The sequence below is a fragment of the Carya illinoinensis genome, chromosome 6, assembly GCF_018687715.1.
Source record: "Carya illinoinensis cultivar Pawnee chromosome 6, C.illinoinensisPawnee_v1, whole genome shotgun sequence".
In the NCBI taxonomy this organism is placed as follows: Eukaryota; Viridiplantae; Streptophyta; class Magnoliopsida; order Fagales; family Juglandaceae; genus Carya; species Carya illinoinensis.
In genome coordinates this window covers 1,988,437-2,132,615 of record NC_056757.1, presented here as the reverse complement: position 1 = coordinate 2,132,615, position 144,179 = coordinate 1,988,437, and the positions used below count along the sequence as shown (strand labels likewise).

Sequence of the window (144,179 nt, the reverse complement as noted above, 5' to 3'; positions counted from 1 at the left end):
TAAAGTTAACTACAGTACTCACAACAAAAACACTAGAAGAAGCAGGATCTAAAGCAGAAAGTAAGTCAATTTTATATAAACCATCATATAATGTAGCAGTACCAACTACAACATAGTCATAAAAGATTGTAGCCTTTCCACTTCCACAATGAAAAACATATCCACATTTGTCCAAAACAGAAACAGAGATTAGATTTCTTCTGATTGAAGGTATAAAAGTAGTATCAAACAAGTTCCAAAACATGTTTAGAAGCCAAAATAAGTCTGACTGTACCAATGTGTTCAACTTTAACTTTCACCCCATTGTCCATATTTACTACTAACTCTGTATCAATTGGTCTTCTGCGGTTCCTTAGTTCCTGCAAAGAATTTGTAATGTGAATGGTTGCACCAGTATCTAGCCACCAAGTATTTAAAGGTACATCGATTAGATTAGACTCAAAATACACTAGTAGCGAACGTGTACCTTTCTTATCTAACCAAGCCTTAAATTTCCTACAATCAATCCTCCTGTGCCCAAACAAATGACAAAAGTTGCACTTTCCTTTAAAAACTTCATTCTTAGGCCCATTTGGAACACTCATACTAGCTTGTTGAGGAGGCTTCCCAGGTTTCTTTATCTTACGGAAGTTGCTACTATTACTCTTAAAGAACTTCTTCTTCCCTTTATCAATAGTTACCATGAAAGCAGCATGAGACTTGGCATTTTTCATCATCTCCTCTTATTGAGTTACAATAGCAGTAATTTCACTCAAGCTCCATTAATCTTTCTGATCATTATAAGTGGTCTTGAGTGCATCAAATTGAGGTGACAAATATTCAAGCACTTGCCATAAAAGAAAGCTATCTGCTAACTCAACTTTCATTCCTTTGAGCTTGTTAAAGAAATGAGTAAGCTTCATGATGTGCTCTCGGACTCCACTAACCCCATCATAGGTTGTGGTAGTAAATTTTGTAAATTAGAAGCTTCATCAGAGTTCCCTTTTCTGCCTTGTCAAACTTAGTAAATTTCTTTCCAACAACATTAAGATATTCTTTAGCACTATCAGTATCAGTTATGCTTTGCTTGATAGACTTATCAATAGTATACTTCATAATCATGAGACAAGTCCTATTAGAATGCACCCATTGCTCATAACGAGTCTTTTCAGCTGCATAAATTTTACTACTGGGCTCAACAGGCGCATCGATTCTCAAAGCCAAATCCAAATTCATAATAGCTAAATTAATAGTGAGAGACTCATACCAATCCTCATAATTTGTTCCCGTCAGACTCTTGATGGCAAAAAAAGAGAGAGATAGAGTCGCATTGCCATAAGCCGAGGAGAATATAATAAAAAATTATTATTCATGTGGAACAAGAAACATGCACTCATGAATGTCTCAATTAGGCAATCTTATATCCATGCCAGAATCTTATTCAAAATAGACTCTTACGCACTATGCTAGAGCCCAAGATACATTAAAAGGCTCTTACGCACAATAAAGCAGAATAATTAAATACAAGGACTTAAAATGACCCACTATCGAAAGGATAGGACTAGGCCACCAAGTGCCAAGTACTTAACTATTATCTTTTATCGTCTTACCAAATAATGATTTGCCGACAAGGTAAATTCACTGTCTGTATGGATCTTAGTATAATATCATTAAGCGGAAGCAAGATCAATAATAACAACTCCAATAATTTGTTATCACTAGTCCCACGAGAGGTGGGTACATAGCCACTCCAAACTATCAGTATTACAATAAAATGACATAACCCTTCGAAAGAGGATCTCCATATAACATTCTTTATTACCACAATAAAATTATATATTAAAAAATTATAAAATAGTACAACAGTACTATTATAATCATTCGAACAAAAATATTCTCCTTTTTTTAATTTTTTTAAAAAATAATATTATTATATTGGTCAAACTGGGCGGTCAAACTTGGTCAAACCGGATGGTCAATGGATCATGAGTGTGTCAAAGTCAAATGGGATATTTCATCCCATACATATGGGTTTTACCCAATCATCCCACTTATTTTTCTCAATACTACTCCCTTACGACAAGGGTCTAAAAACTTATGGGCTAGACCATTATAAAAAACCCAATCCACACCTTATATCCATAATAGAAAATGACCCATATTTAAAACCAAGTCCATGACTTGAATTATAAACCCTACCCAGATATGTAACTCTTTTGGCCTGAGTTAATGTAGCGGAAAAAGAACTCCGGTGCCGCAACTATTCCGACCACCGATTCGGCCAACCGAACCATTTTTCAGGCCGATTTGGATGAGGAGACCCCGGTGAAGACATTTTCGGCGTTCTCCCATGTCTCCAGTAGTCCATTTTAGTCAAAAAAGCGAGAATACAAAAGTAGAAAAAACATTTTTTGCCACCAAAAGTGGCGATTTTTGACATTTCCGGTGAGCTACACATTGGCATTGGCAATAGAAACTCAAAAATGAAATTTTTTTTGGTCACCCAAGAACTCCAAAAACAAAAAGAATATGAACTTGAGTGGTGAAAAAAACACAAATACAAAAATATATATATATATATATATATATATATTTCACAAAACAAAAACTTATTTCCTCACAAATCTGACAAGTTGGCTCTGATACCATTTGTTGGATTTTGAATAAATCCAAGATCACCAAGATCTCTTGTCAAATTTGTGATGGATTTTCTATGGAGCTTTAGAGTTCCTGTAAAAGAGAAGAGAAAGTTTGTTTTCTATGGAGCAATGCTACTCCTTGCCCCTTTGTCTGTATGTATTCAATTCGTGTCTAGGCCCCCTTATTTTCCAAAGAGAAGAGAAAAGAGCCAACAGAACACACATGAACTCAATGGGCTAGTTCTATTCAATTGAGGTGAGAGTAGGGGTCTCTATGTGTCTATAAAATGGCCCATCCCATTATGGACTCAATGATTAAATTATAATTCTAGTCCATTATAAATAAATATAACATACATTCGGTTGCCTATCTTAACCGTAACTGCAGCTTCCTTAACTTAACCCCCCTCTCTCATAGCCACACTCTCTGTAGTGTTCTCTCTAGGTCTTTGTAGCATCTCCTTGCTCGTGTAGCTGAAGTTCAACTTTCTGTTGATAAATCGAGTGTTTCTCTTCGTCTTCTATCTAGAACAAACAACCACCTCTTCTGCACAAAGAGTTGCACCAAACTTCAAGCAACTCCCATAATGGAAATGGAAAAAGTGATCTCTCAAATTGAAGCTCTCTCATGGCAAGAATTAAAGCTGTCAGTCACCTGCACCGGAAAAAGCAAAAATCATCTCAGAAAACATTCTTGTGGGAAGGCTAGTAGCGAATAGACCTTTAAACAAATCAACTTTTCAATCTAGCATTAGAGTAGCCTAGTCATTCATACAAAAATTCCTCATTGAAGAACTAGAAGCAAACATGTTCTTATTTACTTTCCAATCTCCTCATGACAAGAACTAGGTTTACAACCAAGGACCATGGAACTTCAAGGGCCATTTACTTATTTTGAAACCGTGGCCATCGGGTCTCATAAGCTGCTATTATGGAAAATGATTTGGAACATCCTCCCCACCAAAGGAAGACTTAAAGAAATAATTCATTCTCTACCTCAAAATGAATGTTTGCTGTGTAACCAAACAGAAGAGACTCTTGAGTATCTCTTCACACGATTCCCGGTCACTCGTATACTCTGGAGTCAAGGCCCATGACCACTACACTTAGAAAATCTCCTGATTAATTCTATATCGAATTGGATAAAAATGATCATACATCCAGATAAGGAGTTGGGGCTGCAAGAACTGGAGAAACACCACTTCTAGCTTTATGTGGTAGTCAACATGGATTACATTTGGCGCTTGAGAAATGACATCATCCACAGTCATGCTTCCTTTGATCTGAACAGGGCAAAAACTCATCTCAAGCAAGTTTATCATAACTATATAAATGCTTGGGAAAGGGAACAAATGACTAATGAGAAACAATGGGAAGCTCCACCTCCACTCTCTCTAAGCTTCACTTTTGACGCCGCAATTAGAAATGCTTTTTTTTGTTATCTCGGTATTATGCAGAAATCACAATGTAGACATCATAGACATCATAATAGAGCAAATCCCATCATCAAACCCATTGACAGCCAAATAGAACAAATGAAGACTACAACTAAGGTGATCCTAATAGCCAAATAGATAAAGATTTAAATAAGACCACAGAAATCGAGTCTAAACAAACCATTTTTTCTATTCAAAGGAGGAGAGTGATGAGAAATAAAGGGACCATTCTTATTTATGCGACAAATCATTTGATTTTTTTCACAAAAAAAAAATCTGCTGCCAATAGTTGTAGAACGTAGTCACATGCGCCTACGGACACTCCAGATCCCCCATGACAGGAGCTTCGCGGACCAAGTCCAGCCCCAAACCCATTTTTCTAGCGAAATCGATCTCGTTGGCATAGACTTTACCAAAGAGATCCAAGTAGACCTTGTAGAACCCACAACCGGAGTTGGAGTAGCCGGAAAAGGCAGTGCTGGAGAAGAAGGAGAAGAGGTCAAGGATGGTTGCGATGGTAGTCAAACTGGGATCGGAGAAGAGAATTTGAGAGCGGTGGGAATTGTACCAAGCACACTCTTTGGGGTTGGAGAGGACCTCGTAGGCAAGGGCCAGCTCTTGGAACCGAGCGGTGGCTTCGGTGCGAAAGGGAAAGGGCAGATCGCGAGAGAACTGAGAAAACGGAGGGTGCGAAAAGGCAAAAAGAATTCCAATCTAATGCAATGAATCCACAAGATTGTAGTCATAGAAAGTCTAGATATCATTACATTATTGGTGTACTGTTATTGGGGTAACATAAGCTCTACTAGTTCCAAGGATTTCTCCAAGTTTTATAACTATTATAAGGACATTAGCGTCACAATCAATAGTGATCAATTTGTGTTGGAAATATGAGTACTCAACCGGCTAATACCATAATATTGCCTTTTCCATAATTTTTTTCGTCTTCAATAATTATTGATTTGAATGATTTTTTTCGTTACGAAAATATTTCAAATGATTATTTTCATTACAAATAAGCCATTTCAAGTAAGGAGTACTTTATTTTGTCGCAAATACTTTTAAATATATGCAGTACTAAAGATTAGACGTACATCTCTTCTTTCCAAAGCAACCGTTCATGTATGTTAATCTCCTGTTATTGTAATTAAGATCATATTCCCTCAAAAAAAAAAAAAAAAAAAAAAAAAAAAAGGATCTTCCGATCCTTCAGATGCGTTCGAGGCGGCTGGACCATCTTTTTAACCATATATGCTTTGAATGTTTTGATATGCTTATTCGGGACTTTGCCCCTTTTTTATCTTTTATTTATAATTGAGTTAGAGGTTACGTGGGAGAGGATGAAGGCTCGGCCCATTCAAATTTCTATCAAAACTTAAAGCCTCAAGTTTAAAAGATAGAGCCATATAAATAGCTTCTATATTATCTATTATTCATTTATTATTGTCTAAATTACTTTTTACTTTTGAAGATAGCAATAATTATTGTATAGTATTCCTCTGCTTTATGTGAATTTCATTTTTTTGAAATTCTCAAATTTAAATAAAAATAATATTTTTTCTTATCGAAGAAATCACTCAATCATATCTTATTAAAAATATTAGAAAAATGATTACTTTTATTTATTTATTAGAATCATTCTCATCTGTTCATTAATTTACTTATAAATAAGGCAAATTCAACAATCTAACAATTTTTTATTTTATTATATATATAACTATATATATATATTTATATGGAATGTACATTCTACTGAGGAAAAGACGTGCAAACCGGCGAAACCGCGCGCAGCCAAGGAAATACTTATAGCGGTATCGCCATAACATGCTATATCAATTGTGGGCCGGGAGGCAAACAAATAATCCAAAAGCCCCTCTCTACACGAAGATTCAATTTCAGCCAAGTTAAAATTAAGAAAAATTCTATGTGCAGTCATTTTTACGGATTCTTTTATACACTCTAGTGATATAATTAGTTGTGTATTAAAAAAAATTAATCCAGCCAATCATATCAGTGGAGTGCACAGGAAATACGCAAAAATGACAGTATGTAGCATTACTCTAAAATTAAAGGTCAATATTGAAATTACAGCGCGTATTAAGGCAGCCAATTCTTATGTAGTAGACTCCTGTCTCCTTTTCAGAATATTCTACTACAACCATTTTGAGTAAATGTACACCGTAGGATCAAATTATAATCAGATTATAGCCTTTACTACACTTGTATAAATATAGGTGGAAATGCAATATAAAGGAGTGGAAGTTTTTGAATACAATGAAAAGAGGCTTTGCCTCACAGGGGTCTTTCCTCAAAGACTTGTGTTCATCTCTTGGCTTAGAACATAAATTCAATATGGTATCAGAGCTATTCAAGGACTAACAGTTTTCTCTCATTTGATTACTTCATTTTTTTTTTTTCAAATTATGGCAAACCCCGAATCATCTGTTGATGATACACCTCCTCCCCTGACGCCTCCTCCTCCTCCTCCGCCCCCCCCCCCCCCTTCGGCTCACCCCACCATTATTACATCATCCGCCCATTTCATCACCATCAAACTTACACATGAAAATTACCTGTTATGGAAGGCCCAGATTGCCCCCTTTTTGAAAGGTCACTGTCTTTTTTCTTTTATTGATGGCAGCTGTCCTCCACCTCTAGCAATGCTTAACAACTTGCTGAACCCAGCCTACAGTACCTGGATTTTGCAAGATCAGTTAATAATCTCCCCCATTAACACCTCTCTGTCTGACACCATCCTTGCTCAAGTCTTGAACTGTTGTACCTCTCAAGAGGTTTGGGACACTCTGCAGACGATGTTTTCAGTCCAATCCTTTGCACACATAATGCAAACCCAGTTTCAACTAGCCACGCTAAAAAAGGGATCCAATTCTATCACTACTTATTTTAACAAGGCTACATCTCTTGCTGCAACTTTGGGTGCTACAGGCCAACCTCTCACCAACTTTGAGTTTGTCATTTATTTATTAGCGGGTCTAGGTAGTTTATATGAATCTCTTGTCACCTCTTTAACCAACCGACCTGACCCCATTTCTACTTCTCAAGTGTTCAGTTACCTTTTGAATCATGAGTCCCGCATTACACATCAAACTAATGCTCTACTTTTAGGAACTTCTATTGCAGCTAATTCCACAACTTGCCAACTGAACTTCAGCTCAACTCCAAATCGTGGTTGAGGATTTTCTAGAGGACGTTGTAGAAGACATGCAAGCTCTCATGGAGGTCGTTCTCAGTTTGCGAATCGTTACCCGCCTGGACCTGTTTGTCAAGTCTGTCAACAAGCTGGACATTCAGCCCTTACTTGCTACTATCGGTTCAACCATTCGTATCAAGCCCCACCTCCTCAATCCATCACTGCCAACTACAGGTCGATGCCTCCTTCGTCACCTCCGTCCAGTATATCGTTCCCAGATACGGCAACCACGAACCATTTCACTTCTGACTTTGCCAACTTGAATTTGGATGCAGCATCGTACCATGGCACAGACCAAGTTAGCATTGGCGATGACAGCACTCTTCCAATCCAAAATATTGGTTTAGCTCAACTTCAGTCCTCCTCTGGCAATTTCTTACTTGACAAACTTCTTCATGTTCCATCCATTACTCGCAATTTAATTTATGTCTGACAGTTTTGTCTCGATAATTCCGTATTTTTTGAGTTTCACTCTGATTGTTTTTTTGTGAAGGATTTGCGCACACAAGCTCCTCTTCTTCAGGGCCACATTAGGAAAGGCTTATATGAACTACCAGCTTATGTTTCCACCTCCACCACCCCACAAGCAATGCTCGGTGAAAGGACATCTTCTCATCATTGACACTCTCGTCTTGGATATCCGAGTCCTTGAAACACTTCCTTTGCTATTCGGAATTTTCAGCTTCTAGTTATTGATAAAATCACCATAGAACAATGTTCTACTTGTCCCTTAGCTAAGTCTCACGCCTTACCTCACCCCCCCCCCCCCCCAACCTCACTCACTTAAACCTTTTCAACTAGTTTTTCTTGATGTATGGGGATCGGCTCCTGTGCCCTCCTCAAATAGTTCTCGATTTTACTTATCTTTAGTGGATGATTATTCAAAATATATATGGCTTTTTCCACTTCAATCAAAGTCCAATGAATATCAATTTTTTTTAGCCTTTCTTCATTATGTTTGAAATTTTTTTTCATCTAATATTGCATCGGTTCAAACTAATTAGGGCGGCGAGTTTAGACTGTTAAATAAATTTTTTCAATCTAATGGAATTGTGCACCAAGTGACGTGTCCCTATTCTCATGCCCAAAATGGCACGGTAGAAAGATGACATCGTCACGTTGTGGAGATAGGGCTTTCTCTCATGGCCCATGCCTCAGTTCCACAGAAATATTGGGCCAACGCCTTTTTAACAACATTTTTTTTAATAAACCGTATGCCTACTCTCATTCTCAAAAACAAGTCCCCTTATCAACTACTTTTTCTTCACCAACCCGATTACAAATTTCTACAAATTTTTGGGTGTCAATGTTGGCCTAATTTGCGTCCCTTTAATCGCCATAAACTTGATTTTTGGTCCAAACCGTCTGTTTTTATGGGTTACAGCCTTGACCATAAAGGGTATCTCTGTCTGCACATTCCCATGGGCAAAACATACACTTCACGTGATGTTCAATTTAACAAATCCATATTCCCATTCAACAACAGCACGCACACAGACTCACCTCCCATAAGCGTTCCCTCTCATCCCTTTAATTTTACTTCTATCATCCTAGCCTTACCCTGGCCCACAAATCAGCTCCCTCCACATCCCACTAACAATTCTCCTTCTACGTCCACTCATTCCTTCCCCATACATAATTCGGCCCCCACAAATAACCCAACTATTCAGCCCACTCACAACTCACAACCTGTGCCCACTCAGTTTTTACCCCAAAGCCCATCTCAATCTCCTTCACCTAGGTCATCGTCCCCGATAATCCCTTCCCCAGTGCCACATCCTGCACCTCCCACTAACTCAACCCATCAACCCTCCACTTCTTCCAATCATCCAATGGTCATAGGTCCCGAAATCATATTTTTTGCCCCCTTCATAGAATCGATGGCACCATACCTTGGCCGAAGTCCAATCCCTTTGCTCACATCAGTGCCCTCTCCTTTTCCCAAATTCCCGAAGAACCCATGTCCTTCACCGAGGCCTCAAGATACCCCGAATGGCAATCTGCCATGGCATCTAAATTTGATGTTGTCCTGCTCAATCATACCTGGGATTTAGTTCCATCCTCTCCCAACATCAACGTCCTTGGATCTAAATGGGTTCTTAAAACCAAACGGCACGCCGATGGAAGTCTTGAGTGACAAAAGGCTCACTTAGTTGCTAAAGGTTTCCATCAGCAGGCCGGAATTGACTTCACAAAGACCTACAGCCCCATTGTAAAACCAGTGACCATTCGGCTTCTCCTCTCCATTGCAGTTTCCTCCTCTTGGCCATTACGTCAGCTGGACGTTAAAAATGCCTTCCTGCATGGTGATCTGGAAGAGGATGTCTTCATGCAGCAACCGCCAGGGTTCGCAAATCTAGATTTTCCATATAACGTTTGCAAGCTTTGTAAGTCTATCTATGGCCCCAAACAAGCCCCAAGGGCTTGGTTTTCCAAATTGAGTAATAAATTACTATTTGTTGGGTTTCATGCTTCAAAATTTGATCCTTCCTTGTTTATATTCCAAAAATCCATTGACTCGATTTTTATGTTAATATATGTGGATGATATAATCTTGACTGGCTCTAATGATATGCTCATTTCTCAAATCCTTGCATCTCTGTGTGCATCATTTCTAGTTATGGACTTAGGCTGCCTGCATTACTTCTTGGGTATTGAGGTCCTTAGAAATACTCAAGGCTTGTTTTTGCCTCAAAATAAATATATCACTGACTTACTTAAACGTACAAGCATGCACAACTCAAAGTCAGTTTCCACTCTCATGAGCACGACAACCAAACTCACAGCCTTAGAAGGCTCCTCCTTTGAGGATCCTCAGCTTTACCGCAGCATCGTAGGCAGCTTACAGTACCTTTCATTCACGAGACCTGATATTTCTTTTGCTGTAAATAAGGTCTGTCAATACATGCACTCCCCTAGAATTCCTCATTGGCAAGTAGTTAAAAGAATTCTTCGTTATTTGCGTCTTTCCTCTAATTTTGGTTTACATTTTTCTGCCTCTTCTTCTTTTAATCTGTTTGCCTTCTCGGATGCTGACTGGGCCAGTTGCCCGGACGATCGCAAGTCCACTGGTGGCTTCTGTGTGTTTTTTGGTTCTCACCTACTATCTTGGGGTTCTAAGAAGCAACCCACAATTGTTAGATCATCCACTTAAGCTGAGTACAAAGCAGTTGCCAACACCACTTGTGAATTACTGTGGCTCCAGTCCTTACTTGGTGAGCTGGGAATTTTCTTGTCCAACCCCCCTACACTATGGTGCGACAATCTTGGTGCAACCTACTTATCCATGAATCCCGTTCTTCACTCTCGAACAAAGCATGTCGAACTTGAGTATCACTTTGTTCGAGAACAGGTTTCAACCAAAGCTCTTAAAGTATCCTTTATCTCAAGTAAGCATCAACTTGTAGATATTTTTACGAAACCTTTCTCTGCTGCCCGTTTTAACTTCCTTCGATCAAACCTTATCATTTCTTCAGTGTTGCTTGACTCGCGGGGGGCTATTAAGGTAGCCAATTCTTATGCAGTAGACTTTGCACCAAAGGACACACATGCTGCAGCAAATGGCACCAACAAGCACGATAGCATTACAAGGCAGCACTCCCACTTTGCAGCAAATGAATACTCTAGCACATGACATCTGTCTCCTTTCTAGAATATTCTACTACAATCATTCTGAGTAAATGTACACCATAGGATCAAATTGTAATAAGATTATAGCCTTTACTATACTTGTATAAATATAGGTGGAAATGTGATGTAAAGGAGTGGAAGTTTTTGAATACAATGAAAAGAGGCTCTGCCTCATAGAGGTCTTTCCTCAAACACTTTAAATTTCATCTCTAAAAATAAATTTCATCTCAAAACATGGAGAACCTTATAAATCCGTTCGAACTAATAAATATTAATTCGAACTGGAGATTCTAAGACGAATTAGATCGTCTCCAAAACTTTAAATCATTCGAACTAATAAAATTTAATTTGAACAGATAATTAATCTATTCGAATGCAATATATTTTGTTCGAATGAGTATTAACTTGTTCGAACGGTATTATTTAATTGAAAAGATATATTGTTAAAATTGTAATAATACATATTTTTTCTATTAATTTTTTATCATTTTCAAAGTAAATAAAAATGTCTATATATTATATATTATGATTTACAATGAATTAAAATATTTACGAATTCATAAATTAATTTAAAAATAATTTAGATAAATAAATATTACTTTAAAGATAGTGTTATTTTTTCAATTATCGTGAACATTAAGTATAATGAGAAGAAAATATAATTAACAATAAATAGGCTAGCAAACACAAAAAATAAAAACCATACATTAATTACATCCCAAAAAGAGTTAGAGGTTCTATACAACATAAAAAAAAGTAAAATGATAACTAACAATATCTATTTATTAAGTAAATCAAAATCCTCTTGTAAGGTATGTAAGCGTTCTTCCAGGTTTTTAAACTTCTCCATGATGGGTTGAATGAAGTCCTGAATATAATTTGGCGGTGCTCCACCAATATAGCTCGTACCTCATCCAGAGTAGCCCCAGCAGGCTGTCTCTCAACAGGGGCAGTAGCAGTAGAAGCTAGATCAGTAGGCAGAGACTGATCCTATACTGTATGAGTCTTCGGCAAGTGACCACTACTCTTGCTAAATGTGATCTTGTTAATGGGCCCCATCTGTGGCGACCTCTGCTTAGTCGAAGTCACTTGAACCCTCGATTGGAATATGAGGTTAGATATCAGTAGTGCAAATGGTAGGCTACCTCCACCCGAATAGCATGACTCTGTTTGAATGCGGAGGAAGAAATATAATGCCAGATCAATCGGCTCCCCCTGTACTAACCGTAACAAAAAGCTGGCCCGCTTGATCCTGAAATCAGTCTCGTGTTCGATCAATATTATACTCGACAATCAAATTAAGCATTCTAAAAAATGCTATACAGTCGGCCTGTCGGATCACTTTAGTGTCATCATATAGAGGAGTCGAAGGGTCTTGTACAAGGTCACGAACCTGATCGTCTGTGAGACCATCATCAGGTACCTCATTGCCGCTCTCACTACCATCCGAGCCAGTATCTAGCTCTGTGGTCTGTACATCTGGCACTGGCGATGAGGATGCAACTGGTGTGTCCTCTCTAGATGGTGCAGTCGCTACTCTCTCTGCTGCTATTGCAGGATATGCACCGGGCTCTCGCCGTAGATCAAGACACTCAGCAATAACGCGGGGAGAGAAGATAATACTCACTTCCTAGACTACTAAGTTGTAGCACAAAGCATCACCAGACTGCTCTCCCATGGCATGATAAAACTCACCGACCATCTCAAGATATGTTGTGCCCCTTTGCCGACAGATCGGGATCCATCCACGATCGGTGATGATGTCATGTATGCTCCGTCCCTCCCAAGTGAGATCACGGAAGTCATCCAGAATGATCTCCCGCTCAATTAGTATAGGCCTCACAGCTGGCTGATAAAAACCAACTTCGCTACTTTGGCCTATCTGTGGTTGGGAACATTTTCTTCCGCTGCTGCTTGCCATTAGTATACTGTTGATCTATAAAATAATTATGTAATCTAATTAAAGTGAATTAAAGGACATAAATGTTGTGCTGTAGTGTTTGGCAAGCCCTTATTCGAATGGATTCCAATCCGTTCGAATAAGGGCTGCCAAATCACATCTTTAGTTCAAATGATTAAAATTCAATTTGGATGACCTAAACTTTCATTTGAATGAAGTGAAAGTACATTCGAATGGGATTTAATGTCATTCAAATGACTATAAAAATCATTCGAATGACCTCTTAAAGCATCAATTCAAATGAGCTTAAATTCCATTCGAATGAACTGCTTTTTCATTCAAATGACAATAAATTCCATACAAATGGACTTGAATTTCATTCGAATGGAATTTATGCTCATTCAAACGGGATTGAGCTAAACAAACATGGCTGAGTCGACTCAGTCCCAAATCTACAAACAGTATTTTTAACAATAATCCAAGATTTTAATCGGTAGAAATGATTGAGGAGTATAGCCCATCATTTCTACCGATTACTTTTGTGTCATTTGGCCCCAAAACAACAAAATGGGGTCGGATTGATTCAAAATCCGAACCCCCCAAAACCAACGATTTAATCGATAAAAATAAAACCCATTTAACCCATACCTCTTGTTGTAGGGGATTTGAGGACTTGGTCGGAGTTGGTGGTGGCGTTGTGGCTGCAAATAGTGAAGGATTCAATCAGACGATTCGAATGAGAGGATGCACAAAATGAATGGAGAAGAAACTGTATCGCAGCTTATATCACGTGATTTCGTTCGAATGGAAAGGGTATTAGTTCGAACTGAAAGGGTATAAGTTCGAATGAATTATGTAACAATTCATAATATATATATAAGTACAAGAGGTAAAACAATACGTTTTATATTACTAATACTAGTATTAGTACTAATAAACAATTTTTGGGCTAGTATATATAATATAGTATATAAATAATATATATTACTTATCTATATTGTATAGTATAGATTATTTAATTAGTTACTTATATATATTGTTAGTAACTAGTATATACATATATATATATATATATATAATAGTATATATATTATGCATTAGATGAGTATAAAATAGTCTCAGGTAAAGCATTGCATTATAAAGTCATATACTAAGTCTATAGTAAAATATTGCATTAAATATAAGTATAAAATACATATATCTAATATATTTAGTTTGTGTATTAGTAATAAACCAAATACTTAGAATATATTAGAAAGTATTATAGTACTATTAGTTTTCATATATTTATGCTATCTATACTATAATAGTATTATACTATTAGTGATACTTAGTATTATACTTATAGTGATGCTAATTATAAGTGCAACACTATTAGTGATACTAAATAAAATATTATACTATTAGTAATACTTAATATTATAGATTGATAAGAAACTTAGTATTATGCTATTAGTGACACTTAGTATTATAGAGTGTATTGTATTTTATTATATACTAATAATAATATTTGGTGTATATTTATATATTTCTACAATTATCTGTTCGAACGAATATAAAATGGTTCGAATAGAGATAAAGTTTGTTCGAATGAATGTTTTCTTGTTTGGAGGGAAAGTTCGCGCCAAATTATCGGTATATGCTAAGGAATATTCTTTTTTTTTTAAAAAATTCAAACTCTAATATTATTAGTTCGAACGGGAAAATATTGCGGAAAAAATTCGTAGTTTTTTATTTTCGCATTCAAACTCATAAAAAATCCATTCGCACATAAATTCACATATTATTAACCCGATCATTTCACTTCATTTTCACTTGGATTGAAATTTGAGAGAGGGAGAGAGAGCGTGGCAAAGGCTTTTAGAGAGTGTTGTGGAGGGAGAGAGCTTCAAAGAAGTGAGACATAAGAGATTCTTGAGAGAGAAAAAACAAGGACAAGAGGTAATATGTTTGTTTTTGTTATTTTTTATTCCAATTTTCGTTTACAAGTATCTTGATATTTGTTGCATTTATTTGTTGGAATAGAACAACGGTTTAATGTGTTTTATCCATATATAGGTATTGTGGATTGATATTTTTATCGGATTGCAAAAATTAGAGGTAAGTTTTTATAATTTTCTAAGTTATTTAATAATCATATTTAGGGATAATCATATAGTTTCCAATGTATTGTATTAAAATATGCCATCATGTATGTGAAAATTGTGTTTTGTGGTTAAGTTTTTTGCTCTTTTTATTGACTGGTTTCTGGTTTTGTCCCATTCGAACACTATGAATACCGTTCGAATTAAATTTACTCAATTCGAACGGAATCAAATGAGGCCAGAATTCCGTTCAAACAGTTTGAGTGTTTGTTGAAACGGTATCAATTAGATGATAGTTATAATGTAATTATAAAATGTAATTATAATGTATAATTGTAAATATTTAAGTACTATATTGTAATAGATTAATACTTAAAATATAATTATAAAATATTTAATTAAAGAAGTTTAATGTATTAGTGAAAATATTTAAGTACTCTAATTAAATAGATTAATACTCTAAATATTCTTATAAAATAGTTAATTAAATAATTATAATGAATTATTGAAAATATATAAGTACTCTAATTAAATAGATTAATACTTAAATTATAATTATAAAATATATAATTAAATATTTAAAAATATTTAAGTACTCTAATAAATAGATTAATACTTCATTGTATACATTACAAATATTTAAGTAAATAATTATTTAAGTACTTCAAAATATTTAAGGGCCCATCATGTATACTTCTAATGTAATCTTGCAATGTATTTGTGATGTATACTTGTTATGTTTATTACTGAGCGCTTGGATTTTCTAGTTATTTTATATGCAATTAAACTTTAGATCCGTTCGAGAGTTGTGGCCAAATATTCTCTTAAAGAGTGTTTGGGTACAACTCTTTAATTGTCCAAAGTAGACAGTTTGGGATTCTATCATCTATATGACATATATATTCAGTTAAAACTCCTGTGTTAGTCAATTAAAATTTTGGTTTAGCATTTTCTTGCATTCTTCGAATATGTAGTTCGTAAGTTTCTCGGCCCATGAATAGGGTCGACGACTTACCGTGACTAGCATATTTGAAAAATTGTAGGGAAATGCTATCGAAATTTTTACTAACATACGAGTTTTGGACTGAGAATATATGCGATATAGATGATAGTCTCTCGAATGGGATATGACCAACTACTTTAAAAATAGATGGTAAAGTGACACGTTTATTATAATAGTTTATTGATAGTGTTTATCCCATGAATTGGATCTTTTATCGATGGATAAGAGTTGGATGTTGTTGGGAGATAGATTTGGTCGAGACTATAAACAATATGCACAAGGGGTGAAGTCTTTCTTAGAATTTGCTTGTGAGAGTGTTGACAGTCAATGATTTATAAGATGCCCATGTAAGAAGTGCAAAAACCTTAGTTTATATAATATGATGGTTGTGGAGGATCATTTATTTGTAAATGGAATTGATCCAAAATATTCACATTGATTTTACATGGCGAGCTATTTCCTAAAAGAGTTAGATTTGGCAGTCATCTCAATCAAATGGATAAATGTAACGAGATCGACACGGACGACATAAATGATGATGTTTTTTATGATAGTTATGATAATGGAGAAGATATGACTGAAATGTTAGGGGATCTTGGCGCATGCATATTTGGTGCCAGGGATGGAGAATGAACATCTACACAATCATTTGAGGGAAATGAAGACTTTGGATTACTATGAGAGAATGCACAATGAGAATTATACGAAGGGTGCACCCGTCATAGCAAGTTATCATTCACTGTCAGGCTGCTCCATATTAAGTCTATTTGTTGTATTTCTGCAAAGGTCATCGATATGCTGCTTGAATTATTTAAAGAGGCTCTCCCACAAGATAACGTAGTACTTCAAAATTTTTATGAAGCGAAGAAATTGAAGCGAGGTTTAGGATTTGATTATAATATCATCCACGTATGTAAGAATGATTGTGTTCTCTTCTGGAAGCAATATATAGAATTTGATTCATGTCTGTTGTGTCATGAGTCAAGATGGACATCAGATAAGCATAATGTATCCTATAAAGTGCTAAGACATTTTCCACTTATTCCTCGACTTCAGAGATTGTTTACTTCTCGGATGACTTGCGACAAATATGACTTGGCATCACACAGAGAGAGTTCAAAATGATCAATTCCTCACGCATCCTGCAGATTCCTTACAATGGAAGAAATTTGATGACGAGTATCCATGATTTGCTAGAGAATCTCGCAATGTATGTCTTGGTTTAGCAATTGATGGTTTTAATCCATTTGGCAACATGAGCACTTCTCATAGCACCTGATCTATCATAATAATGCCTTGTAATTTGCCACCATGGAAGTGTATGAAGAATTCTTATTTTATGATGACTCTATTAATCCTAGGGCCAAGGTTACCAGGAAATGAAATAGACATATATTTGTCGCCAATGATAGCAGAGTTGAAAGAGTTGCGGGAGTAGTGTGTCAATACATATGATATAGCCATGTCGCGTAAATTCAAGATGCATGCTGTAGGACTTTGGACAATAAATGATTTCCTAACATATAGGAACTTGTCTGGGTGGAGCACAAAAGGAAAAATGGCTTGTCCTGTTTGTAACAAAGATACATAGTCTCAGTGGTTAACGAATGGCTGAAAATTATGTTTCATGGGACACCGTCGATATCTACCTCATGATTATAGATGACGTTCAAATAGAGCAATGTTTGATGGAAGGGTTGAGTGTAGGTCATCACTGCAAGAGTATTCTGGTCTTGATATTCTCACTCAATTGGAAGATTTCTAGACAACAGATTTGGAAAGAATGCCAGATGTCGAAAGAGGAAAAGACAAGCAGTGGAATTGAAGTGGAAAAAAAATGTATTTTTTTTTTTAGTTGCCATACTGGTCTACCTTGACAATGCATCACAATCTAGACGCAATGCACATTGAAAAAAAATATACGTGAGAATATTTTGGGTACCTTGATGTCAATACAAGGGAAGAAAAAAGATACAGTCAACTCTCGTAAAGATTTGAAAGAGTTGGGATAAGATCAGAGTTGCATTTGTAAGATACTGGGTCGTCAACTTATATGCCCCTTGGATGTTATACACTTTCAAGTGATGAGAGAAAGAAATTCTGTGACTGGTTCATGATAATCAAATTACCCAATGGTTATGCTTCGAACATGTCAATATGTGTCCAAGCTCATGATTGGAAGATAACTGGTCTCAAAAGTCACGACTGCCATATATTTCTGCAGCGATTGTTGCCAGTTGGTGTGTGCAGAAAGCTTACTCGAGATGCTCGTACAACTTTCACAGAATTAGGATGATTTTTCAGGAGTATTTGTAGTAGAACGCTGAAGGTTGATGCCTTATTAAAAATGGAAGTTGACATTGCATTGATATTGTGCAAGTTGGAGAGTTTGTACTTGCCTCTATTCTTTGATGTAATGGTTCTTTTGGCTGTGCATCTACCTCATGAGGCTTTAGTTGCTAGCCCTGTTCAGTATAGATGGATGTATCCTATTGAACGGTTTTTGGGAAAACTTAAGCGATCTATAGGGAATAAGGCTCGTCCGGAAGGATCGATCGTAGAGTTATACATTCATAATAAGTGGCATACATTTTGTTCAATGTATTTTTGTGGGGTTGATACTAGATTTACGAGACCGAATTGAAATTATGAAGGTGGAGAAATGGGAGTTTCGTCAGCATTTACCGTGTTTTTCCGAAAAATACGTCTCATAGGTGCACAAGGGGGCTATGACCTATGTGGGCAAGAGTTTGAAAGAGTTCGATGGTGTGTCTTAAATAACTATAAAGAGATTGAACATTATTTGAGGTTAGTGATGATCATCTAATTTAATAGTATTTTTAAGTGCATTTATAATAATATAGTATATATTAATACAAATTAATAGCTCACATTAATATACGTACTGAACATATACAACTACTTCACACGAATGGTGTGACTGACGTAGAAAAAATGCACGAAGAAGAATTTGCCTCGTGGTTTGAACATACGGTATTACTAAAAATAAATATGCACAATTAGTTTGAACTTTATACATTTTGTAGGTGTCACCATATTTATATATAATATTGATATAAGTAGAATAAAATTTATTTATGTAGATTGCATAGAAATATAGTGAACATTTAGGTGAAATCTCATCAGAAGTATATACTTTAGCATGTGGTCTGTCTAAGCGGGCTGTCCAATATTCAGGATGTTTGGTGCATGGATATAGATTTCACACAGCAGACAGAGAACGATATAGGAAAACTCAAAATTGTGGGATCGTAGTCAAAGGAAGCCATGGGGATGATAATATCGATTTTTACGGAATTGTGGAAGATATCATAGCGTTAAAGTATGTGGGAGGATATATGGTCTGGTTATTTAAATGTAATTGGTGGGATGTCTCAAATCCTAGGTTGGGAGTGCGTAAGGATGAATATTTTGTAAGTGTCAATACCTCTTGCAAATGGTATGAGGATGATCCTTTCATCCTCGCATGCCAAGCAAATCAAGTTTTTTATTTAGATGATCCGGAATTCGAAACTCCATGGTGGGTAGTCGATAAGTTTGCACCAAAAAATGTATATGATTATATTCCAAAGGCAGACAAACCATATGAAAAAGTTGATAGTTCAAACCATGAAAAAGCATATTAAGAAAATGAATCAGACATCAATCTATTTGTTGATCTAAGCCAATATGACTTGGTCTCATTGCGCAGAGAAAATGTTCAACCCGAAGTAATTGAAGGTGACATGTCGGAAGAACATGAATCAACTGAAGTGTCTACTGAGGATGAGAGCGACTGCTCCAACAAAACTGATACCGAATGATTTTCAAATAGATATTTGTGTAGGTATAATTCTTATAAAAATATGAAATGTATCTTGTTCGAATAATAATTTATTATAATTTCAAACATATATGCCTCCTAAACGCAAAAGAACACGTGAGTCATCCCCATCACTTACTAACTTCCCGTGTGATTCACTTGCCAACAATGGTGGGCCAACATCACCAGAACCAAAATAAGATATTTTATCACTGTATATTACGATGGGTGTCTGCATAAAGAAAGTAAGGAAAGTGGGTAAAATTAAAATTAATATACCTGATGATCACACCAGTGGCTCTGGGGATTTGGCAGCTTGGCTTGCTTCTTACGTTGGTACACTTACACACACGTATGCACCGATGGCTACATCCTCCTGGGCTAAAATTTTCCAAGATATGAAAGATCATATAAAAATTCGTTGCCTGGTAATAAGTTGCTCTGGAGAACATTTTTATTTAAATAACTTTTGAAATTATAATAATTGCTTCTAATTTTTTGAAGGATGAGTTTGAACTAAATTTTGGCCGACGAGAGGATCGACTAACGATTGAGAAATAGATGTTGAATGCATTCTGGAGCTACAAAGGTCATGTCATGCATACTATAAGAAGTTCAGTACTACGACAGAGGCGCGTCAAAATACATTCCAAACAATGCCACCAAATAAATGGGAGAAAGTTTGTGATCTGTTTGAAGATTCTGCTTATCAGGTAATTTCGCTGCTATCTTTTTTTAATAATATATGATAGATGTATTAAACATAAAATTATAATACCTTTTTTTAGCAATGGAGTTTGGTGAACAAAGCAAATAGATCAAATTTAGCGATACAACATCATACGGGTTCTCGATCTTTTCGTCGCTTGTAAAAAAAAATAGTTAGTTATTTTAGTCTCCATTAAATATTAATATATACACTTTTCTGGTTTTAATTCTGATATTAATTTTCATTTTGCAGCAAGAAGAAAGTCCTGCTAATTATGATCTGACTCAATTGTATGCTAAGGTACATAAAAATCGTGATGATGTTTGGAGCAATCCTGAAGCAGAAGCAAATTACGTAAGTTTAAGTTTATATAATTCCATTGTCTAAATATATTTTTGTTACCTATATTAATTTTAATTTTTTTCTTTTTGTAGGAGAAGATGATATCTCTTAAAGACACTGCCGCAGATCCATCAGATGAATCATCTGTCAGCGATGCTCAAATCTTTTATCAAATTCTTAGATTGTGTTCTGGATATTTGAAGGGCTCAGGACGTTGTGTGAAGCCATCCTCAACATCGTCATCCTCTTCTAAAGCCAGATCGAATGACGACCAGACTAATTAGAGGAAGCTGCGCTTGAGATAGAATGATTGAGGTCGAAGAAAAAAGAGTTGCTGACCCAAGTAGATCAAGCAGTATATTTAGAGGCAAGATTATAAGAGAAGCTAATATTAAATAACAAAAAAATGTTTGAACAATTCCATCCCAAAACCCTATGCCACCACTACCACCACAATAATAGTTCATTTAATTTTTTTTAATTGCCTTTATTTATGATGTTTGTAAACATTTAAACAATTGATGTATATAAATTACAATTTGTATTAGTATGTTCTTTTTAATTAAATTTCATTTTGTTTGATCAATATCGTTTGAATTTTAAATAATAGGTTCGAATGGTAAATTACCATTTATGCATACATTCGAACAAAAACATATCCATTCCAATAAAAAAAACTCATTCGAACATATCGAAAAATACAATCAGTGCGTTCATTCGTACAATTAAATACTCATTCGAATAACATTATTTTTCAAATTTTCGTTTGAACAGAAGATTTTTTTAAATATAGCCTGTTTGAACAGTTAATATTTTTCTTCGAACAAAAGTCACTTCAAAATGTATTGTTCAAAGAGTTTTGCTACATACAAGCACAGTCGCGCACTAATCTGTGTACCAATACTGATTTATTCATACTTAAAATTTAAATTAACACTGTTTTCAATAAAATCTACTTTTTGAGCAATCACATCACATTGGTGCACAGATTAGTGCATAATTGTGTTTGTAACTATATTTTTCCTTGTTCAAATGGATTTGGTCAAAGATGGTTATTGGTTAGAATTAACATTTTCTATTGTTCTAACAACAATTTTTTTATTCGAATTTGATTCTGAAACGATATTTTTTTGTCTAAAAAAAAATTACCATTCGAACGGTTTCGACTGGTTTCGCCCAATTTTCTCTAAAAGTATTTTTTAGAGATGAAAATCAATTTTTATCTCCGAAAAGTTTCTGAGAAAGTCTTTCTGAGACAAAATAGAGAAAAATTTTTTATCTCCAAAAACTTCTAGGGACGAAATTCTGATTTTTTGAGACAAAAATTTTTGTCTAAAAAAACCAATTCTCTTGTAGTGGATGTGTATGTATTTTATCGCATGTACATTTTGTATATTTAAGATGCGGCTGCTTTATTTGGTTCTATTAATTGAAGCAGTACTAATTAATTCTCATGTCACAAAGACCTCAAAACATCTGAGGAAAAAAAAAAATCATGCTAGATCCACCAAGAAAAGCACCGAACATGCAAATTTATTTTAAACATTTTTTTAATTTCTCTTAAATATTAAAAAAAACAAAAATCACAAACATATTGAAAATACTTCTTTAATCATGAAGTAAGAAAAAGAAAAAGAAAAACACAAGCACACACACGATCAGCATCCTTTTTCAATACCCACTCTTAGTGGGATAAACATTTTCCTAAAAAAAAAAAAAGTACAATAACAGTATACATTTTCAAAAGAATGTATATAATTAATTTGCAGTACCCTTAATTAGACCATAAGGAATTTTATACTTTGCACCAAAAATTAAAAGGAAAAATCTAATTGCAAGTATAACTGTGTACTAATATATGCATCAATCTAATGTGATTACTCAAAAGTAGAATTTATTAAAAATAATATTAATTTAAATTTTGAATATGAAGGAATCAGTATTAATACGCAAATTAGTACGCGACTTTATTTGTATGTAGCAAAACTCAAATTAAAACTACTAAAACTAATTAACTATCCTTCCATCTATATGAACAAAGAACAATTATAATTGGATAATGAACAAAATATAAAATACATGTATATTAGCACTACTTTTTGAGCATGCGAGTCTACTTTTTCCTTTTTCAAATTGAAAATGTGCATCCATGTTAGTGTTTTCATTTATTATTAGACAAGTATTCATTTTATGTGGTTTCCTACTCTTATAACCATTCAATATTGAAATCAATCGACTAGAATTTGATTAACGACTTAAAAAATGAGTACAGTATTTAATCCTTAACATAATATACTTAAAAAATTATATATTGTCTTTCGTTAAATAGCAAGAACATTGATAATACTAGACTAATTATTAAGTGAAACTCTAATCTAAATTACTTGGGGAGCTACTGGCGGTAGTGGCCAGCTTACCTCATTCAAGTATGTATTTGTTTTGGGATAGATGGCGTGGTAGCATCACGTTGCTTGGATGGTTGAAGCTGCAAAATGCTTTGGCTATTCCGAGTCAGACTAGCCCAGGCGATGTTCTTGACATTGCTAAATTTCCACCTGTATTGAGATATGATCATATCCTAGAGATCGCCAGCCATAAGACAAAAAGCTTCAACTTTTGTATGACATTTGAGAGTACATGGTGATAAGGGAATGTTGGATAGTTCGGGAGATTCCAGCAGCCATTCTACAAGATGGTCTCCAAAGAGGTCACCTTTCTTAAGACAACCAGATTTATCTCCAAGATTACTTGTATATGTCCACATAATTCCTTTCACCATGAAAATCATCATATCTAGTGGTTCTCCTTCTCGAACAATTTAGTTGTTTTGATTTTACTGCACTTGCTTGGAAAGCTTACTGATCTCATACAAGAAATTTACACTTTCGTTTTCGAATATTGGCACCTGCACGTTCACAAACAATTGACAAGATTAATTAGTAAGATAATATATACCAACTTCTACGAGATGGAAATTGGTGCATAGAACTCTTTTCAAAGCAAATAGGTCAATGCTAAAATAGAGTTCATGCAAAATTGAGCAACCATACTTATTATTTGGCACATTTAAGTGGTTATATATAAGTCAACTAGTTCAATAAAAATCAATTATAGTATTACATAACAGTAGTTATTGTAATCGATTGAGGATGAATGTCAGATAAATATCATTATAAAACACCACTACATCAATCTTAGTATTTATTCATTTATTTTGAAGCATTTTTAACGAGAAAAAAACTGATATTAATCTCACTTGAATGATTTTTTTGGTCAAGCATAAAAAGACGGAGGGATCAAAACTCACTTTCCTTAGCATGGGCAAGAGCAGGGACAATGGTATCGCATCATGCTGCTTAGATATCTCCTCCAATTCTTTAGATGCCTCCTCCAATTCTCTAGATGCCTCCCACTACATGTGCACCGGTTACATCACAATTAAGTTGATCAGTTTCCTCATAAATTACATCTGGTAATTATAACATATCCAAAATATTCTTTTAATGACTAGCCATCTTTTAATTAATAACAACCCAAGATAGAGATTTTATTACTTGGTAAAATGGTTAAAATTCAAATTTGCAAGACTATGAAATGATATTTTTAAATCATGGGTTTGAGAAAATTTCTTCCAAGAAAAATTCTAAATATAAGCCCCACACTCATCACGCTACTTAAATATGTGATTTTACTATTTTACCCTCTTTTATTCTACACTAAAAAAACTCTAGTGTGTCGGGTGTATGACTTCTGTGTAGCATAACTCTTCTTCCAATATAGTTTAGAGGAAAATTATGTTGTAAGATTAGTAATAGATCGATTTTCCTCCTAATTGGATTGGAAAGAATCTCCCAACCTAGCTTTATACAAACATACAAATTATATAATTAATAAAAATATATATCATAGATCAATCAACCATCCTCACTTGACACTTACTTTGTCAAACCATTTATCCCAAAGATATATGGGAATTTAATCATTTAATTTATACCTTCATGACATGCGAGCCATGCAACTCTTTTTATAAGTAGATCACCTAATAGAAAATACTCGATTAAATGAGGATGATAATTCAAACAGTTCCGCTGCTAAGCGGTCGGTCTGATTTTCCATGAATAACAGCCCTCCAATTAGAAGTTGCCACCTCAGCAAAATCACTAAACTCACACTACACTCATGCGCATGGGATAGCAATGCTTGAGAGACTGATTTCTCTTTGGAATAACTTGTGCCTCCAGACAACTTCCAGTTCCAGAACCAATGCCAAACAGACCTCCACCACCAACATCCACCGCCACCAGTTCACCACCACCAGTCCGCCGGGTATCCGTTGCCCTCCTTGGCCGATTTCGCAAAGGCCGATTTCTCCCAATTTTAGCCCACGAGTTAAGTCGCCCACCACGCAAACGCAGTTCCACTGCCACTGGTCCATTGCCCACCACAGTTCAACAATAACTAATTGCGGTTATGTAGTGACTAGTATAAGAAAACTCACATAAAAAGCTTATCCCTTTTATCTTCTACTTCCACAAATCTCTCCGTAACTAGTGAATATAGGAGGAAGAATCTGAGTCGGGAAGAGCACGATCTCACTCACTAGTTTTAGTCGTTTGAGAAATTTACAACCGTAAAAGAACGAGTTTTGGAGAATAAATTTAAAAAATAGTGCTCAAGGACCAGCTTGAGAGTACTACTTGGTAGGGTCAGAGTTCATATTATTTGTCGTATAATTAAGGTAATTAAGGATATTCTTTCTTTTAACTTCTGGGTATACCTAAAGATTGGAAAATATGTTATTAGTAGTGGAGAATCAAAGATGATTGCTGCTTTAGTTCCGAATTCATAATTCTTGTCTGTGAATTCGTGGGTTTTGAATAATTGTAGATTTTTTGTTAGTATTTTTTAGTTTTGGGTGTAATTGACTGTTCCCTTGGATTAGGTGATTGATTCAATTTGGGTTTTCGAGTGCTTTTTGAGGAATCTAGTTTGGATACTATGAAAATTGAGCAGTATGTAATTGGTTTCCTGGTTTTTGTTGCCTTCCTTTCCAAAACGTTTCCTAAAACATATCTAATTGATGTGCTAGGCTCACTTGCGGATTTTTTTTTCCTCGCCAAAGAGCTGCAGATGTATGATTTATGAAAAGGGTCATGAAAACATTGAAAATGAGTTTTGAATTTTACTTGTCAAAAAATAAAAGAGATAGGATTTATGAAATTCTTTTCTTAACTTGCCTGTGAAAATCAAAAGGGTTTTATCTGAGGAATAACTCCAAAAAGATGGAGAAAACTGAGTATTGGTGCTAGAGATAGCTGGGAAGCTTTAAGAAATTTTCTGATTTAAGGTGCCACATTTACTTTGAATTTGGATACAGACCAGTTGACTATGTACCTTATTGAGAGCTGCGATGGGGAAGTGGCTGCGAGCTGCAAAGGGGAAGTGGCTGCGAGCTGCGACAGGGAAAGGGGCTGTGTCGCAAATGGGGGGATGCAAAGAGGAGGGTCCATCTCAGTGTGATTTTACAAGGAAATGATTTTCCATGTGATGCTGGTTCACACGAATTGTTGTGGAGACTCTAGGTGTCAGTCAATAATTCGCTGGCTGTTATTTGAGGATCCTTGGACGGACCGGCCCGTAGGATTTCTCTCAAATTTATAAGGACCTCTAAACATATATGTTAAACCACCACTTTCTTAAAAACGTTTGAGCTGATACGGTCAGCACTTAATTAAATATATACACACACATAATTATGGAAATAATAAGAGCCCTACTTTAAAAAAGGGAAAAAGATGATTATCAGCACCAACCTGCAAATTTCATATGAAGTATAAAAACAGAAGTAGGCCATAGATTGAGATTAAAACTGTGAACCAGTTTTCCCAATAATCAGAACTTGTTTCAAGGTTTTGACCAAATGAACTGCCAGATTTGGAATGGTCATGCATGAATTATAAATATCAGAAAATATTAATATATATAAAATGCTCAAAATAAACAAGCAAAATCTAAAGTGATCTAAAATATATAATAAGCCCACGATACCTGCATACATGGAACACATAATGATAAACAACGAACCATCATCTAAACAACAAAAAGCCGTATATTTATGTACATGCATGACTGCATGCATGGATATTTGAGATAAGAGATGTGCATGGGTGAAAACATTTTTCTTTCATAATTTAACATTCTATAGGAAATAAACTGATTCTCGATTTGTTTGTTTGTTTGTTTTTTTATCTATTTGCCTCCAAATTTGTTTGACTTTATTCTCTTTCTTTTGTGAGATATGTTTGTAACTCATGCAATATTTCTATAATAATAATAATAGTAATAACAAAAATTATATTAATTTTATGATAATTAACAATTATAATATAATAATATTCTCTTATTTCTTTCAATCTTTTCTTCAGATAGTAAAATAATCCAAATAAATTTGATATGACGTTGTTGTATGTAAAGGACATGTCCCACCACGGAACGTAATCACTTACCTGCAAGTTAAGAGGTGACAGCATTATACACCTGCAACCTTTCCAATGCTTAAGTCTGTAAAGAGTAGTGTATATTAACTCAAGTATCTCCTCATAAGTGTTTTAGAGTTACCTGGGTACCCATATATATATATAGGTGTAGGAAAGTATCGGACCATCATCATCATTGGATTACTTTCATATGATACTTAGTTGATCATCTTACTCCTAAATAATAGGAATAATCTGCTCCCCACATTAGTGCTTATCCACTTCATTAGATACTAGAATATCAAGCCCGCATGGGCCTTTAGCCTCTAGTTTTGGCCATGCCTATCACTATAATTCATAGTTGGGCCAAGGCACCAAATGGACCCTCCAATTGCCCCGTTAATTCTCTTCACTCGTAGGTGTGGGGAATTCTCTATTTCAGTGAATCTAGCCTTACTACTGGGTTGACTTGTCCCTAAGATGTAAATTTACCTTTCGTGCCGTAAGTGACTCAGATTGGATTTTTCACGCTTTCTAATTACCCTCTGTTCCTCATGCTGAAATTGATGGGCCATCTTGCTTGCCAAATTGATGGGCCACCCCACTAGCCCATTAGGCATTTTATCCTGCCATTTCCAACTTTCAAGAATCAAGAAGAGAAGGTTTGATTGCTCCTGACGTTGTGGCAGTTACTGGGTAACGTGCAACTGTTCCCATCCTGTTGCGTCTTGTTGTCAGGTTATGATGCTACAACAGATGTCCCCTCATATTCCTTACTCGGTTTGCATACTACAGCCTTCCCCATCTTTCTTTTCATTTACTTCCTCTTTCTAGCTTCCTCTTTCTTACTGCTTCTCTCTCTTACGATTTCTTGTAGTTTCTTGTTTTCCCTTGCAGTTTTTTGCAACTTCTTCATTTTTCATCCCGTTCTTCATTTCAATTTTTCATGGTTGAACACAGTATTTCTGCCTATCTTACTAACCTACAATCTTCCCATGTACTAGACGTCCCAATCTACGAGGGGTTTGGGTGGCGTTCTTCTCTCAAGTCTCAGGACCTAAAGAATTTGCAGGAAGACTAGCACATTCCAGACACGGCACTCTTGGAGATTCCCTCTCGAGGATGTATAGACGAAGAGGGTTTTAGCAGTAAGGTTGCCCTAACTGTTTCCTTACTAACTCATGGGTTGAGGTTTCCTTTTTGTCGCCCCTTTCACGATATTCTGGATCTCCTCCACCTTGCTTCTGCCCAACTTCATCCCTTTGCATTGAGGCCTTTCTTTGTGCATGTATTGTGTTTCGTTTGGCCCTAGAGCCCCTTGGTGAAGAGTACCCCGACCTTACTGCTCTGAAATTTTTGGCCTTTTACCACTTACGCCCAGCCGCTAAGGGCAACACTTTGAGTTTCTAGAAGAAAGACAAAGGACAGACGCTGGCCCGATTTGAGTCCCACCATTCAAATGCCAAAAATTGGATAGGGAAATTTTTCTTTATTTCTAATATGGGTTAGGATTTTCCAGTTTCTGAGACTTCCCAGTGCGATTTCTCCATTAGGGCTAATTGGGGGAAAATCCATGAAGAAAATGGTTTGCTAGCAGGGATGGAACCCCTATCAGTCCATGAATTGGCCTGAACAGAAACGGTTCACCTTTAGGCAGAGGGCCATCTAGATGAACTTTGGACTAAATACTTGTTAACTCCGATCCATATAGATCATTTTTTTATGACACCCAATCGGTTCCATGTCAAGGGATGCCTGTTTTTAACCAAGGCTGTGATGCCGCCCTCTCCGTCAAGGGACCTTGGTTTGAGGGTTCTGGACTCTCCTCTCGCCATTACCTTCAGAGTTAGGGGGAAAGCTCGACAGACGATTTCTTCAAGGAAGCCGTGGAGCTTGATGTGAACCTTGAAATTATCCAAATGGTCCACTGGGTCCTTAGACCAGTCGTACATCTCTAATTGCGATACTTTAAATTTTGGTGGGAGAGGCATGGTCATAACCTTTTCACTATATGACATATCAATCTGGTTCAGTAAGTACTCTACTGAGGAAGATCCTTCCATCTTCTTTGCCCTCTCTTCATGTTTTCCAGCGAGACTTCATAACTTGTCGTGCATCTTCTTTTTCTCTACATCCTCCTAGGTTAGTCCCCCATTGTAATGTGCCTCCCTCTTACCCTATTCATTGTGGGTGGGCACAACTGTGTCGTTGAGCTCCAAGTTCCATCGCTTTCAGTCTTCATTCTCTTTTCTTAGATTATCCATGGCATCTAATGCCAACTTCAACTTTTCTTCTGTTGCCGCTAGTCTTGCTTCCATGGCCGTAGGTAGTATTTCTGATTCACGGTTGTTAGAGAACAAGTCATGGTCAGCATGTGAGAATCACGTTGGCGTTTGATGATAAACTGAAATAAAAGAAAACAAGATCTTATAGACGACGCCACTGTAAAGGACGTGTCCCACCACTGAACGTAATCACTTACTTGCAAGTCAAGGGTGACACCTACAACCACTCTAATGTTTAAGTCAGTAAATAGTAGTGTATATTAACTCAAGTATCTCCTTAGAAGTGTTTTAGGGTTACCTGATACATATATATAGGTATAGGACAATATCAGATCATAATCATCCCTGGATTACTTTCATATGATACTTAACCATTCATCTTACTCCTAAATAATAAGAATCATCTACTCGCCACATTAGTGCTTATCCGCTCTATTAGACAACGGAATATCAAGCCTTCATAGGCCTTTAGCCTCTAGTTAGGGCTATGCCTATCATTATAATTCATAGTTAAATCGAGGTATCAAATGGACCCTCTACTGTAGATCAATGACAACCAATTAAGAAGAAAACAGACGTTGGCCCTGTTCTTGCCGATCAACATGAATGAATAGACTAAGCACAAGAAAGTATGGCAATGGAAATTACCGACTAGCTAGCTAGGAATTTTAAGAATAACAATTAATGTCTTTGACTCTTTGTACCTTCAAATTATTATATTTAATTTGCTGAAATTAATATTGTGGTATATATCTGAATTAATACTTTGACAACTTGGACATTTATACTACAATTTTTAAATCAAAATATCACTTTCATTCGATTTCAAATTGAAATAAGTAAAGAAAAAATATGCATATGCCACATGCGCATGCAGGTTCTTGATCAGATGAGAAATATCATAAAAACAAAATTTGAAATATCTTGAAAAAAAAAAGTGTAACATGCACGAACCTCAAGTTTCGAAGGCCCCACCAAAAACAATACATGGTCTTTCGGAGAAAATCCATGGGCACCAGTATACCAGATTGACGAGCTTCTTGGTAACTCCAAAATCAAAGAGAGTGGTATTTGGTTTTTCTAAAGAGCAATAATCATTTAAAAACGTGTGATTTCCAAAACCATCACCACAGTTAAGAAGCACTCTTGCTACATCCAATATCATTCTCGCAGGCCAACTGCCAGCACGTGGTCTCTCGTTCGATGGAGAAGAAGTACCAAAGAGCACCCAGTACCTGATCACAGACATATACCAATATTTCATCGATCTCTTAGTTACTGATTAGTGTAATTGATTATAAAGCAGTAGACAATTATAGATAATGAGATGTGTACATATATGTGTATATATATACACACACACATGTATGGATCGCGCGGTATGGAGGAACTGATGATAATGATGACCTTACATGACTAGCAACCAGATACAGATAGAGATTCAATCCAGCTTTCATCACCATAATTAAACCTGTACTTCTTTTTGGTAGGATGGTAGTCTTGACTATTTTCCACAATCTATAGATATGGAAAATTCTAGGAAAATATTGGAAAAAAACAACTGCATTAAGGAATTTCCTTATAATCCGGAGTTTTGAACGGCTCATTTTAGAAATTCTCGGCACTAGCACCTGTTGTGTTCATAAAAATCAAAACTTAGGTATATAAGATCTAGTAGCTAACAATCGAAGTATTCAACCCAAGGATTATTAATGAAATAAGTTTTTCTTTCAACCTATTTACAATATTGATATGTATCACTTGGGCAGATACGAAGTTATAAGCACATTTTTTAATTTGATGAAGTTCCTCCAACTCAATTGGAAACAAAACTCTATTCATTACGATAATACAAGATATATATGCTTGCAGTTGCACTAGCCAGGCCGATGCTAACAAAAATATGAGTCCCCCAACTTGGGATGGGGTTGGCAGGGCCTAGTTAAAACATGCCCCTTTACATGCTGGCATTGGCGGCCCCAGTCTGCCCCCTCCTCTCCTTCAATTTTTATTTTTTATTTTTAGTTTATATTTTAAATTTGATCAGTTGTGAAAAGTTCAATTTTTTTGTACTTTGGATTTTCTAATATTTTTTTATTAGTTTTTGTCTTTTTAAATATATCTTTCATAAGTTTTTAGTTTTTATATTCAAATTTAAAATTGTATATCTAGTGTATATATATTTATATATTATTACTATTATTTTATTTATATTTTAATTTCTTTTATTTATATCAATAAAAATTATAAGTACAAATTGAAAGCAGAAAAATTTGTTACCTGGGCTACTGGAAGAATGCTGAGAGTGTTATTTATGCGGTTTACCCAATTGTAATAACCACTTGCAATTGGCCCAGCAAGAAAATCCCAACAAGCAACCAAATCCAGGAAGAATCTCACACAAATAGCAATGACTAGTAAGATGTTATCTATAGTAATGCATTTGGTAGCCTAGTTGATCACGGAAAGATACAGGAACAAAGGATCCACTGCTACTGCAACAACGCACACCACTAAAAGGATCACATTCCAATTGATCAACCTCGTTATTGAAGGAATTTTGACCATCAGATCATCTGGGTTGACCATCAACCTAGTTGCCATTTCTATTATTTTAATCTCCTGTTCTGAACCATTGATGCCGTCATTCTTGGGACCTTGCCTCTCAATATCCTCGTCCCTGATCTGCACAATATATATATATATACACACACACACCAAACAAAAATTAGAGTTAACAATTATTATATATACAGCATTTATACATACATATATATATATATATACTAGGTGGGAGTAATGTGTAAAGCACGTTTGTCTAATTTTATGAAATGATTATTTGTAAAAAATAATATATATTTTATAAAAATTATTGATGTCACTTAATAATTTAAGGCATATTGGAGAAAATAAAAAATTAGTTCAAAGTATCATATAATCCAATACATGTTTATAACATCTATAATTTTAACAAAAATGTATACAAAAAAATTAATAAAAGTCTAACACAAACGATAGTTCAAAATATGTGTCGTTTGATGTTTGTATTATAATTCATCAATTTATGCCATCCTGTAGACAATCAATAGAGACAACATTGAAATTCTTATTTTGCTGTTGGTTGAGTCGATCAGGAACAACATAAAGTTAAAACGTAATCTTTTTATAAAATTTGTGGTATAATATTTTCTATATATAGCATATATATAAATCATAAAATATATTTTAAAATTGTTGGCCGAATTTACTCTTTCTTGATTAGCTCAAGGATCACAGCCTTTGTCACGTGCCTATCATAGTAAGCCCACGTGTGGAATATGACTTAGCGGAAGCTACGTCCTACTACCATGGGAAAAAAAACACTTTGATTAAACACACTTATATTATATATTATATGAGATTTTTAAATTTGGAATACTCAATAATCTAAGTTAATGAAACGTATAATACAGGTATATTATACTTAGGGATTCACATTTTATGCACCTAATACACGTGTATATGTTAAGGAGAAAGAGAAAAATATAATAACTAATATTTAATTACTTATTATATAAACTATTAAGTATTATAATTATTGAGATTAATAAATCATATAACAACATTGAATGCTATCTCTCTCAACATTTATGTCTTCATTTTATGTGTCAAACCGTTAAAACAAACGGTGTTAACTTTAACGGAAAAACAAGAAAAACCGTTAAAACAAGATTTTTCGTTTCATACACACTTTTTATATATAGAAGATATAGTGAACATGACAAGTGCTATTCATTATTATTTTAATTACCATCAATAAGTACATCATCCTGTCCGATGTGTCATTAAAAGCGTAGAAAATTATTTACTATCTTTTATTATTTAGTAATCATTTGATGCCACATAAGATGATAAAATTGTATTTTCAAGACATTGTATAAATTCTAAACTCTACGTACAGAAAAGGTTTTTATTAAGAGATGGAGCTGAGCATTCTTATATTCTTATAAATTAAGAGTGATTTCAATCACGACACAAACTTGGCTAAATTAATAATCGGTGATATAAAATTAAATCTCGTCTGCCATGGAGTTTAGATTATTTAACAACTTCTTTAAAAAAAAATCTAAAAATTCAAAGAAGGATTGATCTATATTTAATCCATAAAATATGCTCATAATTAATTAAAATGGCGTATTAATGATGCCTTCAGATATATATATATATATATATATATATATATATATATATATAAAGAACCTATCGAAATACTTTTACAAAAACCAACACTTCACTTGGAAAATTATTTATTTGCTTCTAAAATCATTAAAGTACGTACTTGCGAAAACTGAAGCATCTCATTACCAAACTCCTCATCTTGGTTATAACTTATTTAAGCACAGTGAAAGTCATTTTCCAGATGAAGAAATTGAGCCCTGAAAAGTTGATCAACCCATAAGGAACTTCTTCAAACTCGCAATACCAAAACCTGAGAAGTACAAGTTCAAATTAAGCCATTTTTTTATGAAATCTACTAAGCCATTTTTTAGAAATAAAAAATAAAAAAGAGAAAGCTATACAGAACGAATTAAAGTGGAAGAGAGAGAGCAAAAATCAAAGTGGAACCGAAAGTCAAAAATTGAATCGAATAGTGACCAAGTTGAAGGACAAGCTAACACTTGGGAGGCTCTGGACTGGCAAAACAAAATGATGAAACCGAAATCATAAAACAAGGCAAAATAAACGCACCAAAGACTACTCCCCTTTCGAAGATTAGACCACCCGGTTGTACAGGCTAGAGGACTCCATGGGCGATCTGTGCAAGATGGAAGATTTTTCTACCTCTCCGAAGAGAGAGAGATATGGGGGCGACTGGGGCTTCTATGCCTATTTATAGTTTTGAAATGGTATTTATAATATTAGAATGTGTAAAGTTCACATATTTTTTTAAAAAAATTATATATATATATATATATATTTAGAATCTATGATTTGGATCACCGGAATCATCACTAATATGTACATTATAAATTTGTTGTGATTGATCAAAAAATAAATTTTATTAAAAATAATGCTAATTTAAATTTTAAGTATAAAAGAATTAGTATTGATACGCAGATTAGTACGTGACTTTAATTGTATGTAGCAAAATTCCAAATCTAATCTTTTTTATTTATTTATTTTTATTTTTGAAAGAGACAGAAATGGATTCCCCACATAGGTTCCTATTCACTGCCAACATACGTAAGTACTACCGCGTGACGGAAGCTGGATATCGTCCCTAAAACAACACTCGAATCTTATTATTAAAGTTAAGTTCAAACTAACTATATTTTATATTGTTGAATCAACCCAAGTATGAAGGGCTGCACATGCACCGTTTTCTCTCTTGGTTTATTAGGTACCGTTTGGTGCTTTGTTTTATTAGGCACCTCCCCTAATATCATGCAGCAGATTGCTGCACAAAGAGGTCTGCTCTCCTATAAATAGGAGAGCTTAATTGTGCAGAGTGTGGTTGTGACGCCCCCAAATCCCCACGCCCGAACACGGGGAAATTGAGACGTCCGGATGGTGACAACCCGGGTCACCATCCCATCGATGGGTGCCGAGTGTGTGCAAGGCAACAGATGTGTACAGAGAAACACGCAGCGGATAATGAAAGTCATAACTAAGTACCAGAATTTTTCTTAACGTAATATAAGCTGTTTAAAACGTACATAGATAAAATATTACAAAACACAAATACAGTTTTAACAAATAAAAAAAAGATAGCATCAGCAACCCGGCGGAGCCGCATCCTCGGGCTCAGCCTCCTCCTCATCGTCCTCTAACTCTGCACCAAAAGCTACGGAACCACGAATGGTACCGCAGGTAAGTAAAACCCAAATGCTACCAGATAAAAACACATAAAACTCAAACAATATGCATGAACCATGCCCAATGCCCAAAGCCCAAAAACACAAGTTTTCCACACACGCCAAAAACCCCTTTGGCCCAAAAACACATCCTTTCCGAAAACACGCCAAAAGTCACATTTGGCCGCCAAAAGTCCATTTGGCCCAATACCTCGCCAGAAGTCCATCCGGCCCAATATCTCGCCAGAAGTCCATCTGGCCCACGCCAAAAGTCCCATTTGGCCTCATAAACCATTTTCCAATTTTAACCGTATGCACCATGACCTCCCCTAGGGGTCATCCGCACACCCTGGCTCCAGTGTCACACCGTAGAGTACCACCACGCATGTGACACCTAACGAGGAGCTGTTCCGGTGGTCGTTGGAGGCCGGAAATGGGTGGGTTAGGACGGCAAGAAGTCGGTGATGAAGTGGTGAAGAAATGGTGGCCGGAGGTAGAGCGACGGCGGCGGATCGGAGCAAAATTCGTGCGCCCTTCTTGGAGCTTTTCCGGCCAAACGGCCGGCCGGTTGGGGGTGGGTTTTGGAGGGGTGGTGCACCGGAGGGAGAGGAAGAGAATGGGACAGGTGGGAGGCCGAACGGTGGCCGGACGGCGGCGGTAGGGGCTGGAGAAGGTGACACCGGCGTGAGGGAGAGGGAGGAGAGAGAGAGAGCACGGGGGGGTTCGGATCGGGGAGAGAGAAAGAAAGAAAGAAAAAAAAGAAAAAGAAGAAAAAGAAAAAGAAAGGAAAAAAGAAAAGAAGGGAAAAAGAAAAATGAAAAAGAGAAAAAAGGAAAAAGATGTGAAAAGAGATGAGGTCCAATCCTCACTCCGGGAAAACGAAACAAACCGCCGAAAAAGATTAAAACCACAAAACAACTTAAAGAAATAAAACACAACATCAAATAAATTAAATTAAATCAAAAACCAATTTTAAAACGTAAATAAATTAAAATAAAATAACTGATATATTAATTAAAATAAAAACAATTATTTCAGCGAAAATACACTCAAAAGCGGGTCATCACAGTGGTAGTGGGAGAGAAAGAAAAACAGAGAGAAAGAGGGACGTGAGAGAGATAGAAATTTGTAGAGTTTTTTGTAAATCTTGTACAAATTCTATAAAAAGAGACTCCAGTGGACGTAGGCAATTTGCTAAACCACTTAAATATTGTCTTGTGTGAATTTTGGACAGGCCGGAGGCATAACAATTGGTATCAGAGCTCTAGTTCAAGCTGTCTGAAAATTCAAGTTGGTCAAAATCAATTTTTGACAACTCCAGGGTGTTCCTCGCATTGAGGCGAATCCGTTGCTGCAAACGAAATAGAAAATGGAGGTCGGAAGAGCCTACACGCGCCCCTAGAAGATCGGCGCGTGCATCTGCTGCAACTCACACGCCCCCACACGCATCGGAGGTTGAAGACGACTTGACCACACGCGCCCACTCTCCCCCACGCACTCCAAAGGAGGAAGACGCGTGTCAGAGACGCTCCCCACGGGAATAATCAGGAAGAGATAGGAGCTCTAAACATGCCAGTAGCTCCGGGCGTCGGTCCACTATGTCAAATGCCAAGTTTGAAGTTGAAAAATTCGATGGAACAAGCAACTTCGACATGTGGCAGTGTGAAGTCATGGACGTTTTGATCCAACAAGAGTTGGATATTGTGTTGGGAGGAAAGCCAGATGATATGACTGATCAGGATTGGAAGAAGCTTAATACTCAAGCTTGTAGTACAATCCGATTATGCCTTACCAAAGAACAGAAGTATTTTGTCATGAGAGAGACAAATGTTAGGGTACTTTGGTAGAAATTAGAGGATAAGTTCATGAAGAAGAGCATTGAGAGCCGTTTGCACGAACATCTGAATAGTTACAACCAAATTCTTGCTGATTTGTTAAATTTGGATGTTGAAATCCAAGATGAAGATAAAGCTTTACTTTTATTAAATTCTTTGCCTGATACATCTGAGCATTTAATTACTACTCTATTGTATGGGAAGGAAAAGATTAGTTTTGAAGATATATCTAGTTCTTTAATTAGCAATGAGTACCGAAAAAAGGATAAGCAGGTACAACAAGATACATCAAGTGAAGCTCTAACAACAAGAGGGAGACCACAATCAAGGTATTCCAGAAAGAAGAATGGTTTTCAATCGAAAACCCGAGCCACACCACGTGGTTCATCAGTTGGCAGAAAACTCGCAAGAAATGAGTGTTCCTTTTGTCACAATAAAGGACACTGGAGGAAGGATTGTCCCAACCGAAAGGGACAACAGCAGAATCAACCCTCTACATCCAATGTTGTGGACAGAGATGATGATTCGAATTTTTCCTTGATAAGTTCATCATCCATTTGTCATTCCAATGAATGGATTATGGATTCTGGATGTACCTATCACATGTGTCCCAATCGGGACTGGTTTAGTGACTTCACAAAGATTGAGGGTGGAGCAGTACTTATGGGCAATGACAGTGCCTGTAAGACTCAGGGAATGGGTAGCATTCGGTTAAAGTTGTACGATGGCAACGTCAAGACTACAGAAGTTCGGCACGTTCTGGACTTGCGGAAGAATCTCATCTCACTGGGATCTTTGGATTCAAAGGGATTCAGAATCGCCATTGAAGACGGAACTCTCAAAGTACTAATGGGAGTTCAGGTGGCAATGAAGGGCTTGAGGCGAGGAAACTTGTACTTCTTGCAAGGAAGTACTGTTGATGGAAGAGCTTCCACAGGCTGTGAGAAACTAGATGAGACTGATGCCGACACCACCAGTCTTTGGCATATGCGTATAGGACACGCAGGAGAAAAAGTTTTGCAAACACTGGTGAAGCAATGCTTACTCAAAGGTGCCAAGACTGGTAAACTGTCTTTCTGTGAGTACTGTGTATTGGGGAAGCAGAGGCGGATCAAGTTTGGAACCGCAGTACACAATACACAGGGAATACTTGACTATGTGCACTCCGATGTTTGGGGACCTACCCAAAATGCATCTTTGGGAGGTAAGCATTGGTTTGTAACTTTTGTTGATGATTATTCTCGTCGTGTGTGGGTGTATACGATGAAGAATAAAGATGAAGTGCTGAAAATCTTCATTGATTGGAAGAAAATGGTTGAGACTCAGACCAACAGAAAGATCAAGCGGCTCAGATCTGATAATAGAGGTGAATACACTTCAGATCCCTTCATGGAAGTATGCCGGAGAGAGGGAATTGTCAGACACTTCACAGCACGAGGTACACTACAGCAGAACAGTGTGGCAGAATGAATGAATCGTACTTTATTAGAGAAAGTGCGATGTATATTGCTGAATGCTGGATTCAGTAAGAAATTTTAGGCTGAAGCTGTGACATATGTCTGCCACCTTATCAACCGACTACCCGCAGCTGCTAATGACGGGAAGACACCCACTGAAATGTGGAGAGGTACACATGCTACTGATTATAACTCTTTACACGTTTTCGGATGTCTTGCTTACTATCATGCTAAAGAAAGTAAGCTTGATCCTAGAGCCAAGAAAGCAAAATTCTTGGGCTTTAGTACCAGTGTAAAAGGGTATAGACTCTGGTGCACAGAGTCCAAAAAGATGATCATCAGTAGAGATGTAACATTCAACGAATCTGAGATGCTTAAGTCACATAAGCATAAAGATTCCAGTGAAGGCAGCCATGATTGAAACACTTGGTGATTTGCAAACGGTGGAGTTTTCCACTCGAAAGGATTCAGGAGAAACAAATGGAGAGCACGGACAAGATGAGGTTGATAGTCCAGTCACAATACCTCCAATACAACCTGAATCAATAGCAACCAATAGACCAAGACGAGAGAAATGTGTACCGATACGTTTTGCAGACTATGTGACATATGCATTACCAACTGAAGGGGGTGAGATCCCAACCACTTACAGAGAAGCCATACAGTCCAGTGAACAAGTTGAATGGACAAAGGCGATGAATGAAGAGATGTAGTCTCTTCACCAGAACCAGACTTGGGAGCTTGTGCCGCTTCCAAAAGGAAAGAAGATAATTGGCTGTAAGTGGATCTTCAATCAGAAAGATGATCAAGCTGCTAATAATTCCAGTGATCTTCATCAGTAGAGATGTAACATTCAACGAATCTGAGATGCTTAAGTCACATAAGCATAAAGATTCCAGTGAAGGTAACCATGATTGAAACACTTGGTGATTTGCAAAAGGTGGAGTTTTCCACTCGAAAGGATTCAGGAGAAACAAATGGAGAGCACGGACAAGATGAGGTTGATAGTCCAGTCACAATACCTCCAATACAACCTGAATCAATAGCAACCAACAGACCAAGACGAGAGAAATGTGTACCGATACATTTTGCAGACTATGTGACATATGCATTACCAACTGAAGGGGGTGAGATCCCAACCACTTACAGAGAAGCCATACAGTCCAGTGAACAAGTTGAATGGACAAAGGCGATGAATGAAGAGATGTAGTCTCTTCACCAGAACCAGACTTAGGAGCTTGTGCCGCTTCCAAAAGGAAAGAAGATAATTGGCTGTAAGTGGATCTTCAATCAGAAAGATGATCAAGCTGCTAAAAATGGAGTGCGATACAAAGCTAGGTTAGTAGCCAAGGGCTACACTCAGATAGAGGGAATTGACTACAGTGAAGTATTCTCTCCTGTTGTGAAGCATTCATCCATTCGGATATTGCTAGCTTTGGTTGCACAATCCGATCTTGAGTTAGCACAGCTTAATATAAAGACAGCTTTCTTACATGGTGATCTGGAAGAGGAGATTTATCTGTCTCAACCAGAAGGATTCAAAGAAGTTGGCAAAGAGAATTGGGTATGCAGTCTGAAGAAGTCTCTTTATGGCTTGAAGCAGTCACTTAGGCAATGGTATAAGCGGTTTGACCGCTTTATGATGGATCTGAAATACACTCGTTGCCAATATGATCATTGCGTATATTTCAGAAAACTTGCAAATGGATCTTTCATTTATTTGCTTTTATATGTAGATGATATGTTAATTCAATGTAAAAGCAAGAGAGAGATAGATCACTTAAAAACTCAGTTAAGTAATGAGTTTGAAATGAAAGATCTGAGAGAAGCACGAAGAATACTGGGGATAGAGATCAGCAAAGATAGGGTGAAAGGTACAGTTCACCTTACTCAGAAGTAGTATCTGAAGAGAATACTGCAACCATTCAACATCGACTAGAAGACGAAGCCGGTGAGTACTCCTATGGTCCCATATTTCAAGCTCAGTGCATTGCAGTCTCCTAAAACCGATGAAGAGCGGGACTACATGAGGAATGTCTCATATGCAAGTGTTGTTGGAAACTTAATGTATGCCATGGTGTGTACACGACCTGATATCTCTCAGGCCGTTAGCTTAGTTAGTCACTATATGCATAATCCTGGAAAGGTTCATTGGCATGCGGCTAAGTGGATTCTACGGTATATTACGGGGACCGTAGATGTTGGTTTAAAGTTCAAAAAGAGTGAAGATAGTCTAGTAACTGGATATGTTGACTCAGACGATGCAGGTGATCTTGACAAACGCAAATCGACAACTGGATATGTGTTCACTATGGCTGGAGGACCAGTTAGTTGGCGATCAATTTTGCAGTCGACAATTGCATTATTATTTACTGAGGTTGAATACATGGTTGTAACAGAAGTCATGAAAGAAGCCATTTGGTTACAGGGATTGGTAACAGATTTGGGCTTTAAGTAGCAAGAGGTTACCATTTACTGTGACAGTCAGAGTGCAATTCATTTGGCCAAGAATCAAGTATATCACTCTCGAACAAAACACATAGATGTCCGATTTCACTTTGTACGTGAAATATTAGAAGAAGATGACATCAAACTTCAGAAGATTGGCACTGAAGATAATCCAGCAGATATGTTGACGAAGGTCGTCACGGGAATCAAGTTCCAACACTGTTTGGACTTGATCAGTATTATACACTGCTGAGCACACTCGGGTGCATTGGAGCATATTCGACAGCAGATCGAAGTCTCTCATGTCAAAAAAAGAGGTGCATTCATTTGAAGAATGAATCAGTTTGCAAGCAGTCTAGTATGGCATACTTGGGTGAATGGGGTGATTGTTGAATCAACCCAAATATGAAGGGTTGCACATGCACTGTTTTCTCTCTTAGTTTATTAGGCACCGTTTGGTGCTTTGTTTTATTAGGCACCTCCCCTAATATCATGCAGCAGATTGTTGCACGTAGAGGTCTGCTCTCCTATAAATAGGAGAGCTTAATTGTGCAGAGTGTGGTAGTGGGAGAGAAAGAAAAACAAAGAGAAAGAGGGACGTGAGAGAGATAGAAATTTGTAGAGTTTTTTATAAATCTTGTACAAATTCTATAAAAGAGGCTCCAGTAGACGTAAGCAATTTGTTGAACCACTTAAATATTGTCTTGTGTGAATTTTTGGACAGGCCGGAGGCACAATATATATAACATAAAGTTAATATGTTCAAACGTAAAGTACTACAAATGCAGATATATAAACAAAATTAGAATATTAGGCTTCCCTACTCAAGAGTCTTTCCCATTAATTCATAAATATCCAACTAGATACACGTACACAACACCTTCGCATGCCGCAATTCTGCATTCACTACAACAAAAATAGGTTTTAATGACAGATGAAACTGTCACAAGAAATGCAAAAAACGTCACGAAATATATTTAGTGACGGTTTCTGACCGTCACAACAACTGTCACGTAATGTGCGTCACGGATTACATTTGGTGACAGTTTACTGTACAAGCGTCACTAAAAATATTTTTAGTGACGGTTGGAGATGTGCCGTTTGAAATAACGTTCGAACGTATGATTTTCTGTGACGGTTAGAATCCGTCACAGAATATAACGTTCGAACTTAAAATTATACGTTCGAACGTAAAAAGGAGGAGCTGACATCCGAACGAGAAAAGCTAACGTTAATTGATTATAGTTCGGACGTATAATGTAAACGTTCGAACGTTTATACGTGCGAACGTTACGTTCGAATCTCAAATCCAACGAAAATGAAATAATGTCCGAACGTTTGTATCATGACGTTCGGACGTTAATTCGAATGTTAAGTGAGTAGAGTTCGAACGTAAATAGTACGTTCGGATGTTTGTAACGTTAAACTTTTTTGACATTCGAACGCTTTTTTAAATTGGGTTAAACGTTCGAATGTTTTGTTACTATTTTGTAAGGTTACGTTCGAACGTATTTTTGAACGTTTAATACTGTTGAAACGTATTTTTTTTACATTCGAACGTACATATCAGAAATGCTAAACTCATCCACTTAATAAACAAACCAATTGTTTCACATTACAGTACATATTTCACAACCAATATTGTTTGAAACTGTTTTCAAATTAGATGTAAAAAACGTAATACAGAAATAAGATTCATTTCTTTTTCTTTCCTCGCCCAGCACGATTCTGTTGCAATGACATAACACGGTCCATTTGCAGCATCATCTCCCGCTGCACTTGCTCTTGGACCTCACTACGGATTCTTTCCTCATGTTCTCTTTGTTGGTCCTGCAAACGCGTCTCTAAATGAGACTGTCGCTCTAAGAGGGACTCCAACTCTTGCTGTCTAGACCTCATATACTCATTCTCGCGTCGTGCAGCTTCTAAATCTTTGGTAAGATTATTAATTTGTGATGTCGATGAGGTTGAGGAAGATGAACCGGAATGCTTGAAAGATCGTCCCAAACCTCTTGCCATACTAGAGTTGGGCCCAAGCACCTGTGAAAAAATGTCCAAGTCACTAGGAGAGGAATCCCCAGAAGCTGACTGCATCTCCATCATTTTTCCCTGCAGTTTGAGAGATCAAAACACACAATAAGTAACATATTAAAAGAAATACAAATAAAAAATAATTTAATCACATGTTACATAATTTATTCAACAAAAGGAACACCGCTTACATAATTAATTGCAGCTGCAGGATCCATCCACTCACTATGCTCATTAGTGTGAGCAGCAGCATAGACATGAATGAGGGAAAAGTTTTCAGGATCATCACGTTTCTAAGAAAATGACATTAGCAATTTGAAAAAGACAATATTAGTACTTATATAAAAGAATAATAAGAAAAAATATGAATTATTACGTTTATTAATTACCATTTTTTCAGCAAGACGATGGAATGATCTTGAACCAGCACGATGGTGAATAGTCAGAGCAGATCTATTATTTGCATTTGTAGAACTTAAGTGCTACAAAAATAATTCTCACCGTTAATTGTAATATATGTACATACATATAATATAAACAACAAATATAAATGTAAATAATTATAGAAAATAATTCTAGAATACCTGATATTCTGGAGAGGCAAAAAGATCACAACACTTTATCCAGTCATCTAATTTCATCTGCTGGAAAGGGGACTGTGCAGCCTCTTCAAACGTCTCAAATTTTTTGAAATGGTCGTGACATCGTCCCTTGTGACGTCGGAATAGTGTAGCCATTAACTCATTCACAGTTCTCAAATCCTCGCTACGACCAAAGTCGAGGTCAAATTCATCCTAATTATAAATTAGGAACGTTAAAAATATAATAAACTAATGTAGGTGAAAAAAATGATATAATAAGTAAACTCACCAGCACACGACTCCGAATGTGTTCCTTAATCTCATTCGGCACATCTCTCCAGGAGCGCACATAAAATGGAGCGTAAGCTCGAATTACTGTGCCAATATAGGAGGAAAGCGCTGCTGCACTATCATTCACTCCTCCAGTGGAATTATCAGGAATTGTGATTTTCAATTTACCATGCCTTCGATTTTTCTCAAGTGAGATGCCGCGTGTATAGCCACGACCGCGACGAGCCAATTGTTCATCAACTAATAAATGATAGTATAATTTTGAAGGTTATATATATTATTTATTGAAACAAACATCTTCAAGTATATATAGTATTAACGTAAACATTCCTTACCGGTAGGTGTCGACTGTGCATCGTTCTCTGTAATGTTAACTTCATCTTCGGGAACAGACTCCTCAGGTGGGGAGTCCTCAATGGGTTCAGGACTTGGACTCGGTGGAGGAGGCACATTTCTCCTTTGTCTTTTTGGCGGCATACTTGGAAATGATTATATATAAGAAAAAAATATTATTAGAATAAATTTATATTTATTATAAAATTCTATAATGGCTGTATATGAATAAACTTTTTAGTACTTTTAGTCTTCATCTTCGGATGTATTTTCCATGTTTGTTTCAGAATGTCTCTGTATAACATCTTCGTCATCATCATCAAGCTCTTGTTCGTCATCCTTATCCACTTCCCCCCCGGATTCTTGTTCGTCTTCTTCTTCTGACTCTTCTTCTGTACTTTTCTCACTTTCTTCAATTGAGTGATAATTTAATGAAGACGGGTCGAGATGGATGAGTGGGACGTCATCTCTACATAAGGGGAGCAACTCGAGTGCACCGAGGTCAACAAATAAGTTAATACCCCCTCCTCCATCTTCCTGGTAGGCCTCTACATTTAGAGTGTCATCTTCATCTCCACTATTATAGTAATCTGCACTCGTTCCTACTTCATATATATTTCGAGGGACAAATTTTTGTACAACTCACCAAGTTATCTCTCCACTATCTTCATCAGCACTTTTCATTGGATCAATCAAGTAATAGATTTGAGTAGCTTGACAAGCCAGTACGAATGGATCATCTTCGTACCATTTAGATGCAGTATTGACACTCGTAAAATGATTATCCCTATATATTGAATCCCGACCACCGCCTAGATCCCACCAATCACATTTGAAGACATATGTTATAGACCCACCCAGATATTTCAATCCGATAATATCACGAATGACACCATAATAATCAATATCATCTGTTCCATGACTCCCCTCGACCAAGACACCACAGTTTTGAGTTTTTCTATTACGTTCACGGTCCAGAGTATGGAATCTATAACCTCGAACTATGCATGCAGTGTATTGAAGTGCTCTGTTTGATGGACCACGGGCCAATGCATACAATTCAAAAGAGACTGATTCGGGATCACGAGCACGTTGTTCCAATATCTAACAATTTAAATAATGTCATTTATTAAATATTAGCTAGAGTTAAAACTTTCATCATGTAACATATAGTATAGAGTTTAGTTCATACACGTTGTTCAAACCATCTAGAAAATTCTGACTCGTGTCTTGCCACTATATCCTCGACGCCTTCCATCTTAAGTTTGTCCATGTGCTCACTGTATAGTATATATTATCATATTATTTTACATAACAATAGTTAAAGTTGTATATAATCTTTAGAATTATTTAAACCTTATACAACGACATACCTGAGATAGTGATCAATCTCCTGACAATTATTTAGTACGTACCACCGAACTTTACCCAACTCTGTATCAAGTAAATCGTAACCCGTTTGTGCACCCAAAGGTCGTACATTCTGAGAAAACACTGATAGCTCACGAGAAGGCGGAGCAGCAAGATCAGCATTTCGTTCATGACGAATAAATCGTGTCTCAACACCACGAAGATATAAAGAGCAAAATGTTAACCATTCATCGTGTATATAGGCCTCTGCTATTGAACCCTCAGCTCTGGCTTTATTCCCAACAGTGCGCTTCAGTTGACCTAAATATCTTTCAACTGGATACATCCAACGGAACTGTACTGGTCCACCCAACATGATCTCCCGAGGTAAATGTATTGCTAAATGGACCATGACATCAAAAAATGACGGTGGAAAGATTTGCTCAAATTTACATAGTATAGTAGCAATGTCTTCTTCCAGTTTCTGCAGCATATCTCGCTTCACTACCCGAGCACACAAATCCTTAAAAAACATACACAGTTCAGTTATGGCAACACGTACAGGAGATGTTAGCTTCCCACGAATTCCCACCGGTAATAACTTCTGTAAAAATACGTGACAGTCATGACTTTTCAATCCACCAATTTTCCAGTCATCATGACTTACGCATCTACTGATATTTGAAGCATAACCATCTGGCAACTTCACACCTTGCAACCATTTGCAGAAGTCCATCCTCTCCTCCCTTGTCATTGTAAAACATGCATGCGGCATGACCACCCTCTCACCATCCACTCGTAAATGCAAATTATGTTTAATTCCCATTCTCTCAAGATCTTTCCTTGTCTTAATCGTATCTTTCATCTTTTTATTGATGCTCATCAATGTACCCAGTATATTATCACAAATATTCTTCTCAATATGCATTACATCCAAACTATGTCGCAACATGCAGGACGACCAATACGGCAACTCAAAAAAAATACTACGCTTTGTCCAATTCAATTCTGCTACGCCTCGTTTTCTCTTGTTCTTTCCCCGACCTTTGCCAAAATTGTTCGCTGCCACATGTACCAATTGTTCCAGGATCTCTTCCCCAGACAACTCATTTGGTGCAATTCTATCTTCTACGCGTCCATCAAACTTAGCAGATTCTGTTCTCCATGCATGATTAGTTGGTAGATAACGTCGATGACCCATGAAACACAACTTTTGAGAATATTTTAACCACTCACTAGTAGTTTCTTTATTACACGTCGGACACGCTAACTTTCCTTTAGTACTCCAGCCAGAAAGATTTCCATATGCCGGAAAGTCATTTATCGTCCACATTACCGCAGCATGCATCTGAAAAGTTGTTGATGTGGATGCATCATAAGTTCTGACGCCTGCTTCCCATAACTCTTTCAACTCTTCAATCAACGGCTGCAAATATACGTCAATGTCATTCCCAGGTGATCTCGGGCCGGGGATAAGCAAAGTTAACAAAAAGTTGGGCGCCTTCATGCATCTCCATGGTGGAAGATTGTACGGAATCAACACTACAGGCCAAGTGCTATAACTTGTACTCATATTTCCAAAAGGGTTGAATCCATCAGTTGTGAGTCCGAGACGCACGTTCCTTGCTTCTATCCCAAACTCTGGATACTGATTATCGAAAGATTGCCACGCAAGTGAGTCAGCAGGGTGCCTCATAAATCCATCATTTTGAACTCTTTTCTCTTTGTGCCACTTCATATCGTGAGCTATTTTCTTACACATGTATAATCTTTGCAACCGGGGTTTCAATGGGAAATATCGCAATACTTTAACCGGAATGCTTTTCTTATCCTTCCACCTCGACTCTCCGCATACAGGACATGCTTGTTTCTCCTCGTTCTCATTCCAAAATAAAACACAATCATTCTTGCACGCATGTATGGACTTATACTCAAATCCTAATCCCTTTCTCAACTGTTTCGCTTCATAAAAGTTCTTCGGCAATGCAGATCCTTCGGGAAGTACTTCATTAAATAAGTCTAATACCATGTTAATTGCTTTGGTTGACATTCCACACAATGATTTTATGTGAAGCAACCGCACAATAAACGACATTTTAGAATGTTTTGTACAACCTGGATAAAGCTCATGCTTTGCATCTTCCCACATTTCTGAAAAATTATCTGAATCATTCCGTCGCCCACTTGAGCCATTGTCGTCAACCTCATCCATAAACATCCCAGCTCCAATGTCACTCAACATCTCCTCCATCTCATCTCGCTCATAATCATCATCCACGTTGTGCAAATTTTCCCGCTGACTGAATAAGTCATCCGCTGATTCAGCATACGGCTCACCATGCAGTACCCATCGAGTATAGCCCAAATCCATACCATTCACAAATATATGACTTTCAGCTTCATCCAATCCGATCGCACACAAATTTTTACAACCTCGACATGGACATTTAATGTAACCACGACTATCAGCAGACGCCTTTGCAAAATCAATGAAAGCCCTTACTCCACGCGCATAGGGTATGTAATCTTTTCCAAGTCTATCGCGTAGACGCATCCAACTTTTATCCATTTCTAAAAGCATCTAATTTTTTAGTAATTAAGGTAAAGTTAAATACACATGCATGTCATGATACATCATGTTCAAAGTACTCTTTCTCAAGGTAGTTGGTCCTATCCCATTCGAGATTATATTCTCCATATTGCACAATTCCCGTCACTCTACTACTTTGAATGTTAGTAAAAATTTCGGCAGCACTTCCCCATAGTTCTCCAAGTATACATGTTCACATATAGGGATTATGACCCTAAGAACAGTATACCCAAAGAACAAATGAGGAAGACACCGAAATTTCATACTAAACGTTCAAAGTATGAATAACGTTTATGTGCAATACAGATAATATAATCTCAAACTGTCCACACTGGACAATTCAGGAATTAATGTACACCTAAATGTACACTAATTCCCAAACGGGTCTAAGGTTATTTATGCAATGTTATACAATATCTAACAAAAAAGTCAACAATAAATTAGCGCACATTGTTTGAATTATACCGATGTACTAATAATATTTATATTATTAATGATTGATAACACTTAGAAATTATTTGTAGACTTATATAATTCCTTATTTATTATATTATATGTCATTTATCAGCTATATAATATATAACACTACTATAAAATATCTTATAATTACAAATATAACTTACTAATAACACTTATTATATAATTATTACTATTATTGCCAAAATTATTATTGATAACACTTAAACAATATCAGTTATTATATACATAATTACTATTATTGCCAAAATTATTATAATTATTATAATAAAATATAGTTATTAAATAAGTAACTATTATTATAATTACTTATCTATTTCTTATTAATCATTTTTTTATACTATACATTACATGATAATTATTATTATGGATTAATACTAATATACTCTATACTATATATTATTAGATAAAATATTTAGGATTATTGAGCTATTAGATAAATAAGTATTATTATTTTATAATACTTATTTATATTATAATTTTAGTAATACGATTTTTTAATATAGTTACTAAATAGTTATGCCTTATAATTGATACTTAGGGTCATGTGATAATTTATTATATTAGTTATTTAACTAATTATATATATAATAGTTATAATTGTAATATTATAATTTATAATTATGATCATCCAATAAATTATATACCAAAATTGTTATTCTTACACAAATAATATAACAATTTATTTATTAAATAAATTGTTATATATATTCTTTTATAACAACAAATTACTAAAATAGACACATAAACTAACAAATAATTATTATTCAAAAACATACACTATACTAAAACATTATCACATTAAGAATAAACATATTCAATTACAATAATTTTTCTTTTTAATTCATCCAAACAACACAAACTTAATCACAACTTATATCCACAATAAAATATAACAATAGAGTTTAGTATATATACCTTGTGCTTTAAATAAATTCTTCTTCAAAAATCACAACTTCTCAACAATTCACAACAAATGATCCTTCAAAAAATACACAATACTAGTTAGTTAAATATATATGAAATAAAACATTGATAATTATCATGTATATTACAAATAAAAAATGAGAAAAACCATTTACCTTAATGCTTAAAAAAATACCTTTGCAAACATATACTCACTATAACCCTCCACTTCTTCTCTTCCTCTCTCTAAAACTCTCTCTCTCCCCACTGCTTTCCACTTCCTTTAGCATTCCGTCTCTCTAAAACTCTCTCTGTCTCTCACTCTAACACGCACGGAGGAAAGCAGAAATGAATCTGCTTTCCCGTGCGTGAAAGTTTTATTTTCTGCTTGTTATGCAATTAACGTTCGGACGTTCATTAATAAACGTTCGAACGTTTCATTTTACGTGCGAACGTTTATTCATTAACGTTCGAACGTAAAATTATCCCGCCCAATAATTATACAGTACGTTCGCACGTATGTACGTCCATCCAACGTATTCGTCAGTAACGTTCGAACGTTAAAATAGTACGTTAGAACGTACTGTGCAAATTTGGTTTAAGCGGGAAATTTTCCTCCGAATTTATTATAACGTCCGAACGTCAGAATTTAAGTTCGAACGTTAATATTATTATTTACATATTATATATTTAGTATATTCCTCATAATATACTTATATATTAAATTATAAATTATACAATATTAATTAATATATAATTTGTACCAATTATATAATATATAACATAAATATTATATAAGAATGTACTATATATATATTATTACTTTATATAAATATAATATATATAAAATATATATTATATTATAACTATAATATATAATATACTTATTATATATTATAGTTATAACAAGTATATTATAATATATTATATTGGAAAAATTGTATATTATCCTAGTATAGTATACTTTAATATAGTATATCTAATAACTATATTAAAGTAATATAGTTATATACTAATGTAGTATAAATATTATATAATATATTATCTATATTATAGTCTATAATGTAGTATAAGTATTATATACTATATTATCTATATTATAGTCTATAATATAGTATAAGTATTATATAGTATGTTATCTATATATAATAACTATATAATATCGTATAATATATTATATAGTAAATATATTATAGATATAATATAGTACTAGTACTATGTTATATATACTACTTGTATATAATATAGTATATATACTACAAATATAGTGTAATACTTAGTATACTATACATATACTTTATATGTATATACTATATATATATTATAGACTATATAATTACTATATAATATACTATAGTTATTATATAGATACTATAGTATATACACTATAGTATTGGATATATAAATAACTATATAATACTACTATATAATATATACTATATATATTAACATTATAAAGTGCTATATAATATATACTATATAATAACGGTTTCAATAATACGTATATAACACTATATACGTATTAAAACTACATACACTATAACACTATATAGTATACACTATATAGAACATAAGTGTAATATACTATATACTATATAGTATAACACTATATAGTATATAATATACGTATATTATACGTATATAATATTATACATTATATAATATATAATATTATATATTATATAGTAATATATAGGTAATATAATATATATTACATTATATATATTATATAATATATATAATATAATATATAGTGTAACAACGTTCGAATGTTATAACCAAAACGTTTGGACGTTTCGATTGACGTCCGAACATAATAGATTTACGTTCGCATGTTAACAAAACGTCCGAACGTAAAAGTATCACGTTCGCACGTATGATTTTAAGTCCGAACGTGATATACATAACGTTCGCCTGTGGAGTTAACGTCCGAACGTTAATTAATTAACGTTCGGACGTTAACTGTATATAAGGCCAGGCACGATGGTTTCCAGGCCATAACTTGTACGAAACCGGTCCGGAAACTCAAACTCTCTCATCCTCTCCGCCACGCACGCCGCCGCAACCGTCGCCATCCGCCACCGCAACCGTCACTAAAAGGTAATGTGCCCTCTCCCTCTTCTATTTCCTTGCTTTTAATTGGTGGGTTTCAAAAATTCGAAACCCACCGTAGCCCGGTTATAAAACTTGCATTTCCGGCCACCATTCGCAGTAAAATGATAGAATAGGACCGTAGAAACATTTCCCATCTTTTGAAATTCATATTTTGGTTGTTTGTGGCTTCGAAACATGCGTTTCGAAGCTTTCGGTAATGGCTGAGTCGACTCAGCGATTCCGTGTCGTAACGTTCGGACGTCACGACACAACGTCCGAACGTGTGACCTTTTGTATTCAATACGTTCGCACGTTATATTGTTACGTGCGAACGTATTAGTTTTACGTGCAAACGTTTTTATCCAACGCTTTAACGTAACGTTGGATAAAACGTTCGAACGTAATCCGTTGGTCTTCTTCGGCTAGTAAGAACGTCCTAACGTATGACGATTCAAATTCATTACGTCCGAACGTTTAGGTAATACGTTCGGACGTAATGAACTTATTCGCACGTTTTTATCGAACGTTTGAATGAAACGTTCGATAAAAACGTCCGAACGTTTCATCTTTGTATATTCGGACGTATTTTAACGTGCGAACGTACATTGTATTAACGTTCGAACGTTTACAATATAAAATTTTTTTATATTGTTTCTTTTAGGTATTATTATTTTATATATTGAAAAAGTGAGTTTCTTTAAAAGTTTTACTCGCAAAATTATGTAAATTTATAAGGATGATATTTTAATTTTTAGTATAATCCATATATGTCATAATACGTATGTATCTGTGATTATAATCATTTTTTTAAAATGTTATAACTTATATATTTTTTTTTATTTTCAGGATATGGCTCAGTATATGACGACAAGGAAGCGAGGGAGGGATGGAGGCAATCCGGACATCGCTCGACTGGGGGCACGAACTGTTATGGGGGAATGAGAAATCCTCATTAATGAGTTTGATGAGCTCAGCTGGGAGCGAAAGACGCTGAGAGACGTCTTCGTCACCAGAGGCTGGGGCCCCATATGCACATTGAGGGGAAAGATTTACCCCACAATGGTTCGAGAGTTTTACATTGGGATGGCCACCATGCCTAACGATGCATCATCCCATACTCTCAGTGTACGCGGTGTACAGTTTCAGTTCTCGGCGGATGTTCTCGCCGACTTGCTCCAGATTCCGCGTATGCTACCTGAGTCGACAGCTGCTCAGGCTGATGACATAGCAGCTGCATTTTCCCCGGGCATATTCGAGGCAGATCCAGCTGCTTCTGCTTCATCTTCGGGCCCTGTTGAGTTTATGCCCAGTCATGAAGAAGATCGACCCGAGGGCGATCCTATTGCTGCTGAGGTTGGTGACGATGAGCGGGACCAGGATTTCTACATCCTCACTGGCACGGACCGCACAAAGCTCGATAGGCCGAACTCCTTCAGCCAGAATCAGCTGCTGCCTTTCTTTCGCATGTTGCACATTTTTGTTGCAACAAATGTAGACCCGGTGGCACATAAGAGCACATTCAGTCGGGCTCGTGCACAGTTCCTGATTGGCTTGGCACGTGGTGAGTCCATTGACTTGCCCCTTGTTATATTTGAGCGGATCCGTTACGAGGCCAGCATCGTTACCACGGATAATCTCCCGTACGGAGTCATCATCAGCCGCTTATTACTAGCCCGAGGAGTGCCACTCCAGGCGGAGGAGATGGTGATAAACCAGATGAGCCCTATCGACATAACCACACACCGCCGGAGCATTGGACAGGAGAGAGGCTCAGCTCGGCGTCAGTCTGGTCCTACGCCAGATCTTGTTCCCCCGACTGAGTCTGGGGCCGATGTTGCTCGCCCGTCGGCGAGTACTAGTCAGCAGCCGGGAGTTACATCTCCTGGGAATGTGCGATCTGCTTGGGTTGATACAATGATGACAGATATGAAGGCGCATATAGACCGACAGATCGATAGACAGATTGCACATATAGATCAGGCTGTCACACATCTTGCACATCATGTAGATGTGCTAAACAATAAGGTTGAGACATTGACTGAGGAGTTTCGATCTTTTGTAAACCAGCAGTTCTGAAAGTGATTTGTAAAAATTTATCATTCGAACGTTTTTTATTTTCGACATATGTAATGGACACAAATATTTAATGTATGTATTGTGTAGCTTAATTTCTACTCTTAATTTTTTTTTAATATAACGTTACTCAACCTTACTATTAAAAAAAATATATATTATGGTTAATTTATGTAATTTTACATATAACGTTCGAACTTTATCACATTAACGTTCGAACATTGGCGCTAATATATTCACGTTCGCACGTAAATAGTTAAAACGTTCGAACGTTCGCGTTAATTTTTTTACGTTCGCACGTAAATATACATAACATTCGAACGTTACTGTGACGTTCGAACGTATTATGGGAAACGTCCGAACGTTTTGAAATTCTTGCCCAACATTTAGTGACAGTTCTCACAAACCGTCACAGTAAATACGTTTTAGTCACAGTTTGGAAACCGTCACTATTTATAATCTGTCACTAAAAGCCATATTTGTTGTAGTGATTGCAGGAGATATCTTGCCGATGCCTGCGCACGAATTAGCTAGCTGATAACGGTGATACAAAGTTTAAAACACAGCATGAATGTCCAGACTATATCCTTATCACAACAGATCGATCACAACATTCTTTCCCAACAAATGAAGATATATAAATAAAATTAGAATATTATCCTCTCTACCCGCATGATTAAAGAATCTCTACCACGTCATGACCCTACCAATTGCAGAAATTGATGAATGGTGGATGAATCTGAGTGCGATATAAATTTCATGTGTGTGTATCATGTGTGAATAGAGGACATGAATTAAGGACATGACAATGCATGCAGTTCAAAGAAAAAGGCATTAATTTCATTAACTAGTTTTGTTTCCAATTTCAAATACAGATATCCATCACTGCCAACTTTTATTGTATGCATTTATTATGATGTGAGTAGTAGCTAGCATGCATTTATCAATGATGGCAAATTATAACTATCAGTTTGTACGTACCTTGAGTATATATATGCATTTATCATCAATATCCTTAAGAAAACCTGCAAATACAATGGCGGTCTATATGAATTAATTGTTCTATATTTCTTACTTGGTGTAGCTTGTTAGGGCATCTCATTGGCTTTGCTTGGCCAAATTTTATATAATGTGGCTCAAAAATCTTTCATATTGAATTGGATAAATTTAAAATAATTTAGACTTTTATTATAGTGGTTGGTTAAAAATAAAAGACCACTATTCATTCATCAAATATTAAAATATTAATTTTTCATTCTAAACAAATAAATTAAATTAATCAGAATATAATTAACCTTTAACATTAAGAATATAATTATTATTAACATTTAATAATATTAATTGAATATAGTATAATTATTATTAACATTTAACAATACTTTTTTTAATATTAATTTAATTAGAATATAATTACTATTAACATTTAATAATACTTTTTTGTAATATTAATTTAATTAGAATATAATAATTATTATTATTCACATTTAATAATAATTTTTTAATATTAATATAATTAGAATATAATTATTATTAACATTTAATAATACTTTTTTAATATTAATTTAATTAGAATATAATTATTATTCACATTTAATAATACTTTTTTAAATATTAATTTAATTAGAATATAATTATTATTCACATTTAATAATACTTTTCTAAATATTAATTTAATTAGAATGTAATTACTATTAACATTTAATAATAATTTTTTAATGTTAGTTTAATAAGAATATAATTACTATTAACTTTTAACAATACTTTTTTAATATTAATTTAATTAGAATATAATTATTATCAACATTTAATAAAACTTTTCTAATATTAATTTAATTAGAATATAATTATTATTAACATTTAATTATACTTTTTTAATATTAATTTAATTATAATATAATTATTATTAACACTTAATTGGTAGAATTACAAAATGTGATAAAATAAATTAAATAAAAAAATTATTAATTTAATAATATTATATTATTATATAGAAAATGAATTGCTAATTCAATGTAGGGATTGAATTTAGATGAAATAGGTAAATGTAAAAAAGTGTTGGTACTAACCAAATTTAAAGATGAATTTAGCCAAACCAATACTGTAACAAAGGGGCACCCATAGTGGGTACCTCTTCACCTTCTCTTGGGGGTTATGAAGTGGCTTAAAAGCCACTTCATGAGACTTGATGGCTGACCCTTAATGGCCAGCCGGAGGTTACACTTAGAAGAACTATGTATAGCCCTTCCCCATTTTGGATGAGACATTGGAATCAACGAGCCCTCTCTTTCTCTCTAAAAAGCTTCTCTCTAATCTCGGGATCTAGGCTGTAGAATATGTGGATATTGCTTTGGTATATTATCACATAGCACATTCCACTATCGACAAGATGATTTTGAATGATTAACGACGTCCGAAAATCTATGAAACAACCACACTAAATCCAAGATATTTTTAAAGAAGTAATATTGCTTCCGTCATGTACTTTGATCTAATATTTGTAACATTAGTTTCAGAGCAAGATCGGTTGTTCCCGATTTAAATTTTGCTGGCATTGTTTGTTTGATAAAATCTGTTTGAAATGCACTGCATGTTGAAAATTTTTTTCCCGAGTGCATGAAGTGATTCTGACCATACCACCATGAGAGGTGGTTCGTACTGGTTCATGGGACAATGCGCACCGATGCACGCTGCCCAGATGGGCACAGTGAGATCTCACTTTCCATGCCGCTCGCTACGAGCAGCACAAGCCACACAAAACGCCGCAAGTTGTGCTGCGCGATGAGCAACACCAGAAGGTGCTGCGCGACAGCAAGATCCACGCGATCTAGGTGTAACGTCGCGCACCGTTTGGGTGCTGCCAGGTGCTGAGTCCACCACCACAACGCTGTGCTGTCCAAGTTTCTGCAGGCGTGATGTGCGTTGATGGCTGATGGTCGGTGCAAGCTTGCATGGCTGTCCCAGACAACCCACCTGCACGAGGTGCAGCGCGGACCAGTAAGAAGCGGAGAGAGGACGCACCGCCATGGTGCTGCGAGCACCCTGTGGTGCAGTCGGAAGCGTGGTGCTGCGTTCACCACCTGCGCACCACCTGCGCACTGCAGTGTGCGCAGGTGGTGCTGCGAAGCGCACTGGTGCCGCGCGCTCCACCCTCCCAGTGCAGGGGTGCTGCGCGCACCACCTGCGCAGCACAGAGGTGCTGCGCGCACCACTGCTCCCCACGGAGAAGCCGCTGAGGTGCAGCAGCGCACCTGGTGCGGCTGCGCAAGAGGTGCTGCAGCGCACCTGTTGCGGCTCGCACCAGGTGCTTCGCACACCAGCAGCAGCTGCGTCGCGCACATGGTGCAGACTGCAGAGCGCACCAGGTGCAGCGCACGAGGAGCCCAGCTTGAAGGTACTCAGGCCGCTACAGTGAGCATGGTGCTCCGGATGGTGAGCTGTAGGGGACCTTGAATGGTGGCGGCAGCAACTGCAAGAATAAGGAAGATATATTTTTTTTGACAGGTTGCTGGAGGAAGAAGATGAAGGTGGCGGCAGATGAAAAAAGAAAAAGAAAAAAAGAACATTTGTGTTATGCGATGTTGCCCTACTTATGAGGAAGAAGATGATGTTTAAAAACATATGGGCTTAAAATCTCTTTTGGGCTATTGAAATGGTTTTTGGTCTGGATTTAAAACTGGTTTGGGCTTAAAATTCAGATGGGCCGAAAATAATGTGTTTAAAATTTTAGCTTGGGCCGAATTGTTTTTTTCCCTAATGAAATGGACTTGGCCTTAAAGTTTGTTTGTTTTTTTTTTATTATTTTATTTTAAATCTGACCCATCTTGATTTGTTTTAAATCATGTTGAAAACTTATTTTTAAGCTGTGGCTGTAAAACGAGATGGGCTATTCGTTAATTGTAGCCCAGTCTTTTTTAATGAAAAAAAAAGAGCTGGGAGTCCGAGAGGGTGCAGCCCATGGCTGTTTTTTTTTTTTTCAAAAAAAAAAAATATATTTGGGTGGTGATTTGAAGCCAAGACCTCATACACAAAGGACAATGAGCTCAACAATTGGGCTAGAGCTTAGTGTTGGTAAGTTTGCTAACTTTATTTATTTATTCAGCATGTTATTGTGGCATAAAATATTTCACTGAAATATTTTTGCATGTTATTATGGTTATTGAATTCATATATGCCATGATATTATGAAATGTTTGTTAGGCATTTTATTTTACGTTATAAATTGCCTAGATTATTATTTTTTTATGAATAATAATTATTTGGTGAAATGTGATGAATTTCTTGTACATGTATTGTGTTTACATGTAATTGCATGAGTTTGTTTTATCACATTTAAGAGATAGTCATTATTTTTTTAAAATGTGATAAAATAGAGGATTAAGTAGCCTGAGTTTTATTAGTACATGCTTATGACTGGTTTAAACTGTTTTCTTCGATTTAGGAAGAAATTATTTTTGCATGTGACTAACTCAGTAGATTGCTTATCCTAGTGGGAGTATGGTTGAAATTTATTTGGAATTAATCTCTTATACGATATAAATTTGCGCAAAAATTAAGTTAGAAATTAATAATTAGACATTGAGCGCAAGAGATGTTTAGGAAGCATAACGAATTTTCAATCTTACGACTTGTATTAATTATTTTTGTTTTGATTTAGATTAACGCAGTAAATTTCTAAATGTGTGTGCAATTAGATGCGCATATGTTAGTAACTTTGAGATAACCGAGATGAAAGTATCGAGATTATGTATGTGACTTAAGTGTCTTATTAATCTCTTCCATGAGCAATAGCTGGAAACAATTAAGATTATTAACATGGTTAAATAGTCTTGGATTATCGTTATTAATGTAAAAACCTCTTAAAGATCTAGAGTAAAATTGGAAGTATGCGTGGGACTACACTACAATTTTTTATAGATGTTGATGGGATCAACTGTCATATAGAGCTAAACCACTATTTTGCCTTTGAGAATCTTATGGGTAATAATAGAAGTTGCGCATTATTTAAGGTAACGCAAAGATTAATTGCTCTTATTTGCGCATTATTTGAGGTTGAGCATTATAATCTTGAAACAACTCAAATTAACTCATGTATAAGAACATACTCTCTAAAACTTGCTAGTATGTCTGGCGAGTAAAAACATTAAAATTTGAGTATGCAAGAGTGTTGAGAACATTCTTGATCGGCACATTCATTTTAAAGGTTTTATCAGTACACCTCCATGTGGTATTAGCATTGGTAATATTGCTCAAATTTTATTTATCTCTAGTGAGAACAAGTAGGTTCTTGCATAAATATGATTAGGAGCACCCACTGAGAGTAATACCAAGCACCTTGGAGGTTTGCATGGTAATTGTGGCAGTCTGAATAATTAGGTATGACTTAATTAAGTATAAAAAATCTTGCTCGTGGTTGCATTGATGCAAGATAGGTTTTAGGCTAAGATAATTTTTTGCAAAGTTTTCTTTTCTCTCCTGTAGTGGATTGGAGAATATGAAAATATTGAGTAAGCGAGAAATGAGGATATATCGCTAGTTAGCAGCTAAAAATTCACATACTGCATTTGTTGCTCAAAGAGATGTTTTTGTTAGCGCTTTTGATGCAATATTAGAGAAGTCTAGACCTAATTTGATTTGAGACTTTTTAAAAGTAGTGGTGTTAGTGAGAATTCCTAGAGGTTTAGAAGTCAGATGGTCACTCATTGACTCGGTGATATTATTTCTCAGGTGGGAAAACTATATACTAAAATATGCCGTGGAGGCATAGGAGCATGGGTGTGAAGGTTAAAAAATTTAAGATTTTCTCGCTAATGAGAACCCTCTCCTTTAGTTAGAAGAGTCAAACAGAAAAGGCAAACATGAACTTTTTCTATATAGAAGTTCCTATAGATGTACAATAAGGACATGGAATAAAAATATTGTTTCATCATATAAATACAATTCTTTTTTTTTTAAAGAAAAATATATTTTCGGTTAATTTTTTTTTTCAAAATTGAAATCGTATGAGTTATATGATTAGAACAATTATCTCGCAATTTAATGACTTGATGAGAATGGAGTTCTAAATGAATTATGGAACAAAAACAGTTGTGGCCTTAAGTTTTGACTTGTTATCCTCAAATCAAGTTTATTCGCCATTGAGCTGGCTTGAGTGACTACTTTGTGCAAATGTGAATTCTATCTAGAGGACTTAAGCTTGATCATTTTTGGTTGAGTCGAGAAAATTACCCATATTTTCGGTGAGAGTGGGCTATTGTGTGTGTGTGTGTGTTTTTTTTAAATACTTGTATTTTGGAAAGACTTTTCATTATGTTCCATTCCACATTACCTGGTACCTTAAATTAAAATTTTTTTAGAAAAAGATTGCCGAAGATAGTGGGAGTAATTCAACAACTAGTGGGAGTATATCTTTGAGTTAAGGTGTACCATTAGTGATAGTGACTCCTAAAATTTATAGAATGTAAAGATCCTCATAAATAGTGTAGAAGCAATATATCAATATTATCTCGTCGTTTAGAGACTAGAAGAGAATATTTGTAATATGGCTCCACTAAAGTTATAGAATTCACATAGTAGGAACATCAACATAGAATATGTGATTCACTTTACTTATATGATCCAACCCGAGGTTGTTGATCGGTTTGACAAAGAAAAAGTGGAGTTGATAGAGGTATAGATCCGTCTTTTGGCACTAATCGAGTTGCCTTTAGATAACCATTGATCACACATTTATTGAAGTTTTTCCTGAAATAGTCAAATAGTTGATTCTCGTAGGAGAATTAGATGATTAAGTTTTTTGTGATGTTTAGGTGCAAGTACTGTGAGCGCATGATTGTTACTTGTACTGTTTTGGTACAAAAAGCAAATGAATGTTGCTAGTATTGTTTACATGTGGCCTAAACGAACCATCTACTCAAATATACCCAATATACCTAATTGTTTTTATTAACGACCTATTGAATAAAGTGGGATTCTTTGAAAGTTGTTGACGGTTTTTAGAAAAACGTCTCTAATGAGAGAGATGATGATCTGGTTGTCTTAAATTATTAATTGTCGCCTAATGAGAGATTTTCCATACTATAAGGTGATGGATGTAGGTTTGTGAAAAGTAGTTAAGACTTTACGTCTTGTGAGACTATGTATGAGAAAAACAATTTCTAGGAACTCTAGTTCAAAATCCATAGATAATTAATGAGATGAAAAATACTAAAGAATCTAGTTTTATCTTGTATACAATTTGGTGTTTCCATTATGGTTTGCTCATGGGAGTTAGAGGTTGAGATCTTATTAGAGGGTAAATATGGATTACTTGATTAAGTAAATTTGTGATGCGATTGTCGTTAAAAGTAATGACTAGACTATTGTGATTGTCTTTGTGGGCAAAGGCCCTAATCGATTTACCCTTAAAAGAAAAATAAATGATGGTTATCTCACATGCTTTTTGTTGAGTACAAGATATTCATATGAAACCTTGAAATCTCAAATTTAGTATTTGAGATCACATTAAAGATTCTTAAAAGTCGCATGTAGGATTTGCTTTCTAGAATCTAAAGATTTAAAATTGTGAGTTTGACCTCAAGGAGATTCGCGATGAGTCTTCGCTGACTTCATGGTTGTGTTAATGACTTTTCTATATAAAAGTAGAGTCTCTTGGAAGGTGTATGTTTTGGAAAGTTACTATACATAAGAATGCGCACGGAGAGAAATGGTCCTAAAACTTCACTTGAGAGTTGTGATTTGATTTTTTTTTTTTTTTTTTTTGTGATTTCCATCCATCATGGTATTGCTCATCATGCACGTGACATTGATGTGTTTTAGGATCATGTGGCATGGTTGGAAGCATTTTTATTTTTATTTTGTAAGCACACACATTCATCATAATTTTAGTAGTTATGGTGAAAAAGATATGTCAACAGGTTTAGATCGACTCACTCACACTAGCGATCGCCTTTGGCGCTATAAAGGGATAGTGAGCAAAGATGAGACAATGTGTCATTTGGAACTTGTTTAGAGAAAGATAAGTTGTAATACACATAAAATATGTTGCCTTAGTGGGAGCTAAGATGAGATCTAAGGACCATATATGGTTACCCACAATCCATGTAGCCTGTGGTTTAGCCAGATGCAAGATCCTCTTTGGCGCTTTGGATAGTGAGCAAATGGAGAGGCTCGGGTTAGGTGCTGAGATAGCAACTACACTTAGATCTGTACGGTGTATTGAGATAAGATATACGCTCTTCCTTTGAAAAGAGAATTCCACCGTAACATGTATTTCATATTACATGTGCTTTAGCGACCAACAGTAAAGGTGAGTAAATTGATCCCTATTTCCTCACTGGGTGAGTCCTGAAGGTCATAATTGATTACCTTAATTTATTTATGCCCTTAGGAGACTTTTGACTATGTCACAAGGTTGATGTTTTAGTGTCAGCTACTTTGGCATGTTATCTATGGCCATGAATGATGCGGTCTAAAGAGACATTGCTGAGAAAGCGACTGAACTGAAACTAATGATATGAGGGCAAAGGGAAGACTATTTGGTAACACATCGATAATGGTGTGTACTCACTGCCGTCAAGTTATGTTGCTTCTTAGGAGTTGCGATGTAACTGTGAGTATATTATGTTTTATGGAGATTGAGTATTACTCTGAGTCATTTGGACTCGAGAGGGATTAGGGATGCTTAGTTTGATGTGACTAAATGAGTCGGGGTATAACAAGACACTTTTAGGGATGTTGTTATGCTGGTCTTCTCTCAGAGAGATTTGGTATAGTGCTCCCATTTTTCTTTTACAGCTGTGCTCGATGGTCGCACGGCCTATTTGCCAATAAGAACAAGATTGAGAACATATTGAGAAATGCAGACCTGGAGTCTTGCCCACTATGTACGAGTGAGAGATGTAAGAAAGGGGCATCCATAGTGGATACCTCTTCACCTTCTCTTGGGGGTTATGAAGTGGCTTAAAAGCCACTTCATGAGACTTGATGGTTGGCCCTTAATGGCCAGCCGCCGGTTACACTTAGAAGGGCTATGTATAACCCTTCCCCATTTTGGACGAGACACTTGAATCAACAAGCCCTCTCTTTATCTCTAAAAGGGTTCTCTCTAGTCTCGGCATCTAGGCTGTGGAATATATGGGTGTTGCTCTGGTATATTATCACGTAGCACATTCCACCATCGACGGGATTATTTCGAACGATTAACAATGCCGGAAAATCTATGGATCAACCGCACTAGATCCAAGATATTTCCAATGAGGTAATATCGCTTTCGCTGTGAATTTTGATCTAGTATTTCTAACAAATACCAATGATCTTACATGTGTCGGGAGTGGGAACTTAGTTTCTGTCTGGGTATGCGCCCTTGGATTGCTGTTGCATATTTAGCCCCTGTTACAGTTGCTACTGTTATATTCATGATCTATCCAATTGCTAACATTCATTGACTGAAAGCTGCCGATGCGAACTTCAATGATTGGATTCCCACCTTAGCCTCAGATTGGGTCTAGCTTGGAAGTTCTCGCCATAAATTTGTAATATTTGGTTTGGTCTCCAAGCTATGCCAGGATAAAATATAAATTAAATAATTAAATTTTACCAACTTTATTTTTGTAATACACTTTTATGAACCTAGCTAGCACTTCTTCTTTCAAAACAGATCTCATTCAAATAAAGTCACAAATTGAATATAGTCCAATACATCATATTGTAAAGTCTTTTTTATTATAAAGCAAATGTGATATTGAACCGGCCGATATCGATTTCTTGTATTTTCACTGCCAGCTGATCGGTTCTCCACCAATTCTAGCTAGTTCCTAACTTTAGCAGCCGGTTCCGTTTGTTCTTGTACACCCTTATGGGCTAATCTGCCCTCTCGTCCAGACAAGCAGGACCACCCGCTTGCAAATAGCAGTAGGGGCGGGCAGCGGGGCCCCGAAACCCGCAGCCCCGCCCCGTTCGCCCCCCCCCCCTCGCATAGGGCGGGGCGAGGCGTCTACACCGGTTAGGGCCGTGTTCCCCCTTCGGCCGTTTTTCCCCCACCCCGCACCGGTTATATATATATATATATATATATATATATATATAATATAATATAACCGGATACCCATTAATGAAACGATGCCATTTTGTGGTGGACAAAACGGTGCCGTTTCATTTAGTGGGTTAATAATTTAACCCACTAAATGAAACGACACCGTTTTGTCCACCACAATTATTAACCCACTAAATGAAATGGCACCGTTTTGTCTACCACAAAACGGCTTAACACTTTAACCCTAACACCCCCGATCCCACCCCCCCAACCCCGGTCCCCTCCCCTCCCCTCCCCTCCCCTCCCGAGTCCCCCTTCGGCCTTCGCACTCGCACGAAACCCACTCCCGTCGACGCCCCCGTGTTCCCTCCTCCCTCTCGCAACCAGTCCGTCCGCCGCACGCTGTATTCCCTCCTCCCTCCCTCTCGCACGACACACGACGCCGGATGCACGGTAAATTTTCTCCTCCTCTTTATTTTTTCTCCGTTGATTTTTATTTTTTTTGAGTTTTGATCGGAGATTGGAGGAAGGATGGGGTTGAATCAGAGATGGAGGATGGGATTTGTGAATTGTGTGCTGTGGATTCGTGTGATTGTTTCGGATTGGGATTTTTTCGGATTTCATTGGATTGTTTTTTTTTTTTTGTAAATTTCATTGATACCCGATTGAAACCCCTAAATCAATTTAGAGGTTAGGGTTTCGGATTGGGATCCTAAATTAAATTAATCTGAAATCCTAATTTGAATGAAACCCCTAAATCAAGTTTTGAAACCCCTAAATTATTAATTTTTATTTGTTAAGATGTGATTTTAGACTTTTAGTTTATGTAAATACTAACTTGATTTTATTTTATATATCATTGGTTTGGATATTGATCATAAAATATTTTATAAATGAATATAGTTGTAATTAGCACTACTCATATTCTAATGCTCATGAGTTGAACATGAAGTATCGCCCTACAGATAATATATCAAGACAGTAGGAAGAGACTAATAATATATAATATAGAATTGTAAAAATATGGAATGACTCATTAGAGTATTAGCAATGGATTGGCCCAGATTTGGTTAAGCAAAATTCGTCTATTATCACACTTTTTGTCTTTTGCTTATTCTACTCAAAACTTAATTCTATGTTGAATTATCCATTTAAACTCTAAATAAAATATTTTATTTTAATTATCATAATTTATAATGCAAGTTTTATAGATATTTTTATAATTAATAATGTAACGTTTATATTTTTTTATTCTAATTAAACTATTATTTTTTTGCTTATATTTCTAAAGCAAACCAATCGATTGTTAAAAAAGGTGGATGCGTGAGTCATTGTACATCGATATATGTTGAACTTGAGCCACTAGTTTAAATTTTAAAAGCTCATATGGCTGTTGGACTCTTTAAATGCATACCACTTTTAAACTTAATTGGCCGTACCACTATCAATACTATTAAAGACAGGACATAAGCTAAAGTTATTTTTTGAAAAAAAAAATAATTTTAATTTAAAATAAATTTATAAATTGACGTGATTAAATATGGAACATTAAATTTATTTTATTAATTTATAAACTTAATTTCATAGAATTTCAATATTTGACCAAACACTTATCATCTAAAAATAATTGTGCAATTTGTGCCTCTAAAATGAGTTCATGACCCCAAGGATATATAATATATAAATATATATATATATATATACCCAGATTGGCCCAGATTTTTCTATCCCCAAAAAATAAAAAAATAGATCTCATTAATACTATAAAATAATTTGAATTTTATATATATTTTTTTAAAATAAGGTCAGTTTCTTTTTTTTTTTTTTTTATAAAAACCTGTACGAGACTTATCTATTTAGAGGTTATACAAATCATTTCTATACCTCTAATTATTCCGGTTTGCATCTTTTGGTAATGACTCTGGTCTCGAATGTGCTTCCAAGTGTAGAAGTGTCAAGTTGTATCAAAGATAAATCCAGGATCGTATTCTACAGGGACAAAGGGTTATCAAAGCGTATAACAGATTTGTGAGTAACAAATGAATCTAGAATGAGAGATGAAAATAAAATTCAAATGCAATGCAAAAAGATAATCAGAGTTGAAATTAGAGTTTCTAAAAAAAATAAATTAACGAACACTTGGGTTGGGCATGTGACTCTCTTTATTTTGGATTCTAGATAATTTTCTCAATTAACAATCCAATCAAGGCATTGCTAATCGGAAGATAAAAATTTAAACTCAAGTTTTTGCAATATTTTCCTAATAGATTCTCTACTTTACTAGTCAAACACACATTAACAAACAACTGAGAGAGGCCTTGATAGTTTTCAAGCTTTTGTTGTGCCTTACGTCAACAACAAAACAAGAGCAAGAGCCGCAATCTATTTTCAATTTAAATCTGACTAGTAACATAGTAAAATTAACAATTAACAACAAAATATTGCATCGATCTAGAATCCAAAACAAATCAAGCTTCGTTCCACAACCCAAGCTTCAAAAATTAGCTACACATGATAATTCTAACAACAAAGATTAATCTAAGCAAAGCCATAAAAAAAAATCTGTGAGAAGAAATATAAATAAATAAATAAAACCAGAAGCTCCATGCCAACTCAACTAAGAACTTTAGGAAAGAAAACTGGGCAACTAAAAAAAATAATAAAACTGAAAATGAGTCCTCTGAAATAACAACTGAAAAACACTACAACGTAAAGCAAAAAAATTGAAACCAGCGCCGCAAGGCCACCGACTCAGAAGAAAACCTAAAACTGCCTTCCGTCCAAATGAAAAAGAAGAGAAAATGAATAAACTTCAGACTACTCTACTCTGCTCTATCTCTAACGAAAAGCAAAGTGTAAGACAAGGCCAAAACCAGCCGGCTATCTTACTAAAACCAAAGTAAGCTAAGAAAATGACATAAAAAAAAACTACCGTCGAATGAAAAAAAAAAAGCAAGAATGAATAACACTGTCTGAAACGAAAATAAGTGCAATAAGACAAGGCAAGCCGCCTCTGCCGAAACGGAAAAAAAAAAAAAAGAAATAAAAGAACACCTAAAAAAAAAACTGGCCAACCAGCGTCTTAAACGAAAGAAAAGAAATAAAATGAAGCACTCTACTCCGGTCTGCTACTAAACAAAAAAAGAAAGAAAAAGAAAGGTCTCCTCTGCTGTAGTCGACTCCCCCGAACGAACATGAAATGAAGCAGCAAGAAAGATAAATAAACTGCCTAGCGTTCTGCTGTAGCCGAATGTTTCTACGTGAAAACAGAGTGTAAAACCTATCTGCTGCTGTCTTCAACGTGCTGCCTCATAGATGCCAGCGTGATCTTCTGTCAAAGTTGAGGGTCAGCTGCTTCTTTCTTTTTTGTTTCTTTTGCTGACCTGCTGCATGTGTGCTGTCCATGTGGTCTGAATGATGCTGCATGTGTGCTGTCCATGTGGTCCGAATGATGCTGCATGTGTGCGTTGCTGTGGTCCGAATGAGTGTTCTGTTGTCATGCATGTGTGAACTGGTCTGCTGTATGGTTGCATTTTCTGCATGTTTACTTTTCGAATGAGTGCTGTCCGAACCACATGCTGGACTCCAGCATGTTTACTGCATGTGTGAGTGGCTGTGTGCTTTTCCTTGCTGCAGGTTCATTACATGTGTGAGCTGCTGTGGTCCCACGTTTTCTGCATGTGTGAGCTGGTTGTCTTGCAATGTATTGCCCAAACTACCCCATGAAAAAGGCAAAAAGGATCAGAGTTGCAGAAGTTGCACATGTTGTATGCCAAGTAACAGTCACGCTTGCAATGGCCGCATAAGAGAGTTCCTTGAGCATGTGGGGAAAAAGCATTAGATGATGCTTTTATGCGATGAAGCGCCTGCTTATGCTGCCTTATGAGGCGTACAAAAGAAATCTTGATAGCACGCTGAGAGACTACATCTGTGGATGGATCACCAAAATTGTCTTGTTTCGAAGACATGAGTAAAAGCATTGCTTCATTACAAAGGGGTTCCTCGTATGATATTATTGGAATCTTCTTAAGAAGAGCATAACGTTCCCTGGCCAATTCCCCCATTGGAAACCAATCTGCAGTTGCGAAGTTTACTGCCTATCCACAATTAAAACCATGGCTAAATCCTGCATGATATGCTCTAGGAAAGGTAATGACAAATTCCCCTGGCACTTGCACAGCCTTATAGACTGGTACATGATGTTGTAACAAAATACTTGGAAGAATCATTGTGGTTTTTTTTTTTCGGAAAGCAGTTCAAAAGCACCATCCTCTCCATTGGATGATAGGATATCTCGAGCCGACTACCACTCAGCTTAAAATTCTTGCACACCTCGCTCTTTGTGCTTTTCTCGATTCTTCCATTTCTCTTCCAAACCTTTCCTGTTATAAGAGGAATAAAATTGAAATATTTATTTTCATGTGAAATAATTGCATTAAAAATCTTCAAAAGCACTAAGAATATCATAATTATCAATTGACTCAAGTATTGTGATCTATTGCATAATTAAGTACATAAATCATTTTTTTATTAAACAATTTATTCACTTAAATAACTTAATCATGCAGTTTTAGCGCTTCATCAGGTAACATAAATGAGGGGCCTAATTTGATTGTCGGGTTTCGGATTGGAACTCCAAGTTGGGGTTCCAATCGAGAACCCAATTATTTTTTTGATGTATTTGGTTTTGTATGCAGTTTGCCCTGATTGTGTTGGATTGCACTTTGATTTTTTTTTTTTTTTTTTTGTTGGAGAATCAGAAATGTCTTCGGATTTCAGTGATAGCTCGCCTTCCCCAACCAACACTCCTACCCTAGAAACTAACACTACTCCTACCCTTATAACGAGTACACCTTGCCCTGCTCCGAAGCGCACTTTACTAAACCAGAGGGTGGTGACCCCAACAACCCACAAGCTAAATGTAATCACTGTGGGAAAATGTATGGATGTCACTATAGGAAACATGGTACATCCCAGCTGAAGGTCCATCTAGAGGAACAATGCAAGAAGAGTCCAATTTTAAAATCCTTAGTAGAGAATGGTCAATTTAGACTAGATTTTAAAATGGCGGATGGGAGTAGTGGGGCCGGGGTGCCAACATTGAAGGGGTATACGAAGTATAACCCTGATGAGTGTAGAAGAAAGTTAGCTCGTATGATTGTCATGGACGAGCTACCTTTTCAATTTGTGGAGGGTAAAGGGTTCCAAGAATTTGTCCAAAATTTGGAACCGAGATTTGTACTGCCTTCTCGTCACACTGTGACAAAGGATATTAAGAAGATGTACCTCCATGATAAAGATGTTTTGCTGGGCCAATTGGCGGGTTTTGTAGTTTACCTCACTACCGATACTTGGACTTCAATCCAAAATATGAATTACATGTCGTTGACTGTGCATTTTGTTGATGCTGATTGGGTTCTGTACAAAAAATTATTAAATTTTATCAAATAACTGATCATAAGGGTGAGACGATTGGGAAGGCCTTGGAGGCCGCAATAAAGGAGTGGGGGTTGGAAAAAGTTCTGTCTGTGTCAGTTGATAATACGTCGTCTAATGATGTCGCATTGGGATATCTAAAGAATTATCTTAAAGATGCAAATAAGACATTCTTGGGTGGTTAATACTTGCATGTTAGATGTGCTGCACATATTTTGAATTTAATTGTGGCTGAGGGGTTGAAAGATGTTGATGACTCGGTTGCACGAGTTAGAATGGCTGTGAAATGGGTGAGGTCTTCTCCTTCTAGATTGGAGAAATTCAAAGTTGCTGCAAAGGCTGCGGGCATAACATCGAAGAAGGGTCTTTGTACTGATGTTCCTACCAGATGGAACTCAACCTTCTTGATGTTGGAGGCGGCCCAAGAATATAAGGCAGCCTTTCAATTATTGGGTGATGAAGACATCCAATATATCAAATACTTTGATGAGCACGGTGGATCACGAAAGTCTAATGATGATGATTGGGTGGTAGTTTCTACTTTTGTTGATTTTCTTGGATTATTTTACGATGTCACATTGAATATATCTGGTTCTTTGTACCCTACATCCCATGAGTTTTGTCAACAAATATATAGGGTAAAAGGGTTCCAATGAAAGGATGAGGGGGATGGTAGTGAGCATGATGCTAAAATATGACAAGTATTGGGGAGATTTGACTAGAATGAATATTTTCTTATATGTGGCTGTTATTCTTGATCCCCGTCTGAAAGTTTTAGGCTTGTTATATGGGTTGAGACTTGTTCACGATTAGGTATGGACTGAAATTATTGGTGAATTGGTCCGAGATACCCTGAAAAAATTGTATGACGAGTTTATGGCAATTAAGGGTGGTACTACATCGAAAACACATGCACTGACCCCAACGCCTTCTACAGACACCGTCACCGGGCCTCCTACAAAGAAGCGCAGAATGCCGTGGACTAAGACCCTCGCACAGAATCCCACACTAGTCCATCAATCTACGGAGGTCGTTTTTGAGTTAAACAACTATTTGTCAAATGATATGGTCCAAGATGATAATGATCATTTCGATATATTAGGATGGTGGAAGAATGCCTCAAAGAAATATCCCATCATTTATGAGATTGCCCGCTGTATTTTGGCCATCCCTATTAGCACCGTTGCCTCAGAGTCAGCCTTTAGTACCGAAGGTCGTATATTGGATCCTTTCCATAGTTCATTATCTCCTACAACTGTAGAGGCATTGATATGCACACAGAGTTGGACGATAGGAAAGGATATTCATGTTCTGTATATTTTAGATTTTAAGGAGACCGATGAGGGTGGTGATTAGTCTGGATTTGGACCATCTAGTAAATGTTTTTTATTTTTTTATTTTAATTTATTTATGTTCATTTCCATTTCATCGTTATTAATTTTAATATTAATTTTTGTAGTAACACATGAGACGTCTAGCACCTCTGCAACATAAAAATGTGTTCAAGCCCGGGCCGCCCCAACTGTCACACCCCTTGACTCAAAGACAAGCTACAGCTGATAAGCCTCTTTAGAATATTCAATTTTTAATTATTTGTTCGAATTTTGTATTCAATAATTTGTAATATTGATACAATGTCCCTTGGACACTTTTATGTTTGTAATTTTGTAATTGTTAAGCCTTTCAATTTTGTAATAACTTAGTTATTATTATTAGTTTATTACATATTAGACTCTTAGACTAGTAACTTTTATTAGCCATAAAATCAATTATCATTCATAACACTTTTTTTTTAATCTGGTTTTTAAATTTTTTTTTCCTTTTTATTTATAATTTTATGGACTGAAAAATGAAAATGGCCTACAACCTTTTTTTGGGCCAAAAATACATACTTGTGGGCCATTTTGGCCCATTGCTGAGGTTTCTGGGCTCAAGGCCCAGAAGGGAGGGTGCGGGGGGCTGGACGGATTGCCCTCCCACCCTACCCTGTCATGCTGGACGGGGTACCCCGCCCCCGCACACCAGGGGCGGGGGACGGGGGAGATTTAATCCATCCGTCCCATGTGGGAGCCGGGGGGGGGGGGGGGGGGGTCTACCCCGCACCGTATGGTGCGGGTAGCACCCCTAAATAGCAGGGCCTGGTAGTGGAGACAAAAATAGGCTCCCTGCCCAGATAGGTGCGAGAGCCAAAGGTCCTGCTATTTGCCTCTGTAGGCCGAGTAGCAACCCTAGGAGCATGCAGTACTATACATGAATCAAAATAGAGGCTAGCATGGGTTAAGTACTGGAAGGGTGGTCGACGACTTCGGAATGGATCTATATTTTTATTCATTTATTTGTTCTTCTGTTTATAATCAAGTAGCTTACAAAAATAAAATTCATTAATTGTTGAGCCTTCTGGATTACAATGTTGCAATGGCGCGAACATATTGTCTACCGCATGAGCCGCCCGACCTGATCATTTGTACATTTGAGATGCAGCTGCTTTATTTGCTTCTATTCATTGAAGCTGCACTTAATTCTAATTAGGTTGGAAAGAACTCAAAACATCGTACAACAGTATACCATTTCTCCAAATGATAAATATAACTTGCACCCTTAGAACATCAGGGATTTTGTACTAATTTAAACCAAAAATTAAAACTACCAAAACTAACAAATCGCATCATCAAGATTCGACCTTGATCAATTGATCCTTTTCATCTATATATGTTAACAATTATATTATAACTGGATATATAATGGTTCAAAGTATGCAAATACAACATCCAACAATTTGAGGGTGCGAGTCTACTTTTTTTCCTTCCTTAAATTCATGATGATGTGCAGCAATAGTTAGCGTGCTTTCATTTATTATTAGACAAATATTATTCATTTAAGGTTAATTCCTAGTCTTGTAAGTCTGTAGCGCACTCAATATGGAAATCAAGCGACTAGCAATTTAATTAATGACTTCAAAAGAGTGAGTGCAATATTAATCCACAACATAATACAAGCCCTCTTAAACAAACTATATGTTGTCTTTCGATAAAGAGCAAGAGCATCTGATAAAACTAGATTAATTATTAAATGATACCGTGATCTAAATTATTTGGGGAGCTGCTGGCGGCAGTGACTGCATAGCAAACTTGGTATCTTTTTGAAGTACGGGATGGATGGAGTGGTTGAGTCGCCGCCACACTCTTTGGATGGATGTGGCTGAAATATATCATTGAGGTCTCTAGCCGTAAGACGAAAAGCTTCAACTTTTGTCAGACATCTGAAATTCTTTTCCGACGAGGGAGGGTTGGATTGTTTGGGAGATGCCAGCACCCATTGTACAAGATTTTCTCCGATGATTTCACATTTATCAGGACACTCAGTTTCATAATCATGATTACTTGTACACGTACACACAATTCCTTTTACTACGAAAATCATCTCATTCAGTGATTTTCCCTCCCCAACAATTAGACGGTTCTGTTTATACTGCACATGCTTGAGACGCTTATACAACAATTCTTCACTTACGTTTTGGAATATTGGCACCTGCATGCTCACAAACAATTGACAAGATTGATTAATTAATTAAATATTGATGAGATAATATATACCAACTTCTACGAGATGGACATCGATCCGTGCATATTAGTACTCTTTTCAAATCAAACATGAGGTCAAAGCTAAAATAGACTTCATGCAAAATTGAGCGATCATACTTATCACGTGGTACATGTAAGTGGTTTATAAGTTAACTACCTAAAATGAAAATTCAATTAAAGTATTTCTTAACAGTAGTTGGCCTGGTCTACTTATATATGCAGAGGAGACGAAAAATCTGTTAATAATATGGAGATAATTTGTGAAAAATAGTGAAAAATTATTTGAGTTAAGATTTTTATGGAGTTTTAGAAAAAGAGAGGAAAAAAATTATAAAGTTAAAAGATAGTTAGAATATAATTTTTTAATATAATTTTTATTTTTGGATTTAAAAAAGTGAATTATTTTTTGTTTTATTTGAAAGTTTAAAAAATTTGTAATGATTAGATAATAGTTACATGAAAAAGTTGAAAATTTGAAAGTTTGAAATTGAAAAATATTTGTGTTTGAATAATATTTAAATATCGAGATAAGACAAGAATGTTTGAAAGATTTGTAAAACCAAATGAGGCCTTAGTATGATTCAGGATGAATGTGTCATTGTAGCAACGATATTTCTCAATTAAAGCTAACTGTAACAACAAAGTTGTAACTAAACCACTACCTCGCTCTTACTATCCATTCAATTAATTTTGAAACAATTTTTTATGGACAATAACTGACGTTTTCACATGAATGATTTTTTTCCATTAAGCATAAAAATTAAAATGAGGCCAGGGGATCGAAACTCACTCTTCTTAGCAGGGGCAAGCAGAGATTGATCTTAATCAGTCTTTTAATCTCTTCGGAAAAATGAGGGAATGGATTCTCTGTATCAAAAGCATTGTTTTGATCTTCCAGTTTTGGTGTCACATAGTCCATGATCTTCTTTTTTAACTCGTGATCAGTTTTGACCATAGTGCTTATCCAATTCTTGATGGTACTTAATTTTTCCTCCTTGTTTTTCAACCACTTAGATTTGATCTCATCCAACTCGTTAGATGCATCCCACTGCATGTATATCTGCCACATCACAATTAAGTCAATCAGTTTGTAATTAAAATTATACTCATAAATTACAGATCTAAAGTTATCAAGTCCATTATGTAATATTCTTACTATAATTGACTAGCCTGCATCTTTTATTAATTAATAATCACCAAAGATAGAGGTTTTATTACTTGTTAAAATGATTGAAACTCAAGTTTACAAGATTCTAACATGTGACGCTTTTTAAATAAGTTGGAGGAAATTTTTTCCAATCTAGCTAGTTTGGAGGAAGATTCTGTTTATTTAAGGTCGACAAGATTTTCCTGATCAAATAAATTAGGTAGGAGAGAATTACGTACCCAACCTAACTATATACAAACTAACAAATCATGTAACAAAAATATATATCAGAAACCATCTTGCCCGGCCAACACGTACTTTGTCAAACCAAGTGTCCCTAATACCAAAGAAGATTATCATTAAATTTATGCCTTCATATGTGAGCAAACTTTTTTAATAAGTAGGTTTAACATATAGAATATTCAATTGAAATTCTAACATATTCATATATACACAGAACCTATTCATAATGGAAATAACAAGACACCAACCTGAAGATTTCCGATAAAGTATAAAAACAGAAGCAAGCCAAAGATCGAAATAAGAACTGTGAAGCAGTTTTCCCAATAATAAGTACTTGTTTGAAGGTTTTGACCAAGTGAACTGCAAGATTTGAACATTGGAACCTCCATGTGTGAGTTAATAACATCAAAACCATGGATATCATATGCTCAAAATAAACAAGCAAAATCTAAAGCTTGCGATCTAAAACGCGGCTTGATGATGAAGTTGATAGAAAGCTTGATGTGAGTTAATAGAAAGCTGCTTAATTGATGAAGTTGCTTGGACCAAGCTGGTATGTAACGCTTATTATTCGGGACCTATTCTAATAAGAACAATATTAATTTTATGATAATATTCTAATTATGAGTTTTGCTACATACAAGCACAGTTGCACACAAATTTGTGTAAAAATACTGATTTATTCATACTTAAAATTTAAATTAACACTATTTTTAATAAAATTTACTTTTTGACCAATCACATCATATTGGTGCACAGATTAGTGTATAATTATGCTTGCAACTATATTTTTTTTTTCTATTATTTCTTTTACTTTTTTCAATCTTTCTTCTTATTGTGGAATAACCCAAATAAGTATGATATGTGTTGTACGTTGTAGATTAGTGACAGCCAAATAATAGAACCATACAGTTGGCCCTGTGCATGTTAGCTGAATACAGATGACAAGTATCATAAAAACAAGGTATTTCGAAATATCATACATATGACAGTTTATACGAACCTCAAATTTCGCAGGCCCCACCAGAAACAAAACATGGTCTTTCGCGGAAAGTCCATGGACGATAGTATACCAGATTGACGGGCATCTTCGAATATTCCAAAATCAAAGAGAGTGGTATTTGGGTTTTCTATAGAGCAGAAGTCATTTAAAAACGTGTAATTTCCAAAACCACTAGTACCACAGTCTAAAGAAATACCCTTGCTACATTCATTAATATCACGCTCACAGGCCAGCTTGTACCAGCACGTGGTCTCTCGTTGGATGGAGAAGAAGTACCAACAGGCACCCAGTGCCTGATAAAAGATACGTACCAATATTTCATCGATCTCTTAATTAATACTGATTAGCGTAATTAATTAGAAAGCAGTGGACAATTATAGATCATGAAAATATGAAATACATGGACGAATTTAAGGGGGTCGAGGGCCGGGTGCTGTTCCCCCAAAATTATGACATTTTTCATTAATTTAATCAAAAATTATGTAAAAATAAAAAATAAAAATAGGTGTATAGTATACTATGAGACATGAGATCAGTTGTAGCTTCAGACTATATAATAATCCCATAAATCCGTACGTAAGTCGATATTACAATAGTTTTTCTATGTGAAAATTTAAATAGAAGTAGTCGAAGACGTGCTAATTCTATCTTTTAATTTGTTTCCAATTTTTTAATTGGATTTATTCTGTTTATATATGTACGTTTAAATTAGTTAATTTTGAATATTATAATATGAATATTGTGTCATTTTCTTTGACTTTTATTTTGAAAACTTAAAGTTGAACAATATGAACAAGCTGGTAGCCAAGAATTTGAAATTATAAACCTTGTTAAGACTATGTTTCAAAATAAAAATCAATTAAAATAAATTTTTTCAGTTTTTAATATTGTTGAAATAATGTTTCAAAATAAAATAAATGACAACTTTCTTATAAATTATTTGCTAGTCTATATTGAGAATGAATGTGATAATTAATAAATAAATAAATAATCTACTAATCATCCTCACACCACACATAATTGTTTTATTTTATTTTTTTCTCTTAGCAAATGTGTGGTGTATGAATGAAAAGTAGAAGAAATCAACTAGTTTAAGAAGAATAAAACTAAAAAATAAATAAAAATATGTGTGATGTGTTATGTGTGGGGATGATGAGTAGCAAATTAAGCTCAATTAATAACCTTCATTTATTAAAAAAATATTAAGATCAATTGACATATTAAATGTCTTAATTTTTTATTTTACATTCAAACTTAAAACTTACTATATTAGTCTATATACTAAATTTTTGTTATATACTAAATTTCTATATATCCTTTGACCCTCTCTTTAAATGATAATGATGAAATTAACTTACATGACTGGCAACAAGATACAGTAAAAGGTTGAATCCAGCTTTCATCACTACAAAACCTTTGGGTGGGATCAGATTCTTGTAGCTTTCTACATTCTCTTTAGTACTTCTTTTCCGTAGGATGATGGTCTCGTTGACTATTTTCCACAATCTGTAGATACGGAAAATTCTTGGCACATATTGCAAAAGAACAACTGCATTTAGGAATTTCCTTTTGTTCTCGATTTTTGAAGTTCTCATTTCTGAAAATATAATTGGCATTAACACCTGTACGTTGTTCATATATAAATATCAATACAAACAGATCATGATATGCATCTTCTCATATTCAAATAGCATCAACTTCTAACATCTTATATTTTATATCACATTCTCCAGTGTTTTGGTACTGTTCTAATCGTCTTGCAAATTGAGTTGGAGGAAGATAGATCAATGGAAGAAGTTTTTCTTCCAATCTATATATAATATATATTTTTTATGAAGTTTCCTTCAACTCAATTGAAAGGAAAAGTGATCTATTCATTACGATAATACAATATATACTTTCTTACTTGGGATGGGGTGACAGGGCCTAGTTTCATGACCCTTTACATGGTGGCATTGGGGCCCCCAGTCTGCCCCTCCTCTGATCCTTTATTTGTTATTTTTTAAAATTTGATCATTTTCTTAATATATCTTCCATAAGTTTTTAGTTTTTAAAATTTATACTAACAATATTACAAATGTTAAAGGCAGAAAAGTTTGTAATATTAGTAGCAGTACCTGGTGGACTGGAAGAATGCTGAGAATGTTAATCACGTAGTCTGAACGCTTCATGTCAGGGCAATTATTTATTTTTCTTGCAACCAGATCCCCAAGAGCAATCAAATCCAGGAACGATCGCACACAAATAACATTGATTTTCAAAATGGTATCTATAGCAATGCATTTGGTAGCCTCGTTGATGACAGGAAGATAAAAGAACAAAGGGTCCACTGCTATTGCAACTACGCAGACCACTAAAAACGCCACATCCCAATGGAAGTAATGGAAGCACCACGCCGGTAATTTGGCCGTTTTTGAAATGATTTTCTTCGTCAAAGGGTGATTGACGGCCTGCCCAATTGCCATTTTCATTGTTTTCTTTTTTTCTGAACCAGTATCATCATTCTTGGGACCTTGCCTCTCAATATCCCCGTCCCTGATCAGCACAACATATGTGTGTGTGTGTGTGTATATATATATATATACACAGACCAAAAAACATTACTGAGAGGTGCGCATGCATCTATATACATATATATATATATATATATAGTCAACATGATGACAAGTGCTATATATTCATTATTATTTTAACCATTATCATTACTTCATCTTTAATGTGTTATTAAATCATGATCAGTTGAAAATCATTTACTATGATCTTTTGTTATTTATCAATCATTTTATGTCACATACAACTCCGCATTCTTATAAATTAAAGGAGGTTTCAATTACAACTCAAATAATTTGGCTAAATCAATCTGTGGTATAAAATTAAATCTCGTCTGTCATTGAGTCTAGATTATTTAACAACTTCTTTAAAAAAAAATCTAAAAATTATAAGACGGATTGATCTATATTAATTTAATCTATAAAATATGCTAATAATTAATTAAAATGCCGTATTAATGATTCCTTCATATATATATAAAGAATCTATCGAAATACTTTTACATAATGACATTAATAATCAAATTAACCACGGTACAAAACTATGTACGTATACATAAACCAACACTTCACTTGGAAAATTATTTCAGGTAGCACTGCCAGATTTTAATTTATTTGCTTCTAAAATCATTGAAGTACGTACTTGCAAAAACTGAAGCATCTCATTACCAAACTCCTCATCTTGGTTATAACAACGTACACGGTTTTCCCAATGAAGAATCGAGACCTGAAAAGTTGATCAACCCAAGGAATTACTTCTTCCTGCACCACGAAAACTCGCAATACCAAAACCTGCAGAGAGGTACAAGTTGAAATTAGAATATTTGCATTTCATCGCACATCCTCCCCAAGTTTCGCCCTATAAGCTGAATTGATAGTTTAAGGCACCATGGTCGCAAAATTTCTTGTGCACCTTAATTTACAAGAAGTAATCAATAAAAGGTCTAAGGATGATAGGAACAAAGTTAGTGGCAGTGATGGCCCGTGCGGTGGACTACCAAAAAAAAAATATTTTAAATTCTGTTTTGGTGATCATTCTGGTTTAATTAAATTGGAACATAATATTTGGATACCGTACATTTCAATATAATTAAATTGGAACATAATATTTGGATACCGTACATTTCAATATAGCAGTTCAGGATTACCTATATATATACGTGGAAGAATTGAAAATTTATAAAATGAATATAAGTTGAAAACATTTAAAACATGAAGAAATATTAGAGTCCATATAATATTAAAGAGCCATAAACTTGAGTTGAAACACAAGTAAAACAAAGAAAAAGAATTAAGAATAATGCTACTTGGTCATCTGAAACTTATCACTCAGATGACCCTCTCCATGTGGTAATGTCATGCCACGTAGTTTATTAAAAAATAAAATAATACAACAAAAATACAAACACAAAAGAGGTAGAATATATATTTCTGTATAATTCCTCTTTTTGTATTCTTTAACACCCTTTCGTTTTAATATATATATATATATATATATATAAGAATATATATATATAAGAAACCACGTGTCACTACCTGGTAGTGCCACATCAAGAGAGTCATCTGAGCTGTAGGATTCAGATGGCCTAGTACTGGTAGTAACAGTACTCAAAAAATTAAGACATGAAAAATTATTAAAAATAATGAGATTTAAAAGAATTAGGGGACATATTCAAAGGTTCAAAAAAATTTTAACCGATAACTTTCTTTTAGATTTTAAAATCACATGAATGCCATATAGATTTGCAATTTATAAAAATGTCATCCAAACTTAATAAAATTATAAAATTGCAATTAAAACAGTCTAGAATGGAATGTAAACAGGAATTGGCTGAAACGGGCTTGAATTTGGAACAAAATGGAATATGGATGTATAGTGTACAAGGTACTAGACCAAAGCAAGAAACTCTGACGGTTGTTCCTGCATGCCAGAATGGAATGGAATTCTAAACTTTGTCAAAGAGTCCAAATTTGCATATATTTCGACTAAGATGAATGCTTTGGCCACAAAAGAATTTTATAAAAGTAAAATTACATACAAATATATTTTGACGTAAAAAGTTAGATTGTCATTTTAGTTTTATTTTAAATTAGAATTAATGTATCATATCAATACGCGAGTTCACTAGCTAATATATTTGTAGCGGCAGTACTTTTCTTCCACTAGTACTATCCATACAAAAAATATTATAAGAAAGCAATACACCGCTACTCTGATGTCCAGATCGACCAATTAGTACTATAAATCTATTGACTTGACGATTATCCACAATAATTATACATAATGATCGAGGAATATGGTACTTGAAGCAGCGAACGTTTCAACTCAACTTTTGGAAACAAGAATTAGCAAAAAAAATTCGAATCCTTTATTACGGAAGTTTAAAACATTAAACTTTAATCCGTTTCTAACGAAATTCAATAGAATTCCTCCTAATATACAGAAAAACTAAACACAAAGCGAACGAAAGTGGAAGAGAGACGCAAAAACCAAACTGGAACCAAAAGACCAAAAAAATAGAATCGAATTATAATGACAAAGTTGAAGGACAATCACTTGCATGGGGAGGTTCTGGATTGGCAAAACAAATCGATCATGAAACCGTAATAATAAAACAAGATCGATAAAAGAAACCCACCGGACAAGGAGAGTACGCTAAGAGTAATTAGACAATCAGGATGTACAGTACATGATGGAGAACTCCGTGGGGGGCCAGTTCAAGCTAGAAGGAAGATTTTTCTACTTCTTCGAAGAGAGAGAGGAGGTTCGAAGAAATTGGTGAGGTAGAGACGGGGCGCCCGGCGACGGGGGCTTATATATCCTTTATAGCCGAAAATTGATATTTATAATCTTCGAACATGCAAGACTCATCTACACATGTGTTATTTTAAAATAAGTAGATGCAGAAAAAATCATAAGAATTTGTTGTAGTGTGTTGAGTACTTGTATTTGTGGTATGGATTTTCAATCAGATATGTATAGCACATTAAAAAAAATATTTATATGATACAACAATTTATATAGATATAACATTTTCAAATAACTCCTGTAATGGATCAAATTATGATGTAAAATCCAATTTATTGCCATAGTATCTATATTTCTTTTATAATAATGCTTATTTTTCTATTTATTCAAAAATACAAATGAGGGTTGCGATTAATACTTGGTTTTAGGGTTTTAAATGAAATGTTGAATTCTTACTGATATATGGTATTCTAACTGTCACAAGTAAAGAATATAATTCTCTACTTTATTTAATTTCTGTCCAAGTTCTTCTAAGCACTTCTTCATCCATAGCAATTCCTTACTAGGTTCACTAATTGCAATATACTCATCCTTTGCGGTTGATAAAACAACACATTTCTACAGTTAGGATTGTCATGACATAACTCCTCCTAAAAAAGTAATCAAGTAACCTAAAGTAGACTTTTTGAAATCAATGTCACCAACTATACTAGCATCTATAAAACCATCAAACACACTGGTTCTCTTCCATTTAAAAGCAAAATATATTTAAGAGTGCTAATTTCTCATAGTAGATCTTCTTAACTAATTTTCTGTAGAAGGCTGACGTCCTCTAGTAGATCTTCTTAATTAATTTTCCGTAGGCAATTCTAAAAGAAAAAAAGAAAAAAATTTGCTATGCTTGTTGTTCTAGTCTTGTATTTTAAATTCCAAGTTCACCACTTTCAGTAGTATCAAATTATTCATCCAATACATCTCCCCCATATTAATCACACATCACAAAAGAAGGGAAAATTGAATCCATATCAAAACTCGATGGTAATAGCCAGACATGCATAATTAATTTAGAGTAGAAAATGAACCTGCACTTAAAGTTGGAGCGAGGAAACAAGAAGATAATTTAGATTAAAGCAATAAGTCATATATAGAAAGTGCCGTAGATCGATGCTGCATATATCTAATTAGGAGTGAGCTGCATTAATATTGAAGATGCAGAAGCTAGCAAGTTGTGAATATTATTAATGGTCATATGTCTTTATCTTCTGACAAATATATATATATATATATATATATATAATATTGAGTGAAGCATTGGCATGAGTCCATCGGGCCCTTTACTCAAGTCTTTCTTTAGCATATAAAGTCGTTCGTAAAAACCCATAAAAACTAATTAATTACTCCCAACTCCAAAGCCAGATAAACGTGTTAATTATTAATGTAACATAGGGAAAATCAAATGATTGAAAAATGCAATTTGCTAATTTACTAGGCCTCGTTTGGACAAGTTACTGTAAATTATATGCTAATTTGCTAAACCTTCAAGAAAGAATATACAGATCAACCGAGTAAAATTTTTGCAAACTTGACCAAAAAGTGAGATTCCATGTTGCATGGTGACAGCACGATCGGTAATTGTTTCTTTTAAGATATGAATCTTTTTGACCGAATCTTAACGTGCACGTAATAGTTTGACCTACGAGACTACGATTACGACTGATCTACAAGCTGGAACGTTCTCATGAGCTGAGTTCCATGCATGCGATGACCACATGAAAAACATGTTTATTATCTCCTTTTTCTCTTAATGTTTCTAAACTATGTGAGGGGTTCTACATACTTGCTTTTCCTCTAAATACTTTAAGTTTTTACATAAGCAATGTTTTTGTCATCATATTTGACCCACTTTCATTATTAGGGATTTTCTCAATCTGTAATAATTTTATCTCCAATGCATCACGAATATAGTGATACCTCATATCAATATGCTAGCTATAGGGTTCTAAATGAAATGTTGAATTCTTACTGAGATGGATGGCATTCTAACTGTCACAAGTAAAGAATATAATTCTCTAGTTTATTTAATTTCTGACCAAGTTCTTCTAAACACTTCTTCATCCATAGCAATTCCTTACTAGGTTCACAAATTGCAATATACTCATCATTTGCGGTTGACAAAACAACACATTTCTACAGTCAGGATTGTCATGACATAACTCCTCCTGAAAAAGTAATCAAGTATCTTAAAAGTAGACTTTTTGGAATCAATGTCACCAACTATACCTGCATCTATAAAACCATCAAACACACACCGGTTCTCTTCCATTTAAAAGCAAAATATATTTAAGAGTGATAATTTCCCATAGTAGATCTTCTTAACTAATTTTCTGTAGAACGCTGACGTCCTCTAGTAGGTCTTCTTAATTAATTTTCCATAGGCAATTCTAAAAAAAAAAAAAAAGAAAAAAAATTCCTCTGCTTGTTGTTCTAGTCTTGTGTTTTAAATTTCAAGTTCACCACTTTCAATAGTATCAAATTATTCCTCCAATACATCTCCCCCATATTAATCACACATCACAAAAGAAGCAGGGAAAATTGAATCCATATCAAAACTCGATGGTAATAGCCAGACATGCATAATTAATTTAGAGTAGAAAATGAACCTGCACTTAAAGTTGGAGCGAGGAAACAAGAAGATAATTTAGATTAAAGCAATAAGTGACAGAAAGTGCCGTAGATCGATGCTGCATTAATATTGAAGATGCAGAAGCTAGCAAGTGGTGAATATTATTAATGGTCATATGTCTTTATCTTCTGACAAATATATATATATATATATATATAATATTGAGTGAAGCATTGGCATGAGTCCATCCGGCCCTTTACTCAAGTCTTTCTTTAGCATATAAAGTCGTTCGTAAAAACCCATAAAAACTAATTAATTACTCCCAACTCCAAAGCCAGATAAACGTGTTAATTATTAATGTAACATAGGGAAAATCAAATGATTAAAAAATGCAATTTGCTAATTTACTAGGCCTCGTTTGGACAAGTTACTGTAAATTATATGCTAATTTGCTAAACCTTCAAGAAAGAATGTACAGATCAACCGAGTAAAATTTTTGCAAACTTGACCAAAAAGTGAGATTCCATGTTACATGGTGGCAGCACGATCAGTAATTGTTTTTTTTAAGATATGAATCTTTTTGACCGAATCTTAACGTGCACGTAATAGTTTTACGTTCGGATGCTCATTAATGAACATTTGAACGTAAAAATAAAACGTTCAAACGTTTTAGAGTTCTACCTTAAAGCGGGAAAAATCTCGCCTATTTTTCTAATATGTTTGAACGTGTTGCTTCCAAAATATATATTATTATATATAATAATATATAATTTTATGTAAACTCAATTTTCATTGATTAAATGAAAAAATAATCTTCATTAATTGTATATAGTTGATATATATTATATAATATATATTCATAATATAGTAGTATATTATACTACTATAGTCTATATATAGTATATATACTACATAATATGTAGTATATAGTTATTATACTACATCAAAATATTATATATATTATATATTATACGTTATTATATATTAATACTATTATACAAACAAATATGATATATATATTAATAGTATTATATATACTATATTATATAATATATATTACATACTATAGTAGTCTTATATAATATACTACTATAGTGAATGGAGTATATATATTAGTATATATATTAGATATTATATGTCCATATTATATAAATATGGACATATTATATTATATAATATATAATACATACTATAGTAGTCTTATATAATATACTACTACAGTCTATATATAGTATATATACTATATACTACTATAGTAAATGTAGTATATACTACATTTACTATAGTAGTATATAGTATATATACTACTATATATTATATATTATAATCTATTATAATATATAGTATATAACATTTAATAAATTATATGCTATAAAATATAATATTTTGTTTAATAAATATTAAATAAACTATACTATACTATAGTTATATATTATATAGTTATAATAGATTATAATATATAATATATAATATTATATATATTATAATATATCATCTACTGATATTTAATAAATTATATATATATATACTATACTATCCGCTGTTATATATTAGTACTATTATATATAATATATATTTTATAGTTATTATAATACATAATATCTATAAGTATATAAAATCATATAATTTACTGAATACGTTCGAATGTCATTTGCTATACGTGCGGACGTTAATGTGAAATGTCCGAATGTTAAACACAATACGTTTGAATGTTTAATAAACGTTCGAACGTATGTATGTATAAGTTCGAACGTTAACTGTATATAAAGTCTTGCCCGACGGCAGTGGAAGACTCATTTCGTCCAAAAACAATCCGAACGTCCTTCTCTCTGCCATGCATGCCGCCGCATCTGCCGTCCTACGCCACCGCAACCGTCACTAAAAGGTAATGTGCCCTCTCCGTTTCACATAGACACTTTCAATTTTATCGGTGGGTTTCAAAAATTCGAAACCCACCAAGGCCGGATTTTCTTCTTGATTTTCCGGCCACCATTGGTTGTTTATCGTATTAAATGGTAAACAACCACCGTAGAAACATTTCCCATAGCTTATAGAGTAGTTTTATGGTTTATTTTTGCTTCAAAACGCACGTTTCGAAGCTTTCGAAAATGGCTGAGTTGACTCAGCCATTCTGTCTCATAACGTTTAGACGTTAAAAATAAACAACGTGTGATGTTTTAGTTTACTTATGTCCAAACGTTATGTTATAACGTGTGAATGTAAATGTTAACATTCAAACGTTTTTATCCAACGTTTTTAAAGGACGTTGGATTAAACAGTCGAAAGTAAACCGTTCATATTCTTTTGTTAGCAAATACGTCCGAACGTGTGACGTTTGGAATTCATTACGTCCGAACGTTACATTTTAACGTTCGGATGTAATCAAGTGAATTTAATATAATTACTATCAAACGTTTAATGATGACATTGGATAATACGTTTGCACGTTAATAAAACATTAGAACATATTTATAGGATGTTTGGATCAAATTCACATTCGGATCAGATCTAAATACGTTCGAACATTTGTTTGAAGTTACATTTGGACGTAAATTTTTTATATTAGTTTGAGTATCATCGTTCGAATGTTAATAGTTTACATTCGACTATCTTAATGCACGTTCAACGTAAAATCGTTGTACATTCGGACGTAATTTATTGTTCGAACGTCAATTAAGTAACGTTCGAACATATTTCTATTTAATTTAATTTCTATTTTCTCGTCTTATTATTATTATTATTTTGGGTATTAAAATTGTGAAATTTTTTAATATATTTACTGTCAAAATTATGTAAATTTATAATGATGATATTTTAATTGTGTAAATGTTGTAATATGTATATATATGTAAATTTAGGGATTATTTTCTTATATTTTAACTTGTATTCTTTTTGTTTCAGGATATGGCTCACTTTATGATAACCAAGAAACAAGGAAGGGATGAAGGCAATCCAGACATTGCTCGGCTGGGGGCACGAACTGTTATGGGTGAATGAGAAATTCTGATTAATCAGTATGATGAGCTCAACTAGGAGCAGAAGACGCTCAGAGACGTCTTCATCACGAGAGGCTGGGGCCCAATTTGCACATTGAGGAGAAAGATTTACCCCTCAATGGTTCGGGAGTTTTACATTAGGATGACGGCCATGCCTAATGATGCATCATCCCATACCCTCACTGTACGCAGTGTACAGTTTGAGTTCTAGGCTGATGTTATCCTCGAGTTACTCCAGGTTTTGCGGATACTGCCTGAGGCGACAGCTGCTCAAGCTGGTGACACAGTAGCTGCATTTGCTCCTGGCACCTTTGAGGCAGATCCAGCCACTTCTGCTTCATCTATGGGTCCTGTTGACACTATGCCCAATGATCAGGGAGATCGGCCTAAGGGCGAGGATATTGCTTCTGAGGTTGGTGATGACGAGCGGGATCAGGATTTCTACATCCTCACTAACACAGACCACACAAAGCTGGATAGGCCGAACTCCTTCAGCCAGAATCAGCTATTGCCTTTCTTTAGCGTGTTGCAAATTTTTGTTGCAACAAATGTAGACCCTGTGGCACATAAGACCACATTCAGTTGGGCTCGCGCACAGTTCCTTATTCGCTTGACATGTGGAGATCCATTAACTTACCACTCATTATATTTGAGCGAATTCGTTACGAGGCCAGCATTGTTACAACGGATAATCTCCCATACGGAGTCATCATCAGCCACTTATTACTAGCCCGGGGAGTGCCACTCTAGGTGGAGGAGATGATACTAAGCCAGATGAGCCCCATCGACATGACCACACCGTAGGAGCATTGCACAGGGGAGAGGTTCAGCTCAGTGTCATGCCGCTCATATATCAGATCTTGTTCCTCTGACTAATGTTGGGGCCGGTGTTGCTTCCCCGTCTGCGAGTACTAGTCAGCAGCCGGCGACTGCATCTGTAGGGGATGTGCAGCCTGCTTGGGTTGATGCAGTGATAACAGATATGAAGGTAAATATAGACCAACAGATCGATAGACAGATTGCGCATATAGATCAAGCTGTCGTACATCTTACACATCATGTAGATGTGCTAAATAATAAGGTTGAGACATTGACTGAGAAGTTTCAATCTTTTATAAACCAGCAGTTCTAAATGTCATTTGTAAAAATTAATCATATTTTGTTTTCTATTTTCGACATATGTAATGGACAATATTATTTAATGTATGTATTGTAGCTTAATTTATACTCTCAATTTTATTTACTATTATGCAACCTTAATATTAAACAAATATATATTATGATGAATTTTTACAAATTAACATATAACGTTCAAACTTTACAACTATACATTTGAACGTTGGTGCTAATAATTGTTATGTTCACACGTAATTACATATAACTTTCGAACATTGGCGTTAAAAAATTTTACGTTCGCACGTAAATATACATAACGTTCAAACGTTAATGTGACTTGTGAACAAATTAATTAAAACGTTCGAACGTTACAAATTTCTTCCCCAACATTTAGTGATAGTTCCCACAAACTGTCACATAAAAAACTTTTTGTGACGGTTTGGAGACTGTCACTATCTTCAATCCATCACTAAAAACTATATTTGTTGTAGTGTGAAAAACATGTTTATTATCTCCTTTTTCTCTTAATGTTTCTAAACTATGTGAAGGGTTCCACCATACTTGCTTTTCCTCTACATACTTTGAGTTTTTGCATAAGCATTGTTTTTGTCATCATATTTGACCCACTTTCATTATTATGGATTTTCTCACTCTGTAATAATTTTATCTCCAATAAATCACGAATATAGTGATACCTCACATCAATATGCTAGCTATAGGGTTTTAAATGAAATGTTGAATTCTTAGCAATTCTTAGTGATGGCATTCTAACTATCACAAGTAAAAATATAATTCTCTAGTTTATTTAATTTCTAACCAAGTTCTTCTAAGCACTTCTTCATCCATAGCAATTCCTTACTAGGTTCACTAATTGCAATATACTCATCCTCTACGGTTGACAAAACCACACATTTCTACAGTCAGGATTGTCATAACATAACTCCTCCTAAAAAAGTAATCAAGTATCCTAAAGTAGACTTTTTGGAATCAATGTCACCAACTATACCTACATCTATAAAAACATCAAACACACACTGGTTCTCTTCCATTTAAAAGCAAAATATATTTAAGACTGCTAATTTCCCATAGTAGATCTTCTTAACTAATTTTCCGTAGAAGGCTGACGTCCTCTAGTAGATCTTCTTAATTAATTTTCCCTAGGCAATTCTAAAAGAAAAAAAGAAAAAAATTTGCTATGCTTGTTGTTCTAGTCTTGTATTTTAAATTCCAAGTTCACCACTTTCAGTAGTATCAAATTATTCATCCAATACATCTCCCCCATATTAATCACACATCACAAAAGAAGGGAAAATTGAATGCATATCAAAACTCGATGGGAATAGCCAGACATGCATAATTAATTTAGAGTAGAAAATGAACCTGCAGTTAAAGTTGGAGCGAGGAAACAAGAAGATAATTTAGATTAAAGCAATAAGTGACAGGAAGTGCCGTAGATCGATGCTGCATATATCTAATTAGGAGTGAGCTGCATTAATATTGAAGATGCAGAAGCTAGCAAGTGGTGAATATTATTAATGGTCATATGTCTTTATCTTCTGACAAATATATATATATATATATATATATAATATTGAGTGAAGCATTGGCATGAGTCCATCCGGCCCTTTACTCAAGTCTTTCTTTAGCATATAAAGTCGTTCGTAAAAACCCATAAAAACTAATTAATTACTCCCAACTCCAAAGCCAGATAAACGTGTTAATTATTAATGTAACATAGGGAAAATCAAATGATTGAAAAATGCAATTTGCTAATTTACTAGGCCTCGTTTGGACAAGTTACTGTAAATTATATGCTAATTTACTAAACCTTCAAGAAAGAATATACAGATCAACCGAGTAAAATTTTTGCATACTTGACCAAAAAGTGAGATTCCATGTTACATGGTGACAGCACGATCGGTAATTGTTTCTTTTAAGATATGAATCTTTTTGACCGAATCTTAACGTGCACGTAATAGTTTGCAATTGCACTAACTAAACCCAGAACTCCCACGTACAAGTCAAGGCACCTACACTTTGCAACGATAACAGAAGACACTTGTTTGGTGATGCCATTCTCTAAGTGTATTGGAGGACATTCTCTCTCAAAAGATAAAAAATTTTCGAAACAAGGATCCATATATGTACCAATTAACTAGTTATAGTTTTCAACATAAGCTACATAACAAAGACCAGCAAACAAATGAGGAATCGTCTCACTTACCATCAATATAATTCCTTTTGCATATGATTTGATTTTTTCTACAAGGAAGTGCAATTGTCCTTAACCCACTCTACAACATTGATGGAATGGTACATGGGTTGGAAAGTATTAATGGGAAATTATGGGTGGATCAACTTGTGTTGAGTGTTAACAACATTCTTAGTAGGTTGTATAATGGGTTTACCTCATTCAAGGAGGCTAGAACCGAGGTTCCATCATCTACCATTGCTTCACCTCCTGCCAACACTAGGAAGACAAGAAAGCATAAGTGGGGTATGCGGTTTGGTTATACATAAGAGCAGAAGAAGAATTGAGATGGTCAAGCAGACTCGGAAAGACATTTGTCAGTGGAGTTACACTCCTCTATGGAAGAGTTTGATATTTTGGTTTGGTTGAATATAAATATTGTCAAATATCCTATCATTGGGGAGACAGATCATAGTGTTTGGTCATTCCTATTTCTACAATAACCCTAGAGTCCCGCTTTAGCACCGGAGGCATATATTGGATCATTTTAGGAGTTCATTATCTTCTACTATTGTAGAGGCTTTGATTTTTACTCAGAATTGGATTGAAAGGAAACTGATTCTGGTTTGAGAGATGGTGGATTATGTGGATTACTGCGAGGAGGACGACGAGTAAGATGGAAGCGGTAAATACTCTTAATTAATTCTTTGTTGTAAGTTGTTTGATGTTTTGTATTTGAAATTAATTTTGATTTCAATTGATATAGGTTCAAATTTGGGAAAAAAAAAAGTTCAATTGCAATCTAGTTCGGGCACGCATTAATACACATACAGTTTGTTAATTCATTCCTTATAGGCTTGTATTTATTTTCTTACATTTTCTATTTCAAGTACCTTAATTTTTTAGACAGAATATTCTCATTTTCATCCATGTTTTTTATGTTTTTCTTTTTTCGTGTTCATATGGTAATTAACATGGTTATTAACATATTGTACAGTGCATCTTGGACACTAGCTTGGTACCTTGGAGAGACTATTTCTAAATTCTAATAGATTTTTCTTTCTAGAGTACTCAAACTATTTGTAATAGTTTTATATTAATGTATGATATTTTTGAATATTTATTTATAAACTTTATTTAGGGATTGTGATTAATTTAGATTAATTTTTAATAATTTAGATGTAGACTTTATTTATTTCTAAGTTTGAAAACATGTATTTTTTTTATATGGGCTTAAATTCATATATTGGCCCAGTGTCGTCATTCTGTGTCACGATTCCAAAATAGATGAATGGTCGATTAATCTGAATGTGATATATATATATATGAAAAATGTTGGATGCAAGCGTCGGGTGTAACCGGCTTGCAAGCAGCTTGCCTACATCATCTAATAAAGCGGTGCGTTTTCATCTATTTACTTTTTTACTCTCCATTTCCTTCCATCTCCATCTGTCTCTCTCAATTTCGCTCCTCCCTCCCTCCCTCCCTGCATCTCTAATTCCGTATGACCTCTCCCTCTCACACTCCATCTCGTTTCCTCCTTCCTCTTATTCTCCATATCGTAATCATAAATCCATCACTTTCTTCCTTTCTTCCCCAACCCCGACCTCAAACCCTTTCTCTTCCCCCACTCGTCAGCTCCGACAGATTATCATCTGATCCGCAAGTCAAGAATCTTTCCTGTTAATTCAGAATACAAGTTAAGCCATACAAATTCAATCTTTATTTTTTTTTCAACTTTTAAAAGGGACAGAAACAGGTTCCCCACACAGCTTCCTATTCACTCACGCCAACGCCCTACCACGTGACGGTAGCTGGATATCATCATTAAAAGAACAACACTTGAATCTTATCTATTAAAGTTATGTTGGAACTAAATATATTTTATATAATATAAAATTAATATGTTCGAAAGTAAACTACTACGAACAAACGAAGATATATGAATAAAATTAATGTTATATATATTTATATATTAGGCTTTCCTACGCAAGAATCTTTCGCATTTATAACGCAAATCTATTTTTTTTTTTATCTTATTTTTTAAGGAAAATACTAGTTCGATCTACATAAATGTTTTACTGAAAATCTTTACCGAATTTTTTAATTTTTTTAATTTTTTTTACTTAACTATTAAGTAAGTGTTTTTAAATGAATATATTATTTTTTCTTTATTTTTTAAAAATATTTAAATAATTTAGAAAAATGGTGAAAGAAAAAAAAAAAAGAAGAACTATGCACTGATTGGTAGAGATCATAATCTCTGTGAATGTAGCACAGTCCATTTTTAGAAGGGACAGAAATGGTCCCCACACTTCCTATTCACTGCCAACTAATTAGTACCACGTGGCCCTACCAATTGCAGATGAATGGTCGATGAATCCTTCATTCTTTCTTTTCTTCTTCTTCTTTTTATTTTTTATTTTATTTTTTTATTAAAATTTTTTTAAATGTTTTTTTATTTCCTTCCAAACTGAAATATCTTCCACTACTCAAAAGGTTCAAATTACAGACAAACTGGAATTAAAAGGAGAAAGCAGCAAACTAGCTATTTACATAGCTGCTCAGGGTGGATCCTTCCCACTGAAAATTCAAAAGACATTCAAAAATTTTGATTCTGTGTATATTATATCTCAAAACATCAAGTTAGTAGATGCCCAAGAGGTCGATGAATCTGAATGAATGCGATATTTCAAACACAGATATCAGTCGCCATTATATGATCAATAAAAGAGGTAGATATCCAGGACAGGCAACTTTTATTGTATATGCAGGTCCCTTCTGAGTAGTAGCTAGCATTTATTAGTGATGGCAAATTATAACCATGGTCAGTTTGTATCCTTTTTTTTTTTTTTTTTTTTTTTTTTTTGTTTCTTTTAATCAAAGAAAGATCAATCTTATTCATTGAGCTAAACATCGTTACAATGCTTTTCGTAATGAATACACTGTATGATCTCACCCGGCCCCGCCTTCTTTATCCACGCTACTTTCTCATCATAGTCTAATGCTAACTTAGCTATGATGTGCTGCTTGATTACTATCTCTCGGAGCATACTCAATCTTCCTTACCTCTCTATCACAAAAGAAATTTTTTTATATTTTCTACAATCTGTCCATACCAAAATCAGTTCTCTTCACTACTCTTTAACATCATTAACCACTTCAAGGGCATCCCCTTCAAATATCATCTGCTGAAGACCTAAGTCAATGCTAAATTCTATAGCTGTCTCTAGTGCCAAAGCTTCAGTCTGTAATGGACTGCTTATATATGAATCTCCTTGGCATACCAGTAGAAGCCACCAACTTACATTCCCAGTTCCTTACCAATATACCACCTCCCATAGTAGACTTCTTCACATCCAGTGCAGCATCTCATTTCACCTTATACCAACTAACTTCAGGCTTGCTCCATCTAACTCCAATGCTCCTCTGATTTGCAACTACCGTTTGATCTTTAGTACTCAGTTGAGCTTGCTGATAATTTGCTACTTCCACTGATAATTTGGTACTTCCACCATCGCTCACTGTAGCAAATTCAAAGGGCTCTTAAACTTACCCTAAAAAACAAACCTATTCCTCCTCACCCATATTCTTCTAAGAGTGCTACTAGGAATCGATTTAGATTATGTTCTCTACACGTTAGTTGAAAATATGTATTTTCAAACAACTCATGTAATGGGTCAAATTATGAACTAAAATCCAATTTACAACTAATTTACAACTCATCATTTTCAAACAATTCATAAAAGAAAAAAGCTACTATACCCCTAACTTTGACCACTTTATAATTTTTTTTATTTAATGATTAAAGAAATAATTTTAAATATATTGGTGTATTTTTTTATTTTTTAAAAATATTTAAATATATTAAAAAAGTGTGAAAAGAATAATGAAAAAAAAATAAAGCTCAAAATGAGCTAGGGGTAACAATGAACGGTGCTACTCAGGCGATAGAGTAGCACTGTTCTTAATAAAATCATGCCACTCCATTAAAAATAAATGTTAATATTATAAAATTACTCTCCATTTCATGTAAAGTTGTAAAATAACGGTAAAGTTATCATTTTTCATAATGATAATATCTATAGTTTTAATAATAATGCTTATTTTTCGATTTATTCAAAAATGAAAAACATTATAGATACAAATGGATACCACAAAAGAATCTCACACACTGATGTGATACATTATCAATGTGCCATGTGTCTTTTTTTCCAAAGTATATATTTATTTGCTTCTTAGGTTTTGCACACTTTGTGCACTTCACACGTGGCCAGGGACCATCTTCCATGGCTGGGGCGGTCAAGAACCACCCTTGGGAGGGCAGACAACTCCAGCGGGCCACTATATGGCTGTTGGAGGCCATGTCGTGCCACGGTGGGAATGGACCAAGACTCTTGACCATATGCAGTTCCGTGCACATAGCCGATGCGGCAAAGAAGTTGCCATGAGTGGTGGTTTTGGGACCACCCCTCACCTGGTGGAGGATGCTGGTGGTTGCACTCGAGTTCCTACCGGTGATCAATACCATCACCACCAGCATCCTACACCAGGGGAGAGGTGGTCCCAGACCACAAGGTGGCGATTGGCACCCTTCCCTGGTTGTGCCATAGCTGGGGAAGGCTTTCATCTCATGTGCAAGGAGAGATGCACATGGTAGAGCTTCGTTCATGATCCTCACAAGAGAGGGCCAGCGTGGCTACAGCCATAAACCACTGGCAGTCCAAGTATGGACCATCGGCAGGTCACTGATGGTCAGTGTGGTGAAGGCATTTTTTTGTCTAGTTTGTCAGTGTAGTCATAAAATAAAGTCACAAGCTGATATAAGTCAAAATTTTAGATTGTAAAATATTTTTGTTATTATAAAAAAGATTTAATATTATATCAAATCTAACCACATCAATTTATAAATTTTACTTTTGTGAAATTTGTAAACCTAACCTTCTTTTTTATTGTAAAGTAAATTTAAAGTATATCATTCATTCTTTTTTAACAAATACCATTATGTGCATGTAAATATGTGAGACCAGCTCAATAAATGGTAAAGCCATTTTTTTAGAATTTTTCAAATTTCTTGTAACGACTTTATTTTTAAACATTATTCAAATTTAAAATATTTTTTAATTTAAAATTTTTAATAAATTTATATAATTATTACCTAATTCAAATACAAAAATCAATATCTATTTTTTCAGTGTATTCCAAATACAAATGAGGGTTGCAATTACTTGGTTATAGGGTTGGAGAATTGCTGGTTTGAAATCTAGCAATATCTTTATTACGATATTATCCAAAACAAATAAAGATATATAAAACAAATAAAGATATATAAATAAAATTAAAATATTATTCTCTCCTACGTAAAGAATCTTTCCCATTAATTGAGAATACAAGTTAGAGTATCCCCATTCGGATTCCTATAAAATTTCCTATAATTTAACTCAAAATCATATTCCCTTAAATTTATCCTGAAATTTTATTCATCTTTTAAAAATCTCCTACATCTCATTCCTCATCTATTTTTCTATTCTATTAAATAATATTTCTCTATTCTTTTTTTATTACTTTTTTCTCTCTCTTCCATTTACAATCTTAACTACTAACTTTTTTGTCTTATTATCTTTTTTTCAAATATCATTGTCTACTAAATATTTATATGATTTTGACTATCCAATACAGTATTTTTTTAAAAACTGAAATTAGTATTATAAAAATAGTAATTTTTTTTAATTAGTGCATTTTCTAGATGTTTCCAGGAGCTTTAATTACTCATATAGCATGGAAGATGAGCTGGTTCTTTTCTATCTTATTTTGCCACAAAAAATATATCAAAAAATTCTAGCTTATTTCTTTTAGATTGACATCTCACATACTCTCAATAATGACAAATATACCAGCAATTAGCAAACTCAACCGCATAGCAAAGAACCAGAATCCATAATAGTAAAGGCAAACAGGTAAAATGCTTAACCATTCTGCCAACCAACATGCAAAAACCAACCAATCACCCGAATGACATATCTGAGGGCCACTTGCAATCCCCCTAATAACATATTCAAGGCCACCCACCAAAGCAAATAAAAGCAGAGGCATTAAGCCCACAAGGCATGAAAGTCCAACACAATCAATGCACAAACATCATGGCCTAGTTGCCAAATCACTAGAGATCCAAAAGAAAAAAGATAAAGCAGAGCTCAACCATGATGAGGGAACAAAGAAACAACTGCTACACAAGTGCTATACCACTATTAACTAGATTTTTTTTAAAAATGCAACTTGGATGACCCACCAAAGACAAACAATCAACCCTACATAAATGTACCACTAACACCCAAGGCAACATATTAATATCCATGAATGTGCATACAAACTAACAAGCAAAGCATTTTATCGTGGTGCCAATGACCTGCCAACACTCTCTGCATTCCCATAGTAGAGCAAACTCCATTTTAGTTCAACCCTGTTTTGCAGTGGCAGTGTTGCTTAGGCTAATTCCAACTTGTATTTTCCATTATAATAATTTCTTAGATCAACCAAACTACAACTCCCCACCTATTAATGTCTAAATAATCTAAATTTTGTTAACATGCCAATACACTTCAAATAATGCAGAGTTGATTTACAAAATAAGAAAACCTCATTAGCTCAATGTAAACATCCATAAAATCAGATCATCCGTGACAAGAAATTTGTTGAAAGTGATATCCAATAACCATAAAATCAAATCAATGTAAACCAGTAGAAAATCAAACTCTAACCGAATGTTTGAAGCCCCAAATCAAACACATGGCAAGGCATGTGATGAGATCATCTTCTACCGAACCAGAGCCTCCATCCATGGCCATACACTCCACAGAAAACACAAAGTAACCCGCATGAAGTGGTGCGAAAATGTGTAGGGAAAAAGATCACAGTGGGTCTCTCAAATGTGTAGGTTTTTTTTAGAAGGAGACGAAGACGAAGAGAGACCGAAAAATAAAGAGAAACCGTACGGGTTTTCTGAGAGGGAGGCGATTGGTTCATAGAGAGTCCAGATTCAAGAAAACATAATGCTTAATCCATAGAGAGAATGAGGGAATCAGCCATGAAAAGAAACCGAGGGTATAACTTACAAAAATCGTCGATGGAGAGGATGCACAGGGTTGGTGGCTTTGTTCAAGAGAGGGGCTTCAATGGACGAGCTCACCCAACTGTCAAGAGAGAAGAAGACGCGAGACAATGATGGCCAGAGAACAAAAAGTACATTTGGAGATGTACAGTTGTTTCACAAATATGGAAAAAAATTGTAGTGCCCGTAAACTCCATCCCCATTTTAGGGATTGGGATGGAGATAATATTTTGATGAAAATCAAACAACTTTTCCCAAATTATAAAATTTATTGCCGGATGCAGATTGGGATGGGGGTGCTATTAAGCCCCACAAATCAAATATTTTTCCTTTTTCTTCCTTATTATCTTTGAAAGGGACAGGACATGAGTTCCCCACACTTAATTCCTATTCACTGCCAACGTACTATACCACGTGACAGAAGGCAAACTAAAATAACATTCTAACGTTACTGAATTTAAGTTCGCTTAACGTCACTGTATATATATATATATGTATATATAAGGTAAAAAAATATATATTTGTGACTAATTTTTGTGTAATGAAAAGGATTATTTACAATTAAAATATATTTATTTTAATAAAAAATAATTATTTTGATAGAAATAATTGATCGTAAATAAATAATTAGTGCGTGTAAAAGATATCTATAATATTAGTTAGGAATAAATTTCAAATGTATAAATATTGTGTAAATATTTTGTTCAATAGATTCCACTAAAAATAAATATTGTTTCACACTTTTTATGATGAGATGTATTTTTTTTATAAAAACTTTATGCAAAAATTGTATATTTAAAACTTGTATATATATATATAATTAATACTTTCAATCGAAAATAAATAAATAAAATTAGAATATCATACTCTGCACGACAAGTATCTTTACCATTAATTCAGAATACAAGTCCGCACAAATCTAATCCTTTTTTTTTTCTTTTTCTTTCTTTCTTTCTTCTTCTTCTTCTTCTACTCTTTTTTTTTTTTTTTTTTTTTTTTTTTTTTTTTTTTTATCCTTTTTCTTTCTTTCTTTCTTCTTCTTCTTCTACCTTTTTCTTTTTTTTCTTTTTTTTTTTGGATTCTTTTTTTTTTTTTTTTTTTTCTTTAAGCTTTTGAGAGGGACAGAAATGCATGGCTTCCCCACACAGGTTCTAATTCACTACATGCCAACGTACTACCACGTGACGGAAGCAGGATATCGTCACCATGCGCGGTATGGATTCGAATCTCTGGACCTCTGTTTATACGGTAAAACATTTCTCAATCAAATGTAAGTTTTCAAATTATTGAGATGGTTTCTATTATTTTTACTAATGACAAACTAGACAAAAAAAACAAATGCCTCCATTTTCCCGTTACTCTTTAAGCACTTTTGCTTTCGCAGACTACGATATAATATTTTAATAAAAAGTATTTGATAAATATATAAAATATATTAAATTAATACATTTTAATATTTAAACAAATTTAACATTTTAATAAATATTTTAATAAACATTTTAAGTACAACGGCCTAAACAAATTTTAAGCACAAAATCATTTTGATAAACATTTTAAGCACATTTGGCGTAAACAAATTTTCAATTTTATTAAAATTAAAATATTTTAATAAAATTATTGTCATCTTATAATATTATTATGAAATAATTTAGAAAAATTATATTTGAGTAGGTAATTTATAAATTACTATTATTACTATTTATAAATATACTTATAAATAAAACAAAATAATTACAAATGCTATGCAATAATTGGTGGGACTACATAGATCAAATATCTAAAAAGTTAAAATCATCTCATCTTACTTCTTAATCCAAACACACAAAATTTTCAAAAACCATTTTATCTCAACTCAATTCAAAAATCTCACTTTTATTCACAAAGCATTTCATCTCATTTCATACTTGATAACATATCATATGAAGTCAATCACGTAGTTATATTGGAACTAACTACATTTTATATAATATAAAATTAATATGTTCAAACGTAAACGAATACAACTTAACATACAAATTAATATAAAATAGATCTCGGAATTTTGCTATATAATGCAAAGATAAAATCTTAAAAATACAATTTGTTTCAAATATATTTCACAAAAATAATCGATAAACTGACATGATTGACTTCATATGATATGTTAAATTTATTAATTTATAATAAAAGTAATTTTATAGTCTAATGTACTACATTATTAATTACTCACATTATTTTGTGAATTTATTTTTGTGAGACATTACTTTTATAATTAAAACATTTCTCTAAATTACACTACAATAGAAGGGACTTTTCCCGGCGATGTAAAATCGCGGGAAATCCACCAAAATCCCCGCCATATTCATATCCCAGCGATTTTATACTCGCTGGAGCATCGCCGGTACTATTCAGCCACTTCCTATATACTACCCGATATCTCAAAATCGCCGCCTCATGTGCACTATTTAGCATCAATTTTTCTATCGTCGGCATATAATTTCAAAACGGTATTAAATATACCGGCGATGTAAAAGTCGCTGTCATATAATATGACAGCGATTTCTACATCGCCGGGATATTAATTTCAAAATTGTGAAATTACTTGGCGGCAATGGAAAAGTCGCTATCAAATTATATCACAGCGATGTTCTAATCGCCGGGAAATTAATTTCAAAACGGTACATTAGTTTACCGGCGATAAAAAATCACCGTCATATAATGTGACAACGACTTTTCCATCGCCGCCAAGTAATTTCATGGTTTTGAATTTAATTTCCCGGAGATGGAAAAATCGCTTTCATATTATATAACAGCGACTTTTACATCGTCGCCACGTAATTTCACGGTTTTGAAATTAATATCTCGGTGATGAAGAAATTGCTGTCATATTATAAAACAACTTTTACATCGCCACCACGTAATGTTGTGGTTTTAAAATTATATTCCGGCAATGTAGAAATCGCTGTTATATAATAAAAAAAATAATTTCTCGGCGATGAAAAAATCGTTGTCATGGGCATATAACTATGACTTTTGCATCGCCGGGATATATAATACCGTTTTTAAATTATATTCTGGTGATAGAAAAATCGCTGGTACTTGATATTACAACGATTTTCTCCATCGCCGTTATATAATTTTCCTTTCTTAAAGAATTTGCCGGCGATGAATAAATCGACGGTATTAGATTTTGGCATGTTGGTATTATTTTTATCGATGCCATTACTTTTTGTATGTGTTGTTTTTTTTCAACGTATTAGCAACGATTGAAAAATTGATGGAAAAACCTGTAAATTGAATTGTTGTTAACCCAGTATTCTTACTGGGTCTCATTTTCACTATAAGACCCAGTACGAATACTGGGTTACTATATTTGATCCCATTAATCCGAATGTACCTGATTGACATTATCAACTAACGATCCATAGATACACAAATATATCCATACATCAACAAAATTTCGTTTCATCCATTCTGAACAATTCAATAATATCGGTCAAGCGTCAATTCAACCATGCTTTCGCAAATATATATTTTCTCACTGAGTGGTGCACTATGGAAGTCATATCAAGTACAAGCTGAGCTAATTTTTATATGATATACAAAACATCACCATTACCTACTAATTTACTATACTCTATTATAATGGTAACCAAGGGCTACCAATTTTGGTTATCTCTATTTCTGTGGGACTTTTCATTCACACTGGCACTCATAGTTCGACATATCACTTTTGATCAAGAAAGGTGGCGAACATGATGCGCGAAAACTGTCGTTGTCATACAGCTCAGCCCAAGCTTGGCCATATCACTGTTGTGAATATCAAACCACCCCTCTTTGTCTGATGCCTAATGTAAGAGTGAATAAAAAAAAACCCATTATTAAAGCCATGCAAGTAATTTTACAATGACATGAATATAAAGCACTTTTTTTTAAATGAAAGACAAACAAAAATAGCTATAGAAAAAAGGATGTTCTAGAATTGAACATTTGAAGTTGACATTTGTTTATTTTTGCATTATAATTAGGAAGAGGTGAAGATTTATTTGTGAAATTTGTTTAATTGCCTAAACATTTTTCCAATGAAAAATGATTTTCTCCCAAATAATCAAACTTTGCCACACCCAAACATTTGGATGTGCATGCACTAGGGAAATTTCAAATACTAAAGGTTTTTTTTTTAAATGAATCGGTAGTTTCTTTCACCTAACCTAAACATTTTTAGATGGAAAATGTCCACCATTATCCTAGGTGGTGTAGTCAATATTGGTTAGAAGAGGAGAACAAAAAATCCAGGGTTAACTTATTCAAGCCTTGTCAGTAGATAAAATGGTCAACAAGTAGCTTAAAAAAAGTCTAAACTTTAGGCTAATTCTCACGCTGGCCAATATTGAACATAATGCATTATGGGCACTGCAAAATTTATTAACACCTCAACCAATGCCCTTTTAATGCCTATCTAGATTGGGAGTCATGTGTGTGAATCCCGTGAAACTATGTTTGATGACGTATGATAATGTCACTTTCCAGTCAATATAACCCCTTGGTTGTCTCATCTATATTACCACTAAACAATCCAGGCACACAAAATATATTGCCATGAAGCTAATGTGCGGACAACAAAGCTTTAAAAAAGGATTTGTCATTGAAAATAACTGGTCGAGTAGAGAGGAAAACTTTCACTATTCGCAAGAGTTTATATTTCAAATTTGACTTTTAAATGAGATTTGAGTACCTTTTCCAGTTGCAGAGAACACTGCACCCAAGCATCATCATTCTTCTCTTCCCCAACAAATTCATGCATTTGGGATCGCAGCACTGGGCCCCTTGATGAGTAAGAAATGCGTTTGGTTAAATATTGAATATTGAGCAAATATCCACTATTGCATTGACTATCAAAGCTGCTTCCATCAACAATGTAATAGTTCTGAAAAAATAAGATGCATTTCATTAATATTCTAAGTATTCGATTTTTAGAAATAGCAGTGAAATCTCTGATATTGAATAGATTTTTTCCCAGTCACAAAACATGGTATTAATGGTCTGGAAGCTAGCGGTCAAGGCTTTATATTTCATAGCCGGAAACTTAATATGCATGTTATTGGCACTCCTGTATGGACAGATTTCAGACCATTTCGCTACTCAGTAGATTAAAAGTACATATGGCAATTTAACTGTATCATATTAGCTCGGGTACAGGTTGTGAAAATAATTTACCACTAGAAGCTGAACTCTCTCTCAATGACTATTTTCTTTTATTGTCTCCTTAACTCTTCTTTAAGAATGATCATGGCTCAAGTATATCCTATTATTAATATAATTTGTTTACTTATAACCTAAGATGTTCTTCCATAACTCTTTCAAGCACCTCACACCACATAAAACCATGACAATATAGATAACCTCATGCACCAATACTTTTCAGGTGAATGGAGTGCAAGAAAATAGCATTTATTACTATTGATAATCCATCCACCTAAAATTCATATGTACCACAGCAGCTATGCATGTACAACAAGGTAATGATTAAAATAAGGGAGAAAAAAGCATATGTCAGTTTTTTCTATAGCTACTAGACAAGTAGTACCTGTATATCAATTTATGAGTCACCTTAATTTGAGCCATGTGATAACTTGAACAGAGGAATCCAAGAGAACCAAAATTCGCCTAGCTGAGCATATGCCTGTTTGAAAAATAGTAGCTGTGCAACCCTCCAGTTTGGATACTAAAAAGATGGAGTAAGATGCAAACTGAGTTGTATGACGTGAAATGCAGGGGAAACACTAAAGCAGATGAGTAACCTGGTCATGGTTTCCAAGCAAAAGCAGCAATGATGTGGGTCTTCATCATTGCACTTGAACCACATCTAAAAAGTGAGGGGGTGGATAAATATATGTCCTCGTTCGATGAACTGTCAAATGCTCAGTGTAATTAATAAACTGCAAAGTTCACATTAAGAGGTCCAACCATAGTCTTCTACCAGTAAATTAGCTCACTATTTGAAGTAAAGTTAAGAATATAAATTAAAGAAGCTGAGCAGTAAGAAATCAATGGTGAAGAATTATTTTTTGGGTAATTGACAGAAGGGCTTTAATATCCACTTACCTTAACAGAGTTGCCCACAAGATTTGTAATAATCTGCCTGAACCTCCCTGGATCACCCATTACAATGTCAGGAACTTTATCGGAAACAAACACTGCCAGCTTTGTTTCCCCAATTATCGAAGTTTGAGGATTGTAGCATTCAATTGGTAACAGAACCCATTGCAAGATGAGCAGAAAAAATAGTTTAAAAATTAGATGAACAGAACGAATAGCAGTTCATATTCACAACTACAAGCATTAAATGAAATGATGTAACACACGGAGAAAAATGATTATTCCCTTATACCATGTTATTGATGAACAAACGATGATGAATAAACTACTGTTGGACATCGTCTAGAAGTTGGAATGAGGTCAAATGGGACTACTTCCAGCTCTAACTTGCCAGCCTCAATTTTTGCACAGTCTAGCACCTCATTGATTAACACTATCAATGCTTTCCCACAGGCTTGCACAGTTTGAGCGTAATCCCTCTGAGTTGAGCTTAATTCCATATCTAGAAGCAGAGCAAGCATTCCTGCCATTAATAAAGAGTAACAATCCCATCATTAGAAAGCTCTAAAGGAAAGATTAAAAATGTAACCATTTTAGATGAGAAGAAAAAACTAATTAGTTTGAACATACCAAGGATGCCATTCACATGGTTGTTCTAATTTCATGAGAAACAATAGCTAGAAACTGGCAAGTCAATCACAGGTAATACTCATGTTAAAAGGCAGAAGCTTGGAAATTTACTTATAGTATGCTTTACAAGAACATCGATAAGATTACCTGGGATTTTGCTACATCTGCGGCTTCTGCTAGAACTTTTAGTTCTTCCATTTCATGGAAATCATCCTCAACTTTAACAACGTGAATTTCTGCACCATATAAGATATAACCTACCAGTAAACCAATCACAAAGAACAAGAACGTAGTGGTGAGCGCTGTCCATGACAACTCATCTTCTGATGGTATCTGCTTAAAACCCAACGACAAGCATCTATGAGACAAAAACCATGGAGCTCTTCTGCCTTTTGAAATTGTGAGCAACAAATTGATGCTCTTACCTGCATATCATTTGATACTTCCTAAAAGGATCTCCAAAATCAAGCTTGCTCTCATGAGAAAGAGACATGTCACCATCTTGATATTGGTGACCATACATGATTAAGGGATCCGAGGAGTTTGTGACATCATACACATTCACTAAAATTCCCTGATTTCCAGCAAGTTGACCAAGTAAATTCTCCCCAAGGGACTCAACATCAAAGGCTCCACCAACATATCTGCAAAACAGACATGTTGGACCTTTCCACATTAACACTCACCCCCAACATTAAGCTGGGAAATTGAAAGCCAAAGCTTTAAACTCATAGTCAAATATAAAAACATCAAAACGTACTTTGATGTGTAAAAAACAAGGAGAAAGGAGGAGTGCGGGCAAAGGATCGTGCCAAGGCTTCAAAATGTCATTCAGCAAAAGAAAGTGATAGTGGTTCAGGAGACACTGCTAATGAATCCCCATGCATAGAGCAAAAGACACTGGTTTTGTTCAGGTTCACGCTCAGTACGATTTAGCAACATGGTCCAGAAGTAATCTGGCCCACATGTCATGCAAACTCAACAAAAGAAGCCAAAATCAGAAGCTCATACGTTTTCCTGTGGTTTATTATGGAAATCCTTGTAGACTCAATACCTGTATTTAAACCATGCATTTTTATATATGTTGCAGCAGAACCCAGAAATATTGAGAACATATCTATTTGCAGATTACATCCATGACGTGAGTTGTTCATTTTAATGAAAGCAGATATCAAGGGAGTCACCTTGACAAATATTGTACGTATATTTAGGAAAATTCAACAGATATTTCCTGCAATATATAATATTGCAAGCATAGGAGACACGATTCTGCCTCCAGCAAGTAGAGGCACAAATATAGGAGATCTCGCAAAAAAGCAAAAATCAACTGTATTACAACTTAATATAATAACTCTAATATCAAGTCATATCAAACTATTACCACCGATGATGTGACTTCACACGCACATAATAAAAAAAATTCACTTGAATCTACAACACATAAGGCTATTTCTATGCAAGGATCCATATAAACTATCCCCTCCACCCAAACGATACTTTATAAATTTTGATATAAATTTATAAGATATATGGTAGGAAGATGCACCTTTCAACTCATCTTCGGGTTTTGTTATATGAAAAATATTAATCTGATACATAGTTAATACCAGAATATTGTATTAATCAAAAAGTTAATACACAAATATTGACGAATAGGGGATTGATATCTGTAATGACCCTCACACACACACTATCATATTAATCTTCAGTTTAATCTCGGTATATCCACAACCACCTATTAATATAAATGGATAATTGAAGGCTGAATATATTTCTTGAGAGAGAGAGACAGAGAGAGACCTTCTCCATGCTGTGTCAATTGCAAAGCTCCTTCAACAGCGTCTCAAGGTTTTGCACCAACTTGTGAACACTAGCATGATGGTCCAATGTCTTCTCCAAGAAAATGCCTTGCAATACAAGTACATTACGTGTTATGTCAATGTTAGCCCACATAATGTATGACCTACCTACTAAATAGTTGTAGCTAGAAGAGAAAATATTTTCTAGTCATAAGAAACTTACACTGAGTCTTTGTTCTGTACTCATTGTGGTTTCTTACAATCTTCATTAACTCCTACTTGTGATTCCCCAGGACATGATTTGATGCTAACGTTAATTGTTATTTTGCTGGGAAATGGTTCAGGTATGGAGTCTTACATATATGCTCAAACTACCCAAAAAGAAATGACCATCAAAATATTGATTCCCCCCGGTGTTGACATAGATCCCTTTATATAGATATAGTAATATCTATATATATATATATAGATATATGTATATTGCCCAGTTGTCTTCAGAATCCACTATCAAAAAACCACCCAAAATGCCAAAATACCACCCAAAACGCCAAAAAACCCCACAACCCCCCTTATGGGTTGGGGGAATCGTTACCCTGAGTCTGTCGATATGACTCAGTGAATGTCGGATGATCCTTAAAGAATGCCTGAAGCAATCTGTCAGTCTGAATCTGATGCTCCCTAAGAGCCCGCATCTCTGATCTCATTTCATCCAGCTGACTCTTATACTCTTCAGCATCTTTCTTATGTTGTTCAGCATCTTTCTTGTGTCTTTCAATCTCAGACATGTAGCATTGCATTTTAACTTGGTCACATTGTCTACTTGACTCGGGGATGACCATCTCCCCGAGTCCTTGCGCATATCCAGGTCGGTGGCCCAGGACCTCCCTAAAGACAGTCACTATTGCCTCATCATTATGTTGCTCTGGTTCTAGGCCATCCAACCTACCTTGCATCTCCTTCTGGACATTGACAAAACAATGATTATTAACAATTGTGGCATGTTAGCAGTATGCATTTATTATTATTAGAAAGAAACATAGATCACTGGAACTGTACGTGTACAACTCATGTAAGTATCTTCTGTAGCATCTGTCATAAACTTGTTCTTCTTCTTCGACCAGCGCGTCTCCTTATAGAAGTCAACCAAATTGCCGTTCTCAGTGCGCTACATGTGTTCAAAAAACGTATATGAATATTTTGAAGGCAGTAAAAGTTTATAAAATTTGACATGTGTACTTTAAGCTCAAGTCTATTGAACGTAACCAGTACCCAACAGTAAGGTAATAATATCAGAATTACATATGTAATATAATTTCACGACATAGAGGACAGTATTTTATGTGCTAATGAATTTAGATGTTGGACAAGTCTATTGAAATGACCATCAATTGGGAGGCATCCTCAAACCTTTTGCTCAAGTATTCGGACAAATGATTTACGTCCTGATGTGTGATTAATTGCCTGCTTCTTTCGGTTCTCCCGATTTTGAGAATAAATTTTTTGCCATGCACACCCAATGTTAGCTATAATAAACAATTGCATTTGCCACAACAATATTTAGTCATATTAAATGGAAGAATTTAATATGGCATTACTTTGAGAAAGTGCATATATACCTTAAAGGCATCACTGCCCCATCTACCACACAACTTTACCCATACAAGGTGGTCCACCAAGCTTGTCCCATTAGCCAAAGCTTCTTCATGGCTTCCAAATGATTCATAAATCTTGTGCAAGTCATGGTGGAAGGAGTTGAAGCACTTACGAAATGCATTTTGGCAACGGTTATAGTGCATAAACCACAACCAACTTGACGAAAGTAGCTAACCCAATAACTTACCCGAACTCGGTCAATAAGCTCCTCCTTCAAAGCTTGCAAAACATCCATCCATCGCGCATAACTCATGTCACAATATTTTTTAACAATCCATGATACTCGTGTCTTGAACATAGAAGCATGCTCACAACACGGTGTAGTCTCACTCTCGTTTATCTTTAAAAGCACTTTGTTGTGCTTCCTCACCTTGTCAAACTCGATGCATCAAGTGGGCCCATGAATTCATTTTCTCTATTCCTGCGCTACAACGGCCTCCGTGGGGGCGTCCGCTCCTGTATTTCAAAATACATGACTAGATTAGTGTATGTAATTATAAAGTATCTTTACACAAACAAGGTGACATACCAATAGGTCAACGCATTCAATATGTCTCATGGATTAACACATACCAGTTTGTGGTACACTGGGGTCTTCCATTCTTGCGTGGTCTCTAATAGGTGATTGTGCCCGCACTGGTGAGGGTTCTCGAATAGGCCCTGGCGTGGGAATTGGGTTGGTGGATGGTGGTCGGCTTGGGGGTCATGTGGAGTCATCCGAGGATGATTGATTACACTCCTCAGGACTGTGATATGAGGAGATCTTTGCTCCCTGAGTTCGGTTGTGGCGGGCTGAGTACGGTACATGCCGCCTCGCACGAAAACCCTGGAGTCTCCCTCCGCCCCTAGTACTGGGTCCCGCTCGGTCACCTGCATGCGTATGAGTTAATAGCATTGTAATAAACGTCAGGTCCATTCCACAACATAATCTCAAAGTCACAGCCATGGTTAAAAAAACAAAAATCAATTATCTACCATTTTCAATTACTTTTGGGTATAGAAACCATTACATTATGATCATTAATATAGACAAATAATTAACTTATCGATCTAAATTATATACCTTGGTAATTAATCATGCTGCTCATGCCTCCAACTTGAAGATGGGATTGCATGATAAATATATATATCGATATCGGAGAAAGCAAATCCCCTCCCAAATCTGTCTGTGCAACGACTACAATAAAGCCATGCAATATTGTTTTACCCTCACCTGAGCAATAATTAATATCATATACATCAGCAGCCAAACAAAGTTATAGGAAATAAATATATGAAACCATATATGTAATCTTGTGCATATTACTTCAGTCCATTTATTAAAAATTGTTCTTAATGGTTAGTCTAAATAAATCAAAAAGGTATGACTCTACAATTCCATTTTTAACTATATGTGAAATGGTACCAACTTCAAAGAGGTAATCTGTTGTACCAACCTTAATTAGACGAAGTTTTTGGAGTGTTCATTATAAATCTGACACAAACTCTTCGTCTGTTGATAGGTCCTCTTCATCTGAATATTCCCCCTCACTATATGCATCTCTGGAACCAAAAGAAATCATGGCATCATTAATAAAGCATGTTGAATCTATGCATTGACCATCCACATCCATGACTTCTTGTGCATCAATATCGCTAGGTGGTATATCAAGCCTATCCAGTAGAGTTGACACTGGATCTGCATTACCACACTGCATTGGTTCATAGTAATTAGAAGACTCATTTTCTTGATCAGCCTCATTAGTACATGGCTCGCCATCATTAATATCTTCCAGATTCCTCGACACTGAAGGAATGTTATATACATTCCTATTTGTATAGGTCTGCACAATACCCCAATTCCCTTTCGCCCTTAAATCTCTTATGTAGAAACTTGATCAGCCTGACTCACCAACATGAATGGTTCACCCTTATACCAAGTCCTATTCATGTTGACACTAATCATATGGTCATCCACCCGCACCCCTCGTTTTTGATCACCAACGTCAAACCAATCAAATCCAAATAGGTATACCCGATGCCACTCCATGTAGCGTAACTCTACGATATTATTAATAACACCGTAAAAGTCTGCGTTATTTGTGGCCTCATCTCCAGTTACCAACACTCCAGAATTTTGTGTACGCTGACGAAGTTCATGCTGTCTCGTATGAAACCTTTTTCCATTTATTATGCAAGCATCATATGATGCAACCCAACGGTCAGGCCAGCCAGCTAACGCATACAAATTAGCAGACACATCAAGTGGATTCTTGGTACGATGTTCCTGGATCTATACCAAAATTGTTGAAAGTTCATAACGTATATTGTCATCATTTCAAAACATATTAAGGAAATCCATAATATTTCAACGTAGATAAGGATGGAAAAGAACTTACACGGTGCTTGAACCAAGTTGGAAAGTCAGTTTGATGCATGCGATCGATGCAATTTGAGTGTTGCACCTTACATTTCTCATAGTGTTCCCTACATTTGGAGCACAGAATCGCCAAGCAAAATATTTGATGTTATGGGCATTGCATATATAATAACTTGTTAAGTTTGAATGGAAGTAGATTTTAAAGTAAACTCTTTGATGCTTACTATATATATGGTCCAATCTCCTGACAATTGTTGAGCACATACCAAATGGCTGCTTTAAAGAGTTTATCTTCTAATTGCATATTAGAAGCTGAACCCAAGGGACGACCTTTTTGATTGAAAATTCTAAATCCATCTATAGTCTCCTCTTCGTCAGAATCAATGTTGCGGTCCGTTGATTGAACTTTGTCTCAACATCTTTGAGGTATATAGAGCAAAAAGTCAGGCATTCAGTGTGAATGTAGGCCTCGACTATTGAACCTTCTAGTCGAGCTTTATTCTTAACATACAGTATGAATTTTTCTAGGTTTCTCTCAAATGGGTACATCCATCTATATTGTATTGGACCCCCAAGTATGGCCTCACGAGGCAAATGGACAGTTAGGTAGACCATGACATCGAAAAATGAGGGAGGGAATATCATCTCTAGTTTACATAGAATGGTGACGATATCAGTTTGGAGCTGGGATAGGTGATTCACATCCAGTGTTCGAGCGCACAACTCTTTGAAGAACATGCTAAGTTCAGTCAAAGCCAAGGCAATGTCACTTCTTAGAAACCCCCCAGCAGCAATTGGGAGTAGTCTTTGAAGGAAAACATGATAATCGTGGCTTTTTAAACTGGCAATTTTACAATCACGTAGAGAAACACAATTCGAGATATTGGAAGAGAACCCATCTAGAAATTTGATATCGGACAGCCACTCACAAAATTGATGCCTTTCATCTCCGTGTAATGCGTACAGTGCATGTGGCATTGTTACATGATCACCCTCACGTCTCAAACATAATTCTTTTCTATAACCCAATATCTCCAAGTCACGCCTTCAATTTATATTATCTTTAGTTTTTCCTGGAGTGTTCATTAAAGTGAATAAGATGTTTTCGGTAATATTCTTCTCAATATGCATAACATCTAAATTATGCCGAAGTTGAAGTGTTGACCAATAAGGTAACTGGAAGAATATGCTACACTTTGTCTAGTTCAGCTCTTCAGCAATACGTTTTCTCTTCCTACTAGATTTACCAAACTGAACATCCATAATCATCTGCAAATGAGTCAGAATATCGAATCCTCCTATATCTCTTGGCGGCATGCGATGATCTTCTTTACCGTTGAACAATCCTTTCCTCCTTCTTCATATGTGATCTAGCAGTAAGAAACGTCGGTGTCCACAACAATGCAGCATGCAACATAAACGTCTCCTTAGATGAGGCATCATATGTAGATATTCCATATTCCCACAATTCAAGCAGTTCATCAAGAAACGACTGTAGGTACACATCGATCTCATTCCCTGGTGACTTTGGGCTAGGAAAAATCAAAGAAGTCATAAAGAATTGATCTTTCATGCATGACCACGATGGCAAGTTATACGGGACAAGGATCGCTGGCCAAATGCTATGGGGCTTAGCCAAGTTGTTGAAGGGAGTGAATCCGTCACATGCCAGACCGAGCCTAACATTGAGTGGATCCGCAGCGAACCAACTATGATGTTCATCAAATTTCTTCCAACACTCAGAGTCAGCCGGATGTCTCATACTAGTATCTTCTATCGCCCGTTGCTCTTTATGCCATCTCATATCACCTGCTATCTTTGCAGACATAAAGAGACGCTACAATCTCGGTTTCAATGGAAAATGGCGTAACACTTTTTGAGGTATAACGCCTGAGCCATGTGCATTTGGCATCCACCTCGAAGCCTTACATACAGGGCATTCATTAAGAGCGGTATTTTCCTTCCAGAATAAGATGCAGTCGTTGGGGCACGCATGGATTTTTTGGTACTTGAAACCCAACCCGCGCTCCAAAGACCTTGATTCCTCATATGATTGTGGCAAGAGCACATCAGGAAAAGAAGACCGCAACAGATCAAGGAGCATGTCAAATGACTTAATTGATCATCCACCAATTGATTTGATGTGTAATAACTTGACAATGAATGAAAACTTTGTAAATTTTGTACACCCGTCGAAAAGAGGACGTCGAGCATCCTCCAATAGTTTGTCAAAAGTAGTTGATAGTGAATCTTTAGGTATTGGTGGCCTATTATTGTCGCAGCAGTGTTTTCTTGGGGCACATCAACAAAGGTGCCTACCCGTACGTCATCCAACATATGCTGCATGTCATCGATATAATCATCTTCTGGTATAAACTCATCACCAACATCATTGTCATTGACGTCCAATGTTGTCTCCTCCTCCCCATGAAATATCCACTGGATGTAGTTTGGATTGATCCCTTTAATAAACAAATGGGATTCAACCTCAAATATAGAAAGCCACATATTGTTAAGACATGTACGACATGGACACCGAATGCGATCCCGTCCACTTGCATGGTTTCTTGCTTGTGTGAGAAATTTTTAATCCCTTCGGCATATGCAGGTGATAAAAGTCTATCGGGATCGTTCATCTAACTTCTGTCCATCTAAAAGAATAATAAATGTGGGAAAGAGAGTTAGATAAACAGAGATCGTCAACGTAGGTAGTTGATGAGTTGACATTTGGAATTTGATCATAAAATGTGGAATAATATATATGGTCGATGGAATGAATGGTTGGGCAAAATGTAGGATGAAAATATTTAATTTAATGCGACAAGAGTTCATGGTCTCAACATGCCAGTTGTTGCTATAAGCTGTATAATTCATCCTTATAGGACTTGCAAGTGTATGCGTTTTGAGTTCAGTATATACAAGAAAGAAAGGCATGTTACAAAATTATTTCGGGAGTCCACTATTATATCATGCACTGAATGATGTTTAGCATTTGTACATTAGGATTCGAGTATAGGAAAAGCCTCAAACCCGATGGTACTCACCTCTTGATTGATTAACACTTATTTTGTGTCATTAACTAACGATCTCAAGCTTCTAGTCATGTATGGTTCAAGGATAATTGGTTGTGTTCACAAAAATGTAACAGATGAAGGTTTTCAAAAATGATGGACAGTTAAAAATCTAAATGGGTCTTTGATTAGGACATTATGTGAGTGTTTATGGTGGAAATCCCAGTATCGTATATTATATCATCTGCATTAAGGTGATCGTTTTCTCGAGAATGATGCAGTCCGAAGTTAAACTCAATGGATAAAAACCCCTATATGCTGGTCTATACACATCGTTCACCCAAGACGATCATGTGTTCAAAAAGGTAATTAGTAATAGCTAAGAAAGTTCACCATTCTATACAAATGAGAAAGCGAGATTGGGCAAAGGATTTTAGTAATTGATCACAAGTCAATACTCGCAAAATGATGTTGGATAGGGAGCGCTCCCTAGAGGAATTGTGGAGTTATTTCTTGAAGACTATTTACTTGGGCCATTGCTACAGATATTAATGGTCTGAGTAATATCAGGATTTTCTTTTCCAACTTGTAGTCCTTCAGGTACCAGGATTATCTGGTATCTTGAAGAGAAACCGTTGGGGTTGAGGATCAAGGCGTAAAGTTTATGCAGTTGGTCCCAATACATCGATATTGGGTGATCCCAGTGGTCAATAAAGACATATAAGTTTGTAATTTCTGTTGTAACAAAAATTACTATGGGTTCTAAATTCACAACCTATGTGCATAGGCTGTTAGAATTCCAAGTTTTCTGAGTTTTTGGGCAAACAACAAGAATCATTTGTACACTGGCAGTCAAAATACCCTGAGAATATATGTACTTTGGGTTATCTCCATGTCAATGGACAGAAATAATGAAGCCAATGTGATAGTATATTAATTATCTGACGCAACTACATGTCCACCACCCTCACTCTCATTAAACACCTATTAATATATATGTATGTGTGCGTGTGTCTATATATTTAATATGTATATATATTGTCATACATATTGTTGGGAACTCACTATAAACTATCAAAAGTAATGCGTAGTCATGTGAAACTATCAAAGTGAAAGAAAAGCTAGAGCAATTAATTCATACATTGAAATAGAGTTGTTGCATCTAGAGAAAGCATACAACAAAAGATCAGACAACGTATCCATCAATAAAAAATTTCTAAACTTTCAGCAGGGTGGAATTTATTGGACAAAACCATAAAACATCCATCTAAGTTACATATTTATTGAAAGAAATAAATGTAAGGTAGAGATTTGCAGCATAGAATGCATTTGTTACCTTCAATACCCAACAAAGTAAGGGCACAGCTCACCCCTGGCTGTTCCTGGCTCACCAATTCTTCTCAAAGGCTCAGTCAACGCCTTTTAAATCAAAAGCACTTGATGGTCCAGCATACACACCGCACACAAAAATCCAACCAATTTTCAGTATAAACTCAATAGCAGAATATAACACAAACAAAATAGCACGCCAAAAAAATTCATTTAGTAAATTATAGGAGTTATGAGTTTAATCACAATTTGAACTACATAAACCAACTAGGGGATATCAACTACAAAGCACTTTCCTTAACTCTACTTCACTTAGGGAAAATCTTAAACAATACGCAACCTCAACCCATTTAACTTCTGTCCATACAATCAGCAGTAGGGCAAAACTTTAAAACTCGTTTATCATTTGAAGCATGGTAAAAGAATCCATGAACATGACTAATAGCATGTTAGCTATCTAGTAAAGGAATTCGGTGTTGTACAATTCATGCATTATGAAGAACATGGTTTAAGAATGAAATAATGATTGGAATTTACGTAGAAATGGAAGGGAACAAGTTTGTGTCATTGTAATCTGGAATTACCTCACACAAACAACAGTTATTTGAAGTTTTTTGGTAACTTGTTGGATACTAGCCTAATGAGGAGCTAAAGCTTAGAGGATGGCTGGTTTTTGTCCCTTGATTTAATGGTTTTTCATACTAGCACACAACTTTGGTTGAGCAAAAAAGGGATGAAATGGACTGGGTGAAGCCCAAAAACAGAGTGGAATTGCTTGGTGCTTTCTTTCCAAGAGGAGATCTCAGCAAACCAAAAAATACAAGGGGGTCCATTACAAAAGACCAAGTCCAACAGCAAGTCAATAAAATAGGGAAACAACACAAAGTACAACAGAAAATACAGGACTGAAAAAAGGTGCCAGCTGCAAAATATCACAGAACAAATGAAGGCATGCAAGCGACAAATGAAGATAGAATACATAAAAAGACTTCTTCTTTTTATATATTAACAGTATTCAGTCCATTTAAGTGTCATTTCTTCCATAACTTCGAATCAATTGTACCTTTTCCAATCACAAGAACATAGGTTGTGAAGAATACAAATGTTACTTGAATGGTTTCTACCATTTGACTGATCAACAAGTTGAACGATGTAGTTTTTTTCATTTGTATATGTGAAGAGAAATACTTACCATCTATGTTTGATTTCATTTCAACTTAATATCATGTGGCTAAACCCACATGATATCAACACCTATACAATCGCTGGCCAACAAAGGGTGCATTTTGTGCAAAAGACAACATCATATTATGACTCAAAAGGAGGAAATAGGCTAAACAAGAAAAGTACCGATTTATATAAAAAATTTGCATTGCTGATATAAAGGGGGAGTGATAGTGAAAAACCATGCACAAAGCGAGACCTGTGTCGAGAAAAAAACTTGAAAGTCATTGAAGAAATTGTAGATGACCCATGATGCAAAGTCAAAGTTTCAGCTGTTACCACAATATATAAACCTTCGGGTTTTTTATAAGTCATAATGTTAATGAAGACAAAGGCATAAGCCATGTTATAAAAATAGGATGTATACTGGAAGGATAAACCTACAACTTCCAGAAAGCAAATAACTAAAAAAACCCAAAAAACTAAAACAGGTTCACAAAATTATCCTTCCATTACATATGATTTCACAAAATTCTGTGTAGGGCAGGAAATTCCAGCTTAAGAGCAGCATCCCCACACCACAAATCACTTTGGAAAGAGAATTCTCTTTCCATCTCCCACCTTCAATCTAAAATTATACCTGCTAAATAAAATGAACTCTGCCTCAAAACATTTTATTTCTTGTATATTGAAGACGTTACAGTGATGCCTTTTTATAGGCATAGCTACAATGAGAGAAGTTTTTGTACAAAGAATATTCTTAGCCTAGGTACGGTTTGTTATTGAAAGGATGACATGCAGGGACGCTGCTCATGCAGAGACGCTGCTCATGCAGAGATGCTGAAGTCGTTACGTGATTCCACTAAAGTCCTTTGGTTGTGATTCTTTTGCTGTGATGACAGTCTGTTCCTTAACATCCCCCCTCAAGTCAAGCGGTGAGTGAGCATGCAGACGTAGACTTGAACAGAGAAGAGCAAAGCGTGTTCCAGACAGTGGTTTTGTAAGAACATCGACAACTTGGTCTTTTCCAGAAACGAAGGCCACTTGAAGAGATTTGTTAATTACACGATTACGCACAAAGTGAAAATCGATTTCAACGTGTTTCGTGCAAGCGTGAAAAACCGGATTTGATGAGAGGTACATGGCCCCCATATTATCACAGTAGACGACAAGTGGGCAGTTGAGAGGAATTTCCAAATCACGGCAGAGATGCTGAAGCCATATTACTTCAGTGGTGGCGTTGGCGACAGCTTTAAATTCTGCTTCAGTGGAGGAGCAAGCGATTGTGGGTTGTTTCTTAGATGACCAAGAAACTAAATTTGCACCGAGGAAGACACAAAAACCACTTGTGGAACGCCGGTCGTCTGGGCAGCCTGCCAAATCGGCATCGGAAAAGGCAGTGAGCTTGAAGGTTGAGGATGGCGAAATTTGCAGACCAGTAGTTGCTGTATGTTTCAAGTACCTCAAGATTCGTTTTACAACTTGCCAATGGGGAACTCGGGGATTATGCATGTACTGGCAGACCTTGCCAATGGTGTAGGCTAAGTCAGGCCGTGTGAATGAAAGATATTGCAAGGATCCGACAGTGCTGCGATACAGAGAAGGGTCTTCAAAAATATTACCGGTGGAGGCACTTAGTTTCTCTGTTGTAGTCATTGGGGTTTTTACCGGTTTTGCTAGTGACATATTTGTTCGATGAAGCAAATCAAGAATATATTTTTGCTATGTAAGAAGTAATCCTTTGGAATTCAATGTAACTTCAACACCCAGAAAGTACCGTAAAACACCAAGATCCGTGATAGGAAAATCACATCGCAAAGCTGTAACAAGATCAGATATTTGCTGAATTGAGGATCCTGTTATTAACAGGTCATCCACGTACACAAGGACACATATCTTGCTGTGTGAGGTGGTGCGCAGAAACAGAGAAGGATCAGCAGTAGAGATATTAAAACCAAGATCAACCAGGCGGTTACTTAGGCGGGAGTACCATGCACGTGGGGACTGCCGGAGGCCATAGAGAGCTTTATGTAACCTGCAAAGATGAGAGGGAAATTGGGAATGAGAAAAGCCAGGTGGTTGGGTCATGAAAACAGTCTCCTGTAATGGTCCATGCAGGAAGGCGTTTTGAACGTCATATTGACGTATGGGCCAGTGGTTTGTAACGGCAAGTGCAAGGACAAGTCGGACAGTGGTTGGCTTCACGACAGGGCTGAAAGTCTCCTCAAAGTCGATATCAGACTGCTAAAGAAAACCCTTTGCCACAAGACGGGCTTTCCGTCGTTGAAGAGAGCCATAGGCATGCCGTTTTGTTTGAAAAACCCATTTACAGGTAACAATGTTGGAGGCTTCAGTTAATGGTACTAAGGACCATGTTCGATTGTTAAGTAGAGCATTAAATTCTTGGGCCATGGCTTCTCACCATTCATGATGCTGCTGAGCAATCGTATAGCAGGTTGGTGTCTCTGGAATATCAGAGGAGATGGAAATTAGAGCACGAGGAGGCGGCCACTTGATCGTTCCATCGGTGTACTGACGCGGACGGAGAGCATTGGTGCGGGACCTTGTGATCATTGGATGTGCAGGCTGCGGCGTAGCAAATGAACGAGAGTCCTGTGTGCTAGGTGATGAAGATGATGAAGGAGATGAGTGAGAGGTAGAGGATGATGGAGGTGGGCCTAAGATAGATGGAGAGGAGGAAGTGGGTATAGATTCAGTTGGAGAAGGATTTGAGTGAAAAAGAGAGAGATCCGTGTGAGTTGGAGGAGAAATGGGCTTGGGTTGAGTATTGGCAAACGGAAAAATTTGCTCATTGAATTGAACGTCAATGGACGTAAACGTGCAATCCATAGGCAAATTATAACAAATGAATCCCTTATGAGATGGGCTGAGACCGAGATAAGCACATGGAATGGATCGGTAATTGAATTTGTGGGAGTTGTAAGGGGAGGTAAGTGGCCAGCATTCCGAACCAAAAATGCGAAGGTCTTTGTAATCGGGATGTTTTTGATGAAGTAGAAAATAAGGAGATGAATTGTTAAGAGATGGGGAGGGTAAAATGTTAATTAAATAGACGGCGTGGGCGAATGCAAAAGGCCAAAAGTGGAGTGGAATTGAAGCATGCGCTAGAAGGGCCAAGCCCGTATCAACAATGTGACGATGTTTCCGTTCAATAATGCCATTTTGTGTGTGAGTATGAGGGCATGTTATTCGATGGATGATTCCATGAGTTTCTAAGTATTGAGAGAAGGGTCGGAATTCTCCACCCCAATCGGATTGAAATTGTTTAATTGTTGTTTGAAATTGAACTTCAATTTGAGTTTTAAAATTAATGAAAGTATCGAGAGCTTGAGATTTGGTTTTGAGAGGGAATAGCCAAGTGTAGCGGGAATAATCATCCATAAAACTAATATAATATTTATGTCCATCATGAGATACATGTGGGGAAGGACCCCATAGATATGAAAACACAAGTTGAAAAGGGGAGATAGACTTGTGATGCCTAGTGAGTGCAGGTTGTCTATGGGACTTTCCTTGAGCACATGCATTACAAAAAGATGGCAATTTTAAAGGATCATAAGGAAGATTATAATGCTGTAAAATGGAACGGACAAGTTTTAGGAAGGGATGCCCGAGTCTTGAATGCCATGTTGGAATTGAAAGAGATGTTGTGTGAGCTGAAGGCAACGAAGGCGTGAAGGAGTAGAGCCCATTATGCGTGGTTCCACAAAGTAGATGCTTCCCCGTTGTTCATTCCTTAACAGAAAAAGAGTCAGCAAAGAATTCAAAAAAGACATCATCGTCAATACAAAATTGACGAACAGAGACAAGGTTTTTCTGAAAAGATGGAACACAAAGAATTTTGTTTAAAAGGAAACTGGAAGTAGGGGTAGAAAAGGAGGCAGAACCGGAGTGAGATATGGGAATTGTGGAGCCATCGCCAACACGCAAGGAATCATCACCATAGTACTCGGCAGCCTGCAAATTCAAGTGAGACAAGTCACTTGTGATATGATGCGTTGCTGCCGTGTCAGGATACCAGCTGGAATCGGAAGAAGAGTTGGAGGTATAATGTGCAGAAGTTGGTGATGATGAAGTATAAGCCTAGTCGAAGCGGTAAATGCAGGTGAGGGCAGAGTGCCCTTGGCGGTTACAAACCTGACATACCAAACGAGTGTTAGTAGGTAAAAACTGAGTGCTACCATGATTACCTCTAGGTGGTTCACGATCACGGTGTGAGCGACCACACCCACGGGTGTTACAACCCCAGCGTTGGCCTTGACCACGTTGATTTTTGGCTATGTATTGAGCAGATGCTTCAGCAGGAAAGAGGCTATTTGCATTGTGGTGTATCATTCGGGCTTCATGGGCAAGCAAGTGGCTAAGAATTTCACTTGGAGAAATAGGAGTGATACGAGAAGTAACAGAGGTGACAAGGCCATCGTATTCAGGTCCAAGACCAGCAAGAAGATAAGGAACGAAATCTTCGGGAGGTAAAGGATGTCCCGCGGCAGCCATGGTATCTGCTAGAATTTTAGCTCTACGAAAATAGACTGAGACTGTATCGGTTCCTTTCTTGAGTGAGGCTAGTTTGAGTTGGGTTTGGAGGATTCGAGATTGAGAAACAGAGGCATATGTTGACCCGAGAGTGAGCCAGACTTCACGAGCAGAAGTACAGCCCACAACTTCAGCCATGATGGGTTATGATAAGGAGGAGATGAGCACAGACATTACTAATCGATCCTGCTCAGTCCGGGTATCATATTCAGGGTTGGGAGCACCATTGTCAAGATGGGTGTTAGGGGCAGGGCAGGAGCCATCTACGTATTTGTACAAGCGTTGGCCACGAAGATAAGACACAAGCTGCACTTTCCATAAAAGGTAATTTTCTGGGGTGAGCTTGACAGAAATGGTGAGGGAAGGATTAGGATTCTGAGGCTTGGGAGGCGCCATGGACGTTAGTCCTTTTTAGGCTCTTGATACCATGCTAAATAAAATGAACTCTGCCTCAAAACATTTTATTTCTTGTATATTGAAGACGTTACAGTGATGCCTTTTTATAGGCATAGCTACAATGAGAGAAGTTTTTGTACAAAGAATATTCTTAGCCTAGGTACGGTTTGTTATTGAAAGGATGACATGCAGGGACGCTGCTCATGTAGAGACGCTACTCATGCAGAGATGTTGAAGCCGTTACGTGATTCCACTAAAGTCCTTTGGCTGTGATGACAGTCTGTTCCTTAACAATACCATAAAAAATCCCATCCTTTTCTAATAAATTTCCACAAACTCACCCCATTATGCTACACTAGAAGCTTTAGAACACCAACCTCCCTACAGACTTCCATACTTCACATCAATAACATTTTTCCAAAGGGCTTCACTCTCCAAATCATATCTACAAATCCATTTCCCAAGTAAAGCTTGATTAAAGACCTGGTGGTATTATTAATCCCCAAATGACCACTTTCCAATGGTTGACAAACTTTCTACCAACTGAGCAAGTGGCACTTTTCTCCCTCACCTACACCGCCCCATAAGAAATGAAGAAATAAACTCTCAATTCTCTTTCAACCCTTGCAGGAAGGTGGAAAAAGAATGCCGGAAATATGTGGGTAGGTTAGACAAATGACTTGTATGTACAAAGCAACCCATGACACTTAGTTGGAATGGCAGTCAAATTCTATGATTTCAACTCACCCTCTGGCTTGAAGAAACTTGACGATTACCTCCTTACTCGTAGTTACATTACAGGCTATCAAGCTTCCAAGGATGATCTTACTGTATATGGAGCTATTTTAAAGGCTCCATCAGCTGAATACATTAACGTGTCTCGGTGGTTCAATCACATTGATGCACTCTTGAGGATCTCTGGTTTTTCTGGAGAAGGATGTGGTGTCACTATTGAGGGATCTGCTCCCATCACAGGGGAGGCAATTGCAACCCCTCCAGTTGCTGACACTAAGGCCTCAGCTGCAGAAGAAGATGATGCTGCATTTTTGGCTAGGAGACTGAAGACGAGAAGAAGGTTGCTGAAGAATGTGCCGCTGCCATCAAGGCATTCGACAAAAAGAAAGAGTCTGGAAAGTCCTCTGTTCTTTTGGATGTGAAGCCATGGGATGATGAAACTGCCATGAAAAAACTTGAGGAAGTAGTAAGAAGTGTTCAGATGGAAGGGCTATTTTGCGGAGCATCTAAACTGGTCTTGGTTGGGTATGGTATCAAGAAATTGTAGATAATGCTTACCATTGTGGATGACTTGGTATCTGTTGATACTCTCATTGAGGAACATCTTACAGAAGAACCAATTAATGAGTTTGTCTAGAGTTGTGATACTGTGCCCTTCAACAAAATATAATTGGAGGGCTTGCCTCGGCCGGATAGGTTGCAGTCGTGGAGAGATTGAAGACCTTTATTTAATGTCTATTTATTCCTATATTTGATGTAGATGGTATTAATATCCCAAGTTTTGTTTGCTGGACTTGTGGTCTGTTACTTTGTGCTTTGGGCATGGAAATAATGACTTGACTATATCTATGTTTCTTTCCGAATATGTGGCCCACATATACTATCTCTGCAGAACGAGATTACGAATATGTGGCCCACCTTTGAAACGTAATAGTTGCTGGACAATTCCATGATCTGATTGGTAAAAACATTGACAGGTTTTTAAATGCATAACAGCAGGTACAAATTCAAAAAAATAGGAAAAAGGGTGAAATCTCTGATCCATTAATGAAGTTTTTTATATGAATATTAAATTGAATACTGATTAGATACAGTTTTTAAATGAGTAACAGCAGCTAAACATTTTTTGCTAATTGCATCAACTGTTCAACATCTTGGCAATTTTTAAGGACAACTATACTATATAGTGTGTATCTTGACACACACACACACACACACACACATATATATATGTCAAGATAGAACTTTATACCCAGCGAAAATTCATTTTTTTGACATGTTTACAATTCAGATTGTTAATTTTTTATGGAGTATGCCATTGATGGCCTTCCCATGCATTAATATAGCCTAATTCAAGGACTTTTGCTACACCTTAAAGTATCATGATAAGATATTGTTGTGAGGGAAAGCGATGCAAATGTGCGAAAGTACATGGCGTTGATAGGCAAGCTGATGCACCCCAGGAAACATTTCAAGACCATGATTTTTTCCTGCATGAATTACCTACTATTAGGTACTTTCAAGAAAATGATTTTGTACTTATTCTCCTAAAAAATAAGAGTCAGTCACTGCGTGAGGGATTGGAGAGTTGTTGTAATACCCTAGTCTTCCTACGTGAGTCTTTACGTCATTTTATTTTATTTCTTAAGTTAAATATGTTCATGTAAAGATTTTTATTATTTCATTTTAGATGGGTGTGTTTTTATTTTTTTATTTTTTTTATGTGGGTTGTTAAAATAAATTAAGTACATGATTTTTAAGGCCTAATAGATGAAGAAATTCATTTTCAAACCCATCGGTCTACACCTAATAAATGAAGAAATTCATTTTCAAACCCATCGGTCTACACCTAATAAATGAAGAAATTCATCTTCAAACCCATCGGTCTACACCTAATAGATGAAGAAATTCATTTTCAAACCCATCGGTCTACACCTAATAGATGAAGAAATTCATTTTCAAACCCATCAGTCTACACCTAATAAATGAAGAAATTCATCTTCAAACCCATCGGTCTACACCTAATAGATGAAGAAATTCATTTTCAAACCCATCGGTCTACACCTAATAGATGAAGAAATTCATCTTCAAACCCATCGGTCTACACCTAATAGATGAAGAAATTCATCTTCAAACCCATCGGTCTACACCTAATAAATGAAGAAATTCATTTTCAAACCCATCAGTCTACACCTAACAAATGAAGAACAAGTCTTCTTCATCTCTCTTCCATACTAGCCAACTCCACTTCTCTCTTTTCTTCTCCTCTTCAAGAAATCAATCCTCTCACTTTCTTCAAGCTTTGGACCTTCACTTGACCTCTTGAAAGAATCTAAGAGCTTAAGGTAAATTGTTTAAGATGATTTTATGTGATTTTGGAAGCTAACTAAATTGTTTAGTTTATGTTTTGATGTTATATTTTATATATATACATATATACTTTGTTTTAAGGGATTAAGTATTTATATGAGAATGTTTTGATGTTATGTTTTGTATATCTACATATATGTTCTGTTTTAAGGGATTAATTATATATATAGGGCTGTTTTGATGTTATGTTAACTAAATTAACTATCTTCTTATGTTACTCTTGTAAGGATTTGTTGAGATGGTAGTTATTTGAAGTAACATTAAGGGTAGAAAACGACGTTAGATTTATAATATTTTAGCCATCGTTAAAAAGGGGATCTAAAGGATGTTGGATGAGTTTTAACACACTTGTTATTTATTGGATTAGGATTTTCTGAAGTTAAAGGAATTTCAGTGGATCGAGGTAAGTAGCTATGACCATGCGCCCACGCCAAGTTCTCTTGTGGAAGAATATATCTCTATCTCTTTCCAAATGTTCTTCTAATTAAAGAATAAATGAGTTTATATTATGTACAAGCCTTTCTTGGTAGCCCCTGTTAAGTATCCTATCGATTATAATTGATTGTATGTGTATATGGTAATGCATGCATGTAGATCCTAAGTCATGAAATTTTTTTATACATGCTTCTTGAAATAACTAAGATTTTATTTATATGTAAGCATGACATAAAATGTTATTTTCCAAAATAAAAGCATATTCATCGGACTAAGGAAGATATGGAAAATGTTGATTTCAAAGAAAGAAAATGAATGAATTAATGTATGAAAGTATGTAATGGCCACATGAAAGGAAATGATATCAAAGAAATGGGCAGATTGCAATGCCGGGTAAGTAGTACTGGTAGTGCACCCAGTGCTGCTCCCTGACAGAAAGGGGTTCCTAACCTGTGGCCACGGGTGGAATCCAGGTCCAACAGGACCGCTAACCCCAACACACTGGGCGTAATAGTGTGTTGGCCACAAGAAAGTGAAAGATTAAATGAAGTGGATACATGAAGATATGATATATAAGTATGTATGAAAATAAGAAATAAAGATTTTTGCATGAAAGTATGAAGTAAGTATATGCATGATAGTAAGAAGTAAGTGTATGTATGATGTTATAAAGAAAGTATATGCATGGAAGTATTGTCAGAATTAGTATTGGTTTATGGATGCATGTTTTCAAAAGAAAGTACTATATGCTTTTTAAGTTAACAGCATGGTGTACTACTTACTGAGTATTAGACTCACTTTGTGTTTATGTTTTAAACGTCCAGGTACAGACGAATCTACTGAGGAGCTGAGTATTACTGAGGAGGGAGAGGCCGATGTTTAGTAGTCCCTGGGTAGTTTGGTTTCTTCTATGATGATATATGTTTCTTATTTGTCAATAATGGAAACCCTCCTGCTTTAAGTTAGTTTTCTTTTGTAATGACTAAAGGGACTGAGTCCCTTTTTGTTTAAAGTAGTTATCTTAAATAAATGGATGACGGACTCTGAGAGTCCTTTGTAAAAGAATGTAAAGGTATGTCTATTAGATGTTTATTTCAGTTAGAAATTAGAATTTATGCGTGATGCGTTCGAATCGTCGCGCGTTATCTTTAAAAAAAATAATAATAATAATAAATAATAATAATAATAATAATAATAATAATAATAATAATAATAATAACAATAGGGGCATTCATTTAGAACTAAATTTACTGTTATAATAGGAAAAAAAAAAAAAAAAAAAAGAACAAGTACGGGATCACGGTCTCGCTCTTGTTAGGGTGGGGTTGTGACAAATCTTGGTATCAGAGCAAAGGTTAAGAAGTCCTGTAGACTTTAGGGGTAAACTAGGCTAAGGCCCTCTCTCTAAAGTATGCCAAGCTCCGCAGCAGGTTCAAATGGTATTTCTTATTGCATGATATGAATTTTGTAAAGAGATTTCAAGTTATGTATGCTACTTTGTATGAGTTTTTGCTAATGCTATTGTTATCCATGTTCTAGTATGGCAACACAACACAATAACAATAAACGTCGAGGGCGGCCCAGTGTTCGTAATCCTGAAGATCAACAAGAATCTCCTAGAGATTCAGAAAACCTCGTTGATGCGGCAACTCGCCTTATAGAGGTTTTCACTAGTGGGCAAACCGCCATGCAAGTACAAGTCCCACATCTGACTGCTTTTGATCGCTTCTGCAAACAGCATCCTCCGTTGTTTGATGGCAAGGGTACGGAATTAGATGCAGATAATTGGTTAGAGCGCTTGGAGAAAATTTTCAGTGTAATCAGCTGTACCGAGGAACAAAAGGTAGAATTTGCAGCATATAACTTGGCTGATGTGGCCAGTGGGTGGTGGAAGGCCACTCGCGGATTTATTCAGCAGGAATTGGGCGAAGCTATCCCTATATCATGAAATAAATTTAAAGAGGCATTTAATGACCGGTTCTTTCCTGTATCCATTCGTGAGGCCAAGGCCCGAGAGTTTGCTAACTTGAAACAAGGGACAATGACAGTGAGACAGTATGCATCAAAATTTGTGGAGTTGTCAAGATTTGCCCCACACTTGGTCCACACTGAGGCACTGAAGGCCGAGAAGTTTGAGCGAGGCCTAAACCCCAGAATTATGGACTCCCTTCTTGCATTGAAGATTAGAAAGTTCGCGGACTTGGAAGATAGAGCAGTGATACTTGAGGAGAATTTACGAGTCCGGGCAGGGGAATTCAATCAAAGGAAGAGGCCATTTTATGCTATGGAGCAAAATAAGGGCAAGAGACCTATGTACAACCCGATGCCCAAGCCAATCCAAGTGGTCAAACCTCCCCAACGTGGTACAATAGCGCCTCACCCCGCATGCCAAAACTGTGGCAAACGTCATGCTGGGAAGTGCCTTATGGGGACTAACATCTGCTTTAAATGTGGTAAGATAGGTCATTTGGCATGGGAGTGTACAATGCTTGTGGCCCCTAATACTCAAGTGCAGAATCAAGGGCAGAAGAATCCAGCACCGGCTCGAGTTTTCGCGTTAACATTTGATGATGCTGATACTTCTCCTAATGTGGTAACAGGTATTCTTCCCCTGTTTTCGCATCGTGCTTTAGTACTATTTGATTCTGGTGCTACGCATTCATTTATATCCCGTAAATATGCATGCCTGAGCGAGAGAGCATCTGAACCTCTTCAGCCAGTGATGTCTGTTTCTTCACCTCTCGGAAAATCCATGATTTGTCAGTTTGTGCTGAAGGGTTGCGTGATAAAGATACAAGATCGACATCTCCTTGCTGATTTGATATTATTTGATATGGAGGAGTTCGATGTGATTTTGGGCATGGATTGGTTGTCTCAATACCATGCTAGCTTGGAGTGCTTCAAGAAGGAAGTAATCTTTAGACTACCAGGTGAGTTAGAGTTCCGTTTCTGTGCTGCGGCTAAGAGTATTGTGCCGAATGTGATCTCTGCATTAAAGGCCACCACTATGTTAAGGAAGGGTTGTGCAGGATTTCTTGCTAGTTTGGTGATGCCACAACCAAATGGGCCTAAGTTGCAAAATATAGAGGTGGTGAAGGATTTTCCTGATGTCTTTCCAGACGAACTACCTGGCTTACCTCCAGGTAGGGAGATTGAGTTCTCTATAGATATTATTCCGGGAACGGCCACTATCTCTAAAACGCCATACCGGATGGCACCTGTAGAGCTCAAGGAGCTTAAGGATCAATTGCAAGAATTGTTGGAAAAAGGCTTTATTCGCCCTAGTGTATCACCGTGGGGTGCACCAGTTCTCTTTGTGAAAAAGAAGGATGGGTCGTTGCGACTTTGTATCGATTATAGAGAACTTAATAGGGTGACTGTTAAGAATCGGTATCCTCTACCACGAATTGATGATTTATTTGATCAACTTCAAGGATCCCAAGTATTTTCAAAGATTGATCTCCGATCAGGGTACCATCAGTTGAAGATTAAGGCGGAGGTATTCCAAAGACTGCTTTCAGAACTAGATATGGACATTATGAATTTTTAGTGATGTCCTTTGGATTGACTAACGCCCCAGCGGCTTTCATGGACTTGATGAATCGTGTCTTTAAGAAGTATATTGATAAGTTTGTAATAGTATTTATTGATGACATTCTTATTTACTCAAGAACCCCGGAAGAACATGTGAAGCATTTGGAGGTTGTTCTTCAAGTTTTGCGAGAGAAGAAATTATATGCTAAGTTGAATAAGTGTGAGTTTTGGTTACAAAAGATTTCTTTTCTTGGCCATATAATTTCAAAGGATGGTATTTCCGTAGATCTTGCAAAGGTGGAGGCGATAGTGGAATGGCCTAGACCAAAAACTATTCAAGAAATTAGAAGCTTCCTTGGTCTTGCGGGGTATTATCGAAGATTTGTTGGAGGGTTTTCTCGCATCGCAGTTCCTTTAACGACCTTGACCCGAAAGGGTGAGGAATTCATATGGACAACAGAATGTGAGAAAAGCTTTCAGGAGCTCAAGGAGAAACTTGTGACGGCACCTGTTCTTACTATACCTTTGGGTACAGAAGGATTTGTAATATACAGCGATGCCTCACACAAAGAGTTGGGGTGTGTTCTTATGCAGCATGGAAAAGTTGTAGCGTATGCTTCGCGTCAACTTAAGGATTATGAGCGCAACTACCCAACCCATGATTTAGAATTGGCTGCTGTGGTATTTGCCTTAAAGATATGGCGACATTACCTTTATGGGGAACATTGTGAAATTTATACGGACCACAAGAGTCTAAAATATTTCTTCACTCAAAATGAGTTAAATATGAGGCAGCGTAGATGGTTGGAGCTATTGAAAGATTATGATTGTAATATCAACTACCACCCCGGCAAAGCTAATGTAGTTGCCGACGCCCTTAGTCGGAAGTCTTCTTCTGGCACTCTCAGGAGTATGTATACTCCCCAGAAATTTGTTCTTCTAGATATGGAGAAGCTGGGAGTGGAAATGGTGATGGATGTACAAGCAAGGCTGAATAGCCTAGTTCTTGGCCTGACAATATTGGACCAAATTAAAGCTGCTCAAAGTGAAGACCTTAACCTCCAGAAGATCAAAGCGGATATTTTAGAAGGAAAACAACCTGATTTTGTGATTTCTGGTGATGAATCGTTGCGGTTTAAAGGAAGATTGTGTGTACCAGGTAAAAAGGAACTAAGGGATCTAATATTGAGGGAAGCACATCGGTCTCTATACACAATGCATCCAGGTAGTACCAAAATGTATCGAGACCTGAGACAACACTACTGGTGGAGCGGAATGAAACGAGATGTGGCTAACTTTGTAGCTCAATGCCTGACATGCCAGCAAGTTAAGGCTGAGCATCAAAGACCCTCGGGAGCACTATAGCCACTACCAATACCAGTTTGGACATGGGATGAAATCAGCATGGATTTTGTAACTGGATTTCCTAAAGCCCAAGGAGGACAAGATTCTGTGTGGGTGATTGTCGACAGATTATCGAAATCAGCCCACTTCATACCAATTCAGATGACTTACTCGATGAGTAAGTTGGAAGAGATATATGTCAAAGAGATAGTTAGGTTGCACGGAGTTCCATCCAAGATAGTATCGGATAGGGACTCACGGTTTACTTCAGCATTTTGGAGGAGCGTGCAAAGGAACCTGGGGACAGAATTGACTTATAGTACTGCTTTCCACCCTCAGACAGATGGGCAGTCTGAGAGAACAATTCAAATTCTTGAAGATATGTTACGGGCATTTGTCTTGGATTTCAAGGAAAGTTGGATAAAATACTTACCATTAGTTGAATTTGTCTATAATAATAGTCACCAAGAGAGTATCAATGCGGCACCATATGAAGTTTTGTATGGGCGCAAATGTAGATCGCCCCTTTATTGGGACGAGGTTGGTGAGAAAAAGATGTTGGGCCCTGATTTAGTTCAAAATATGCAAGAAAAAGTAGCTATCATCAGAAAGAGGCTTGCCCTATCTCAAGAGAGGCAAAAGAAATATGCCGATCATAGAAGAAGGGAGCTGCACTTTGAGGTAGGAGACAAAGTATTCCTTCGGGTAGCTCCAATGAAAGGAGTTATGAGATTCGGCAAGAAAGGCAAATTAACCCCAAGATACATTGGCCCATTTGAGATTCTTGAAAAGATAGGAGCAGTTGCATATCGACTCGCACTACCCCCAGAATTTTCAGTCATGCATAATGTTTTCCATGTTTCAATGCTTCGAAAATATGTGCATGACCCTACACATGTGTTGGATTATGCACCTCTCCAAGTGCATAAAGATTTCTCATACGAGGAAGCACCAGTCCGAATCTTAGATCGGGAGATTCGAGTACTTCACAATAAAACCATTCCGATGGTCAAAGTGCTTTGGAACCACCACACTGAGCAAGAGGCAACCTGGGAACATGAGGACGACGTGAGGATTAAATATCCCACTCTTTTTCTTTGAGGTACGTTCAATCTCGAGGACGAGATTATTTTAAGGTGGGGAGAGTTGTAATACCCTAGTCTTACTACGTGAGTCTTTACGTAATTTATTTTATTTCTTAAGTTAAATATGTTCATGTAAAGATTTTTATTATTTCATTTTAGATAGGTGTGTTTTTATTTTTTTATTTTTTTTTTATGTGGGTTGTTAAAATAAATTAAGTACATGATTTTTAAGGCCTAATAGATGAAGAAATTCATTTTCAAACCCATCGGTCTACACCTAATAAATGAAGAAATTCATCTTCAAACCCATCGGTCTACACCTAATAGATGAAGAAATTCATTTTCAAACCCATCGGTCTACACCTAATAGATGAAGAAATTCATTTTCAAACCCATCGGTCTACACCTAATAAATGAAGAAATTCATCTTCAAACCCATCGGTCTACACCTAATAGATGAAGAAATTCATTTTCAAACCCATCGGTCTACACCTAATAGATGAAGAAATTCATCTTCAAACCCATCGGTCTACACCTAATAGATGAATAAATTCATCTTCAAACCCATCGGTCTACACCTAATAAATGAAAAAATTCATTTTCAAACCCATCGGTCTACACCTAACAAATGAAGAACAAGTCTTCTTCATCTCTCTTCCATACTAGCCAACTCCACTTCTCTCTTTTCTTCTCCTCTTCAAGAAATCAATCCTCTCACTTTCTTCAAGCTTTGGACCTTCACTTGACCTCTTGAAAGAATCTAAGAGCTTAAGGTAAATTGTTTAAGATGATTTTATGTGATTTTGGAAGCTAACTAAATTGTTTAGTTTATGTTTTGATGTTATATTTTATATATATACATATATACTCTATTTTAAGGGATTAAGTATTTATATGAGAATGTTTTGATGTTATGTTTTGTATATCTACATATATGTTCTATTTTAAGGAATTAATTATATATATAGGGCTGTTTTGATGTTATGTTAACTAAATTAACTATCTTCTTATGTTACTCTTGTAAGGATTTGTTGAGATGGTAGTTATTTGAAGTAACATTAAGGGTAGAAAACGACGTTAGATTTATAATATTTTAGCCATCGTTAAAAAGAGGATCTAAAGGATGTTGGATGAGTTTTAACACACTTGTTATTTATTGGATTAGGATTTTCTGAAGTTAAAGGAATTTCAGCGGATCGAGGTAAGTAGCTATGACCATGCGCCCACGCCAAGTTCTCTTGTGGAAGAATATATCTCTATCTCTTTCCAAATGTTCTTCTAATTAAAGAATAAATGAGTTTATATTATGTACAAGCCTTTCTTGGTAGCCCCTGTTAAGTATCCTATCGATTATAACTGATTGTATGTGTATATGGTAATGCATGCATGTAGATCCTAAGTCATGAAATTTTTTTATACATGCTTCTTGAAATAACTAAGATTTTATTTATATGTAAGCATGACATAAAATGTTATTTTCCAAAATAAAAGCATATTCATCGGACTAAGGAAGATATGGAAAATGTTGATTTCAAATAAAGAAAATGAATGAATTAATGTATGAAAGTATGTAATGGCCACATGAAAGGAAATGATATCAAAGAAATGGGCAGATTGCAATGCCGGGTAAGTAGTACTGGTAGTGCACCCAGTGCTGCTCCCTGACAGAAAGGGGTTCCTAACCTGTGGCCACGGGTGGAATCCAGGTCCAACAGCACCGCTAACCCCAACACACGGGGCGTAATAGTGTGTTGGCCACAAGAAAGTGAAAGATTAAATGAAGTGCATGCATGAAGATATGATATATAAGTATGTATGAAAATAAGAAATAAAGATTTTTGCATGAAAGTATGAAGTAAGTATATGCATGATAGTAAGAAGTAAGTGTATGTATGATGTTATAAAGAAAGTATATGCATGGAAGTATTGTCAGAATTAGTATTGGTTTATGGATGCATGTTTTCAAAAGAAAGTACTATATGCTTTTTAAGTTAACAGCATGGTGTACTACTTACTGAGTATTAGACTCACTTTGTGTTTATGTTTTAAACGTCCAGGTACAGACGAATCTACTGAGGAGCTGAGTATTACTGAGGAGGGAGAGGCCGATGTTTAGTAGTCCCTGGGTAGTTTGGTTTCTTCTATGATGATATATGTTTCTTATGTTTCAATAATGGAAACCCTCCTGCTTTAAGTTAGTTTTCTTTTATAATGACTAAAGGGACTGAGTCCCTTTTTGTTTAAAGTAGTTATCTTAAATAAATGGATGACGGACTCTGAGAGTCCTTTGTAAAGGAATGTAAAGGTATGTCTATTAGATGTTTATTTCAGTTAGAAATTAGAATTTATGCGTGATGCGTTCGAATCGTCACGCATTATCTTTAAAAAAAAATAATAATAATTAATAATAATAATAATAATAATAATAATAATAATAATAATAATAATAATAATAATAATAATAATAATAATAATAATAATAATAACAATATGGGCATTCATTTAGAACTAAATTTACTGTTATAATAGGAAAAAAAAAAAGAAAAAAAAAGAACAAGTACGGGATCACGGTCTCGCTCTTGTTAGGGTGGGGTTGTGACAGTTGTCATGAAAAAAAAAAGAAAAAGTACGGGATCACGGTCTCGCTCTTGTTAGGGTGGGGTTGGGACAGTTGCCATGGTTTCCAGCAACGCATTCGTACAACTCAGATGAGGCTAGCAGCGATTTATTCAATTATGTCTCATCTATATTATGGGTACCGTTTTGGGAAGGAGACAAACCTAAGAGGTAAGATTAATTCTACTCATGGTTTGGTTGATATATTGCCAATAAAATGGTGTTCAAGCCCTCTGAGAGAGAAGGTAAATGTCAAATTAGTAGAGGATGGCAATTATCAGTAGATGGATTCATTTAGAAATCACACTTGTTTGATGTTTAGGTTAGGAAATGCAAATTTCTTTTTAAATTGCACCTATTGATAGAGGCTGACCAAACTAGGCTAGCAATTTTTAATGAGAGTCATTTGGCAGAGATTTGTGAGTATTGTAATGATGGAGAAGATGTTTTATTCTTAAAGGAATAGCATTCACTTTTAATGATGTGGATGCTATTTCACGTGTGCCGTCATATAATTTGTGTGGTAGGACACTTTTTGGTATGAATTGTGACAAATTCATGCGAATAACTTAGTGCACCCATTTCCCATTTCAGGCCCCAATCTCATGCAGGGCAGTTCAAAGCTCCTAACAGTGTCATAATAGTTCAGTTCAGTTTTTTCTATTTTATTTTATCTTTAATTTGTTTTCCTACAATGCTTTGAATTCATGCGAATCCAGCAATTTAGCTAAATGTGTAATCTTTTATACGTATGGTTTCATTGTTCATACAGATATTATGGGATGAAATTGGGTAGAGTGACAGCAACAGGGACAAGACGCCCCTACAACTCGAGCAAGAGTGCCTTGACATTTACCTAAAGAGGGTTGAGAAAACAAGAAAGTACAAGGCTGACTTGCATCAGTCATTGGCTGAGGCTGAAGCTGAAATTAACAATATCGCCTCTGCCCTTGTGGAACATGCCTTCTTTTCAAGGGTTCGCCACTTTTTACACAAATTCATGGTCTTATTGCTCCTATGTCCATGCAAAAGATGAATTTCTCTTTTGAGTTTTTATATGCCTCCACGATTAGGGACCTTACCACCTGCTACATGCTTTCTGTACTATATTTTAATATGTAAGATATAGCTTGCTAATTAAATCATATTGCATGTATTTGTTGAGTTGGTTTCCTTTTTGCAATGTTTGGAAAGGGAAGAGGCACTCTTAAGGAGTAGATATTTGCCATAAAACCCATATTGGCGAAGTTGAGGTCAAAGAAGCTAGAAAAAGTTAAGGAATTTTCAGAAATACAGACTTATGTTGTTCAAATCTGTGCTGAAATAGCAGGCAGTGGTGAGCCTAACATTTCCTCTAATCCACAAGTTTCTGAAAGTGATCTGACAGTGAAGAAGTTGGGAGAGCTTAAGTCACACCTTCAGGAACTTCAGAATGAAAAGGTTCCTTTCACAACAGTGGCTTAGGGTTTTAAGTTGTAGTATGCGAGTAATAATGAGCATTTCATTTCACTTGTTTGCCCTATTGTTTTGCTTAAACTGCAGATTTTCCGATTACTAAAGGTCAACCGCCATATTGATGCTGTCCATGAGCTGGCAACTGTGTTGTCAATTGATTCTTGTAAGACGCTTAATGAAATACACTATAGCTTGACTGATCCCTCAGGTAGTCAATTAAAGAGCATCAGCAACAACACACTTGCTAGATTAACAGGGTTGATCCACTCACTAAGGTAGGAGAAACAACAAAGGCTACAAAAGGTGACTTAACAGTAGTATTATATCCATAAATTTACCCAAGGGTTTCTTTCTCTTATGCATTTTGTTTTACTGAAGTTGCATAATCTTGGGAGAACACTAGTAGAGCTATGGAATGTCATGGGCACATCAGTTGATGAACAAAAAGGTTTTGAGCATGTAACTAGCTTAATTTCTTCCTCGGTTATTGAGGTGTCAAGGCAAGGGTGCCTCGCTCTTGATGTCATTGAGAAGGTGATGCTTAATATCTTCAATCTTAATAGAATTGCTTCTATTAAGATGATACTATGTAGTAGTTAGTGCTGCTTTATATACTGTTTCAGACTGGGCTAGAAGTTGAACAATTGAGTGTTCTGAAAACCACAAAGATGAAGGAGTTGGTGTTCAAGAGGCAAAATGAACTTGAAGAAATCTATAAAGGCGTTCATGTGGATGTAGATGGTGATACAGCACGACAAATTCCACCTTAGGCTTTTAGTCTCCATTATAAAGATTTAGCTAAAGAAGAGGGAGAAAGTGTCAAACTCAAGAAGGAAGACTCAAAATTCCAGCATGGAATCTGAATCAAGAAGCATGGTATGGGGTCTTCATGCATGAGCTGGTGGGGGGTATATAGGAGAGTAGAGAGGAAAGTAGAGGGATATCTAAAATCTGGAATTATATTGTTGAAATTTTCAGCGAGTTTATATTTGGATGTTATGGGGACCTTGAATACCCCAATCCATAGGGATCATTGGTCTTAATTATTGTTCTTATTGTTTTTTTTTTTTTTTGGCTACATTACTGCTCTTGTATCTGCAGCCATTACACAGTGTTATATTATTGCCTACTTTGGTCTTTTAAATGAGTAACAGAAGGCACTTTTATTGTTTAGTTTAATTAATGAAAAAATTTACATCTTCATCTGCCTACTTCAAACATAAATGCAAATGATTTGTCTACATTTTGTCATGCTAAGTATCTACTATGACCAAGTAGTAGGTGAAAATAAACTAATAGTAGGTTTTGATAAATATTACCATATTTATCAAAACCTAATAAATATAAGTAAGCTTATAAGAGAAATAGGTTTGAATAAATAAAGATTAGCATGATGATATTTGAAAATAACAACTACTTTCAAGCAACCAAGCAGATAAAAATAATTATTAACAAGTGGGATTAATTTTTGCAAATATAATGTCATTCTTGGTAGGAATGACATGCATTAAAGACTGTATGGACAATGTTACCAATAGCAAGTTTCAACTTTACCCAGAATTCTTTCCCTAAGCCTAACCTCAATTGCACAAATTCTATGAGTGGGACATTGGCAGCACGAAATATATCTATTATCGACTACCAATTACCAAGGTTCAAAATCAACCAATGAATCGACAATATGCACAGCATCTGCAGATCAGAAGATTAAAAAAAAAAAGAGCAAAACAAAACCAAAAGGAGAAAAAACCAAAATTGAGATTTGTGCATGTCATCCAACAATCCAAGTAACCCCTCACATGGCGCTATGTTTATCCATGTATGGAGAAAATAATGAGTTCCAAACAGAGTTTGTGAGTAGAAAAATACCTTAGACACGCTGAGCAGCACCCGAGCAGAGGATTTTCACCAACCGAGGGCTGGCAAGCCTCGCACACAGGATGCTCGAGATAGCGAATTTAGGGGGATTTCTGGTAGCTCTAGTGCACAGCAGAGGGTGATTTTGGCAGCAATTGCCGTGTGTACATATGCATTCAACAGAAAGGGGATTTAATTTTTGGTAGCCGAAGTATATGGGTTTGCCGATCGATGGAGGCAATGCTTGGGTTTTGGACAGAAACGATGAACAACCTTCTATGCACAACGAAAATGTCGTGGAGGCCAGAGATGGAGCTTCAGGACGTATTCGAAAATGGGGATTACTGGAACTACTACGTATGGATTCGCCGGAAGGGATTTTAGTTGCAGGTGATTGGAAATCGATTAAAAACACACACGAAGAGCAGAGAGGGTACTGTGAATAAGTCGCGGGGAGGGAAATAAAGTGCAATTAAGTTTAGTTCGGACATTCAGTAGCGAAATTTTTCGCCGCTAAAAGCATAAAAATTGTTGGGATATATTAAGTGACACTTCTCGCCAGCAAATATAATATTTCATGCAACGATTAAGAACTCGCCGCTATAAGTGACATATTACGGCAATTTCTTTGGCAACGAAAATCGCTGGTAAAAGCCCAGATTCTTGTAGTGTTAAAACAATGACTAAATAAGTTGATCTCGTCAGTTCGCTTTTTTAACATGATGCATTTACTCATTTTCACAACCATAATAGAGCATTAATTTGAAATAATCAAACTAAGAACAGAAAACCCCTTGCTTATTTTTTTACAGCTTACTAGTTACTGTAAGACTAAATAATCTAAGAGTGTCGCAAGAGGTGGGGCACTATTTATTACATCATTCATTGCACGATATGATCTCCAAATAACATTTCCTTTTACAAAATTTTGAATACTCATAGTACTCGTTTTTCGTTTGAATCTTTTATTTTTAATAGGTACCCTTTCTTAATTAATATTGTTAGTCCAACAAGTACATACATATATATATATATATATTATATGATTGAGCTGATCTTAAATTATTATTGTGAAAATATTTTACTTAAATTATTGTTGATCATCTTACAAAAGAAAAGAAAAACTTGTTTTAGGAATCTTTCCATATAATTGAGCTGATCTTAAATTATTGTTGCGAGACTCTTTCACTTAAATTATTGTTGATCCTAGAAAGGAAAATAAAGACTTTTTTTTTTTTTTTGAGTCATTCCATATGATTGAGTACTTTATCTTAAATTATTGTTGTGAGAATCTTTCACTTTGTCAATGATAAACATTCATTTTTGTTTTTTCTACCTATATCTTTGGACAAGATATCTTAGGCATGAGAAAAATTTAGGAGACATTTTAAATTTTAAAATGTTTTGCAATTTTCCTTTACACAATCGGCCTATGTATCCTACGTGTAGGCAGCTATTGTGGACCACTGCCACACCAACTTTTATTAATAAAAAAAAAGTAAAACAAAGGAAATTAGAAATTTGAAAGATTGGAACCTTCTCGAGCAACAGGGCTTCTGCAATATTGTTGAACTTGCTTTTTCTTCTATTCATCATAGCCAAGGCAGATGATGAAGTAGAGAGATGGCTTTAGACAAAAACTTAAGCATTTCAGATCAGTAGTCGATATTACCTTCAACTCTATTGAAACAAAATTCCTGATATTTATGGGTCTGTATTGATTATATAATCTCTTAGTCTGACGATTAATTTTTACAAGACAAAAAAGATGATGAAAAAGGTAGCAGGTAACATAAGCGTGGGTAGCTCAAACTAGAGGCATTCATTCCAATATAGTATGTGTTAATAGGTATTTTTGTCAAGGCCTAAAGCCTATAATACTGCCCCAGCCCCATTATTTCACCAAGCCCCACGAGTCGTGGGAATGCCAGCCTGAGCCTAGAAAGATCCCCTCAGGATAGCCCGAGGTAGGTGCCAAACCCGTGGGAATCTGGCGAGCTCCAGACCCATGCAAGTTAGAGATAATCATCAATATTGAGATAGGTTGTTGTAGAGAATCGGGAAAAAAGGGAAGAGATTGCATCCGGCAACTCTACTAGAGACATGACACATTAAATGATTGACACCAAGAAAACTACACCGCATTAAATGCAGTATGATGGTGGAGACTCCTAGGAGAGGCGTCCCTCTGCCCTAGAACACAGGGTATGGCCCACTTGACTTAAAGGACCAAGTATTAAGGTTGCCCAGAACTGCAAGGTAGAGAGGTGGAGCTCAGGTCTGTTGTGAATTATACTCCACTGTTGTCTTCTTTTTTAAAGCATTTTGATCTATATAATAATTTTGGCATCGGAAGTTCCCAAGGCCAGTGCAGGGCCACCCCTCTCTTGCCTTAGGATCCGACTTGAGTGAAGACCCGGTTCGGCTAAGAGACTAGGCCTAAGGACGTACGAAACATGACGTTAACATTTGGCGCCATTTGTGGGATCTCAACTAATCTTACGATCGAGCGTGTCCTTCGTATGCCTGTGAGGACCGGTTCTCAGCTGGCACATGAGCAAGACGAAGGCATGACAAGTGGCACCGAATCAAGGTTGGCCGCTATGGAGCAGTTCATTTGGAGGCTCAATAACGAGGTGAAGGACCTTCAGGAGGAAAACCATGCCCTCAAGGATACCTTCCGCGACTCGGTACACTAGGACGAGCCCAGTGTCAACAAACACCATTCGAGAAAAGCAGAGATGGGCGACAATGCCCAAGACAAAAGGAAACGCATGCAGCAGGACTTGCATAATCTTCAGGGAAAGTATGAGGAGGTATTGAGGAAGATGGGCAGCTCATCCTCAGTAGACCAAGTATTGGTCAGCACGTGCCTACCGTACAGCGCTTGGGTGATGGTTGTCCCATTTCCACCAAAGTTTCGAGTCCCACCCATGGAAGGGTATGATGGGACCCGGGACTGAGTAGAGCACTTTGAGACCTTCAAGGCCCACATGACGCTGCATAGGTTCCCTGGGGAGGTAGCATGCAGGGCCTTCCCCTGATCCTGAAGGGACTCGCGAGAGTGTGGTTTGGATCCTTGGCACCTAGATCCATCAAGAACTTCGACGAGCTGGCCCGCCTATTCCTCACTCACTTTATGCCCAGCCAAAGGTGAATATGCCCAACCACTTACCTCCTCACCATCAAAGCAGAAGGAAGATGAGAGCCTGAAGACTTACCTGGCCAGGTTTAATAAGGAGTGGATGACTACGGAAGACCAAGATGAGAAGATCACGCTGGTGGCGTTGCTCGGAGGTGTCTAGCCTTGATCGATGTTCATGGCTGAGCTGACAAAAAGGACCCTGCCACTCTCTGAGAATTTATGGATCAGGCCAATAACTTCATCAGTATAAAGGATACCCTCCATGTCCTGATGGAGCCTTGGCAGAAGGAGGTGGAGGGAGCACGCAAAAAGGAAAAGGCCTTGACCAAAGGCCCCACCTGGGAGAAGATTAAACATAAAAAATGGGAGTTGAGAAAGGAGGAGCTCGCTGTGAGAGACATGCAACACAGGTCCGACCATTCGACGTTCATCGTCACACATGAGCAAAAGTTGCACACCTCGGGGGAACATCATTAATGCAACCATCATCGAACCACTTCTCACAACACAGGGGAGTGCCGATCACCTCCAATAGGCTATCATCCACTATGGTATCCACCCTCCCAGCAGAGAGAGTAGCTGTGGAGGGGACACTCCAGAGAGAGGAGTCCCGCCCAGGAATACCAACGGAGGAGATGGGAGAGCCTGCAGAAAGGAGACACACAGCGCCAACTGCCCCCACCCTTTCACTCGTCCGGGAGAAAGGCCTACGCTAGAGTGGCCTGATACCGAGAAGTTGACTCAGCCTTCTACTAGCCCGTGAAGCTCCCCATAACCGAGCTCGCTCCTGTAATCTCCTTCAAAGAAGTTGACAAGGAAAGGGAATTCTATCCGCACGACGACGCACTGGTGGTCACCATGCAGGTTGCCAACTTCACAACCAGAAGAATCCTCACAGACAATGGCAGCTAGGTAGGCATCTTGTTCTGGAATGCATTCACCCTCATTGGGATAGACACAGCTTAGCTCCAACCAACCCCAATGCCAGTCAAAGGCTTTTCAGGAGGAACAGTCCAGCCGGTGGGGCCCATCACCCTGTTAGTCTTGGTCGGCAATCTGCCCTATATCTCCTCAGTTTTGGTCGACTTTCTAGTAATAAAGGCTCATTCCTCTTACAATGCCATCATCGGCCACCCGACACTCAACCAACTGCGAGTCATCACCTCCACATACCATCTAAAAATAAAGTTTCATATGGTTAAGGGAATCGGTGAGATCTAGGAAGAACAGACCTCGGCGTGGGAACGCTATATGCAAGAGCTGAAGTCCACTAGGGGGGAGGCAACAATCTTGAATTCGTGACATGCTCCCATCAGGATGTGAGCTATCCTGACTAGGAAAGAGGAGGAGGGGCGCATGCCAAGAAGAAAGGATAGCTGGGACCCTTCCCATTTTCTAACATTTTTATTTTTATTTTATTTTTGTCTGCATACTTTGTAAATATGAACTTGTGGTAGATTAATGAAAATGCTGGAGCTCTTTTAGGAAACACGCAAAAACTACAAATGACTACAATTCTTAGTCAATGAAACAAGGCAACCCTGAGAGAATGTTGAACCTACCCCAAGGCCATGCACCTCGTGCAAGAAATCTCCCGTGAGGGAATGATGAACCTCTCCCGAGGCCACGTACCTCAAGTGGGAAAACTGCTCCGAGGGAATGCTCCCCTGAGGGAAGGAACGAACCTCCCCTGAGGAAATACTCCTCGTGCAGGAAAGCTTCTGAGTGCTGGAAAGCTCCTATGAAGGAATGCTCTCCTGAGAGGATGACGATCCTCAGCTGTAAGAAAAGCTCACGGGCTTGGGAAAGCTTTCACAAGGGAATGCTCCCCTGATTGAATGACAAACCTCCCTTGAGGAATCACCTCGCGTGGGAAAGCTCCTATGAGGGAATGAATAAAAGCTCCCTCGAGGATCCACCTTGCACTAGAAAGCTCCCTCAACGGAATGCTCCTCTAAGGGAATGTCGAACCTCCTCTGAGAACTACCTCACGCGGGAAAGCTCCCCCGAGGATCCACCTTGCACGGGAATGCTCCTTTGAGGGAATGTCGAACCTCTCCCGAGGAACCACCTCGCACGGGAAAGTTCCTCCGAAGGAATGCTCCTCTGAGAGGATGTCGATCCTCCGCTGGGCGTAAAGCTCCCGAGCATGAGAAAGCTCCTTTAAGGGAATACTCCCCTTAGGGAATGTCGAACCTCCCTAGAGGAACCACCTCGTGTGGGAAAGCTCCCCCGAGGGAATGAATGAAGGCTCTCCCAAGGAACCACCTCGAGCAGGATAGCTCTCCCGAGGATCCACCTCATGTAGGAAAGCTCCCTTGAGGCAATGCTGCCTTGAGGGAATGCTCATTTGAGGGAATGTTGAACCTCCCCCAAGGAACCACCTTGTGCGGGAAAGCTCCACCGAGAGAATGAATGAAGGCTCCCCCGAGGATCCACCTTGTGCGGGAAAGCTCCCTCGAGGGAATGCTCCCCTAAGGGAATGTTAAACCTCCCCCAAAGAACCACCTCGCACGGGAAAGCTCTCCCGAGGGAATGAATGAAGGCTCCCTCAAGGTTCCACCTCACGCGGGAAAGCTCCCCTATGGCAATGTCAAACCTCCCTTGAGGCCACACACGTCGTGCGGGAAAGCTCCTCTGAGAGAATGAACCAAGGCTCCCTTGAGGAAAGGAATGAACCTCTCCTGAGGAAATACTCCTCATGCTAGAAAGCTCTTATCAAGAAAAGCTGACCTAAAAGGATAATGATCCTCTCCTAAAGGGGAATACTCCCGGACGTGGAAAAGCTCCTATAAGGAAATAAACGGAGGCTCCCCTGAGGGAATGATGGACCTTCCTGAGGAAATCACCTAATGCGGGAGAGCTCTCATGAGTGAATGACCGAAGGCTCCTAGGAGGAATGTAGACAATGCGTGAGACCAGTTAAGCTCGTAGAGGCCCTGAGGTCCCACCGCACCGAATAGGCAAGACAAGTCGGTGATGGTCAAATTAAATTTACATATATACACATTAGCTTTTGCAGTAAACTTGGTTTTTGGCTTACGCGTTGCTTGGCCATCTATTAAAAATACTCCGAGTCTACCTGACAGCACATCGAGGGAATTTCCATCACTACTTTAGCTATGCGGCGTGATTCAAGCAAGATGAGGACCTTATGTACAAGATAGCAAGCCGATTATGTTACAAATAGCCTCAAGGGTCGACAGGGGCAGAAGCTCAATTACGCCCAGCGAGATACTTGTAGGATAATCATCCACTCACTGCCATGTGAGCAAATGGACTGTATACCGCTACCCTTGAAAGGCATTTATAATAGAAGGCATCGCAAGTAAAAGCATCAAAAGTAAAGGCAACTGAACGGGAAGGCATAAAGAAGAAAATGTTATTCATCAACTGCCAAGACAATTAGAACCAGGGGAATACGATACAATAGTGAGAAACCATGCAAAGAGATACAAAAGAGAAAGAACAGCTTGAAGGCCTGAGTCGGTCCCAGCAGGGTACAGTACCATCGACAAAAAAGGAACGGTGGCTCCCAGGATTAAAACTGCAACCCCAGAGAGGCACCATCCCATAAGTACAAAGGCGAGGTTGGAAAGTAGGAGACAAATTGCCACGAAGGTGGGATGGGTGTGGTCAACCCGAGCTCTATGGACTCCCTGAAGAGCTCGAGTTGAAGGATACATCTTTTGCTGTCCCTCCCACCACCTTCTCCTACTCCTACTCCTCTCTAGGCCGGAGAGGAGGCAACCGAGCTTGAGCAAGCTCAAGATGCCAGAAATCTCTTTGGATAATCCGGCCAGGGAAGGAAGCCTAGCTCTTCCCAGATGCAAGGGCAGCCTAGGATGTAAGGAAGAACCACGAACTGCATAAGGAATCCTGAGGCAAAGAAACCCATTGAACGACTGTCCTGCGAAACTGGGGGCATGCCTCTTTTCAAGACATCTCTCAGTAATGAAGAACAACATAAATCTTGGATGGGCATCCGTGGGAGCCTCAAAGAGGCCGCCAGGCACATGTTTCCATAAGAACTGATCATAAGACTCAGCATCACAAGGCCAACCTTGAACCAAGGTACCCATCGAAGTTAAGAGTAACCAATATGAGTGCAAGGGGGAAGTAAAAAATGTAGGATTTTGGAACGCTTGAGGAATCAGGAAGGAAGGTTTGATAGGAAGCAAGGAAGGGGGAAGGCCTATATATAGGCTGGGAATGATGGTTCACATCCCGAGGTCCAAAGTATATCGAAGGGCTCCATTAGATCAGATGCGAATCTCAAACCGCCTGCACATATTTCATAGTACGTGTGGGGAAACGGCATCCGCGCCATAAAGGCAGGGCAACTAACAGATGAGCAATTGACTAATTGTTAGAAATCCCTCCAAATCCACAGGAGAAATGCTAGCCATTAATTCACCCCATTGAGAAGGCTAAAGGGCAGGTACAACATTAATGATAGGAGAGCAGAATTCAAAGCGTCATCTTGGAAAGAAAAATACTACAGGTAAAAGGCAGCCAAATAGTGTGAGAGGATAAGTTAGAGCACGGGAAAAAAGTTAGGGCATAAAAGAAAGATACATGTCTTTATTGATTAATTTGTCTACAATTTACAAAGGGACCACATGGCATTTAGTATCGATGCGGCCCCAAGAAAGTACACGACAATGAAAAGAAAGACTACGACCACAGAGGAGGATCAGGATCGGGAAGCTCTAGGCCCTTTCGTGGATCAGAAGAGCCTGTCTCGATAGGGTTCAGCTCTCATTCGGAGCTAACTGAGGATCTTCAGTCCCCTTCCCTTGTGCTGCAGAAGTGCTTGTAGGGAGGAAGTTGTAAGTGTCATCATCTTCCGGTAAGAACTCATCCTTGCGGTCCACCACAATGGCCGACAGGTTGGAATGCTCCCCCTTCAGCATCTTGATCCGACGTAAGTGGAACTCTTGTAGGCCCCTCAACTCCAAATTCTCTATTTGGAAAAGATCCTGTGATTCATGGAGCCTACTTAGGGACTCCTGGGTCTTCAGAGCCCACTCCTGAGCCACAGCCAGCTCTGCCTCCAAGTACTCCCTCTCTTCCCTCCCTAGCTCCGTTATGGACTGGAGACGCCATACATAATCTTCAGTAACGCATCAGGCTAGTGCTCTTATTCTCTACACAGGCTTCAAGGTTAGACAGCAGACTCAAGACCAAGAGAGTAGAGAAGGAATTCGGAATGCGAGAATTACATCAGAGAGAAGTTCATGTAGCCGCTCCACTTCGTGGCCTACGGAGGGATCCTCCCGCAAGGACTCTTTCAGAGGATCGGCAGGAACTGCTATGTTCGCAGTTTTTGGAGAACGCACTTCCCTTTGGGGGGACTCGACTGGATCACCTCCATAGGCCCAGTCAGAGCACCCTTGTTTCCTGACAAAACATGGGGAACTGCCACAGAGGGACCACTCTCGCCCCCGAGGTCACAATCGTCGCCCCCAAAGGAACCTACTGTCCTGGCTACCGATTTTCCAGGGCTCAATGGGTGAGAGTTAAAGGCACCTCTTGCACATTCCTTCCAAGGCTTGGCAGGCTAGAAGAGTCTCACGCCCTCACCAGCCTTCCCTCTTTAGACCTGGCCTAGGCGGCAGCAATCGAGCTCTCACCCATGGTGTGGACGTGCCCAGAATCATAGACGCCTTTGTCATCGAGATCTACTCGGAGGGGATTTGAGGCCTCATCGAGGTCAAAGACTTCAATCAGGGACCGGCCAGTGGACGACGGAGAAGAAGACATCTCGATATTTAGCTTCGAAGGGGGCTCAATCATCAGGGTTTGCCAAGGTGCCCTATCCAGAAGAGGGGCCAAGGCTTTCGGAGATGTCTGGAACTCCCCCTGGCTCCAGACAGATCCTCTTCCCTTTGTCTTCAGGAGAGGATTCAGTGGCCCATTTCCTTGAAGAGCGTGGCAAAGGGTTAGGCACCACACCCCGAGCAGAGGGAGCGACATGACCCAACGGAGGAAGGAAGGTAGATAGACTATCTTCCCCGAGGAGGACCTCAGAGATT

General features: G+C 36.4%; 3 protein-coding genes, 2 long non-coding RNA genes and 2 pseudogenes across 6 annotated transcripts; 3 read left to right on the top strand and 4 right to left on the bottom strand.

The window, feature by feature from the left end:
- Positions 1-32,055: 32,055 nt before the first annotated feature.
- Positions 32,056-41,995, bottom strand: LOC122314372. 2 transcript variants are annotated; one of them, XR_006243694.1, is made up of 3 exons: positions 41,972-41,995; positions 33,836-33,985; positions 32,056-32,197 (listed from the first exon to the last, which is right to left on the bottom strand). It is a non-coding gene; the product is annotated as an uncharacterized LOC122314372 (long non-coding RNA). The 2 variants fall into 2 exon arrangements; XR_006243693.1 differs by lacking the exon at positions 41,972-41,995 and adding an exon at positions 34,246-34,374.
- Positions 41,996-56,265: 14,270 nt separating this feature from the next.
- Positions 56,266-80,596, bottom strand: LOC122313657 (probable cyclic nucleotide-gated ion channel 5). Its single transcript, XM_043128833.1, has 12 exons — positions 80,446-80,596; positions 78,450-78,598; positions 77,375-77,792; positions 76,616-76,879; positions 75,258-75,550; positions 74,503-74,614; positions 73,655-73,924; positions 72,412-72,811; positions 68,114-68,229; positions 67,567-67,944; positions 56,939-57,220; positions 56,266-56,886 (listed from the first exon to the last, which is right to left on the bottom strand). Exons 2-12 carry the CDS (start codon positions 78,485-78,487, stop codon positions 56,530-56,532), a joined length of 2,928 nt encoding a protein of 975 aa, XP_042984767.1. The 5' UTR covers positions 78,488-78,598; positions 80,446-80,596; the 3' UTR covers positions 56,266-56,529.
- A 19,421-nt stretch (positions 80,597-100,017) lies between these two features.
- Positions 100,018-104,319, bottom strand: LOC122314336. Its single transcript, XR_006243687.1, has 8 exons — positions 103,723-104,319; positions 103,445-103,630; positions 103,298-103,351; positions 102,960-103,190; positions 102,674-102,772; positions 102,156-102,479; positions 101,304-101,495; positions 100,018-100,416 (listed from the first exon to the last, which is right to left on the bottom strand). It is a non-coding gene; the product is annotated as an uncharacterized LOC122314336 (long non-coding RNA).
- Positions 104,320-116,334: 12,015 nt separating this feature from the next.
- On the bottom strand, positions 116,335-117,462 carry LOC122313656 (pectinesterase inhibitor 10-like). Its single transcript, XM_043128832.1, has 2 exons — positions 117,035-117,462; positions 116,335-116,647 (listed from the first exon to the last, which is right to left on the bottom strand). Exons 1-2 carry the CDS (start codon positions 117,460-117,462, stop codon positions 116,335-116,337), a joined length of 741 nt encoding a protein of 246 aa, XP_042984766.1.
- Positions 117,463-120,207: 2,745 nt separating this feature from the next.
- Positions 120,208-121,056, top strand: LOC122313993 (annotated as a pseudogene).
- Positions 121,057-125,146: 4,090 nt separating this feature from the next.
- Positions 125,147-131,269, top strand: LOC122313655. The gene is made up of 2 exons (XM_043128831.1): positions 125,147-125,705; positions 131,126-131,269. The coding sequence occupies exons 1-2, from the start codon at positions 125,147-125,149 to the stop codon at positions 131,182-131,184; spliced, it is 618 nt and encodes a 205-aa protein (XP_042984765.1). The 3' UTR covers positions 131,185-131,269.
- Positions 131,270-131,803: 534 nt separating this feature from the next.
- On the top strand, positions 131,804-134,137 carry LOC122313654 (annotated as a pseudogene).
- Positions 134,138-144,179: the final 10,042 nt, after the last annotated feature.

Coding starts and splice junctions, on each gene's coding strand:
- LOC122313657 (XM_043128833.1), bottom strand. CDS start 78,487: ATGAGGAGTTTGGTAATGAGATGCTTCAGTTTTTGCAA. Junction 77,793..78,449: donor AGATGCTTCAGTTTTTGCAA/GTACGTACTTCA, acceptor TGTGCTGATCAG/GGACGGGGATATTGAGAGGC. Junction 75,551..76,615: donor TGTATCTTGTTGCCAGTCAT/GTAAGTTAATTT, acceptor ATCTTTTATCAG/GCACTGGGTGCCTGTTGGTA.
- LOC122313656 (XM_043128832.1), bottom strand. CDS start 117,462: ATGGATTGCACGTTTACGTCCATTGACGTTCAATTCAATGAGCAAATT. Junction 116,648..117,034: donor GCTCAGCAGCATCATGAATG/GTGAGAAGCCAT, acceptor TCATCTTTGCAG/GTTACATAAAGCTCTCTATG.
- LOC122313655 (XM_043128831.1), top strand. CDS start 125,147: ATGACAGTGAGACAGTATGCATCAAAATTTGTGGAGTTGTCAAGATTT. Junction 125,706..131,125: donor TTCTCCTAATGTGGTAACAG/GTATTCTTCCCC, acceptor TTAAACGTCCAG/GTACAGACGAATCTACTGAG.